Source organism: Haliotis asinina, chromosome 9 (genome assembly GCF_037392515.1).
Source record: "Haliotis asinina isolate JCU_RB_2024 chromosome 9, JCU_Hal_asi_v2, whole genome shotgun sequence".
Classification (NCBI taxonomy): domain Eukaryota; kingdom Metazoa; phylum Mollusca; class Gastropoda; order Lepetellida; family Haliotidae; genus Haliotis; species Haliotis asinina.
Genome location: NC_090288.1, coordinates 1,355,285 through 1,499,463, shown reverse-complemented (window position 1 = coordinate 1,499,463; position 144,179 = coordinate 1,355,285). Strand labels below are relative to the sequence as shown.

The following is a 144,179-nucleotide window of genomic DNA, read 5'->3' as shown; positions in this document are numbered from 1 at the left end:
TAAGTAAATTATATGTGTTGCTTAGGATAATTAATACTACAAACTAAAACAAAAATTACCATTTTATCTTGTTATAACGCATATCATTACAAAGACTGTGACAAATCACAAAGACTCGGTCAGAAATCATAACGTTTCTGTCACACAATTCACAAAGACTCCACCCTCATTGTAACCAAGTTCCCTACCAGTGAACATACACACTGGTACGGACTTTAGATGCAAATTTACTGTCTTTGCAATGATTCCCAATACATTTTGTGAGTATATATTCATATTAGAATACTGAATAGCATTTTCTTGGCGATGAGAAACACAGAATTAAATACGGACGCCCTCAGAGGAAGTCTGTGACTCACCTACGTATTCTGTTCAGTCATTCTCAGCGACCCAATCGTGCAGACATTGCATAACGACGAGACAGCTGGGCAGAAAAACATATTTACCAGTATACAACAAGAAGGAAGTAGATTACACTGATATACGTGCATGGGTCATATGTTTGAAAACGTTTCTCTGTGTGTGCGTTGAATTGGAATTACTTGCGCCCTGGTTGAGTGACTCTTTGTGATCCGGGAGCATGTGCATATATAAACCCTGTACTTCAGCCTAGCTACATTCGGTACCCAACTTGTACAGGTAAGTTATCTATCTTGCTCTTTTGCCAGGTAGGATTATCCAGGACGTGTCTGAAGCAGCATGTGTGTACAGGTGTATCTGAAACATCAGTTATTTAAGTCCATTATTTCAGTCAGGTAATACGAGGGGATGTCAATAAGTTTTGAGCCTTGCATAGAAAAACACAAAATATTGGTATGAACCACATTTATTTTTCAACATAGTCCCCTTGTGAGTCAAGACACTTGTTCCATCTTTTCTGCCAGGCGCTAATGCCATCTCTGTAGAGGGCGCCATTTTGGTCCTCAAACCAAGCCTCACTAGTAGCAATAAGCTCATTATCATCCTGAAATCTACGACCACGCAAGTGTTTCTTGTGATTTGGGAACAGATGGTAATCACTTGGTGTCAGGTCTGGAGAGTAGGGGGGATGCGGCAAGATTTCGTACCCGCATTCCTAGACAGCAGCGGCTGCAACGCGAGAGGTGTGTACTGGAGCACTGTCTTGATGTAGAAGAATACCACGTCTGATCTTGCCCCGGCGCTTCTCCTTGATTGACTGTCGCACTTGCCTCAACAAGTTAGCGTAATATTCCCCATTCATTGTTCTTCCTTTTGGTAAGTAATCTATGTGGACGACGCCTTTGCTATCCCAGAAGACTGTCGCCATTACCTTCTGCACTGATCTGGAGGCTTTGAACGTTTTGGTCCTGGGAGAAGTGACATGTTTCCATTCCATGGATTCTTGTTTGCTCTCAAGATCATAGTGGTGGATCCAGGTTTCATCACAGGTTACTAACCTAAAGTGAAAAGCATCTGGATTCTTGTTGTATCTGGTTAGCATGGACTTGCTTATGGTGATCCTTGTTTGCTTCATTTCATCTGTAAGCATTCTTGGCACAAATCTTGCGCACACCTTAGACATGACGAGATGTTCATGAAGAATTGTCTCGATGGATCCGTGTGAAAAGCCTGTTCTCTCCTCTAACTCGCGGAGTTTGATTCGACGATTTTCCAGCACAAGTCTATGCACTCTGCCAATGTTTTCCTGACTAGTGCTTGTTGTTGGGCGACCTGGACGGGAGTCATCTTCAAGACTCTCTCTACCATGCTTAAATTCATTGACCCATCGTTTGATGGTAGCAGATGAAGGGAAAGACTTCCCATAAACTGCTGAAAGCCTTTCTTTTATGTTCTTCGCCGGGTTTCCTTCAAGAGCTAAAAACTTAATTACTGCTTTATACTCAATTTTATTCATTTTCACTGCCGTGAGGAGGGTCTCTTTCTGTCAATGTGAGCAATGTGAGTAGGATACCAAAACTTATATATATGTATATCACATCAGCTCCACCCCAAGGTTCAATGTCGTACCATAGGCTGTGACACCTGGGTATGAAAAATGCTCAAGGCTCAAAACTTATTGACATCCCCTCGTAAATCAGATACAAACAATTACAGGGACATTTCACTGTGTGTAAAGTATTCACTTCAGTACTGAACACTAGACCGCAGACATGGTGTGATGAAAATCATGTACTAGGTGATTTTCATGCAGGTTTTAGAACTGGCTGTTCCAAAATAGACCACATATACTACTAAAAAAAGAAACGCACAGCTGAAAGTTGTTATCAATTTATACATTCAATGTTCAGTAATACAGGGCAGTCATGAAGAAAACCTGAATGAAAATTAACCGTCCAATGCTGCACGAAACTGTAAGTCACAAATGAAAAGTGTTCCAAGGTCGAGGTCAGCAGTCAGTATCTTGTGTGGCCACCATTAGCATCAATGGTTGCTAGGCATCGGTGTCCCATTGACTGAACCAGACTCTGGGTGAAGTGCCTGGGAATGAGTTGGTACTCTTCCCTCAAGGCCACAAACAGAGCAAGTAACGTCTGTGATTGAGGGTTACGCTGTCGCACACGACGATCCAGTTCGTCCCACAAATGTTCAATAGGGATAAGATCCAGTGATCATGAGGGCCAGTCAAGAACCTGAACATTGTTCTGGGTAAGGAAATCCCTGGTTATTCTTGCTGCATGCGTCCGAGCGCTATGATACTGAAAAATGACGTTCTGTCGATTCATGAAAGGAAGGGCATGAGGCCTGATGATTTCATCATGGTAACGTCAAGCTGTCTAATTGCCCTGGACCTGAATGAGATCTGGATCTGACCTGTCACTGTATGAGATGCCAGCCCAAACCATGACACTTTCATAAACAAATGCAGTAATGAACCTGTTCTGCAAGTGTCGCCCCTGACCTGGGGCGATCACGTGTTGACCCTTGCTGCTGGTACCGATGAAATGTCTTGCTATGGTGCTCTGTGACATATCCAGTTGCCTTGCAATCGCAGACTGAGACTCCCCAACCTACAAATGGCCAGTCGCATTGTTGTGCTGAGTCTCAGTAAGCCTAGGCGTTACTTTAAAACCAAATTTAAGGTTGTCAACTGTCGCACGAGCATTGAAACACCTGACTTTTATTGGAAATGATGCATGGAAAGTGCGTGTAAAAGGAAACGCATGAATTTCTTCCCGTTCACAATTTATTGCATTTATTGAGGAAAACAGATTTTGGTGCGTTTTTGCAAGTTGTCCTCAATGACAATGTTTGCAGACAGCGTTCACCATAGGTATACTGATTATATAGACACCAATCATTCAAATTCGAAAAGTTACATGTAAAAGTACTACCTATGAGTTTACGTTTTGCAGTATTTACTTACTCTTAATGCTAGCGCAACAAAATATTCATGTAAAAGAAATGGGAGATTTTACTGTTTATATGTTGGTTTTTCTAAAGCAATTGATACTTTGGAACACCATATTCTTTTAAATGCTTTGAAACATGTTGGCATGTCGGGTAAATATTTTATCCATGTTACAGCAGTCTGTCAGCTTGTGTGAGAACTAGTGGGGCTCTGTCTCAGCCCTTTGTGTGCAATATCGGTACCAGCCAGATTTGTATATTAAGTTCTCAAATGTTTATCACATTCATTAACCATATACATACTTTACTGGAGGATGTAGGTGGCATAGGGGTGTCTATTTCACGTAATGTAAACGACTTTTATCCCTTAATGTTTGCCGATGATGTTTCTGCTCAGGCAGATAACTGTAACCAGTTACAGTTGAAGATAAATGCTTTAGAACTATTTTGCAATAATGCTGGTTTATACTGTGTGTAAATTTGAAGAAAACCAAGGTTGTTGTATTTAGACAGGGGGAAAGGATGGGCGCAAGGTCTTATGAGAAATGGTACTACAAGGAAGTACTACTACTGAAGTAGTTTCATCTTATTGTTACTTAGGTTTAACATTTGTTCCTAAGCTTGTCTGGAGTAAGGCCGAAACTGTACTAACATCTCAGGCAAATCAAGCAATACTATCAATTAACGGTTTCCAGGGGAATGTTGGTAATATTTCCTGCTCAGATCTCTTTAAGATATTGATCAGTGGTTACACTTATCCTATGTTATGGTTCAGAAGCTTGTCTGTCTAAAACGTCTTGTCCTGAGCGAATGTTTGCAAAACAGCAGCAGTTGCTTCAAGTAATATTTAGCCACTCGTCACCATATGAGGCCAGGTCCCCTGAGGCCCTCTTAGCATTAAGATAGACGTAAGTGCCATATATTCACATAGACTTACGACTATCTTAGCGCTAAGAGAGATTCGAAAATCTAGGTTCAGTGGAAACCACATAATTTGTTCGTAACATCAACCTCTGGTTTGCCTTGACTTGATTACGTAATTGTAGTCCAGCCACGAAACCAATAATTATTATAATCCTCATAACTCGATGATAATGCATGGTTTGGTGGTGAATGTATACCTCCATATTTAATAGTGAGTCAGTGAGTCAGTGAGTGTGGTTTTACGCCGCTTCTAGCAATATTCCAGCAGTATCACGGCAAACTCATCCTTGTTAGGAATCGAACCCGGGTATTTGGCGTGGTGAGTGGACGCTTTAACCACTAGGCTACCCCATCGCGCCTTTCCGGGACGTCACCTGTATATTATCTACGGATTCAAGGCATAACAACGATTTAATCTACACAATATAATTCTGTCCATTTTTTTCTTCTGTCAGAAAAGATGGGATTGACAACCATTCTCTCGCTTTTGGCGGTTACCATAATGACAGGTAAATATTCATGATATATGTAACGTTTGTGTAAGGAAAACGTGTATTACCGTAGTTGACTGTCTAGCTGCTCTAACATTTGTGTAAGGAATACGTGTATTACCGTAGTTGACAATGTTGTCGTACTTTTCTATGGAATATTTCAGTTACAGTTGATGGCAAGGTCTACTCAAAGTGTGAACTAGCCAGGGAGTTGGTCAGTCAGCATGGAGTCGCCAGGAACGAAGCGCATGACTGTAAGTCACGTACATGAAGTCACTGGTTACATGATTTCGTGTACAACTGGTCAACCACAAATGCACATGAACTCGTCGTTAAGAAATATCCTCATCTACGGGCGTCCGTACTTAATTCTGTGTTTCTCCTCACTGTTTCAGGACTGGGGCGGTCGGTCGGGAGAAAATGAAAAAAGTGAAAAAGAAAAAAAAATGCTATTCAGTATTCTAATATCAATATATACTCACAAAATGTATTGGGAATCCTTGCAAAGACAATAAATTTGCATCTAAATTCCGTACCAGTGTGTATGTTCACTGGCAGGGAACTTGGTTACAATGAGGGTGGAGTCTTTGTGAATTGTGTGACAGAAACGTGATGATTTCTGACCGAGTCTTTGTGATTTGTCACAGTCTTTGTAATGATATGTGTCATAACAAGATAAACTGGTAATTATTACATTAGTTTGTAGTATTAATTGTCCTAATCAACGCATAATATAGTTTTGCAACTTTATAATTTACTTAAATAAATACATGTATAGCAATATCATTGATATCATTTTGATCACAATTTGCAATGAAAGTGTGACAAGGTCTCCCTTACTGCAATATTTATGCCTGGAGATTTTCAACGAAAGTGATCCGATTCTGAACAGTTCTATTGTAAGTATAATTCTTACGCTTCAAGGGGATTTAAAAGCACGTGACAGATAGCACCACATTATTTCCCCCCGGCATGCAATGCAAGGGGATATTGTAGACGCCTCGTCCGTCCGTCTGTCCCTCCCACCGTCCCTCCGTAATCATTTTGTTTCCGGAACATAACTCACAGACCGTTTAATATTCTTTGTCCAAAATTGGTAGGTATAATAAACTGAACCTATGGTTCTGTCTTTTGCTATTTACAGATTCTTGGCATTTTTTTTTAACTTTTATTTTCTTTTTGTTTTGGAACGTTTGGGTCTTAGTCTAATGGGAGCGGTGGGCTTCGTTTTCAGAGCATAGCTGAAAACGCGTGTAGTATTTATCTGTAAAACTTGGTAGATATATCAATCAGAACCTAAAGTGGTGCATTTCGCTTTTTAGAGGTTTTTGTGATTTATTTTTTTTGGCGGTTTCAGTGGAAACGTTTCGCGCTTAGGGATGAGGAATGGGTTTCCGGAGCACAACTCAAAAGACATTTGACATCTTTCAACAGAACTTGGCAAATATGTCAGGCAGTTCTTGAAGTGGTGCCTTTTGCTGTTAACTGATATTTGGCATTTTCTATTTTCCATGACTTCCATGGAAACGAACCTTAGTCTAAAAGTACATCAAGTAACTGTTAGATGATATGTTCTTTCAAACATGTGGGAGCCGGGGGATTTGTCATCTACTGACGACTCCTCTACTTGACCACTTATGATGTTCTAGTCAACATTGTCCTCACGTGGAGCAGCTGAGAGACGAAATATGAGAATTTTATATTCAGTTTATATCACCTCGAATTAAGGCTTCAAATATTCAGATGATCTGTAGTCCCTATAGACACATTAATAGAAACGTCCAAGTCCCATTCATGAACAATATCTCAGACATTGTGAATTTTTATGTGACCAAGAATTAATTTTCGGTTACTTCAATTTCATAATCGCAGATTTTCTGTCGCAATAAAGCTATTCAGTGTGTTTTAGAAAGGTGTCTTCTTTTGGCTGATTAACAGCATATGCCTCTATATAGTGGGCAATAAACCCAATCAACCCTGTGGCATGCTACAATAATTCATCCAATCATTCTTTTTTCAAGGAAGATGAGAAACAAGGAATAAAACACGGACGTCCTAAGGTTCATTGCGTCTTGTTATATGGTGCATTTTGTCATTTAGTCAGCCATTTCTCTGTAGGGTTGCCATCGAATGATCGAAACTATATAAGATTTCTTCCGACGGTGAGTCTATGAAGGTCTCCCATGGACACTGTGTAGGCCCTGATCGAGTCTATGTAGGACTCTCATCAACGCTGTGTAGGCCCTGATCAAGTCTATGTAGGACTCTCATCAACGCTGTGTAGGTCCTGATCGAGTCTATGTAGGACTCTCATCGACGCTGTGTAGGCCCTGATCAAGTCTATGTAGGTCTGCCATATACTCTGTGTAGGCCCTGATCAAATCTATGTAGGTCTGCAATATACTCTGTGTAAGCCCTCATCAAGACTATGTAGGTCTCTCTCTGTGTACGCCGTGATGGTGTCTGAGCAGGGCTGTCATCCACACTGTGTTGATCTTGGTGGACTCAGTCGATCTCATCGTCGATGATCACTATAAATTCAGAATAGAGTTTGGACACAACTGACCTCCGAATTCTCCTCAGGGGTGTGCATGGCAAACGCCGAGTCCAGCCTACGTACGACGGCAGTCAACACCAACAGGGGAGGCTCCAGCGACTACGGTCTCTTCCAGATCAACAGCAAATGGAACTGCGATCCCGAGGACGGTAGACAAACCTACAACAGCTGCAGACACCCTTGCTCCGGTAAAACATTGTATTGAAAGTACATGTAGTAGACTAATGCTTATAGTCTCTCAATATATATGTATATAACACTTTGATATTAATAAACTAACCCATAGAAATTGGAAAGGATCCCCAGGAAGAGCAGAGATTGATACCTGAACCTGAGGAAATCTAGACTTGCTTATTTAGGATTGCAGAGAGGGCTTGGCAGTAAGGGAAATAATGTGATTCAAGGCCTGAGACAGACTATGAAAGTATACGTGTGAGAGAGTTAAGTGTTGTATCTTTTTGAACTAATATTCCAACAATATCACGACAGGAGACACCAAAAATGGACTTCACGTATTGTATCCACGTGCAGAATCGACCTGGGACAAGCAAACGCTTTAACCACTAGGCTACTCACAGCAAGCATTATATTGACAACACCAGGAACGATCGGATAATGTTGTTGTGCTTTCAAAATAAAGGCATTTCAGGTCTACACAGTTCAGGGTTAAACTCATCCTTTCAAAACGTTTTATGCTATAACTGAAATCTTCATTGATCCCATCTGAACGAATCATATGTCTAAAGCAGGTGAACAGCTGACTCGCCTATGCAAGTACGCAAGATGGTGTCACCGATGGAGCAGGATACTTGGGTCTTATAACGAACACCTGGTGTCATATGTAGTTACGACAGATATTTGGGGCGGCGGGGTAGCCAAGTGGATAAAGCGTTCGCTCGTCACGCTGAAGACCCGGGTTCGAATCCCCACATGTGTACAATGTGTGAAACTCGTTTCTGATGTTCCTGCCGTGTTGCTGGAATATTGCTAAAAGCGGCGTAAAAGCAAACTCAGTTATTCAGTAATTCGGTATACTAGTGATTCATAATATACACATTATAATATACATGTGGCTTATACAACGGTATCGTCATGTAGGACAACCCTCTCTCAGTTCAGTAGTAATTACCCAGGACTGTGGGAATGTTCTTGTCTTCTTGTCGGTACTGTGATACTTGCAGAACACTCATGTTCTATGGTAATAAATACCATGCTATATCATCTCTTTATCTCAGACTATCTGAACAACGACATCAGTGATGACGTCAGTTGCATCAAACAGCTTCGACGGGAACATAGAGGATGGGGCTTCTCGTGAGTATGACTGACCAGCGGGTGTAGTAGTGACCCACTAAACCAATCACTAGAAATCCCTCGTTAGTTACCTGTTGTTGCTATAGTTATCATATGTGATATAGTTAACGTACCTGCCATATATAGTTGTGATAGTTACCAAACAGTTTCGTCCGTAACTTCTACCATTACAGGTACGGTTATGGTGCTCGGTGTAGCTCCGTGACCAGCAGCTACCTGGACGGATGCACCTACTGAGCTGTCAGTCTGCCACCTCACGACTCCGGACAGCGCCACACCGGTGTCATCAAACTTCACAAGTCCACATGGCTCATGCGTGTTTGGGGTGTCCTTTCTTGAATAAAAGCAGTGAAAATATTTCCTGTTTCTCTTATTTGAAAATGTAAATTGGCGGCCTTCTGTAAACGACAGTTTGTGCACATCGCGTGTGTAGTACATCACCGTATGGACATCACCAGTGAGTATATTATAGATATTTTATTGTAGCATTCCTCGTCGGGATATGAGGGCCAAGTGTGCAACCAATACACCTCATTATAATACCAGAATTGACAAAACAGATATACATTACATTACACGTAACAAAGTTATTGAGTGACAGCCTGTCTGGAGCGTAGCGCAGGAGCAACAGACCCAGGGAACAAGGGTGACTGAGAGAGTGCATGTTCAGTATAAAGCCTACTGGGGCAGCGTACAAGCTGTGCCATAGCAGGGACCATGCATGGTATCCGATCTTAGGCTACCGTTGGAGTCCTGAGAATTTGCGGATTCGGCATGTGGTTGCCCCTTTGGGACATTAAACTTTCATCAGTATATTATTAACACGGGAAATTGGACATATTTTACCAATATTATATAATGACTATTCTCTCCCCCAGAAAGTTACTTGTCATATCTTTCTACGGAACATATGACAAGTTACCTCTGTGGGAAGAGAATGTATAATGGTATGTGTATGTGTCGGACTTAATCCGTGACCAGTATCTCTAAAGCTTACAGAACCACGGTACAATGCATGTAGCTGTCTTTACGGCTGTTTGTAGTTCACGCTGGTCAAATCACGTGCGTGCCACGTGTACCTTCGAGGCATGCTCACGACTGGCCATCGATGCCTTGGTCCTTCTAAATGACATAATCTCAAGTTCACAATAACAACATTATCGTAAGTTTTATTTGTAAACACGATTATCTGCGATAGCTGGAATAGATATATAATACAGATGACAGACGCTGTTTAGTAAATTCACTCAAGCTCGTGTGTTGTGTGGTTTGGTTGTGCCACTGGTACCTCTGCCCAGCGAGTTGAAACTTCAGCTCATTCTTGGTGGGTGGCGGAGGACCAAAAGTGGCCATGACGGCTCACCAACCCACGCACATGGCAACATCGGAACCAGGAACCAGACGACCCATCGACAGACAATTAACCCTGGAATCCACCACAGAACCGGGTGGAACAGACGAGCAGCTGGAGGATCCCACAAACCAATGCCCCGGGTACCAACACTATAGGTACTCCTCCAGGCACTGTATGTGGGGTATTACTTCGTACACCGTCTGCTACGCAGTAAAGCACCGGTAGTTGACATGAGGGACGACAAAGACAGCGTCGGCGCGGCCGTCATCATAGATCACAAAAGCAGGAGACCAGAGGCAGAAGCGGTAACAACCCGAATATCATCAAGATGTCAGCTGTTCACCAACCATTAGAACCCAACAATCAAGTGAGTGAACCAACTTTCAAGATCAAGTGAACATCAGCGTACCTCAAGAATCATCTGCAAGTTTCTTCCGACGTTTGTGACAATATCGGTACTCGCGATTGGCCATCGATGCATTGGTCCATCTAAATGACATAATCTCAAGTTCACAATAGCAACGCTATCATAAGTTTAATCTGTAAACGCGATTGTCTGCGATAGCAGATATATAATACAGATGACAGTCACAAATCGGGGGTGGGATGCGGGATGAGGTGGCTGTCTAGTAAATTCTATCTATTGCATTACGTTGTGAATACATGCTGTTTTGTAACTGTGTGCAATGTAGTCTGTGTAAACGCCCTCTGGCTTGATGCGTAGTGAATTTACCAATTACATTGCACTGTATACTTTTGAATGTGTATCACGATTAATGTAATATGTGTAAACAAATCTACATGTAATGTTTATATACTTTAAGAGCTGATAGCAATGTCACCGTGTTCTAGTAATTAGTTGTATATCATTCCATTATTGACTGATCACGTAGCAAATGATCCTGTGACTGTTGTGTATTAAACTCCTTGTTTATTTTACGCAGATGTTGTGTTGTCTGTGGGTTGGTATAGGCATACCTCTGGCTAATTTCCCGAACTCACGATTTAACAATATGTTTCTGTTCACGCGGGATAAGTCACGTGTTATCACCTGGACGCGTCTAAAAGTATCATCATACTCATTAAATTATGCAAATGGTTTTCGGGTGATCCTGACTCCAGACTCGTCAGGGTCAGACTTGTCAGGCTTATTGTCACAGGGTCACAGCTCTAGCAGCACAGACAGCGACAGGGACTTCTCCCAGCAAGGCTTCCGTGTGCACCAGCGAGAACTGTATGGAGTGTGTGAAGACTGTATTACAGAGAGTGCGGGCAGCTGTGTTTCCGCCTAGAGGTATAGGTATTCACCTGGATGTCCAGGAAGATGATCCGTCGTCTTTCTTTAGCTAAAAAAAGCTAAAGGATTTAGGAAATGAGAAATGAAAGGGCTAAAAAATCGCCCTGAAATATTCCTCTTTCAGTGGGAGTGGGCTCCAGTACCTGTGCCTCCCACTCAGTTTGGGTTGACCTACAATAACTATTGAGTAAACTAATTGTAGCTGGAGGAAGTCAACCTTTTCCGGTAGCCGCAAGATCCTTTCGTGAGACATAGAATTATACAGCTTTCGACTGCATGTCCGGGGTAGACGTGCACGAGTTCCTACGGTAAAAATGAATACTTTGAATGATAATTTCTAAAATAATAGTGCACAACAGACCGGACCTTAGATTACTATTTTGACTTGTCTTTTAAAAGGACAGAATTACTATACATTCGGGTACTCAGCATTCAGTAGAGACACGGAGTAAAGCTAGTGACAATTTACCATTTAAAATACTCTCTTCAAATATGGTAACCCATGATTCATTCTTGCAACCATATCGAGCTCTCATCTGCTTTTTGAACATGATATCGCTGGATGTGTCATATAAAGACACAAGATCTGTCTGGACCAGACAATCCAGGGATCAATAGCATGGGCATCGATCTGCGTAATTGGGAACCAATGAAATGTGAAAGCCAAGTCAGCCCCCCCCCCACCCCCCCCCCCCCCCCCCCCCCCCCGCCACGCCGGGCACAACATGCATGTTTGTGCGTTTATTGTGGTTCACATATATTTCATTAATTTGAAGTATTTTTTTAAACTGTAAGACAATAAAACAGGTGTGGTAAAAAGCGCTTTGAAAATTGTGAATACTGGCTTAATTACCAGCATTTTTCCCCCGGAACGTCAGATGCGCAACATATTTTCCGCTAATTGAATAGAAAACCAGTTTCATTAGACAAGGTGGACAACGAAAGACCATAAATGTCAAGCGTTGTGTTCTGTGATCATGGCAAGTGTAGCTGTGGCTTAATGGCGTGATGCTGACATGGACAAATGGATGTGTCCTTAAGTAAGTATGTCTAATTCAAGTTTTTGAAGTCAGTCGCAAATTAGAATTCCCCCTTTCTACCGCTTGAACCGGCGCTTTGAGCTCAGGAACTTCCCGTCGCTGTACCGAAGAAGATAAACGTCATGACAGTTTTGTCTATCTGGGTGCTTGAACTTTGTTTGTTGGGTGACACACATGGTTTTGTACTTCAACAAAATCTTACGGGGAGAGAGGTTAAGGCTATGAGGGACTAGACGTGTCGGTTGATGAAATGACGTGTTAGGTGGGCTTGGATGATCACATGACAAGGGCAGAAGTCGCGGTTCAAACCAAGATTGTGGCATGCTTTTTCTACATTAGGAACAGATATTGTGAAGCTAACCAAGTTCTGAAAGCGTTTTTCTAACCCAGATGTCCGAGACATGCGAAGCGTCTGTAAAAGCTCGCCTGTTGCCACCCATGATTTCAACTTACAACCCCAACCAGTAATGGCAAGGCAGACTCTCTCCCAGTCTGATGCTTCATGAGGCCGGAATGAATTGATCCAGGTCAATGTCCACATATTATGAAATACTGTTTAGTCATAAAATGTTTTCAAGGAATCCCCTCCTCTGAATTGTACCAAAAGATGCTTCTTCTTGTTTGGCTGCATTGTGTCATAATTAAGTGGGGAAGAAAAGTAGGGTCTGTTGGGGCACAATATCATGTATCTGCCGGGTGTTAAACTGCAGCATGATGTCATATTCTACATGTACAAACCTGGCATTTGGTCCCAACTGGTATACTGTATAATACATACAGACATACATACAGACATGCAAACAACCTAAAGCCAATGTTATGTTCAGGCCAGTGTAGCAGACACATACAAGTGTATGAAAATCACAGTTCAGGTCCACTTGTATCCTAAACAAGACATCAACATCAGATGACATGCAATATATCAATCATCAATTCCTTTCAGTTGTGACATTTCCGAGACTCCGTGTCAGAGAGATTTTCTTCTCTAGTTTGTCATAAAGGTCAGCTAATATGAGGATCTGTCGTGAGGACAACTTTTTTCTGTGTTTCTCATGCCCAACAAATTGCACTTTGCTTGCTGACTTGATAAAGAAAAAAGAAGTTTTATACTTTCCGCCAGGTCGAACTCAATATCTACCTTCCTGCGACAGTGAATACCAGTGAAAAGACCCCCAAGAGTTGCGGGTAGTCCATACTGGTATTAAGAGGTAAGTAGCAGGATCAGGTGGTCATGCTTGCTGACTTTGTTGACACATGTCATCATATTCCAATGGTGTTGGTAGATGCACATGATTTTGATCACTGGATTGTCTTGTCCAGGCTTGAATATTTATAGACCACCTTTCAAATAGCCGAAGTGGAGTGTGATGTGAAACAACAAACCACCCAACCAAAGAAAAGAGTATAAATTATTTTGTTTTAGAGAAGTCTTTTTCTTCTTTGCCACATGCAGATTTCTCATAGCCATTCCTAAATAGGCAAAGTAAACCAGACTTTGAGTGTCACTGTATTGTCTTGTTTTGGCTAGATTATCTACAGACCACCTCCATATCGCTGGAATATTGCTGAGTAAGATGTTAAACAACAGAACAACCAACCAACCAACCATAGAAAGGAGTATAAATTATTGTTTTTCAGACTGGTCTTTTCTTCTTTGTCACTAGCAGAGTTTCCATAGCCACTCCTAAACAGGCAAAGTAACCTAGAATCAAAGTGTCCAATGTTTGCACTTTCTTTTCAGGAGTAGATATATATAAATCAAGATTGTACTCAGTTTTTATTTTTTTTATCTGTAACAGATTGTCTAAACCAACTTTAGATCATGATGGCTACATGAAACATAAAACTGGATCTTGCATCTAATATATGACTGTTTACTCGGGATTACATGGAATTGATCCGTCCTCTTAGTCTGCCATCTGTCCAGTCGCAGCAATAATTACAGTTAAAGGTGATATACTGGTGGAGTACATATCACACTGTGTGTCTGCCTATGACATATGGAGGTCACACTACCATCTGTTCTGTGCATGACAGCAGTCAGTGGACAGAAGCTCTGCAAATGTCCCTGCATCAATGATATGTTGTGTTTGTGCGCTTGTGCACAGGCACATGCATCTTTTGACCAACTTGTATTATGTTCATGTTCAAAGATGGGAAGTGTTAGTCGTGAAAAAAGTCTAAAGTTCCATTTCCAGCACTGTACATTCTCCAGTGTTAGGTGTGGTGGGGTAGCCTCGTTTTATGCATTTGCTTGTCATGCCAAAGAGCTGGGGTCGATTCCTCACATGGTTGCTATGTGTGAAGGTATTTCTGGTGTTTTCTGCTATACTCTCTTCAGTAACAACTGGTCCCATGACATATTAACAAAACTGACATGCCATTTAATGATGATGTTAAGCCGCAGTACACTGAAAGCTATCAAAACCAGCATCTGTCCAGTTTGGTAAAATGTCAACAGAGGCCTATAATCTCAGTCCCATCCATGGCTGGTACAAGTATCATCAGCTCCATAATCCGGCACATTCTCTGAACTGGATTATTTCTTCAAATGAGTGCTGGTTTAGACAGCTTCCACTGCATTTTGAAGAAATGTATTATGAAGACTCACCACAAAAAGTATGGATGCGGACAGTCTACTAAACATAAACAGATGGCCAGATGTTGTGCATTTCCATTGCAGCATTATGCTAATGGTCTTTCATATATTTTTTTTGTCTGCTGCTTGGATTGTCTTGTTTAGACCAGATTATTTTCATAGCGCCACACTGCTGCAATGTTGCTGAAAGCTGTGTTCAACAAAGAACAGCACCACAGAACCAGGACACCTGAGTTGACACACGTCAGATCCCAATTGATTGACATTTTGACACACTTGTAGAAGTATGTGCTCCAAGCCTGTAAAATGGACGTAAAACACATCTTTGTCAGGTGCTTCAGACAAGCTCCGATGATGAGCTGCATAATTGCATCCCTTGAAGCAGTATTGTGCACAGGAACCACCCCACACACTGACTGGATCCACAGTGCAAGCTGGCCACCCTCTGCATCTATCCCACACACTGACTGGATCCATCCCACAAGCCAGCCACTTTCTAGGTCCATACAACACACTGACTGGATACAACACAACCCTGCCACCCCTGGATCCATCTCATGCAATGTGTGGATCCACCCCACAAGCCAGCCGCCTTCTGGATCCATCTCATGCTCTGTGTGCATCCACCCCACAAGCCAGCCACCCTCTGGATCCATCTCATGCTCTGAGTGGATCACAGCCACATCTCTTGCACTGTGTGGATCCACCCAACATGCCAGCCACCACTGGATCCATCTCATGCACTGAGTGGATCACAGCCGCATCTCATGCACTGAGTGGATCACAGCCGCATCTCATGCACTGAGTGGATCACAGCCCACAAACTGACCACCATGTGGATCGACATGTTGGGTTCTTTTCAGTTACCATTGTGTTCACAGTCCCCCACTGGATCCATCCCACACACTGACTGGATCCACCCCATGAGCCAGCCACCCTTTGGATCCATCCCACACACTGAGTGGATCCACCCTAGAAGCCACTATATGGATCAACATGTTTGGGGTTCATATCACTTATGATTGTATTCACAGATGTAGATAGTGCTGACCAAGTATGGTATGCATACAGATATTGAGTGATGCCTATATACAGTTGGTACTGTTCCATTAGCTAATGTGTCTCATAAACACCGGGGAATAACTCAAGGAGATGGATGCCCATTGACTGGATCCTCACTTGTCCATCCAATGGGAGAACCTGTGAGGGATGATATGGTTGGTAGATGGATTAGATGGTGTGGAGTAGCCCAGCGGGGACGGAATATTGGCTCTGAAGTCAAACACCATGGTTTCTGACGGGTCACCCCTGTCTGAGGTATTGGATGTTGTTCCATCATGTACCCAGGTGCATGGTCCCTTGACATGTTCTTTCTCAGTCTCAGTTTTCCAATTGTCCATATGTTCCAGCAAGTATTGTGAGACAAGCCAAAAATCTTTTACTCTCACAGGATACAAAAAGAGCAAGAGTTAAAAGAGAACAGATGTAGCTGGAAAAGAATGATGACATTTAGAAGGAATGAGCTGACCATTTGACCATTTTTAGAGTGTTTCCAAGGTATTGATTTGAATCACTTAAACAGGATCCACAAGTAGGTGTTGTGTGGTGTGTCTGTGAAGCTACACCAGGTGTACAGGGTTTAAGTGACAGTCATATGTAGCCAATGGAAGCAGAGGAAAAAATAAACTGCATCCCAAGGGATGTAATGTAGCATCCCTTGTGCCTTAAGCACATCATGAGCATTTAGGAAGTGGGCAAAAGTAACTAGGTTCCTGCTTTCTATGTATATGACAGTGTCTAGTACTTTGAGGGGTTCGGTCCCCTCTGGGTTTTGATTGACACTCTTTAAGTGAGGCAGAGGTGGTGGGGTAGCAAGGTTAAAGCAACGTACTGCTTGTTATGCTGATCACCTGGGTTTGATTCCGAAGATGGATACAATGTGTGAAGCTCATTATACCCTGCTGCAATATGGAACAGGGCACTATGTATTCAGCAGCATCTGTGCATTTGTACGTATGTCCTGATTCTTGTTAATGTGATATCTCATGAACTGTTGTACCCATTGTCTTCAAATTTGGTGACAGCCTTCATAGGGGTATTACGCAGACACCAGTTGTTTTTGGTCACCTTGACCTCATTTACAAGGTCACCATGACTCTTTGAACACTCTTCAGACGTTTGTTAATGTGAGATCTCATGCACTGTTGTATCTAATGTCTTCAAATTTGGTGACGGCATTCAATCAGGGATTACACAGTTGACTTTGGTGACCTATATTTTATTTTCAATCTGACAACACTTTGTTCACTGTTCAAAATTATGTTTATGGGATGTCTCATTAAACATTGCAACCAATGTCTTCAGTTTTGTCAAAAGCCTACATTGGGTGATTGTGCATATACCAGTCATTTCATGCATCTTTTGTGTGACCAAAAAGTAAAAAGTAGTGAATATGTTATGAATATTACAGTCTTCTTTAGCGGCGAGGACATGGCCACAATAGGGGCAAACACTTGTTTCTGGTTTCCCAAGCCACATTTCTGAAATTTTGCTAAATGTGGCTTAATACTATACTGAATCACTTAAAGCCAAGCACCTAATTGACAACACAGAAAGTCCATGATCTAACCCACTGCAGTTTCTACTGCTGCTTAAATGGATGGGACTCAACTACAACATGATCAGTGTTTTAGTAAGAAGTGCAATCCCAAGTATAGCATTTACAAAATATATCCTGGATCTACCTGTCCCAGATAGAGCCTTCTTGTACCAGATAGAGCCTACCTGTCCCAGATAGAGCTGTAGTGACCTGTGCGAGATAGAGTCTACCTATCCCAAATAGAGCCTACCCGTGCGAGATAGAGCTAATCTGTGTCAGATAGAGTATACCTGTGTCAGATGGAGTATACCTGTGTCAGATGGAGTATACCTGTGTCAGATAGAGTATACCTGTGTCAGATGGAGTATACCTGTGTCAGATAGAGTATACCTGTGTCAGATGGAGTATACCTGTGTCAGATAGAGTATACCTGTGTCAGATGGAGTATACCTGTGTCAGATGGAGTATACCTGTGTCAGATGGAGTCATCCATGCCATAAGGATACTTCCTGGTGAGCATAAATGGTCGAGATTCATCAGGGCCCTTAAAAATCTCTTCCATTATAAGACAAATTCAAGTAATGTCTCAAATGACCTACTAAGATACATTTGAAACAGTTCAAATGAGATTTTTCCTTTGCTTTATTCATTCAGAGCACCCCAAGGTTATAGAATGAAGACTTCACTATTATAAACTGCCTCCATTTTAATCGTGTGCTAATGGATTTACCTTGATGTCGGTTTTCTCACAATGCATTTATGACAGAATTCACCCATAGTGTTTACTGTAAGAAGGCCTGCCCTGAGATCCAGCAGAGGTCAGCATATTTTATCAGGTGTTTCTACCACTGAGTGTTATTCTGACATCCAAACACTGATGTTATCATCAACACCCTGATCAAACACATTCCAGTTCCTGGTAACACACACTCTGGGTGTGGCTGTTAATATGACCCAAAGGTCAAAGATCAGCTGATAAGTGACCAGGTATGGCGTGAAGGATCTAATAGGGTTTCACCTGCGTCACTGATACCTGCCTGTTGATAGGTTTCCCCAATTGTCGGGGGAGAGGGATGGTGGCACACACTTGTAGACTAGGACCTACAGCTTGTGTTGTATGTGATTGGGTCATATCCATCTGGATGAAAGGTGGGAGCTAGGCTGTTTCATATACAGTAGAATGGGTGGTCTTGATTTGTTTAGTTTTATTTAATGTTTATACAAACTAATATTAAGGTACCAAATTATATTTTAGTGGAAATAGATCTCATGCTGAAAATGTAGAGTTCATTTGCGTTCCAAGATGGATAATCCTCCTTAGAATTAAATTTAGACGATATCACAGCGCTAGTTTCTCATAACCTCATAGAGCACCAGGGTAGCCTGGTGATTAAAGTGTTTGCTTGTCAAGCCAAAGACATGGGTTTGAATCCTCACATGGATACACTGTGAAGGCCATTTTTCTGGTGTTCCCTTCTTTGATATTGCTGGAATATTGCTAAAAGCAGTTTAAAACTGAAACTCACTCATTTACTCATGGCCTCACTTGAGTTTGTACTGAAATAACATGGAGGTAGAGAGCCTTACCAACCAAGTGATCCTTGCTCGTCATGGGTGAGTGAGGTAGTGAGTGAATGAGTGAGTGAGTTAAGTTTTACTCTGCGCTCAGCAATATTCCAGCTATGTGGTGGTGGTCTGTAAAAAATCATGTCTGGACCAGACAGTCCAGTGGTCAAAAGCATCGATCTGCGCAATTGGGAACCGATGACATGTGCCAACTAAGTCAGTGAGTCTGACCACCTGATCTCGTTAGACATCTCTTGCAGCAAGCATAGTCGTCTTTTATGGCAAGCATGGGTTGCTGAAGGCCTATTCTACCCCAGACCTTCAAGGGGCCTCGTGAAGGGACTGCAAGCTGAAACACTGTTTGTTGGAAATGACTGTGAAACAGCAGCCTAAGGGAGTGGTTGCTGCTGGCAGAGGCAGCCAAAGGGAGCGGTCTGTTGTCTTGTCTCTACATGCAGCTGGTAGAGGCAGCCAAAGGGCGCGGTCTGTTGTCTTGTCTCTACATGCAGCTGGTAGAGGCAGCCAAAGGGAGCAGTCTGTTGTCTTGTCTGTATGTGCTGCTGGCAGAGGCAGCCAAAGGGAGCGGTCTGTTGTCTTGTCTCTACATGCTGCTGGTAGAAGCAGCCAAAGGGAGCGGTCTGTTGTCTTGTCTCTACATGCTGCTGGCAGAGGCAGGAAGAAAGGGAGCGGACTGTTGTCTTGTCTCTACATGCTGCTGGCAGAGGCAGCCAAAGGGAGCGGTCTGTTGTCTTGTCTCTACGTGCTGCTGGCAGAGGCAGCCAAAGGGAGCGGTCTATTGTCTTGTCTCTACGTGCTGCTGGCAGAGGCAGCCAAAGGGAGCGGTCTGTTGTCTTGTCTCTACATGCTGCTGGCAGAGGCAGCCAAAGGGAGTGGTCTGTTGTCTTGTCTCTACGTGCTGCTGGCAGAAGCAGCCAAAGGGAGCGGTCTGTTGTCTTGTCTCTACATGCTGCTGGTAGAGTCAGCCAAAGGGAGTGGTCTGTTGTCTTGTCTCTACATGCTGCTGGCAGAGGCAGCCAAAGGGAGCACTCTGTTGTCTTGTCTGTATGTGCTGCTGGCAGAGGCAGCCAAAGGGCGCGGTCTGTTGTCTTGTCTCTACATGCTGCTGGCAGAGGCAGCCAAAGGGAGCGGTTGCTGCTGGCAGAGGCAGCCAAAGGGAGCGGTCTGTTGTCTTGTCTCTACATGCAGCTGGTAGAAGCAGCCAAAGGGCGCGGTCTGTTGTCTTGTCTCTACATGCAGCTGGCAGAGGCAGCCAAAGGGAGCAGTCTGTTGTCTTGTCTGTATGTGCTGCTGGCAGAGGCAGCCAAAGGGAGCGGTCTGTTGTCTTGTCTCTACGTGCTGCTGGTAGAGGCAGCCAAAGGGAGTGGTCTGTTGTCTTGTCTCTACATGCTGCTGGCAGAGGCAGCCAAAGGGAGTGGTCTGTTGTCTTGTCTCTACATGCAGCTGGTAGAGGCAGCCAAAGGGCGCGGTCTGTTGTCTTGTCTCTACATGCAGCTGGTAGAGGCAGCCAAAGGGAGCAGTCTGTTGTCTTGTCTGTATGTGCTGCTGGTAGAGGCAGCCAAAGGGAGAGTCTTGCCTCTACATGCTGCTGGTAGGAGCAGCCAAAGGGAGCGGTCTGTTGTCTTGTCTCTACATGCTGCTGGTAGAGGCAGCCAAAGGGAGCAGCCTGTTGTCTTGGTTTGTGGCCTGATAATGAAGAAGTCTTGCTTTGTTAGTCACTGGATTGTCTGGTCCAAAAGTTTTAGCAACAACTGCCAATAAAGGTGGACCACCTTTCAACAAAAGCTAATAAATGATTAACAGAACATCTGTCAACCAGGCTGGTCAGTTGAGCAGTGCTGGTAAAATTCTTTGGGAACCAGTAAATTGAAAACTAGCAAGATGCTTTGTCCAACCATGGATATAAAAAATGATGGGTAAGCGAAATGACAGTGTTGCTTTCATGATCGAAAAAATTGTTATGTTTCGGATTTAGCTATGCTAAGAATAACTTTAAAATGACATACGTCATATTACTTGACCTCTGGTTTGTCTAAACCAGTCCTTGAATGTGAGACAGTTACATCTTTGCCTTGGAATTCTTTGATATAAATAATTACTGAATACTGCTGAGCACTTTCTCATGAAATTCCCTGTAAAATCAGATATTTCTACCAGAACTACAAAGCATTTTTGCCAGATGCTGTTTTCACTAGTTGGTCTTTTCACTGATATATTTTTGTTTTCACTCAGGCATTCAAATTTTTTTTAAAGAGCTACTTGCCAGAGGGCAAGTGACTTTCCTGCCTTGTAACTTGTCTTGACTAATTTTCCACTTGCCTTGATTTTATGATATAATCCTGATGATTATGAAAGAATAAATCAACATGGTATTTGATGCTAATGTTTACAGGACTATTTATCGAAAAGTGATAAATACTAAAGAAAGATAACTCTACTTTGTTATCATTGTGAAATATACTGTCTACATTTTGAGCACCTACATTTTGAGAAATGAAATCAAAGTTAATTTGCAGTTTGACATCATAAGTGGAAATAGTCTAGTAGGCCACAGACAAGTAGGTTACCATTATTTGATTGTCCAAAATGAAAACTGACTTGTCTTGGGTGTCCTGCAATGGTATTTTTGAACCCCTGTCAGTGCTCATTTTCAGTGGCAGATAGAGTTTTTGCTGGTAAAAACAGTTTCATCATTCACATGGATTATTTGAAACGTTCAGGAAAGGTCAGGCAACAAACATTTAATGTTTGGACCTTGTTTTTTAATAATGATGAGTTCACACAATTACAGTAAGGTAATCGGTTAGGTAAGGTAATTTCCAAATTTGAATCCATTGTCATTGAGGACAACTTGCCAAAAAGCACCAAAATCTGTTTTCCTCAATAAATGCAATAAATTGTGAACGGGAAGAAATTCATGCGTTTCCTTTTGCTTGCACTTTCCATGCATCATTTCCAATAAAAGTCAGGTGTTTCAATGCTCGTGCGCCAGTTGACAACCTTAAATTTGGTGTAAAGGTAATGCCTAGACTTACTGAGGCTCAACGCAACAATGCGACTGGTCATTTGTAGGCTGGGGACTGTCAGTCTGCGATTGCAAGGCAACTGAATGTATCACAGAGTACCATAACAAGGGTCAACACGTGATCGCCTCAGGTCAGGTCGACCCTGTGTGACCATACTCGCTGAGGACAGGTTTATACGGCTTTGACATCTGTGGAATAGGTACACCAGCATCTTCCACTACATCGGTAGTGCCAGGATTCAGAACAATTTCTGATCAGACAGTGAGAAACCGCTTACGTGAGGCTGGTATAAGACCTTTGCAAGTACCTGTCCTTACACACAAACATTGGCAACAATGCAGAAAGTGTTGTCGCCAACATCTCCCATGGCCATTGCAAAGGTGCAAAGTGATATCTTCAGTGATGAGTTACGTTACGTGCTGCAATGTCCCGAATGAAGAGCATCTGTATATCGACGTCATAAGGAATGTTGGACAGATTAGGTGGTGGAGGTGTCATGGTTTGGGCTATCACCTCATATAGTGGCAGGAGAGATCTCATTCAGGTCCAGGGCAATTTGACAGCTCGACTTTACCGTGATGTCCTTCCTTTCATGAACCGCCAGAACATCATTTTTCAGCATGATAACGCTTGGACGCATACAGCAAGAATAACCAGGGATTTCCTTGCCTAAAACAATGTTCAGGTTCTTGATTGGCCCTCAGGATCACTGGATTTTGACCCTATCGAACATTTGTGGGACGAATTGGATCGTCGTGTGCGACAGCCTGACCCTCAGCCACAGACATTACTTGCTGTGTTCATGGAGTTGATGGACGAGTACCAACTCATTCTCAGGCACTTCATTCGGAATCTGGGACACCGATGCCAAGCAACCATTGATGCTAATGGTGGCCACACAAGATACTGACTGCTCTTCGATTATGACCTTGGAACACTTTTCATTTGTGATGTACAGTTTCTTGCCCTGTATTACTGAACATTAAGTGTATAAATTGATAACGATTTTTAGCTGTACATTTCTTTTTTGAGTAGTATATTACTGAGATCCTGAGATTGAGATGTGAGTCAATGTAGATGTGACCATGTGGGTAGTGAGTGTGACTGTTATGTGCAAACTGATATAGAGCTGTCAGCCATGAGTGCCTGCCTCTCCTTGACACAAGCATTATTTTAGCTTGCGTTCGTCAGGTGCTCCTGCTAGTGGAATTAGTTCTTGGGACCAGTGCATGCATTCAGCTGAACTGTCTAGACTCTGAACCTCTATATATTGATACAAAGATGTACTGTTCGGGAATATTGGCAGTCACCTTAATGGAGATAGAAGACTAAGTCCCTGCTTCCATTCTTGTTGGTATGTATCTCCTGACTGGAGACCTGCCTTGGAACATACACTGACATACACACAGACACACACAGATACATGCACATACATGCAGGTACACAGATACATACGCAGACATACATGCAGACACACACAGATACATGCACAGACATACATGCAGACACACACAGATACATGCACAGACATACATGCAGACACACACAGATACATGCACAGACATACATGCAGACACACATAGATACATGCACAGACATACATGCAGACACACACAGATACCTGCACAGACATACATGCAGACACACACAGATACATGCACAGACATATATGCAGACACACACAGATACATGCACAGACATACATGCAGACACACACAGATACATGCAGACATATATGCAGACACACACATATACATGCACAGACATACATGCAGACACACACAGATATATGCACAGACATACAGGCAGACACACAGATACATGCACAGACATACAGGCAGACACACACAGATACATGCACAGACATACATGCAGACACACACAGATACATGCACAGACATACAGGCAGACACACAGATACATGCACAGACATACATGCAGACACACAGATACATGCACAGACATACAGGCAGACACACACAGATACATGCACAGACATACATGCAGACACACACAGATACATGCACAGACATACAGGCAGACACACATAGATACATGCACAGACATACATGCAGACACACACAGATACCTGCACATACATGCAGACACACACACAGATACCTGCACAGACATATATGCAGACACACACAGATACATGCACAGACATACATGCAGACACACACAGATACATGCACAGACATATATGCAGACACACACATATACATGCACAGACATACATGCAGACACACACAGATACCTGCACATACATGCAGACACACACACAGATACCTGCACAGACATATATGCAGACACACACAGATACATGCACAGACATACAGGCAGACACACACAGATACATGCACAGACATACAGGCAGACACACATAGATACACACAGATACGTGCTGTGTGGTGAGACCAGATGCAGTTCCACTGTATGCTGTCTGTGGAGAGACTAGATGCAGTTCGACTGTATGCTGTCTGGTGAGACTAGATGCAGTTCCACTGTATGTTGTCTGTGGTGAGACTAGATGCAGTTCTACTGTGTGCTGTCTGTGCTGAGAGTATATGCAGTTCTACTGTATGTTCTCTGTGGCGAGGAGAAGGTCTTGTACAACTGGGGTATCAGTCTGTCTCATCTGTGTCTGCGTCAGAGGAATGGTGTTGGATGTGATCAGTTGGCGACGACGTGCTCCGCTGTCACTGTATCAGATAGCCAATATCAGCTGGCCTCCATGATGGAGTAGGTACAGCCATTCAGCAGGGGACACGATGTCACAAACATTGATTCTGTAAGTGTATTACGGGTGAGGTTTATTGACTGGAGTGATGACATGGGACCGATGACAAGATACTAGCATTGTTAAGGAGAGGGCTGGATTATACTACTATGACACCAACACTGTTACACCAGTTATTTCATAGATTGATTAGGTTCAGCATTCAGAGGTCGATAGTATGAGCATTCTCCTGTCACCATAGTAATACTTTATACAAATGCATGATCAGGTCTGTGTTTATCTTTCTGAATGTGTATTTATATGCCTCTTGTTCCTGCAGCAGTGTTTATGAAAATGAGTATCACTTCTTGGAAATTATACATTATGACACTTAAAGAGAGGCATTGATACTGAATTCGAAAAGTGGTGTGAAATGTGACTCTCCATTCCACATTGTGATGAATGTTACTTGGAAGCCCAGATATCACTGTTCTACACTAGGGCTGCACTGTATTACCGCAGTACAGGTGTATCACAATGTACTTTTTAAACACTATGTATTGCAATATTTATCTGAGAACTGGTACATTGGGGAAAAGCATATATGAAGTTTTTGTGATAATCATTATGGTTTCAATAAGAATCTACACATGTTTATTCACAACAGATGTTTTCATGGGTTATACAATGCCAAAACTGCATCTTGTAATTCTATAAATTGAATAAATAGGAAAATACTAAAAATTGATTACTATACAACCTAATTTTGAGATTACTATCATCAGACTCATAACATATTTGTTTCGTGACATAAATGTAGGAATTAGGATTGACATGCACAGTGGGTTCCACTCAGTGTCAAACACTTAAGGTCCCAATATATCGCAGTATGTTTTACAGTTCTGACACCTATATGGCAATATACTGCAGTACAAGTTTGTTACCAATACACAGCCCTATTCTACAGTTTGGATCTGTTTTCAATGTGTGAAATCCTTTATTTGTAAACTAGAACAGTTTTGAATGATCACCAAAATTTTGTCCCTTCCTCTCTTTGCTCTTTAACTCTCTGATACTTTGTCAGTATTCTTCCTAAGATGTGTATAAAATGCTTATTTGTAAATATCAGGGAGTGATTATTTTAAGTTATATGACTTTTCTCTAATCCCTTTTACATTTGTGAATAAGATATTTTTAAATAAAAGAAATATTGAATAATAACTTCATAAGGGGCAAAGTGACACAGAACAGATTAACATTCTGATATAATGTTATCTTACATTCAGCATAATGTTAGCTGAAATTCCAACAAACATCGGCCCTGCTCACCCAGCCAGCATGTAGACATATTGGAACTCTCATCTTCAGTCATGCTGTGATGTCACAGTGGAGAGATGTACATGATTTCCTTTTGTTTATAGTGTAATAATATACATAAAAATGAAATGATTTTCCATAACTATTGAATAATACAAGACGCACAAAAGATTTATTGTGTTGTGTGGGCTCAGCATGCCAGTTTTTACAGTGACTGTGTGACGGAGCAGCCTTGTTACACACGTGTGGTCATTGGAGCCCTGTAGCACAGATTATTGTATTCCTACTTAAAATACCTGTACTTACACAGTCAGTGGTCATGTATGTGTTCAAGTTAATACTTACCAACATGTGTGGAGTCTGAGTTCGGGTTTATGTCACATGGACATTGTTCCAGCCATATGGTGGTGAGGTAAGTCTGTATTCATTGACATGTAAGTGCAAAATAAAAATGTGTTTCATTTTAAAAAAATATATATATTCATTACATTATCATTTGAAAACAGAAAAGACCACCAGCATGTAAAATGAATGCTCGTTTATGAACACCCAGGACAATTAGTTGTGAACATTCAGAAACTCAAATGAACATGTATATGTTATTTAGTCTTAGGAATGATTTCTCAATAGCTGTCAGTGAAAATAATGTTTTGGCTCAGTCTTAGTATTTGGTGCTACATCCATCCTGATCAACCCTCCTTGCCAAACCAGTTCATGAAACCAGTAGTGAGGAACACATTCTTTGTGTACCCTTATTGCAAGTGTAAATTGACAGCTTTGACTTTGGGAGTTTGATCACTGATTTTTTATGCTGGCAATTAGGTGTCTGACTTTGAGGGTGTGCCAGATGGTACTTGACTCAATAAAGGTTCTAGAATCTCTACTTAACGGGGACAGTGTAATCCTAAATATAAACATATGTTACGTTCACTTATTCCTGATTAGAGTTTGGTTCCTTGTTTTAAACAAAATGTTTTGCCAGTGGTGCTTCCTCAACATCTTCAGGGTATACTGTCATTCCGATAAATCTCCACTTGCCCTGGATGTATACCTACTCTTCGGTCTGATAACTTAAATTACCTCCCTTTGCTGACTCTGCATTCTCACAGTATCCAATCAGCTAAGCCACCGTTACAACCGAGCTAGCCAGTGTCAACAAAGATAGCGGTTGCAGCTGCAAAGGTTTGTTTGTTTGTGACTCAGATTTTGGGAAAATCATGCAGACATATTGTCAGGTCTGAAACTCTTCCAGAGTTCCTCTGCATGATTTATGTTGCCAAGATTAAACGGTTAGATAATTTGAACAGCAAAAGTGAGTTGTGATTGGTACGCTCAAGTTCCCAGTGTAGACACCTGATTGGATAAAAAGCCAGCAAAAGAAGGCCATAGATGCATCCAGGGTATAGTGGAGATATTTCGGAACGTATGCCCTGGAGATATCAAGGATGTCCTTGGTGGTGGATGGGTAGTTTCTACTGGTTGTGGATTTCACAGGATGGGGCTGTAAAACCACCTCATTCCGGACTCTGGATTAAATAGTAGTATTAGCTGAACCAACCTTCACAACATAATACACTTGATTCAGAAAAAATATGTAGTTTTAACCCTATAATTGTTTTGGATACAGACAGCATAATGAACAGTATTGTGACAATTGTAATCTCCCTATTTCTGGTTCATTTTGCACAACAATAACTGCATCGTATATTTTGTATTCATACCATATTATTTTCCTTAATTTGTCAATGTTGACACCTCATTGACAGTGTTTCGTCACTGATATGGATATGGTCAGTGTGTAAGGTCACGGGATTAAAGTTTACCGCTTCCATTGTTGGCTTTGTCTGGTGATGTCATGGTGAATGCTTCTAATGCTCTGAACACAACACAAAAACAGTGTTCACATGAAAGTCAAATGTACCAATGATGTCATGTCTTGAGATGACACCTCATCAACTCCGTATAGTTTCCATGACATGAGTAGGGTGTTTAGATTGTTACTGTTATTGCCTTTAGGACGTTTTCTTGTAAGATGTTGGATTTATTTTGTTGTATGAAGTCCAAGTTTACTTTCACTGTATATTGCCTCTAAAGTGTCAGGTAATGGGCTGATGTATGGGACTGTGTATTAAAGTGGTTTAAAATGAACAGGTTGAATATATCTCTATGACTAATGTTTAAATACATTTGTTAGAAAGTTTACATGAATGTCATTTATTTTTGGATCCAAATGCTGGAATCATTGGTTTGAAAGAGCATTGAATGTAGTTTCTCAAGAGTTGAATCAGCTACAATTACTTCAGCTAAAGTAGAATACAGCTGCACAAAGGTAGGTCCTAAATGAGATCAAGGGAAAATGTGTCTTAACATCCCTCTTATGCATCAAAATCTGGAGGGTTCGCTCTGAGGGATTGAATTTCTGTTGAACACCAAGTTATGTATTTGGTTTAGACTGAAAAACTAGTGTTTTTAACAAGTCGGTCCATGAACTTGTATTTTAGAAACTGAGTGCAGTCTCAAAGTAGGTCCATAATTTTGTGTTAGTTTGTAAAACTGGTTCCACTCTTTGTCCCGTTCTTGAGACTTAGGCAATTTTTTCATCCAGTCTGTGAGACTGGGTCCAGCCTTCCTGATTATTACTTAGTGATGGCTGCTGTATTAGGCATTATGGCAACAGTATCACTACTCATCTCGTGCCATGATATTGCCGGAATATTTCTAAAAGCAGCATGAAACTAAACTCACTCACTCAAAACTCATTTCATATTTTGATTCACAAATTTTTGTTGATTTCATTTCATTTCTGAATTATTTTACTCTGTTTGCAGTTCATGTGTCAAAGTACTTTGTATGCAGAATCTCATGTGTCTACATGACTGGAGTTATGCTGATGTCCTGGGTTTGAATCCCCACATGGGTATATTGTGTGAGGCACATGTCTGGTGTCCCCTGATTTGATATTGCGGGAATATTTCTAAAAGTGGCATAAATCAATACTTACTCACTTACATGTCATGAATATTGGATAACAAATATGAGGATTGGATTATGAGTACAATAACAATACGTGGGTGGATGTGTTGAACAATGCAATAGAGTAAGCTATAGCATAACAAATGTTTGGTACCTGCTTAGACAGTCTTAAACTATCACAACAAAGGCCAGTGCCCACCATACTATCAAACTATGTACATAACAAGAGTGTTGACTATCATAAGACTTACTTTGCCTGACTTGTGAATATTCTGTTTTGCTTTTCTTGCTTTGATAAATAATACAAAATTCATGCAACTGTTTTTGTTTGACCGATCCATGTTGACCATGTCATACAGGTTGGCTTGTATCATCATTTACAGAGCCTTTTGTATCATACTTTCTGCATGTTTGTGGTGAACACTTACATCTTGTACTATATCTCACAATAAACAGTTCAGGATCTGTAGGCTGTTTTTTCCACTTTTCAGTTTAAGCATGTGTGGAATCTAAGCCAGTTACAAACTATTTTCCCTAAGAGTTACAGTTCATATGGGAGGAATGTTGCAAGCTGGTGTAAGCTGATACAGCTACCATTAGGATGTGTTTTGTAATAGTATTGGTTCAGGAATCCATCATCTTGTACTATGCTTTGATCCATTTGATAGGCATTGAACATAAGTAATCATTCTTGTCAAATATTGTTTCACAGTAGCTTGCCTCCATCACTATCTTCAACCAGATCTTGCTTTGAGACATGCGCAAATGTAATGGATTAGTTTTTCATCACAAATTTGGCAGCAATTGACATGTTGCAGTTGCAAGAAGAGGAAATGGCTGGCTACCGTATTTAACCCAAACAGGAATCAGGAAGCAGCTGAATCATGGGTGGATGTCACTGGGTATGTATTTTAATGTTTACAACCTTGGAGTTAGAGCAGAGGGCGAGAACCCATAGTTGTCATGACAACCAGGTGATGATGACGTGGGACCTGGCTGTGGATGCACATCATTTCGTAAATGCCTTTTGTTCATCACACTATTGACCACTGGTCAGCATGACCGTGAATGTTTTGATGATGTATCATTACAGAATGACATCGTAGCAACAAGTTGCTCACCAGCTCACTGACATTCTTTCTGAATTACTGCCTCATTCACTCAATCTCTCTGGCTGGTTGAATAGCCAGCTGATTCACGCTCACTCACTCACTCACTCCCTCACTCGCTCACTGATGATATACACCACGTATCAGCGCATTAAGCACATACAGTAAGACCAGCACAGGGCCACAAACAGCACAGTTTTAAGAATCCATCAATAACTGTGAAATACGGGGATATAAATTTTCCAAGCCTTTTCTTTAGAGAGCTGACTCAGCATGTTTTCTGCCATGTAGCAGCTGTATTGTGGAGTCTGAGCAATATGGAGGAAGGCTGTTGGCACCGGGATGCACCAACAGCCTTTGGGGACTCCTCAGCGGTTCTCTCACTGGGGATGTTTTCTGCATTCTTGGATCTCTTGGCACCAATATGTATGGACAGCTGGAAATTAGATTCAAATGTCAATGAAGAATTTTATTGATATCACTTGTATTTAAGACTTGGGCATGCCAGGAGATAGTGTTTTATCACATATGTCCTCTTAAATATGTTACACTTGGTATATAAACTTGTTGCCTCTTTTATCTCAGAAATATATAATCAATATTTTGATTGCATCATACTGTGTGTGTTATTCACAAAAATAGAGTAACACTTTAGGCACTTAGTATATTTTCAGCCTCTGTTACCTGATGGTTTTTGAGATCAGTAAGAAAGTTTAAAATCAATATGCAGTGTGTTTTCTTGTCAAGTGTGGCATCTTGTTTCAGTAACACTTGTGGTGGTTGTATCAATCTTGTCAGGATGCTTGATGTGAAACACATATAATTTGATGAGAAATAATATATATCCTAAATTGTTTTTACATCAGCGCTGTTGGTTCTGGATGTAAAACTGACATTCAGGGAAGTTTTTTTCTGGATCAAGTGCATGAGAGTGGGGCCCCCATGGACAAGAAATGTTTCCTGGAATTTAAAGTGTACATGTTTTCGCTGTTATATTCTCACTGTGTTGTTGTAAGCCATTCCTCTGCTGCTGACAACTATGGAAGCCAGTCTTGTTCATGCAGCTAAATCTAAGTATTACTTTCAATTTTCTGCTGAGAATGTTTAAAAAATAGTTTCAAATTCACAAAAAATGCAGTGGCCTGAATGTGGGAGGTCTATGACTGAGGAGCCGTAGGTCAGTGTCATGTCAACTCCTGACAATTGTATGCGCTAATTTCATCATGGTATTCCTATGTCATGACATGTCATGTTTGATTTGTGTTATGATGCAAGCAAGGTCACTGTGCCCTGGGCGTGTAAAGTGGGTTTGGATTGATTTTGTGAGCTGAGCTCCCTGTGAGAAATGTGCGGAGATTGGTTGCCATATCTGTAATATTAAAGGTCCATGGTTGGAGTTTCTACTACAAAATTTGTGTTTCAGGGTCTGTTTATATATTGATACTGATTGTTCAGGATAATGTAGGAGATGTGATGTTAGGAAACTCAGATCAGAATGTATATTTCTATGTACAATGATGATATTCGTTTTCTGCTGTCTCAATCGTAGCGTCTGCTGAAGGTGCTATACTCCAGACAAGGTTTTGTCCGTTACATGTATTTTAGGCAGGGGTCTTCAGGGTGTATTCACAACTTGCTCATCCCATAAAGTTTAAGTGCTGGAAAAAGTGTATGACTTAAGACTGAGCAGGTGCTTGTTTTGGAGCTCCAGTAGGTCGACCGACAGTGTTGCTGTTTTGGAGCAGGTATGTGTGTAAGTGTAGTCTTGGCAAGATGACTGGGAAGCTCCAGTAGGTTGACCGACAGTGTTGCTGTTTATCACCCTAATTATGACATTCCTGTGGAGAAGAGAGATTACAGTGAATGAGGAGAGAGATAACAATTCCTTGGTTAATTGATAGGAGTGTCTTTGTCTCTACACTTGGTGGAGGAATGTTCTCACTGTACTTGCTGTCTCCACAGCAGCCATCACCTCAGTGTACAAGCACTATAGCATCTTGCAGGTGAAAGGATGTTTTAGAAAAGTGCATGTTGTAGGTATAATGAGTTTTTAAGGAAAAGCATGTTGCTGTGTAAGGAGTTTTCATTGAAGAACATGTTGCAGGTGTAAGGTGTGAATCTAGACGTGTTGCAGGTGTATTTTTTAAAGGAGAGCATGTTGCAGGTATAAGCTGCAAACATAGAGAACATATTGCAGGTGTAAGGTGTGAATGTAGACAGCATGTTGCAAGTGTAAGGTGCGAATGTAGAGAACATATTGCAGGTGTAAGCTGCAAATGTAGAGAACATGTTGCAGGTGCTAGGTGTGAATGTAGAAAACATATTGCAGGTGTAATAAGGTAGTAAAGAGGTGTTGGTCACCATATCAGTCAGCATTTGTAACAAACTACATATTAAGCTTTTATCCCTTGAGATTGCTGTACCAAGGTAATGACAGGTAATAACATTTCATCTATTGCCAGAGTTAAGAAGACCATTGGATGTGTTGTCAGGTACATGCTGATGTAGGACAGGGAGAGGGGGGCGGTCAGCCCAGCTCTAATTCCCAGATTACACAAATCGATACTGTTGTCCTCCTGGGTGAGAAAGAGATCAGAGGCAGATTATACACTATGTGTTTTAGAAAATCAGCTTTAGATCCATTGTGGCCACAAATTAAAGGTAATCTCTGGATATTTCCGTTTCCATGGAAACTACATGGCGGGTAAACATGGAAAAGGGGCTTTTGAGGATGGTGGGTGGAGAGGTGGGGATCAGGGAGGATGATCTGGCTACAGTGTTGACAGAGAAATCAGATACCTATTTAGTACACTACTCCCAAGATTTTCCGGAGGGGATGTTGGTCCGAGAGGCCCTGAGAAGCTACAATACAATATATTACATCATATTGACCATGCCTTGTTTTATAGATTAAGTTAAACCGTGGTCTTGTGTTGTAACACTTGCCTAGAAGGAACACTGATGTCTGGCAGCAGTAGCAGGTAACATGACAGATACATCACTAATTCTTCATGGCAGTAGAACCTGTCTCCAGCAACTTTTGCTTGTGAAGATCTTGGCTAGACCTTTTCTTTAGCACCCTTTCTTGTAGTGCAGATTTGGGCCTCCTTTCAAGAAGCAAGCTTTACTAAGGTTATATTTGGCTCACTTTCTTTATCATTTTGCTAAGTGACTTTCCTTTGTGAAAGGAGACACTGTTCTCAAACTCGTCTTCAGCAACCCTTGCTAGTCATGACGATCTGGGTTAGAACCCTTGTTTGTTGGAAGAGGTACCTTTAAGATGGGCTTGTTGACTTGGTCAAAGCATGTTGTTGTATCCATATGTGTCGTATCGAGGCAAGTAGTGTCAGTCTGTGGTGTCAACCACTGTTTGTCGATTCTGATACATTGATTTGTTAATGTCCACTGATAACACTTCTGCCACAAACATTTCCCAAGTGAACTGGATGTATGAAATCCTGTTTGTCTGAAGGTTTTCGTTACTCATGGAAATCAGCCATCACCTTCTTCACCCACTTGGACCTGATAATGTTGCACCCTCAGAATACCTGTAGGTTCTCCATATGCATTGTATCAAATTTCACTCACTCACTCACCCACCCACCCACCCACTCACTCACTCACTCACTCACTCACTCACTCACTCACTCATTTAGGGATATGTCTGTTCATCCCTGTAGCAATGTTCTGTTGATGAGGTGTACCACATCTTCATGCCTGAACCATGGCAGATTTCCTGATCAATACAGTTCCATAACAGAGTAACTACTTGAGCCTCCTGACAACCTCTCAACAAACAGTGTGTGCCAGTAAACGACTTTATTCGCACGTTTGTATCAAGTTTTATTTGCCAAGTCATTTAAACAGAGCATGGGTAGATCGTCTTCAATGTCTTCCCTTGTGTGAGTGCATGTTTGAGATTTGTAAGCTGACTAAACCTTGGTAACTGTCGTAGGTTGACATTTCCACAACGCCTGTTGAACCCAGTGAGAGGATCACACGGATGGTGTAAGAAGGATATTGTGTAACAGGAACCTGTCTGTTAGCCAAATGTGAGGGGGTCAGGCTTGGGATCATGATAGGGTGGGGATGGGATCGTGACTGGCATTGTCCTTGGAGCAAGCCTGGTCTAGGGGGAAGGGGAGGGAGGAATTCCAGCTTGGCAGATGATGATTACACAATGCACACCGAGCTGTTCATGAACCAGGGTTAAATACAAGACAATGGAGGATACTTCCCTGTAATCCTCATTTGTATTTTGGTATACATGTAGCATGTTTCTGTATTTTGTCATTTGTCTCACTGCATGTAAGTACCTTATTCTCCACATTATACATCCTTCTAGAGTACTGTCGCATTTCACAAACAGTTTGACATTTAGTCCGTGCAGTCTGCTAGGGTGGGATAGTACTATGGCTCTGAGACTATCCTGAATTGGTATAATTTGTTCTCATGTTATTCTTCCCAAATAACTTGACATAACAGACGTTCTGAAAAATAGACCAAGATGAATTTATTAAGTTCCTTATTTCAGAGAAAACCAGCAGTGATACGTTGATGTATTATTCATGTTATTAGGAGAATGTGGATGGATATACAACAGAAATCGATTCTCTATTTCACTGGCGGTTTACTTATTCTAAATTATTCATTCAGATATTGAACATATATTCAGATATATTATTAACTGTTAATAGTACTACATACTATAGCTGTATGTATTATTGAGCATGTTTAACATGGAGACAGAACCCAGTCTTGGCCAGAGTGGAGAAGTTGGTGCACATGTATATTTGATGGTGTGGTGACAGAACCTGTCTAGATCGCAACACGTTTCTTATTCCTTTCGATTCACACCTGATTACCTCATGGCTCAAGTTCGCTCATGCCTTTAGCAACACTCTATGAGTTTTCTGAGGGTAATTTTCTGCCTGACGTGTTTGTTAGACAGTTGTTCTTCGGGTGTCATGTTTTGATGCTTCAGACAGTTGAGTATTGATCCAAGGGAATGGTGTTTAAGTGAATCAAGTCACTTGGGAGTGGACTTGGACAAGTTGTGTGCAAGGTTTCTGACCGCTTGTCAGCACCTTCTGTAGCTCGAGAACAACAGTCACAGCTCAGTGGAACGTAGAAACCAGTTTGGAACATGATTCTTGAAACAAGTCTTTAGCTCACCTGCGCTAGAGACCTGGTGATCTAGGCCTACATTTTCGAAACTCTCTTAGTGCTAAGAAAGGCTTAAGGCAATGTTAATGTATGGGACTTACGACTATCTTAGCGCTAAGACAGCTTTGAAAATCTATACCCTTGTCTGTAAACTGTCACCTGCCAACTTGTGGGTACATTGTGTAGGGTGTCCCTCATCCTGGAATATTGCTCAATATAATGGAAAACCTCACTCGCTCACTCACTCACTCATTCTCTCCTGCAGGTATCTCTCACTTATTTCCTCACCTTTTCTTTCTCTCAAGATGAAGCTGATTCTTTTCATGAAATTTTCTTTTCTTTTCATAAAATTGCACAAAGGCTTTCATATAGTTTAGTTCTTTAGTCTATTTTAGGATAGAGCTGTAGCTGCATTTTGAGAAGTGTCTCTGTAGTCTGAGAACCAGAAAACAGAATGTTGTTTGTGATTCTGACATTAACTTGATATAAATATATTACAGTGGCTATCTGAGATAATGTCGTTCTGTGAATGGAGTCTTCTGTCCTGTTTTGTTTCAGGAAAAGTAAGCTATGTACAAATTTAACATCATCACAGTCAGATGCCAGCCTGAGCATTCTTGCTTCTCTTTCAGTTTATTTTCCTGTGATTGATATGCAGCTTTGGAACAAATATTTCAACTTCACTAAATAAATATTTTGGGACTTAAATCAGTTATTGTATTAACAATGTAACAAGGGAGACAATCCTATGTGGTTGATGTGTTTGTTGTCTTGGGTCTGTGAAGACCACTAAGAAGGTGATGTATTATGTATGATGAATGGGCAAGAAATATCCATGAAATATTCTTGCAAACAATAAATACATGGTTATTTATAACTGTGTTCATGTTTCATACTTCTACTTCTAGATCCGGCATACTTCTAGATTGTTGAAACTGACAATGTTCCAACTTTTTCCATGTCTGTTTCAGTTGAGGTGAGCTGCAGTCTTGTTTTCTTCTGCACTTCAGTAGATTCCCTGTCGGAAGAAGAATTGCAGGTTAGAAAGTGTTTGATTATGTTAGGTAATGCATGCATTAGAACACTGTGAGGCAGTTCCAGGTGAATCCTGTGGAGTCACCACATTGATTTGTTGTAGATTCCACAGACCCAGCCAGACTATGATGGACACAGTTCAGTTGACACAGACGTTAACCTCCCCTTGATTGACGGAAATACAATTAGTTGCCCAACATGATGCATCTGTTGATTACTTATAGTTAGTTGTACAACAAGTAGTATCATATTGATTGAATGTGCTTTAGTACTGTAATGGAGTGTTTAGACATATAATTATGAGGTGTATGCACCACTTCTGGTTGTGGTAATAGGTGCAAAGGTGTAACGGAGGACATGTGATGGAGGAGTGACTGTTACAGCTCATCCTTGTAATGGAGTCTGTGGGCAGTGAGTGCAGTCTCTGTGGGGGGAATATCCTGCTCCTGATGTTCATGGTGTCACTGAAGCACCAGTTCTTCTTTTCAGTCATTAACAGTCAAGCATTTGCATACTTTGCACAACGTAAGTCATTGACTTTTAAGCATTTGGAATTGGCAGCTGCATTTTCAGTAGGTCAATTAATTAATGTTCATTTGCCTGCTACTACAGGAAATGTAAGGCTTAACAACAACCATTAAATTGTCCACTTAACAACTACACTTTGAGAAGGAGAAAGAGGTCAGGCTTTTGCAGTTGCATAGATTGATGTTCATGATATTGATCACTGTTATATCACCGTTTATGAAGTAACAGGGGTATAGCTTTCATTCTGTCGTTCAATCCTGAAACTTTGTGTGGAGCACATCTCCATAAGTGTACATGCTCCATAAGTGTACATGCTAGGTTCAGCAGACTCCACACACATGGTAATCATTACCCATAGATCTGCCTTTTGATAGTTTCAAGTTTATCACAATTTTATACTTTGCCGTTTCCATGGAGATATAACAGTGCAAAATGTGTTTGATGGTTATCTTGTCTGGAGCGTATCACTTATCATTGAAACTGTACATGCTAGGTTCACCTAACTTAATACACTCATTAATCATGAGTGTCAGTGACATGTGTAAATAGACTGCCAATATACAACTGGAGTATTGCTGGATGCAGTGTAAACAGACCGCTACCATATAGCTGGAGTATTGCTGGATGCAGTGTAAACAGACAGCCACCATATACCTGGAGTACTGCTGGATGCAGTGTAAACAGACCGCTACCATATAGCTGGAGTGTTGCTGGATGCAGTGTAAACAGACTGCTACCATATAGCTGGAATATTGCTGGATGCAGTGTAAACAGACCGCCACCATATACCTGGAGTACTGCTGGATGCAGTGTAAACAGACCGCTACCATATAGCTGGAGTATTGCTGGATGCAGTGTAAACAGACCGCCACCATATACCTGGAGTACTGCTGGATGCAGTGTAAACAGACCGCTACCATATAGCTGGAGTGTTGCTGGGTGCAGTGTAAACAGACCGCTACCATATAGCTGGAGTATTGCTGGATGCAGTGTAAACAGACCGCTACCATATAGCTGGAGTGTTGCTGGGTGGAGTGTAAACAGACCGCCACCATTTACCTGGAGTATTGCTGGATGCAGTGTAAACAGACCGCTACCATATAGCTGGAGTGTTGCTGGGTGCAGTGTAAACAGACCGCCACCATATACCTGGAGTACTGCTTGGTGCGGTGTAAGACAACAGACTGCCACCATATAGCTGGAGAATTGCTGGGTGCACTGTAAAACAACAGACCGCCACCATATAGCTGGAGAATTGCTGGGAGCACTGTTAAGACAACAGACCGCCACCACATAGCTGGAGTATTGCTGGGTGCAGTGTGAAACAACAGACTGCCACCATATAGCTGGAGAATTGCTGGGTGCACTGTAAGACAACAGACCGCCACCATATGGCTGGAGTATTGCTGGGTGCAGTGTAAAACAACAGACTGCCATCATATAGCTGGAGTTTTGCTGGGTTCGGTGTAAGACAACAGACTGCCACCATATAGCTGGAGTTTTGCTGGGTGCGGTGTAAGACAACAGACTGCCACCATATAGCTGGAGAATTGCTGGGTGCGGTGTAAGACAACAGACTGCCACCATATAGCTGGAGTTTTGCTGGGTGCGGTGTAAGACAACAGACTGCCACCATATACCTGGAGTATTGCTGGGTGCAGTGTAAAGAGAGTGCCACCATATAGCTGGAATATTGCTGGATGCAGTGTGAGACAACAGACCAAACCAAAACAAAAGCTTTGTTGGCTAGCAACTTGAGAGAACTTGCCTGCTGACCAGCTAAAGGGAACTTGAATGACTACAAGGCACCAAAGCCTCATCAGTTTAACTGTTCCACATTTTTATGAAGTTTTTAGGAGGTCATATTTTTCTTCATTATTTCAGTAACCACCCAGTATTTGATGAAAGATTTCACTGAAAGTTTTCCAATTAACTGCACAGAGGACTTTCCATTGTCTCTGTATTAGGGGTTTGTGACTTTTCCAGGTCTTGCAATTTAGACAGTTTTTAGACCAAAACTTGCACATGTGAGAGCATACTTCAAACTTTCCTGACTAACAGCAGTAATTATTTTAGTTATGTAGGCCAGCAGTGAGAGGATGTTTACCTGTAGTAATACGTTTTTGAGTTGGCCACTGCCTGTAGTGATATGTCTTTGAGTAGGGTTCTTTGAGGGCAGTGTAGAATAGTAGAAGTCTCTCTGATGACCACTGTTCCACATCTTGGTTTCATTACAGCACTGGGAACACTTCTTCATACATGTTAGACCTATACCAGCCAGTATCTCAGACAGTGTCGCTCAGTGCGTGTATTGTCAGTCGGAAGTAATGGTGTTATATGGCATGAGTTGTTGCTAGCTGGAAGTGTGCACTGTCATATTATGAATTTTTTAAACATAGATCCAGGTGGGGCATCGTTTGTGTATACAAGCTGTTCCTGTAGCATTTAATTAGATGTTCAGATGTGTTTTGTGCTTCTGGATCGTGGGTGTAAACACTGCCAGACAGATGCTGGCAGTTTCACTGATGCCATATCTTCATCTCTACAGAATTGTTGGTTGTATCATGTTATATTTAACACATCTCACCTTTGTTTTTAGCCTTGAAATCCCAACTCTGTAAGAATGTTTGTTTTTTGTTTTATATTTTATTATTTTTTTAAAACTATTTCTTCATTTGCCTTTTTATACATTTATTTTCTTATTGTTGTGTAAATGCAGGCCTTGATTTTGCAGTGCTCCTTACATACTCATGTAGGGTTGTTTGCTTTCTTACTCTCAAGGTTTACAGGAGAAAAATCACTTTCAGTTTACTTTGTGGTGTAAAGATCAGTAACTTTTTGTGTATTTCCACCTTGTCAGTTTTCATTTCATTTCATAATGTTTTTTTTCTCAAAATAACTTTTGCCTACTGCTTACACAGATAGCCTCACTTTCATGACATTGCCACATGAACGTCCTGTCTTATGATTAATGTAAACATGTCGGCTGGAGCATAAGAAACCAGTTTCCAATGACCCGGCATTTATCTCAGACTTTCATCTTATAGAGATGTTCCCATCCTTGATGGAATGTTCAGACAGGATGGTGATAAACAAAGAAACACATGACATCTTCATATTGATTTTGTTAAAAATATGATACAAACAGATGACCTTCCTTCAGTTGTTGTTCAACCTAACAATGATGATGTTATGGATGTTTTTGTGTTGATGAAGCTGGGGTAGGCACTATGACGTACGTGCGCAGATCATCTTCCAAGCAGGATGTTGAACCAGGACGTTGGACCAGGGTGTTGGACCAGGGTGTCGGACCAGGACGTTGGACCAGGACGTTAAACCAGGGTGTTGGACCAGGGTGTCGGACCAGGGTGTTGTGTCCAAGATATGCTGAAGTCTTTAAGGCATTAATTGTGTCATAATTTCTTAACTATATAAGCAGTGAGACCATGTTGCCTCAATAAAAAGGATGGCATCGAGTACTGTGCACCTAATGAGAATCATATAGGATAGAGTTACTACATGAAAATGGCTCAAGCATTCTGTACTGCCATGGAACTCGATGAATGTGAATCCAAGATTTACCTGATGCCCTTCGATCTGCCTGATTTCCAGGCACATGGATAGAATATGTATGAAGCCCATTTCTGGTGTCCCCTGCTATGGTATTGATAGAATATTGCTAAAAGTGGCATAAAACTAAACTCACTCACTTACTCACTCCAAGGTGAACCAGCACCATACCTGTTTTAATGGGTTTCTTCAATGTCAAACATCAACGGTAGATATCGTTTGTGTCAGATGCAAAGTTAGACCCAACTCAACCCTCCCCTAAAGAATTTGACGACGTCACTTTATTGTTTAACCAAACATGCAAATGTTTATGTGATTAGGTCATACAAGGACACCATTTGTTTTCAGAACCTTAGACTGTCTCCATTCTTCTGTCCACACTGACTCATCACAGGGATATACTTACTTATGCACAGTCAGGGCATATGAACAGCATAGATGTGCCCTGGTGGAGATTAAAGTTGTTCCACTTGCCTGGAACCCTCTGCCAGCTCCTCAGCCACCCTAGCAGGGGTTGTTTTCCCTCCTTTGTCTCCACAATAGGGGAAGTTGTGGCAAGTATCCATTTGCTGTTGACTGAGTGTTTTGCTGGGGGCTTCAAAACATAATTATAATGAGGAATGTTACTGTACTGTGGGAGGTCATGGAGAGGGTAATGCTTGGACATAAGCTTGTTCCAGAGACATCCCGACATCTTGCTGCAGGTGACATTGTTAAATACAGGACTCCATGCTTTATGCATAATTGTCATGGCGACACACAGTATCTACAAGGGTCTGTCAGTGGGCTGTGTAAGTCACCAGGGAACTGTCATCAGTGGACATGTTCAGAATATGCAATAATCCAAAACACATCACAATTCCATGGAGATTTCCCAGATTTATTTCAATTCATTGAATGCGATTAATTTGTCACAGAGAAGTGCTTGAGGCACAATGTTTAATGTGATTACTGTTTGCACATGGTCAATATGTTTAAATGTGAAGTCGTTAGTGTCAGTCATCGACCTCCTTATGCTGTTATATCCATGTAGTGGACATTGTGTCTCCAGCTATGTAAACACAGGCCTTCTTATGTCCATCTGGACATTATGTCGGGACGTAACCTCTTGACACAGTGCCATGGTGGGTAAGACAAAATGAGACATGTTTATTTGGTAATGAAGTATTGAATACAGGTATGATTAGACTTTGTTTTGCTCAGAAGTCCACTGTTTCTGGTTGGATCCCTCTATTGTGGTCGGTGTGGCTTGGGGATCCTTGTCAGTTGGATACTGCACATATCTACCCCGATTACTGTTTTGCTTCTTTCTATGAGTATATTGTCAACTGGTCTTCACAACATTATAATCCTGCAAAATTTGACTGAAGTAAGAAAATTAAAGACTTCCCTTGCAGACCTTGAATAAAGTACAGAAAACTTCGTATACTGCCAAAGGAGAAATTTTCTATTACCCATTTAACATCTAGTGGAGTATTGTGTGTGGGGCTTCTTTTTAATGAATATTGAGTTATTAGTTTGTATCAAAATTATATATATGCAGAGACAGTCATTGCTCTATCGGTGGAGCAGAGCAACATCTTCTCATGGATCCAAAAAAGAAAATCACTGCACCAGAAAATTAACATTTCACCTTTCTTTCCCTGATGAACCCTGCTGTCGGGAATGTTATCAATAATTTCACAAAGAATGTTATCTCCAGCAGATTCAGGGAAAAAAACGTTGACATTTTACATCAGCCTGAGTAGGAATAGCAACAGTGTGTAAACCTCATTTGAATGATTGTGTCTGACTGTCACGACTCTGTTGGTAAAACACTGCCGCTGTGATGGTGTTGATATTATTCCCAAGGATGCTTAATGTCATGATGACCAAATATGATTGTATTATGACCAGTTTGTGTCAGCAGCCGTCGACTCACTGTGTCTGGCAGGCTCGCCCAAGAGACCCTCTGTCCGGGATGAAACTAATGGTAATGACATTTGTCTAATGTCATCGCTACTGTCGCATCCATTGTCACTTTGAACTAATATATATCCTTAATATTATTATATGTATATTTTGAGATGTAACAAGCACATCAGCAAACTGACATCTTTGGCTCCAGAAGTGCTTCCATTGTTAATTAATGTGTTGACCTGGATTAGTCTGTGCAGAGAGTGCATTTGTCATCATAATACATGGTATAGGTTACAGGCCCTTACTGTGTATAAACATTCATTGCAAGTGACGATGTTACAGGAGTTGGAAAAGGATGAGGCAAGTTGGTAGAAATTGGAAACAAATTAGTTTTAGTTTGTTGGAAGTTTCTTAAAAGATTTAAGCATGTAACTCATTGTGGCTGAGTTGCTGTACAGAATATCCAAGCAGTGATTGTTGTTGCCCAAATGAGAAAGGTACTAAATGTATATAGTACAGTAATAAGACTGTAGTAATTCTGAGGCTACTTGCAGTGTATGTCTGTTTTTGACTTAGATTATCATGAAGATACTAATAAAAGATACTAATTTACCCAAGCTGCCACTGTTCCTGTAGGTTTCGACTGACACATCAACTGAAATATGTAATAAACTAATGCCTGTTCTCTGTTACAACTTATTCCAAGGGTGTAGAAACACTCTCACGTATTCTTGTGATATTTACAAACAGCGGACTTAAGCAACATGAGTTCATGTGCTGGTACAGAGACATACCATCTGAGATACAAAAGACTGCATATTCTGAATCACAGTACTTTCTGTATCAGCAACTGTAGCAGGGAATTTAGCACTGGGTGTAGCAGGGACTGTAGCATTGGCAGTAGTGGGGACTATAGTATTGGCAGTAGTGGGGACTGTAGCACTGGCAGTAGCGGGGACTGTAGCATTGGCAGTAGCGGGGACTATGGCATTGGCAGTAGTGGGGACTGTAGCATTGGCAGTAGTGGGGACTATAGCATTGGCAGTAGCGGGGACTGTAGCATTGGCAGTAGTGGGGACTGTAGCATTGGCAGTAGCGGGGACTATAGTATTGGCAGTAGTGGGGACTGTAGCACTGGCAGTAGTGGGGACTATAGTATTGGCAGTAGTGGGGACTATAGTATTGGCAGTAGTGGGGACTGTAGCATTGGCGGTAGCGGGGACTTTAGCATTTGCAGTAGTGGGGACTATAGCATTGGCAGTAGTGGGGACAGTAGCATTGGCAGTAGCGGGGACTGTAGTATTGGCAGTAGTGGGGACTGTAGTATTGGCAGTAGCGGGGACTACAGTATTGGCAGTAGTGGGGACTATAGTATTGGCAGTAGTGGGGACTATAGTATTGGCAGTAGTGGGGACTGTAGCATTGGCAGTAGCGGGGACTATAGTATTGGCAGTAGCGGGGACTATAGCATTGGCAGTAGCGGGGACTATAGCATTGGCAGTAGCGGGGACTATAGCATTGGCAGTAGCGGGGACTGTAGCATTGGCAGTAGTGGGGACTGTAGCATTGGCAGTAGTGGGGACTGTAGTATTGGCTGTAACAGGGACTGCAGCTTTGGCTGTAGTGGTTATTGTAGCAGTGGCTGTAGTGGGAACTGTAGCATTGGGTGTAGCATGGATTGTGGCAGTGACTGTTGCGGGGACTGTAGAATTGACTGCAGTAGTGGCTATTGCATTGACTGTTGCGGGGACTGTAGAATTGACTGCAGTAGTGGCTATTGCATTGACTGTTGCGGGGACTGTAGAATTGACTGCAGTAGTGGCTATTGCATTGACTGTTGCGGGGACTGTAGAATTGACTGCAGTAGTGGCTATTGCATTGACTGTTGCGGGGACTGTAGAATTGACTGCAGTAGTGGCTATTGCATTGACTGTTGCGGGGACTGTAGAATTGACTGCAGTAGTGGCTATTGCATTGACTGTAGGAGGAGCTCTAGCATGGGGTGTAGTAGTGGCTGTAGGTGAAACTAACAATACTGTAGCAGTGAGTAGTGGGGACTGTAGCATTGGATGTAGTGGGGACTGTAGCATTGGATGTAGTGGGGACTGTAGAAGTTGCTGTAGGTGAAACTAACAAGGACTGTAGCAGTGAGTAGTAGGGACTGTAGCATTGGATGTAGTGGGGACTGTAGCATTGGATGTAGTGGGGACTGTAGAAGTTGCTGTAGGAGAGACTAACAAGGACTGTAGCAGTGAGTAGTGGGGTCTGTAGTAGTGGCTGTAGCAGGGACTGTAGCAGAGGCTGGAACGACAGCTGTAGCATCAACTGTAGTGGGACAATGTACTGATGCAAATGTTTGTGTATAGGTCATATTTGTCAGGCTGATGTGACAAGACTAAATATGGTTGTAAATATCTGCTGTCAGCTGATAAAGATTTTGCTGTACTGGGCAGACTGAACAACAATAGTTTAGATCATCGAAAGAGTGTGTGGGGAATGTTTATTGTTGAAACACAAGTACAAAGTCAGGGGTTATGTGAAACAGTTGCCCATGTCTGTCTGTGTGTGGCAACATGCTGGAGTCAAACTACCTGTGAATCTCTGACACTAGGCCTCATGTGGACCTGATACTTGACCCCGCTACAAGGTCCAGAGAGTGCCTGACAGAATAGGTCCCCAACACTCAATGCTGTCTGTTGTATTTCACAGCTGTAATGTATTGAGGCACCACCAGGCTCCATGACTTAGTTGTAATCATGCTCACCATTTCAACCACCAGTTTAACTGATGAACTGATAACAGTAGGAGTTGAGAGCTGTCTGTACCTATTCTTTCCAAATTCCAAATTCCAGAGGGGATTTTTGAATTAAATTAGGAGTAAATGGAAATATTATTTTGAGGCACAAAAGGTGTTTTAAAATGAAGAAAGTCTCAGGGCTCCATTTCATTATATTATCTTTTTTTCACTATGAACATTTTTTCAGTAAAATATGTTCATTTCAGAGACTAGCTGTTAGTCTACTGATGTGAAGATCCAGGATGAAGGACCCATGCTTGTTGTAAGAGGCAACTAACAGGATTGGGTGATCATACTCGCTGACTTGGTTGACACTTGCCATGTCCCAATGTGTAGATTGATGCTCATGATGTTGATCACAGGATTGTCTGGTCCAGACTGTATTTTTTACAGAATTTGTTTGTACGGCTGTAATATTGCTGCGGGTTAAACAACAACCATGCGAAATATAATATATAGATCCCCCAACAACTTTTGCTAATGGTAAGAGGATGGTAATGAATCGGATGGTCAGGCCCAATGACTTTGTTCATGGTATGTCATTGTACCCAACAGCGTTGGCCCTACAACAGTCATCACTTGATAGGATTCAGGTTTTGAAGGTATGGTCAGAACTTGACAGGTGTTCAACAAGGAAAAAGAAAAGTTTAATATTTGTCTGTGTATTTGTGTATAGAGGTAGAGAAAAATATGGGCAATATTTGTGTATCATCTGTGCCACCATCAGACATTGTCTGTATTTGTCTTTGTCATCACACTGTCATTAATTAACTTGTTGATTGGTCAGCCCGTGAAGGGCACCAGATGGTGGGGATGAGTGGAGCTGATGAATCTTCACTGATTATATCTAAGAAAAGCCTTCATGTGGGACCTCCATTGTGCGACAGTATGGAACCAATCATAGAACAGAGACATGAATCAGACATTGGAACATTTGATGCTTTGTTTTCAGCAGATCATACAGAACATCTCTCTGTTGTTGGATGATCTGTAATCTGGCTGCATTGTTTTGCATTATCTGCAAGGAAAACATGATGTTTGATTATGTCCAGTGTTGGGGGGCTTTGAGATTTGTCCCCTGTAACCAGTGCCGGTCGTTAATGAAGTTTGGTTGGCATCAGTGTGTGATTGGACTGTTGGTTATCAGTGGTCACTTGATTGATTAATAACTGTCCATTATTATCAAAGTACAGAGATCCACTGATCAGATGTGGCTGTAAATTAGAGGGAAGGTAACTTGATACTTTCTGTCGTTGACTGGTTAACAAGAAAACAACATTGTACACGCCGATCTATTCAGTGAGCATTTGAGTGAAAGAAACACATGTGTAAACATTTTAATCTGGATAACAAAATTTCAATGCAAACAAAATTAGGTAATATCTGAATGATTGGTGATTGGTATCAAACTATTGGTGCTGAAATCCCAGCTGATCGGAACACTACTTGCGTAAATTGTGTTAATTTTTTGGAGTCAGTTCTTGTTAATAGCATCTGCTCCTTCACAATTCACAACTTCAACAAATACAGATTCCTTTCAACTTATAAGAAGGATGACATGTAGTGTTGTGTTTAGTGACTGACTCCCTGACTGGTGGGCTCGACGCATTAGAGGGAAGCGGTGGGTCAACAGTGGGATTATTTCATAAACATCCACACACAAAGGATGGGTATCCTCCTCACGCTGGGACACTGAGCGGACAAGGGGACAAGAATTTGGGTATTATCTTGCAATATTGTCGTTGTTGCTCTTTTCATTGCGTTGGACACAGAGGTCGTGCTTGACCAGGTCAGGTCTTGTGTGTCCAGGGTAAACCGTCTGCCATTGTAGCCAGATTTACACACATCTAAGAAAGAAATTTTTTGTTAATCTGGACGATGAAATTTGATCGCAGTTCTTCTTTCAAGCACCTTTGATGGAGATTTGTCGTGAGGCTGTGTTGTGCAGGTGTGATGTGGACGTGAGCTAGTATGAGCGGTTGTTACATGGTTCCTGTTGCATGTTGGGTAGCAAACGGGGAAATGTTTACCAGTGCTTTGCTAGAGGATGTGGTTTGGCAGGGCATGGCGCGGTGTATTTTGACTCGTGGAGTGGGATAATGATAGGTGTCAATACCTCTCTATTGTAGTCATCACAGGACTTAAGGTGGCAAATATTTCACATTTCTTAACATTTAGTAAATCTGGTTAAAGCTCCATACAGTGACAGAAGGTGGTCCGAGCCCCAGATATGGTCGGTAAATATCACTCCCAAGGCAATCTCAGAAAGTACATCCTCACAATAGGCCGACTGGTTCTGGCTCATAAATATTTGCTTTTAAGAATTGAGTATTCCTACATGTCTGATATATTCCTTGAAGACCCACGTTCTGTATTGCTTTATGTATTTTAGTACTGGTGTAAGACAGAAGTTCTGACACATTTCTTATAGTAGAAAGGAATTTTGGTATTGGCATTTTCAAATTTTCCTCCATTTTGTTTTTGTTAAACAAAAACTGTTGGTTTTGATAAATGACTACTTCATTTGTAATGGTATTTTGTAAGTTTGAAGAAGATGGGATAGACAGAGCCCAGTCCAGTCACAAAGATGATACATTACTAAGTTTGTGCAAAACATTTTGAGTAAAGAGGTACTGAGTTGTTTTCTTCCATTGAGGCTGTAAGATGATAATAGACAGAAACATGGAGGCACAGATGGCTTTTGATCCAAGTTATAATTACATTTATGTGTTAGGCAGTCTGGTGGCTTAGTGGGTATTGTGTTTGCTGGTCATGGTGAAAACAGTGTCAGATCTTGCTTGTGAGAATTAATAGATGTTCACTGCATGTGTTTCTCTGTGTTCATATATATGGGTAGTTACAAGATGTGATAATCCCTCCCCGCTCCCTCACTCACTCACTCACTCACTCAGTGGCTAAGGATGCCGGGGTGTCATCGTTGTCTGGATATTGGTGAGAGTCCATGTGGCTACACTCACATATTTCTGTCAGTCCTTGCCAGCTGCTACGATTTATGTTCCTCTGATATATTGGTGCTGTATTCCAGGTGAATGTTTTACAGGAGGCCCATGCAGAGGAAAAATACTAACTCCCACTTCTCCGGAATATGGCTCTCAAAGCATGTGTTCCAGACCGGCTGCAAAGGGTTCCTGGTTTTCATGGTCATCATTGGATTACCCTAATCTCATTCCCCTCGCTTAGTCACATTCGTGTCACCCAAACAGTAACCCTTTCCTATTTCCTGACCCCAATCCCTAGTCATGTCCCCCTCAATCAAAGTGAAACTTCCCTTCATCATTAGACACCACCCTCTCACCCCAATCCCCCTTCACTCATGGACCTGTGAAGATCCAGGTTAGACTTGATCTTCAGTAACCCATGTTTGTTGTAAGAGGCGAATAATAGGATGAGACACTTGCTGACTTGGTTAATGTCGTCATATCCCCATGGTGTAGTTCCGTGTTCATGCTTCCATATAGCAGGAATATTGCTGAGTGTAGCATAAAACTAAACTCACTCACTTGCTCACCCTTTTCCCTAGTCACCTCTCCTTATCCTCAATCAGCTTTCGTTCTTTCTACACTTTCCCTTCACCCTAAACAGCTTTCCTTTATCCCCAGCCACCTATCTTTTAAAACCACCCACCTTCCCTTCACCCTAAACAGCTTTCCTTTATCTCCAGTCACCTTTCTTTTAAAACCACCCACCTTCCCTTCACCCTAAACTGTTTACCTTAAACCCAGTCGCCTACCCCATAAACTGGGTTAAAATGTTGGTCTTCAGTAACCCATACTGGTCGTAAGAGGTGACGAACGGGACCAGGGGGTTGGGCTTGCTGTCTTGTTTGACACATCATTGATTCCCAATTGCACAGAGCATTGCTTATGCTGTTGATCACTGGATGGTCTGGTCCAGACTCTATTATTTAGAGACCGCCGCCATATAGCTGGAATATAGTTAGTTTAGTCCTAGTTTCCTCAGTCACTCAACTCCTGTTTATGTCTCCTACCACCTGCACATCACATGTATGGGCTATCCCCCTCCAGCCCACGTATCCTTAATAGTAGCCCTTCCCCGCCCCTGCAATATATCCCCACCTGCATGTCTACCTGGATCAAGCATTGTGTTCCCACCCACAGTGGGGATCAGGTGTCCACACAAGCATGTCTCATGTCCCTGGGTAAACACCAACTCATGGGAGCAAAACACAAACTTTTCACATGGGCATGAGTTGGGGAAAAAGATGTTCAGAAATATGATATTTGGGTTGATTTGGTGTGTGGATTTTGGCACCTGAAATATGATTTCTTCCAGGTTAAGCAGTTTGGATTGAATGCTGGCTTACATTTCTGGAGGTATTGTGTACCTAACAGATTAACTATCTTCATGAAGGCTTGTGCTACACAGGTGCTTTAAGCATGGGGCTATGAATGATCATAGTTCTCATGGATGTTTCTCAGTTCCCTTAAGTGCCATTGGCAGGAAAATTGGAAACAGCTTGTTTTTTCAATATTTGAATTTCTGTTAAAATTTCTATTTTTTCATAACAGGTATTTTACATTGCATTCAAAGTGACAGCAGTAAATAAAGTACAGGATTCTTTTTGTTCTGACTGTTAACTCTGAAATAAAGGTCTCCTCCTGTGCACGATAACATTGGTTATGATGCATTGTAACATGACTAACTGGCCACAGATTCGGGCCAGATATCAGCCTATGAGCAGATGTAGAAACGTCCTGGTATGTGCCATATTTCAGGTTCCTCTGTGAGATAATGGGATCTTTGTCTTTACATCATACAAGCTTCTATATCTCTCTTGGCTGTCTGTTGTGGGAAAGCCTTTTCAGGTCTACACATCTGCCAAATTACAAATCCTATTCTTTCTAACAGACACCTTTTTGACCGTTATTATATGTGAGACTGGTGGACATGCTCCATAATAATAAAATAAGTCATTTCTACTATCACCTGTGATTGCTGTTAAGATTTGATTTTAGTCACACATTAGTAACGATTGGCAAAAAAATCCCAAACCTTTAGTAGAATATTAATACACCCTGTTTATGAACTTCAAAAGGATATTCCAGAGGCGTGACTCAATATAAATCATCATGAGGACATCCAGGGTTCCAGATAATGTTGGGTTCCTCGGGAACAGATTCTCATCCAGGATGCTCAGCTCTGTAGCCGGGGGGTGACGCACTTCATGGAGCTGAACACAAAGAAGGGAATGTTTTTCTCTGTGTTTGTTATAAATGAAAAAAAAAAATTGCAGCAATTCCTGTTCTTTTTGATGACAGATAAATTACTAAATGCTGCTTTAATGAGTGGACAGGGACAGAAGGGGATCGTTACTTCTGGGACTTAATGAGTGTAATCAGCTGGGAACTAATTAGTGCAGCAGCAGTAGGACAGCGGATATTGACACCGGGTAGATCGTCCCACTCGTCTAGACATGCTTCCGGAGACGACACACTGAGTCAGCTCTGTCTCTAGTCCAGCCCAAACAATTGATCCAGACTTGAGTTTTTCCAGCATGTCAGACAATGGTTAAAAAGGGTCCATGTTGGAAAAAAAGATATCGTTTGTGATGACAACCATGAGAGGCCATTGTGCACTGGGAGAAGTGTGAAATTAGGCGTTGTGTTCACTGGGGATATGAAATTAGGCATTTGGCGTGGGGTTAGAGGAGATGTTTGTTTTGTATGAGGGAACTGAAGTGAGAAAATATCTTGTGATTGTCATCCAGGCATATAAACGATGCACACAGTCAATTTGACGTGTGTGTATTTAGAGACAGGCTATTGTAGGTTCATGGTTTAGAGGTCATAATGAGCCTGGATACTTCACTGGCTCCTTGCTCGGCTCCCTTCAGGCTCATGTACATGTGAAAGTTTAGGTCTGGAGCCGACTGAAAAGTTTTATGTCTGAAGGTACTGAGTGAATGGCATGGATGTCAGGGGGTTGGTCAATTATGACTCTGGTTTGTTAATCAGGACTTTCAAGTTTTCATAATTAGATTCTTTTCTTTACAGTCCTCTTTCTTTTTGTAACTGAAAAGTTCATAAAGTTCAAATAATCAATTATGTTAGGAAGGTTTCTTTTCCTGTGAAGGGTTAGGCCATGAGGCCTACAACAATAGGTCATAAAGCAGTGTAGAAAGTTTGGTTTGAAGTCTTTTTCATAGCTGACCTTTATCTGTTTGTGAACTCAAACTATCTCTTCATGACATATATAACTCTATACTAGTCACGACCTGTGAAGGTCCAGGGTAGAGTAGGCCTTCAACAACCCATGCTTGCTACAAAAATGTGACTATACTTGTCGTAAGAGGTGACTAACGGGATCGGGTTTACACGTCATCAGTTCCCAACTGCGCAGATCGATACTCATGCTGTTGATCACTGGATTGTCTGGTTCAGGTTTGATTACTTGCACTGTACTAAATATACTTTGAGCACAGAAATGACCCAGTTAATTAAATCAGTTATTCTCGATGCTGATTAGTACTGCATTTAAGGCTTTAGTACTGCAGAGAAGGCTTGGCAGTAGGCAAAATAATGTAGTTCAGGGACTGTGAGACAGACTAGGGTACAATGTGTGAAGCCCATTTCTTGTGTTCCCGGCAGCGATATTCCTGAAATATTGATAACGGTGGCATAAAATGCTCATTAAAGAATTGAGATCCTCAATCAATTTTTGTGATAGATATATGAATAACCTGGACTTGAATTATGGTTCAAGATTCTGCCAAACTGTCCACTTTCACCTCGCTCTCAGCTGCAGTGACTTGAGTGCTGATAAGTTTAAGAACCATCAATCAGAAATCCCGGACTGCATGTGAGTTGACAACCACAAGTACAACAGTATAAACATGGGTATGACCGGAGTTCAGTGCTTTGTGATGATAGTTCAATCAGCAGTTCCACAAACATGGACATCCTTCAATAGGTTCGTCACTTTGTGGTCAAAAGCAAAAGATTTGAACAATTTGTCTTCATGTAGAAAGCATAAGTGCACTGCTATTTTTCCACAAACAACACAGACTTCAAACTGCTGCAACTGTACGTATGTTCAGTACTGTTTTGTAGAAACGTATACTAATCAGACTTGTCAACTGCTCACCTGGAGAACTATTTACATAAACAGTATTTGCTTTTTCTGCCAATCCAGATTTCTTTGTAAACATAAATGTTTGAGCCAAAGCCTTATTCACTCTTTAGTAATGAACCCGTGAAGGTCCCGGGGTAGAATAGGCCTTCAGCAACCCATGCTTGCCATAAAAGGCGACTCAGCTTGTCGTAAGAGGCGACTAACGGGATCGGGTGGTCAGGCTCGCTGACTTGGTTGACGCATGTCATCGGTTCCCAATTGCGCAGATCGATGCTCATGTTGTTGATCACTGGATTGTCTGGTCCAGACTCGATTATTTACAGACCGCCGCCATATAGCTGTAATATTGCTGAGTGTGGCGTAAAACTCAACTCACTCACTCACTTTAGTAATGAACAACAATCATGAACCGTCCTTACTGCTCATCTTTTACCAGCTTTTATAACCACTCAAAGAAGGAGTACAACAGTTGTACCCCTCCCCTACATAAGGCTCTCTCTGCGTCATGCATACCATGACAAGTATTAGAGCTGAAACATTATACCAAGATATTTTGTTTTTGGTACACTAAAATTCAATTTGAAAATACTGTACAATTTCGGTTTTCATTCCGAAAATATCAGTTTACTGACCTTATGCACATGACTTTATGAATGTCATCACAGATATTCCATGTAATTTCATTCTAGATGACATATTGACGTAGCTACTATATCTGACCTTTCTTCAGGGCTAAAATGTCAATAACTCATGCTAATTCGATTGGATGATCAAGATAATGTAAAGGCACTTTCATCTGGGTCCAAATTCCAAGAAGATTTCTTGTCGGAACTTTATTCAGACCGAGAGTTCCTTCCACGGAAATACTTATCCTAGTGAATTTTATTGTTTATGAACCGAACTGAATTGTACCAATCCGAGAGCTGTGTACTGTGACGCGTATCAAACCATGGGGTGGGTGTATCATTGAAAGTTGAGATGTAAGAGTATTGATCTCATTATATATTACCGTGTTGCAGTAATACTGACTCCAGCTCTGTAATGTCAGTGTGATGGAATGTGTGCACTGTTTGGAATTCACAATGTCAACATGCAGCAGTCATCAGTTGTGTTTGAGAGACCTATGTGGTAATTGCTGCAGTCTATAACCCTCCACAATAGAGTGCAGGGTAGTCAAGCTGCTCTGTCCTCTGTCAACTGATACATGAGCTTATGGAAAGAAGTTTAACTATATGAAGGATTCTTCAAGTATGATATTTCCAAGCTTTAAGCTTTCAGACTGTGTCCATGCTTACAGGTTGTGTTTGAGTGTACAACCAGGCAGCAGAGTTCATCAAAGTGACTCGGTAACAGCAGATGTTGAAAATAGACAACACTGGTTACCATACTGACATCACCATGGTCTGAAGCTGTGAATACAAGATGTATTTAGAAAGAGGCCAGATGCGACTTGTGAGGCAGAGTGTGTTAGATCGCTGACTTTGTGTGCCCTGCTCTTAACCAGTGGGTTTGAGTCCCGGATGGGACTATCCCCCAAAGTACTAGAATCTGCACTTTCTTGAGAAAATAGAATCCCAAATGTAACATGTAGCAATTTCATTATCGCAGTCTATGAATTTTCTGCCATTTATATAATGCTGAAAATTTTATGGGTATACAACTTCTTATTCTGTTAAAGGTGTTGTTTCGACATAGATTCTAATGTCATTGTCAAGCAACATTTTTACATAGATTCTAATGTTGTCATCTAGCTTCATTTCGACATAGATTCTAATGTCATTGTCAAGCAACATTTAAATGTAGATTCTTATGTTGTTGTCAACGTCAGAATCTATGTCAAAATGGCATCATCCCGCTAGTCCGCACCCGCTAGACCGCGATTGATTATGTGTGCCGGTAGTCCGCGATGTGGCTGTTCCAGTCTCATTACTCCCTCCCTACTCTAATCTCATTACTCTGCAATGCTTTGATAGACGGTAAGTAGAGTGTGTGTTTCTTAGGTAAGATCAGTCTCAGCAATGTTATAATAGATACCCTATCATGGAATTTACGGCGGGTGGTATGTTATTTTTATGATTTCCGGTAAAGATGAGTATGTTTTGTTACGTACAGATCAGTCTCCCTCCCTACTCTAATCTCATTACTCTGCAATGCTTTGATAGACGGTAAGTAGAGTGTGTGTTTCTTAGGTAAGATCAGTCTCAGCAATGTTATAATAGATACCCTATCATGGAATTTACGGCGGGTGGTATGTTATTTTTATGATTTCCGGTAAAGATGAGTATGTTTTGTTACGTACAGATCAGTCTCCCTCCCTACTCTAATCTCATTACTCTGCAATGCTTTGATAGACGGTAAGTAGAGTGTGTGTTTCTTAGGTAAGATCAGTCTCAGCAATGTTATAATAGATACCCTATCATGGAATTTACGGCGGGTGGTATGTTATTTTTATGATTTCCGGTAAAGATGAGTATGTTTTGTTACGTACAGATCAGTCTCCCTCCCTACTCTAATCTCATTACTCTGCAATGCTTTGATAGACGGTAAGTAGAGTGTGTGTTTCTTAGGTAAGATCAGTCTCAGCAATGTTATAATAGATACCCTATCATGGAATTTACGGCGGGTGGTATGTTATTTTTATGATTTCCGGTAAAGATGAGTATGTTTTGTTACGTACAGATCAGTCTCAGCAATGTTATAATAGATACCCTATCATGGAATTTACGGCGGGTGGTATGTTATTTTTATGATTTCCGGTAAAGATGAGTATGTTTTGTTACGTACATTTCATTTTCATTACTCTGCAATGTTTTGTTAGAAATCATGGAGAGGGTTTAAAAAGCTGCAATGTTCGGATATTGTCAGAAATCCGAAATAATGGAACGACAGGTTTGAATTTGTGACGGGTGCTAGAGGAAACCAGGTTGCAGTTTTAGCGGTAACAGAGGGAGTAAATTATTAGAACAGCACAGCAGCTTAGCGGGCTAGCGGTACTGAATTACGTCATTTACCCGTCGCGGACTAGCGGGTAGCGGCCTAGCGGGGTGGAGTCGTCAAAATGGCCCCTTTCATAGAAGAAAGGAGTACATACCAAATGTTATCATAATTCTTCATCAGGTTGACTTTTAAAATGCCTATCAAGCAAGTCATTGACAGGTTGACAGTTGAACAGTATGAAGTTGCATGACTCCCAGCATGTTTCACCTTTCAGCAAATCGAATGTCCTTACATCGTCATCTTCCCTGAGCAAATGAACGTACCTGAAGAAAGGTTTGGTGTCAACCATCCTCACATGCCTATAATCAGAAGTGCTTCACACATGTGATCAGAAGCTTGAGATGAGTTACAGTGATGGAGAGAAATGGAGCCAATTATTTCTCATGTTCTGTTTGTGTCAGTCGGTACTCAGACCTGCTCATCATATATTTGGAGTAGTTCAGTGATGTTGGTGTTTCTGGGAAGATTTTCTGGGTAATGCTCACAATTAGGTCATGTGTAAACTGGTAGTGTCATAACTTTCTTCTTTTGACACCAGAGACGTTGGTGGCCTAGTTGGGTAAAGCATCACAATTTGCTGAACAGAGTTGTGTCCCTTGGTCTGCTGGTGTGTTTGAATCCTAGTTCACCTGGATTTCCAGGTTTGCACCTGCTTATGAGGTTCACCCAGATGTTGACTACTGTGACCAGCCTCGGTTTAGGCTTCCCTGCAGCATCACAGTGTCTCAGTGGTATTTCAAAGGGATGCAGTCAGTAATACCAGCTCATTCAGGATATCACAAGGATGCAGTCAGTAATACCAGCTCACTCGGGATATCACAGGGATGCAGTCAGTAATACCAGTTCACTAGACAAAGCTAACACTGCTGACGTTCTTTTGTCAAAGAAGTACATGTATACACATACATGAAACATGTTGAAGGGTTACCTGCCCTTGACCAAGACTGTTGCTTTTGAAATGCCTTTAAGAGTTGAAACGTAAATGGTAGAGATGTGTAGTTATTGAGGGTATGTAGGTACACATGTCACTGTGTGTTTAGCACCTGGATGTTGACTAATAAAACTAAATGTTTGTGACCACCCTCTGTTCATATATTCCTCCTACAACTGTCTCCTCAAGATATCACTGGAATACAGTCACTATTCACTAGGATAAAATCATTAACACCAACTCAGTCCCTCTCTTTAAACAGCAATTTCCAGTGAAGTTGATTGTCAAGGAAATGCATGTATACACATAGTGCTGAAATGTTTTGGACAGTGTGGTCCTGTGCATAGTGCTCACGTCACAAATGAGTTGAAGTTAAGTAACTTGGGTGTAAGGTGTCTGTTGATGGGTGACCATGTTTGGCAGCCTGACTCTGGGAGTTTCTAGGATTTCAGTCCTGCCTCACAGTAAATCACATGTGATACATGTGGCCTCACTGTAGGCAAGTGATATTGTTCCGAACTGCTACTGTTCCCCCAACTGAAAGTGGGTACCCAGCCGGATAAGACTCATTTGACTGTAACCTTCAAGCACCTCAAAGGCAGCCTGGGTTATGTGGGGTATAAATGAACTATCTACGCTATGAGCATGCTGTCGATGTGGGTTTAGTGCAATATAAGTGGACTAATTAAAGTGAGTTACAACTGTATTATATAAAAATCAGTGTGGTGAAGGGTTACCTACCCTTGACTGAGACTTTCTATAAAAATGCCTGTATTGGAGTTAAAACATTAATAGTAACGATGAAACGAAGATGTGTATTTGTTGTGGGGTATGCATTTGATAGTTAAAGTAGATACCTATGTGACTATGTGTTAAGTGGATTAGTCTTGCCTAAAACTATCCAGTTCCTGCCAGACATACAACAGTGTCACAGACACTAACTGCCGGTGGTAACAAGATCAAGCAAAGTAACTGCTTAGTAAGTATCAAGGAACAAGATATCAGTTCTAGTTGATTGTCTTCGTGGAAATGTCCCTAGGACAATCTGTGACAATTAGTTCTGAACTTTTACTTTCTGTAGCTAAGCAACCAGAATACACTTCAAAGGGATATGTTCTTAATTGGATAATGATTGATACGATGCTGAGGTTAACACAATAGATTCACATGAACATCAATGTACTTGACAGCCTCCCATAATGCTGTATAAACAATAGCTGGAAAATTACTGATAGTAATTGATAGCTTTCCAGATTGGTACCATACTGTTATCAGTTGATGACTTGATAAACACTCTGTGAAATCTGGTAAACAAATGTTTACTTCATGTACGCTTTGCTCATCTCACTATGATCAGCCAGCAAACTGATCTCAACTTGTGCCTTGTATAAAGAATCTGTTCCTGAAAGTAATTTAAAACAGTGATTGTATAAATATTTGAAGTATTTTAGATTGTTTCTTGTAGTGTTTACAGTCGAAGTATCAGACTCTGCGGCCACATGATGAGATGCTGAAATACAGTAAACCCTGCCGGCACTCGACTCATACCACCGATTTATGCTTCATAATGAAAAAATACCCATGTGAGTCCTATTTTCTTTGCTGATGTCTGCACAAGATACGCACAGTAAAGAATGTCTCCACTTTGACCAGCTCAGCATGCAGACAAGTCTCAGTCTCAGACGTGGCTAGATCAGCATTTCAAGTTTAAGTGGAGAAATAAAATTACTGAAATATGTTCGCCAAACTTTCATGGGAATTCCATTTTTTGTGTTTAATGTCCCTGGTTAATTAGCCTTTAAAATGCATGTGTGTCGTTATCAATCAATGTAAGTCATTTATGTTCGTAGGCTAACAATAAAAGTGTTAAATGAATTTGCCAGATTATGCTGAAATCTGATGTTGTTTTGTATGCTATTAAAGCTGTGCACGAGTAGATTTGTGTCATGACCTATTCAAGCAGTGCTCGGATCTTGGCATGTGTTATACTCTGTGATGAGTTTAAGAACTGTGGATATGAAGTCTGACTACTTGGTTTTCTAAAACAAGAGAGACTTCCTAACACATGAGTGGCTGTGTAAGTGCTGGCCAGTGTCCTCGCCCTTGCAGCGTGACGAAGCTATCAACTATGATAATGACACTGGATATATACTTTAAACCAAAAATAAAGGAAAGGTTAAGGAAAAGTACATGGTTGGCATGTTAAGCCTTATTTCTATTTTGTCACTAGTTTGAAAGAGTCTAAAAAAAATCTGCCACACCAACTGAACTTGGACTTGTACTTTCGGTCTGAGGAATGTTGGGGAATACCTTTACACAGTGTGGGAATTCCCTTGCACTTGGGTACCTTAATGAACTTTGGATAAACATTAAAGTGATATATTGTGGTTAACATAAACAAACAACTCAAAATTTTTCGTGAAGGTTAATAGCGTTGTAATACCTCGACAAGAGCATGCGCACGTTGTAACATCAGTTCATGGCATCGCAATCCCAGTCACATCACAACCTCTTTCCACTTGCGCAAATACTGCTGCCACTAACAATCTCAGTTCCACTAACTTCATGTCATCGGGGTTCATTTCCAATTCTCACTTTTCAAACTGTCTTTCAGTTCGCTGGTATTAATTCAAATGTTTGAACTTGAAACTTTGCCATTACTGGAACGCGTCACGTTGTGTTGTTCCGCTCTGTCATTTTATGTAAATGAGTCACCTGAGTCATGTCATGCCATTACACTGAAAATGTTAATCGGTGGTAACAAAGATATCTGTTTTGATGAATTTGATTATGTTTAAATAAAGTATTGCTGAAAGCCTATAGTATTTGTTGTTGAATTCAATTATAAGGATCAATGTGCAAACTTTGTAAGAATCTGCTATATGGATTCATACAGTTTGCACATTGGTTTTTAGTTCCATACCTCAGTGCAACAAAAAAAGTACACAGTCAATCCTTAAATAAATCTTCTTACTCATTTTGTATGAAATGTGAACAGTACAAAATGTTCTGGTTATATGTTCCATACAGAAATACTGATGACTATGCTCAGTCTCCTGAAACAAAGCATCAATATTGAAGCTTATTGGACATCATGTGTCCCCTAATTGAATGATCATTGTTGCTTACCTGCATGGTCAATGAACATTCCTGCCTTGTTCCTCATACAGACATGCCAATATTCATATTGTCTTTCAAGAAAAACTAGAATTGTACATATTCACAGCTTTATAAGTCTTAATCTGTTCCTCTTCTGACTGTGATCCAGTCACTTTGTTAACAAAATAAAAACCAGTGACAACTTTATCTCATTGCCATGTTCCTTTATTTCTTTTCATGAGTATAACTTGCTGTCCGGTACTCCATCATCTCGGGACATGGATCTGAGTGAGGCTGGGTGAACTAATCCAGCGATTGACAGCTGTGGTTCAACTGTAGTTCACCTGTGGTGCCGCTGTGGTTCAGCTGTATTTCACCTGTGGTGCCGCTGTGGTTCAGCTGTAGGTCAGCTGTAGTTCAGCCATGGTGGTGATGTTGGGCTTTGATGCCATGTATGGCTACTCTAGGGTTAATGGTTTTTCAGGAAGTATACAATGCTACTACACTAAGCTTGAAGACATGACATACTCGTGCAAGAAACAGATTCAGATGTATTTTTGTCTGTCATTTCTGAGAAGTAATGGAGCAGGTTATCACACTGATTTTGAATAATCATGACACTTATTTGTGGATATACCACGTGTTTATTGTGAAAGCTGATGGTTTGACATAGATTCTAAAGTTATTATCAAGCAAATAAATGTAATGATGCCACTGGAATGTATATGTTGAAGTGTCACCCACACAATAAAGACATTGTTATGATTATCCTGCAACACCTACTTCTAAACTGCAGGAGTCCACTGGTGTTCCACCCTCCATGCTTTCAAGTCATTATGTTTATGTGCAAAATGTGTACATGATACTTTTGAGAGTTAGAGTTGATGAAGGTGGAATCAACTCTTGTCTGCTTCAGTATTAATAGGGAGAACTGCTGTGACATTAATGAAGAGAAGTAGGCAGATGATCTCATTAATCTGAAACATTCATTTATTGCCCTGTGGGTTAATATGTTCACTTCGGTCACAAAAAATAAGTCAAGTTTTTAAAGTTTGTTATTTCTCTCATAATGATATCCATGCTTGTGTGTTAACTGAGAATTCATGGCAAACATTCGTCATATTCAGTGGCACACATTTCACTAATACAAAAAAGGAATGTCGTGAGTGTTTCTCCAGAGTCTCTTAACTGACTGGTTTTGTAGTGAAATGCAAGTAGCTGAGAAGGGTTATGGTCATATTAATGAATCTTTGAGTATGGCTTCCATATTGTCTTATTTAAACAAACATGAATGTAGTTATATATATATATAGGTACCATTAGGAACGTGATCACCATGGTAACGGTTTGAAATGTTGCAGTCTGTACACTGAACACAAGAACAGATTGCTAAACTGAAAGAAGAAAATGCTCTTTGTATAAAATTGATTATTTGACAGATACTGGATGCAAGAAAATGTAGATAATGACAAGAAAACATTCACCCCCTACCAGGAAAAGCAATGTGCATTGGTGAACAGCTTGATTGTCCACTTTTCACAAGTGTTCTGTTCTGTGAGATATCTTAGATAAAACATTAGGGCTGTTTTTAAAAAATTGTCAAAACATATTTGTAGAATGTCTGATTATTATTATTATTATGCTACCATTTGTGTAGCATTGATATCCAGCTCAGATGCTTAAAGGCGCTCAATGTTTTCCCTTGATCATTGAATTTCCATCTCAACTGCACATTGTTAATGTGGCTTTCCCATCCTTATGAGGCACCCATTCACAGCTGGGTGGACTGGAACACATACTCACAGAACTTTGTCCATGTTTACTGCATGTTGCTGCACTGGCAACTAGGTGTTTGCACGGTTTCATGTGGCCACCATGAAAATGTCATCAACCAACTGATTTGTGGGTTCTTTCAGTGCACAGTGTTGTGTACTGTACACTAGGGCTTGTGACATCACTGAAAGTGTCTGCTTGCAAAGGTTTTTATACCCGGTCACAGGCGTGCTCGATCTTGGCACCTCCAAGCTTGTTGGATTACTAGCTTGGCACCTTTAGACACCTGGCCGCCCACTGTGCCCTGTCTGACTGACTGAGTTCACGTCTGCTAGTTTCATTGTACCCCATTTGTAAGTAAGTTACATAGTCCAAGTCCCACAGTGGGAATGCCGAACGCAACGGGCACTTTGTGGTAATAATTCTTTTTCTCGAATAACATTGAGTCACGTACGATATATGGAAAGTACTGATGTTTCGCAAATGCAAATTGATTGAAGGGTGATAAGTCTAAATCTGTTTTTCTAATCGTCTGCAAAAAAAAGGTTTTGTACCCGTGCTTCAAACAGTTCAAAATTAATGTTAAGGTATTCAGGAAGATAAATACATTGTTCACTGGTACCTCAGTGTCCATTGGTCGATGTACCCACAATGGTTGTTTATGTTCCCTTCAGGCTCATTGTTGTAGGTGGTGAAGACTGTCTTCAGACTGTCCAGATACTGTTGCAATGGTGGTGTTATGATCAACTATATGTGACTGATGTTGGTAATTACTCCATGTGTTACTGATTGATTGTTCTCATCCAGTACTTGTCATAATTAATAACTGACCACATTCAGTCATCTCAGACAGTTTCTGAAATCAAGCAAGATTGACGACTAATCGACTAATTGTCCTGGCTGTGTTGACCCTTGGCTGTTTGGAGGGATGAGATACAGTTTACACAATGGGATTACATAATGGATGTTTCATGTCAGTTGGATGAGCTTGATGGTGGCACTGGAAATACACGATTTACTTATGGCACTGTTTCCATTGTTGGAATGAACAGGAAATGATTCTAGGGGAGATGAAATATTCCAGTCAGCTGGAGGGAGTGACTGTCATGGCTTGTTTGTTGGGGCTGGTAATGAGTTGGAGCCATATTTAACAAATTTCACACAGTCTTGTCTCGGCAGAGAGTAAGCGGTTGATGAAAGGTTTTTATATATAGTGCAGGTCATTTGAGGGTTTCCATCCAGTGTTTGTCTTATCAAATATTGTAGTCCTCCCAATGTTGTATTCTTTCTGGCAGCACTGTGTCTTCTCCATGAAACATTCTGTACTTGCAAGCAAACTTGCATTCTTCAACTTGTTATATATTCTTCCCTGTAATCTTTTCAGAATTTTTTCTTTTTTTCTGGAATTATATCTTTTGGTTTTACTAAATTTTATTTAGTTTATGATTCCCCATCTTTCCACCCAGCTCCCCATGAGATGCAGTTTGTTCTTCCTGTTCCATTGACCTCCATTCCAGGAGCAGCTAGTCCACCAATTGTGCTCCACGGCTGATGCCCGTAACTTCATCAACATTTAGAACTGATTGCATTATGTGGGTCAGAATTGAGATGATTAAATCTCAGCTACAATATTAACAAGATAATGCCATCATATAGATTGTCATTACATCAGACTGGTGTAAATCATGAGTTGTGTTGTGAGTGTGATGGTGGCTGAATCACATGACCACATACAGAAGGAGGTACTCTGGACTCCGATTAGATTGAATTATTCATAGCATATTCAATCATGTAAGATCACAATCAATTTGTGTGACACTAAATCTTCATTTCAAACAGTGAAGATGATTAAATTAAATATTCCTTAGCAGAGTTGTCAAATTTTCTGAAGATTTGGGTTTGTTATAACCAACTTTGTTGTCATCTGAGCTGAGTGGGTGTTGAAGTACTTGGGTAGAATCTTCAGCCTCTTGAAAGGAAATAGAAATATGAAGCCTTGATGAACACTCTCCAATAGTGTCGGTTGTCCGAGTTGTTTAGTGTGGATGAGTAGCCAGTATCTGAGTTGTGTAGTGTGTGGATGAGTGTGTATTGGATGGCTGTTCTTCAGTACAGTAGCCAGTATCTTAGCTGTGTAGTGTGTGTATGAGTGGGTATTGGATGGCTGTTCTTCAGTACAGTAGCCAGCATCAGAGTTGTGTAGTGTGTGGATGAGTGGGTATTCAATGAGTCTTGAGAAGGTTTGTGTTTCCCTGTGCGACTTATATGACAGGTACAGTTGAACGAGCGGGTGCAGTAATTCATAGTAGAGAGTTATGTTCCCTAGCCACACCAGGATCTGCTCACCAATGATCAGCCATGACCATTGAGCTTCTCTCCATTGTTCATTTCTACCTGTTCTTCCATATTTGACTCACTGTTATGGCATCATTTGCTAGACTAACGTGTGACAGAACTGAACTCGCTCATGTAAACGATTGAGGGAAAGAAAACTAGACATATCTAGAGCTGTAAATTGCCTCGAAAGTACATTTGACGGCCATACAGTTAGTATTTTCCATGTTAATTGCCTGTACTTATTTTTGTTTTTTCACTTTGGATTTCTATTTCTGTTGCAATGAAATCTTACCTTACAAAACATTAACGACAGCCATGTACATCAAAGCTCTGAGTGAGTGAGTATATCAATAATCTGGTAAAAAATATTTGACAAGCAGCACACAGATAGTACCATAGTGCCCTATTTATATTACCACTCCAACTGTTCTTTATCTAGCTATTTTCTGTACCACAAATAATATACAAAGATATAACAGTAGGAACAACATGGTGGCAGAATTGATAAGAAACTTGATTATTTTGTAATGTATTTTTCTTTCTCCTGCCTTCCCATTTTATATTAAGCTCCATGAATCAAAGTTACATTGGTGTGACTTTACATCAGCTAAGTACACAGCCAGAAATAAATAGTGTTGTACTGCTGTTGGGGGGTGTACAGATAAGCGTTGGTTGTGTAACTTTATTGCACTTGTTGAAGGAGGATCTTTACTCCCTGGTGTTCACCTCTGCTGTGTTGTCCTGAAGCCTCACAAACACTGGGGGCCAGTCATGGAATGACATTTCTGTAGGACATCTTCCTTTACTTGATGCATTGCTCCCTATGTATATGTACTACGATACTGATTATCACTGTTTACAAGCTGAAATATTTGTAAGAATGATCTTGATGAATCCACGATTGAGTCTTGCCCTTGTGTCTTGATCAACATGATAAGTAAAAGTTTCTAACTTTCAGCTAACCTCTAACAACTGGTGTTGATATATTGATATGAAAGAGACTGAGATGTGATGTGTGTATGTTTCTCCAGTCACAGTGCAGGACCGACCATGTGAGTGTCATGTGTGTCACGTGACAGTGTCGCTGATGTCATGCATACATAAACTAGAACAGGAAACAGTGTGCCATGAAACAGATGATGTGCGTTCTGCTGATGTCTTGTGCTAACTAGCACCCTATACACAAAAGCCTTCTCATTAAACATTCAGTATGAAAGCATTGAAAACAAATCTGAGTTGAACGCTTTTATGTTCTGCTGGATGTACACTGACAACTTGACCCCCTCAATAAGATATATTCCAAAAGGATATTATTACATGCGTAATAGCGTCGCTTTTAGCAATATTCCAGAAATATGGTGGGACACCAGAAATGGGCTTCACACACTGTGCCTATATGACTAGTGGAACCCAGCTCTTCCATGCTACCCTAGTCTGTCTCACACTTCCTGCACTATATTAGTTTCTCCACTGGCAAGCCTGCAGAGCTAAAGTAAGTCTCAATTACATCAAGTCCTGAATCTCTGGTCTCCCTCCTTTGGGCTCCTTATCAATTTATAAGGGCATGTTTGTTACTATCAAATTTATATATTCAGAGACAAAGCATTAGTCTAAGGCTACCCTCCCACCTTACAGGTCGTGGAGTAGTGTATTTTATAATCATCTCCTAGTGAAGATACACTGATTGACTCAAACATTTTCTAAGCCAGACTTGTATATCTGTTCAACTTTTCACAGACATATATGTTTTTACACAATACATGCTGGGATTAATGTTAATCTTAGGAAAAAACAAATATTTCATTGAATCAGTTGGTCAGCTTGTGTCAATAGGATTGGATGCAAAACAGAATGCTGTGAGAATAGTACTTTTTGTGTCTTCCAGTTTATCATAAATCGATGCCTGTGATGTTGATCACTGGTTTGTCTGATCCAGGCTCAGTCATTTATGACTGCTACCACAAAGCTGGAATATTTAGCAACAAACAGTAGCTCATTACTGATTACATTGTTGTCATACATTCACACATACTTGAAAATTCACAGAAATCAGAAAATGTTTATCTGATGTCCAAAGTGAGTACAATGTAGGAAGCACTCACTCATAGACCCATTCGCTCGCTCACTCACTCACTCACTCACTCACTCACTCACTCACTCATTCACAAACCCACTCACTCTTGCTTGCAAGTGGTTACTCTCACCAGAGACCATATAATCTATTATATGGTCTCTGCTCTCACACTGCTGACTCCTGTGCTGAGATATACAATATTTCATCTTGCCTCAAAATGTTGGTTGGAGCTACCTCCCAGCTGCTGTTTGTGCGCATGATGATGAGACAATGTATTGATGGATGACAGACGGGAGATGGGATTAAGTACTGAATTCAGTCATGCCTGACTGGCAGCTTCCCTACAATAGAGACCGATTGATTAGGGAGTTATTATGTAATATGTGTATAATCTTGCCCCATTAATTTTTTAATATTTAATTATCCCTTACTGAGTCATTCTTTGTATTGAGACCAGCCTTTGTTGGCATGCTACCTTGTATGGTAAGCTGGGGAGGAGAAAGGAACAGCCAGATGATTCAGAAGGGCCAGTTTAGTTTTTGTATTGTTGTTGTGTAGGTGTGCTTTGTCTTCTTCTGTTGGACTGTTTGTGTTGAGACATTTGCTTTTAAGGTAAGTTTCAAAAAGTTTCCTTTCAGCTATTTTTGTCCGTCTGTGTAAGTGATTGGAACTGCACCTTTTGATATGTAGTGGAAGATGGAATATTCTGTGTGGAATAAATGATCTCCTACCTTTTATGGAATAAATGATCTCCTACCTTTTATGGAATAAATGATCTCCTACCTTTTATGGAATAAATGATCAGTTTTGTGATGGTGATCTTTTTATGGGAGCCCTAATAGGGTTTGAGCCAGGGTTGCGTCATACCAAGGAAGTTAAAGTTTGGTACTTCTTGTTACCCTACCTTGGCATTAGAGGGATAAAATATGGACTGGTGGGCTTGGAGTCTTAATGCTGTTTGAGAGTATCCATGTAACACTGTGACTTGGTATCTGTAGGCTAGTGGTTAGAAATTCGCCTATCATACGGAAAATCTGGATTCAATTCCCCACATGGTGACAATGTGTGAAGCCCACTTCTGGTGTCCCTTGCCATGATGTTGCTGGAACATTGCTGAAAGTGGCGTAAAACTTGAGTGAGTGAGTGAGTGAGTGAGTGTAGCCACGTATGCATGGACATTAGCCTTCCACAACACCCCTACATATCCATACAAAATGTAAGAAACTTTACAGGGATAGCATTTGGAGGAGTGACAGTTTTTGATAAATACTCTCAAATGAGGATATCTGTCTGATGATGTCATCGAGTGACTGATACTTGATACTCCAGTGCAGCGATGAGCGATTGTAATTTTATACTAACTTGACCTTACAGCTGAGCCTTAAATTGATACACACAATGAAATATCTATAGTTTATCATCTGTAAATCTACAATACATATTAGAGGTAATGAACACAAAGTGTTTCGTCCATGCCAAGATGAGGCTGATGGCGACTGCTTCTTTCCCCAAGGCAGACTTGTGTGTCGTTGATGTGATAAGGTGAAGGTCAGCAATCTACTTGATAACTTCTTTTCAACAAACTTTTGTTCATGTTGGCCCAAATGCCCTGCTCAAAAGTTCAAGCAAATGTGTGATTATATTTTATAGATAAAAATTCTTGTTGCCATGGATACTAATTTTTTTACTAAGTTTGATGGATGACTATCTTATTTGTGTATGCACCTGTCATTTTCCAAGTGAAAATAAAAGGTGTATCCTCTCCTGCGTTGCTCATCACGACAACAAAGGACAGATCAATTTTCCTTGCCAGTCCCCATTACACAGTGTTAATGAACTCGGGTGTCAGTCAGTTAGCAAACCGATTGCTGGACAGTGATCTCCACTAACATGGGACAAATCGGAATGTGTCACATTAAGAACATTTGTGGTTTCCAACAAAGAGTAAGATTAAAGCAAACTGTCCCTTGAGTAAGGATTATGCGTGTGGTATGCATATTAAGTGCTGCAAATCATGAATTCATAATGACTCCCATGGAAAGGTGTATTGTGTGGCAGGCTGTAGTGATGTATGTTGTCACAATTAGCTAACCGACATGTTAGTGTTTCCACATCAGAGTGTCACATTGTCTTGTGATGGACCTGAGACATACAGACCTGAGACAGACAGACAGACAGACAGACAGACAGATCTGAGCATGTTACACTTTTTGATGATGAGTGAGTGAGTTTAGTTTGACACCACATTTGGCAATATTCCAGCTATTTGGCATCAGTCTGTAAATACTCGAGTCAGGATCAGACATTACAGTGATCAACAGCATGAGCATTGATCTACACAAATGGGATTTGATGACATGTTAAAAAAGTCAGCAAGGAGCACTACCTGATCTTATCAGTTGCCTCTTACGACAATCATGTGTTGCTGTAAACTTATTCTAACCTGGATCTTCATGGGTCTGATGATGATGATGATGATGATGATGATGATGATGATGATGATTGATGAATAACAAAGATAAATGACTATGATTGAAATTCACATGACATTATTATCAAAGTTACAAAGCGAGCACTTTCAGATTATGTAATATTACATGTACCACCTGCAGACAATTTGTCAGTGTACATCCAGATGTAATTTGAACTCCCTGGGGATCATAACTGCTGCAAAACTGCAGATACAGCACTTAGCAATATTCACTCACTTACAGTGTTACTATAAGTGAAGTGAAAAGCACAATTGGGCAGAATCACTCACTCACTCACCCACAGACCACTCTTATCTGACAGCACAGTACAGTGAAACCTCATACATTAGTGATAATGATTCATTTCAACATTCACATATGCCTCTGTGACAAAGACGTGCCACTTAGCAGCAGTAGGAGATTTGGTAACACTTTGTTTTCTGGCACACAGTTACTTATGCTCATGCTACCTGACTACCAACAGCGGCGGTTGGTTAGCCTAGTGGTTAAAGCGTTCACTCTTGGTTCAGTTCCCTGGTGTGCCCTGCTGTGATATTGCTGGAATATTGCGGCCTAAAACTAATCTCAATAACTTGGCTCCAACAACGTCAGAACTACAGCCTACACTACAGTATGTGTTAATCCCCCTGTCAGTGCATGTCCACAGCTTCTCTACACAGACATGCATGTATGTTGACACAGTTGCTACCTTGTATCAGACAGGGTTTTATTGGTTTCCATGTATTGTGTGGAACAAGCCTATGATGAGTCAGACCACCAGGAAGGAGACTATATGTGACGGGTGGGACAATGGAGAGGGTAATTTGTGTGTGGAGTGGAAAACGGGTGGGGGTCATTTCAGTGGGGGTTACTTTAAAGGCCTGCCCTGTGTTTAAGGAAGAAGACAAGCATGACCATTGTGTTCCCTCCCCCAATGTAAACAGACAATAATAGGGACCTTTCTTTGACAATTACCAGTTTTATTCTGGGAAAAAAATGTTTGCCTGCTGAGGAGAAATTTACAATTTAAAACATAAATCCTGGAAACTGGATCCACCAATCTTTGTCAATTAGGAACATGGTTTCAAAACGTTGAATGTTTGTCTTTGTGAGAAACATGGACCATTTAAATTCTCCAAATTTACCTTCTTCAAATTATAACTTGTATATGCTGGAAGTATTGTAATGTGTCATAATTTATGTGAATATCTTTTCTGATTGTAACTTACTCACTAATATACTCACCCACTCCGAACATACTTGCCTAGAGTCCACTCACTCACTCACTCACTCACTGTCTCACTCACTGTCTCACTCACTCACTGTCTCACTCACTCACTCACTCACTCACTCACTCACTCACTGTCTCACTCACTCACTCACTCACTCACTCACTCACTGATTTTCCAGCTGTAGCCATGGCCAGTGTATGTCCCTATTGTATATAGTGTAGGTCTCCACTGTCTGTTGGTGTGTGATGGAGTGACACAGTGGCGACGTGTAACCGTGCTCATCTTCTATAAACCTGTCTTGTATGTTCCAGCTGCAGCTACACTGCCATCCTTGGGTCAAAATTTATGAGAAATATTCCACATTCAAGCCATGTTTTCATATACTGAATTAAATTGTGTAAATTACGGCAAAAAATGGGATTGATTTACTGCAAAGAGTGCATGCGTGTAGCTGGGAGAAGTGTTGTGAATCAATAAGTCCCACTAATCCCACTTACTTCTCAAAAACTGCCAGTATATTTAGAATTTATCTCAACAGACACAGCATGGTTTCAGATCGGTTTAGATTCCAGAATGGATTGGTATCCACAGCGTCCAAAAGATTCTTGTTCAGTTTTGGTAATATAGCTGAATGTCCCATCTGACAAACAAGGTGTTTTCTGTATTTCGTAGCCCATGCTTTGTTATGGCTGTAGAGTTTGTTGGATGCAGGAAGGTGTCTGTACATGAATGTAAGTATCACTACTAGGTACGATGGTTTGGGTTGCATTGTGGCTCACATGTGACCTGTATCATCACTGTTAACGGCGTCATCGTACAATGGCGAGATATTTAGGGCTACATGTTTATGATGGTTTTGGAGTGTATTGTGGCAATATCTGAGGAGTCACTGTAAGTGTCTGTTTCCAGTAAAACCTGATCCCTCATGCTGTATATGCAAGGTATTTGTATGCAGTGTTGGCAGAAAGGGAAGCTCTGTATGCTTTATGTGGATGAAATATGAGAAAGTGTATGTTGTGTGTTGACGCAAGGTGATTTGAATCTTGATGCAGTGTACATGCAAAGTGAGAATCCCTTAGGAGGACACTGCTTGCGTAAACTACGACACTATATGACCAGACAAGTAATATCTATCTGTCTCAAACTATATGGCTGTCAATTCAATAGGGTCATGGCTTTGACGGTGTTGAATGTATTAATTGATTTATAAATGCATAAAATGTGTCTTGTGACATTTCTGTAAACTGTGCAACATCTTGTGACACAATGACTAATTATTTCCACCAAGCTGCATTCCTCACTCGTCTCCTGACATTGACTCACCATCATAGATATCTTGTTTGTCAATGTATTTACCATGTGGTGGTTCTCACTGGCCAATTAGACAGTCTTGTGGAAAATTTTTAGACTTACAAACCTTTAATCACTCAATGATATTTTAACTGAAAACCTGTGGTGTATGCAGGTCATTAAGCTAAGCAATTGATCAGATCTATTATGTCATAGGGGCGGTGGTGGGGTGGCCTAGTGGTTAAAGCATTTGCTCATCATGTCAAAGACCTGGGTTCGATTTCCCACATGGGTGGGTACAAGTGAAGCTCGTTTCTGGTGTCCTCACACATGAATTTGTTGGAATATTGTGAAAAGGAGAGTTAGACCTGCCTACCTCACTGACTGACTGACTGATTGACAGTTGTTTCAAAAGGGCCAGAGTATATTTGGCCCTGGATGGCTAGGTGGTTTAAGCATTTGCCCATCATGCTATGAAATCTGGGTTTGATTCCCAATGCAAGTACAACCTGTGAAGCCTTTGTTGGTACTCTGCTGATGGCCAGTACATCTTGAACGTTTGATATATTGTTTGACTAGGTGCAGTACCTCTTGTTGGCCAGCGCAGTACCTCATGTAAACCCATAACTTTGTGTAGTTGAATTAAATTCTGAAGAACAGTTTTTATGACCCCCCAACTACTGCCAAGGTGCTGCAACTCTTTTTTTTTTAATCAATCAGAGCAAAACAACAGCAGCGGCTCTCATTCAACTTCCCTGCTTGTACTGTGTGTCGCACAGTGGTTTTCACTCTACCTTTGTTTTATTTAAATGCCCACAAATTCTACCTAAAAAGATATGTCTGCAGATTTCATTTCATTTTACTTCCAGTTCTGTTTTTTTCTGTATTTTTAATCTAAGTACTAACAAAGTTGGTGTCTAGCTGTGAATGATGTGATGATGTGGACAATGGCTGGAACTGATAGGAAGGTACCCTGGAGATCTAACAGGCTCCACATGGAGCCAGCCTCCCCTCTATATCAGGATCCATTCAGACAATACCTGACAACAACAACTGGGAAACACAGAAAAACTCACAAGACATGATGGGAATTCTCTAACTGGAAGATAAAACAGTTCTCTGGGAATATCAAATAAGCTCTTGGAGTAAAGAAGGTATCCCAGCCGTCAAACACAGCGAGTGCTGTCTGATTCTGGGGATAAGCGGGGATTTTCATGATGACAGTCTAAAACTGAGTGTGAATGCATCCTGTGTTATCACATGCCGTGCAGGAAGCTGGGAGTTTGTCAGTATTGTCATGTAGATGTTCCTCATCTCCCTAATTCCTCACCAATCTGCTGTTCAGCATGCAGTTGTTCAGCATGATTGTCAAGCCTGCTTTACAGAGGATTCTTGTGATTCAGTTTTTTCCAAACAGACAAGTTTATCAGCTGGGGATGCAGATTAAGATGGTTGGTGTCAAGGTGTCACTTTCTGAACATGCTGGTTGCAGCTACTTGGAGATCAAGTCTTAACTGTGTGTCGAAACTCAATTTTCATGCGTCCCCTCTTAAATAGTTCTTTGAATCGTAACCTTTTGTGGAGCTGTTTGGACATATGTTGTTGTTGCAGTCCAAACCACATTCATCCTAAAAAGTGCTCCTTGCAAGGATACTGAGATTCTGGGGCCTGAAGGAAATTTTCTTTTACTGCAAATATGCTGGCAGGTTGTTAAAAAAAAGAAAGTATTATTTGGAGTCCAATCTAGTTCCTAAGCTTCCAAATGTCTGAGATATTTTGGATGTTGCTTTCAGAGCAGTAGTGATGTATTCTGCAGTCCAGCATTATTACCTTTGAGCCTAGGACTAACCTGCCCCATGTCTGTTGTCACTGAGGATCCGATGCTAACTTGAAGATGAGGGCACCCATTCTGACCAGGTTGTGAATTGTTTGGTATTGTATTCTCTTGGTTGGGCTGTCAGTGGAGACCCCCTTGGTAGCCTAGTGGATGGTGTTTATGAGAAGAAGCTGGTGATTTTTTAAATCTGCCTGTTTCATATCAAATGACATTAAAAGTTGGTATCAGTTGTTTCCATGCCATGCACTTGGGCCATGCCAGTACACTGTGTCTAATGTTAAAACTGTTACTGGTACATGCCATCTCACTGACCAGCAGTTTGATGCAAAGTTACTTTACACAAGCACATGTCCACACACACTTGTGCATAAGCATTGCTACAAGTTTCTTTCATTGCTTCACCATCATGTCCCTACCAATGTGCCTTATGGTGAGTCAGCAGCTATGGTATCTGGCAACTGCAGTGTACTTTGTGATGCTCTATGATGCCTAAAATAGAGATCTCAAGGAATGTTTTAGACAAGTTTGCCATGAAAACATCCAGATGATTTTCACTTTAAACAGAAAAGTAAGCCAAATAAAGTGAAATTAAAATTGCGAATCCTCATTATTCTACCTTGCTAAACTGAACATTTAAATCTCAGAATTGTATTCAACTTAGATTCAAATTGCTGTTATTAGTTTTCATTGCAAGGGGGTGAGCCCAGTAGTTGGAACAGTGAAACAAATGCATATCACGCACATGATGAGCACTAACTTAGACCAACCCTAGCTGTTCTCGGTATTTCATTTAGTGTGAATACCCCCTTGTAATACACATAAATAGAGTGGTTTGAAACTATGATCATTTAATAACTTATCATAAGTTGAAAAAAATTCTGAGATTCAAATGTTCACTTGGCAAGGTAAAATTATGAGGAATTGCAGTCTTCGTTTCACTTTATTCGATTTACATTTTTGTTTAAAGTGAAATTCATCAGTACATTTTTACTGCAGACAGACTATAATAGAAGAGCAGTAAATTGGTTCCATTTACAATTTATGAACACATTATACATTTGAGTTCCATTCAGGCATTTTTACCAAGATTCATGTGGTTCATTTTGAAATGACACTATGCTCAGTCAAATGAGTCTTGGCATAATAGAACATTTTGTAGCAAGTGAGGTAGTCAGTGTCTCACAGTCCCTGAAGTCCATCGTTTTCCCTAATGAAAAACCCTCTCTGCAGTGCAGTTCTGAATCTCTGGTCTCCCTTGGGCTCATTTCTTAATTTGTGTGGTTTGGGTTTGTTACTGTCAAAACTGTATATATTCTGAGATTATACCTTAGTCTACAAGTCATGGAACACTATCTTGTGTAGGCTGCATTTTTTTTATACAGTAATGATTTGGTAGTCTCTATGGAGAGAGTGGATTATTTTGTGAGAAAATGCATCATTTTATATGTTCTCTTGATGTCTAGATGAAATTTTATCAACTTTGAGGAAAAAACCCTTCACTGGACATGCTCCACACTGTTTCAGAGGTGAGTATGTGAGCTGGAGTGCCCAGTATAAGACAGGTGGTGCTATGATGATTATGCTGTTGGGGATTAGGAACTTACCTGAATCACCTGTGACTGGAAATCTGCCCTGTTTCATGTCGGAAAGACGACCTCGGGAAGACGGGGCTCCAGTGCTGGTTCTCCAGGCATTCTCTGTGGACATCATTGCAACAGCATATATATATTGCCATCAATACAATGTACTTGATTGTAGGGAGAGTTATATAGAGATGTTCAGTAATATAGAGAGAAATGTTTTCCTATTGTCAAACGGTGATGCTATCCAGTTATCCAGACACTGATGTCATCAAATAAACAAGACAGTGATGTCATTCATTTGTCGAAAGTGATGTCATTTAATTGTCCAGACACTGTGATGTCATCCAGTTTTCCAGACAGTTATGCTAGTCAGTTGTCAAGACAATGATATCATCTAATTATCAAAACAGTGATGTCATTCACTTATCCAGACAGTTATGCTGGTCAGTTGTCAAGACAGATTTCATCCAATCATTAAAACCGTGATGTCGTTCAGTTGTAAAGGTGATGCAGTTCACTTGTCACGACAGTGATGTTTTTCAATTGTCAAAAATGATGTCATCTAACTGTTCCGACAGCGTTGTCATCCACTTATCACGACAGCACTATTATCCAGTTGTCCAACCTGTATGATTCTATTGCTAAGACAGTGATTTAATTCATTTGTCAAGGTTTGCCATTGATGTCACTAGTCCCCACACGGAGGCTGCGTACCACTGATGTAACTTACAGCAGATGAAAGCACGACTGGCAACCAGGAAACATTATTTGCTGTATAAATAGTAGCCAATCAAAGATTACCTTGATCTCAGGGAGAAACTGACTCTAAACCCCAGGGTATACTGAAGTTGGCTGTAACCCTGACAATGGAGATTGATGACTAGCCCATCAACAGACATTCCACCAACATTACAGAATCCCATTGCAATCCTCTAAACTGTTAGAAAAGAGGTTATTGCCAGTTAGTATTAGTGGAAAGAATTACTTTGTGTAGTTTCTAAACAAATTTCTGGTTGTAGAGTTTATTTTAGGAAGAATTGTGGGCCGCTACCTAGGGTCAACATCTGAAGGAATTGCTGATAAGTTGTGTAGAAAGCCGTACTTCGCTGATCACGGAAGCTTATTGAAGAAACTGATGGAATTAGTCCTCAGTTTGTGATTTTCCTCGTGTACATAAACATGATATTGATAATACTAAACACGAAGAAAATGCTTGGCGCTGGCTTCACTCATTTAATGGTAAATGTCGTTACAAATGTCATTACTGAAATAATGAATTTTCCATCAAATTGCAGGTCTGTAAATTTCATCATTCATTTCCCCTAGTAATAAAGTAAAGTGTATCATCGCCATGACAACACATTTCACCTCACCATCTGGAGTCCTCTGGCAAGTGGATGGTTCCAGCATTTTGCTAATTCCCCATCCCTTCCACAAACAAAGTCATGATGAGAGTTTTTATCAAGCTACTCTTGGACTGATGGTTTGTGAAGGTCAGAGAAGAAGTGATGTTTAAACGTAACAAATTCATCTTGAAGCATCTGACATACAGTGCAGGTATTCCAGAGTTTGAGGTCCTACTGTGCCTCCACTGAAGTTATCAGACAGTTCTGTGATGTATGAAGACATAAACTTGTGTGGTGATGTCTGTTTCCACCAACAGCTGCTCACTGAACCTGCACAAACTTCTTAAATGTCTGAAAAAAAGTAGATGCATTTCGCAGAGATCGTGTTTTGTTATTGATAGGTCTCTTGAAAGTCTGAGACCCAGAGAACCTTTAATAGATGTCTTTAACCTTGTCAGAAAATGAAAATAACAAAAGGATGTGTTTTTAATAGAAGGTGATGGGATCAGAATTGTAGTGGTGAACAATTTCAGTGACATGTCCTTTCACTAGTATCTGCAGGGGCCGTGTGGTAGCCACTGCTTGTCATTTCAAAGCCCCGGGTTTGATTGTTCACACTGGCACAATGTGTGACGCCCATTTCTGGTGTCCTCTTCCGTGATATTGCAGGATAATATGGCTGAAAACACCCTAAAAACCATACTCACTCACTGGTGTAACAATGAGTCACAGATTGTGTCAGTCAGTCACTCACTCACTCACTCACTCACTCACTCACTCACTCACTCACTCACTCACTCAGCTCAGTATGCCAAGACTCATGGGCCCACTTGCACAGAGCAATCTTAGTTACGATGTATCTTAGGTCCCTACAATCAACTTTACAATCACCATACAATTGCCCCAATCCACTTGCACAAAGATGATCTTAAGACAGCATGGATTTAAGATCGCGATCTTAACTAAGATCGAACTCTTCAACATTGGACGTAGAAATTTCTTAAACTCGAGTCCTGTCTACAGTTGTCTTCAAGTGCGCATAGCATGCAAATACAACGTGGAACTGGTAACTGCACACAAATGACATTCCTTCTTTAATCTCACCTTGCAGATATTTCATGACAACAAACAAACAAACAAAAAAAACCCCCAAACAACCCCAACCCACAAATCTTTGAAGGAAATAATAACGTTGAAGAAGGAAGCGATAACGTAGAAGCTAACATGTATAATCACTCGTACGTCAGGGGTTATTCTCTAATTTTTCTACATTCTATTTTTTTTTATGAACTAAACATGTGATACTGCAACCACAGTAATATCATGTTTTATGCAAATATTGAAATACAAACAAATACATTAATGGATTGGGTCTTAAGTTATTGACCTAATAATCATGAAATTAAAAGATAACACATAAAAAACATTTCCTTATGATATAACACATAAATGTACCATGATTTGTCAGTGGCTGTCAGTTGAACATAGTTTGGCATCGGTGTTATTTGGAGTAAAATCCCATATATATCCCACAAGCATTAGATTAGATATGAATGTGTGACATGACTGTGGGAGTGTTTCTTGATCATTATTTATTCGCTTTGTTAAAACAAAACACGTTTTATGCAAATTTCACACACCCCAGCTAGTGTATTTTTCACGTTTGAAAAACGCTTGTATTATATCTAAAATGCATAGATTAAAACTCTTGTCTCTCGTCAGATTAAATTTTTACAAGTAGAAAAAAAAATTTGTACGTTATCCAACTGTAGATTATTTCAATGATAAACTAAGACAAAATCATTAACCGAAAAGAAATATGTGGATATCTATATGGGTCACAACAGAACATGCATTGTATTTGGGCATGACAGATTTTACGGCAACGGCATAATCTGCAAAGGGAAACCACTCCCATCTGTGTAAAAACTAAAATTAGCTGCCCTTGAGTTATTGAAAAGGTCATGGCCACTGCTAATCGCATGCAGACACCTTTCGTTACCATCCTTTCCTTGTTTATCAAAAAGGTATGGTGTTCATACTTTTTCCAACACTGAATTGGATGAGAATTGTACTCTATGATATCGACTCGATAATGATGTTGTTCACTACCGCAAATAAGTATATTTCTGACGTTAAATCGATGTTGCATTCTCCGTGTCGCTGAAGTGTCGAGGCGAATCATACAGTTTTATGCAATATAAAAGCAATCCCCAAACGTAAAGCTAATTATTTGCGTGAAATTGACACCAACATGGACGCCATTTTGCTACTGACTACAATGATCTTAGCTCCTTACAATTGGTTCCGACCAATTGTAAGTTTTGATTGTAACTTACAATGATCTTAGCCTACAATCGCTTTGTGCAGGTGGATGGCGATTGTAGCCGAAGTCTAAGATCGCGATCTTAAGGATTTACAATAATTGTAGCTCTAAGATCGTTTTGTGCAAGTGGGCCATGATGACCAAGAAACTTTCATTACATACAGATACTGGTTCTGGTTAGAAACATAGGTCTCTGTGACAGGTGGTCACAGATGGATGAGATGCTCAGGTGACTCAGTTGATACGGTGTTATTGTACCCTGACAGTGTAGATTGTAGCTCACACTATCACTCACTGGATTATCTGGCCCACACTGGAAGTGTTACAGGCTGTCATATAGTTGGAGTATTGCTGAGTGTGTCATTATACATTAAGGCCATCAAAACCAGCTATTGGATCCACATCATGAACATCCAAACCCAGGGACAAAGCATGTTTCACTTGTTTTCCTAGGTGTGTATGTACCATACTTGAGCTTGTTGGTTTCTGAAGGGGTAAATGTCTCACACCTGCAGCAGGTTCAGGATTTTCTACCACACGAAGGCGACACTTCCGTATAACTGGAATATCTTACATGCAGCATTAATGAATATGCAATGGCATGAAGATAATAGTCGTCAGCTTAACATTTAATGTTAAATTTGGGATTACACTTTCTCAGTAAGTTACAGATTCTTGTACTTTTGTAATGGGTTGAGTCCCATTGTGGATTCAAACCCACACCTGACAATCAGGCATCTAATTTCCATCACACAGACCCTTCTGAGAAAGTGTAACTGTAAATATAACACTTACTACAAGTCCTAACTAACACTCAAAATCTGGTGTTCTTTGATTGGTATATATTTTGTTAGTAATCACCATGTCCATGTGAGGTATCTTGACATTAGTATTTAGTATATGCCAAACTGAATAGTGAATTCATGCATTCTGAATCAGGGGATCAGTGCTCTCATACACAATCTCTCCTCAAACTAATTCCCAAAGTCATCTGTGAAGAGCAGACATATCCACATTGAAATATTTGAAAGTCAAAGGTAAGTAGGTCAAGACTTAATGACATACTCTTCCCATAGTCTGACTGATAATTTCTGGTAGAAAACATTCACAGTGTTGTGTCTCGAAACACACAGCAAGTTGGTCAGATGCTAGTCTGTCTCACAATCCCAAAACATATTGTTTTTGCCTCTGGTTAGCCCTCGCTGCAGTGCTAAATCTACCTGAAGCAAGTCTAGATTCCCCCAGGCTCTGAATCTCCTTCTCAGCAGGGCTCCTGTTCAAATTAAAGGTAGTTGTTTGTTTCTATCAGAGTTATATATATCCAGACACAAAGTGTTAGTGTTGGTCCATGCCTGGATGTGGAGTGGTCCGAGTACCAGCAGATCGACACTGCAGATGGTTGAGGAGGACTACCTGCCATCCCTCACCTGGACAGTGAGGATTATGAGGATTAAGAGGATTAAAGCTGGGGCTGTATTGGGTTAATCAGATTGTAGTGAATAGGGACAGAATAGACCATTGGTGCTGGTGACATGTCAAGGTTAATTGTGATGCAAGGACTCAGGAGATCTTTTCTTTTTCAGACTTAGGGGAAATAATATCTTTAAAGATCGGGTATACTCAAGGTGGGGTACAGATGCATAAATCGCTTATTGACATTGTCATAAATGAAACCCCTTCATTACAACTTCTCATTTTGACATTTAATTACCTTAAATCGACCCTTTTGACAACAGTGCACAATTCTCCCCTCGCGAACGAAATTTCAACCAATAAGAGGAGCGTGCCTCTGCAATATGATATGAGATATACCTATGTGGATTGCTGTAGTTAGTATTCATCTACATTTCCGGGGATAGATTATCTTGTTCATAGGTTTGTCTAAACCTGCGAGTGCGACAATTGTTTTGAAACATGAAAGCTCTATGTTTTCACAATCTACAGGCATATATTCATGTCACCTGCTTTGCATATTTTCCTGAGATACAACTTGTGTTCATAGATGATTCTGTCAAATTGCTTGTTGTCATAATGCTTATAAATCGTTCTTGTAGTTCTGTACAAATGGTGCCATGCAAAATCATTTTGGTTATGATTCAAAAACATATTTAACTACTAGTAGGAAGTATGTAGTTTTGATCTTTAAACTTGCTGAAAACAAACCATAATCTAATTGATTCTCAAACTGACTTTAGACCATGATGCCACGATTTTAAGAAATGGTGGTACCCTCTCGTGAACATCTGCCATTCCGAGCATAAATGCTGGTTAGGATTGTTTTCACTGAGTAACAAAATCTAAACTACTTTGTACTGGTAGTGAAATATGTATTTGATTGTTGGACAAAAGGATTTTGCATGACATTGCTTATTACATAACAATTTCACTCTTGGAAGCAAGATGGGTGTCCGTATTATTGCCACTTTGATGACAACTTCTGAGGATGGAATCGTTATCTTATAAGTTGTGTCGTCTAAAATCGTTTTGGTCATCAGTTACTTACTACAACCAATAAGTAGTTTTCAATGAAAATAAACCTAAATAGCATATCTTCTATCTTGAAAGCGAGGTAGAACCACTCGATTTAATATGTACAACCTTCCACAATGCTTGACAAACAACATATTTAGCACAAACTGCGGGGTCTGTGGAAATTCTGTGCATGATGACCAACACGTAACAGCATTTCACAGCAACTCAACGATTCGGCGTGTCTCTGTTGTTGACATTGGGAAATCACCAAATTTATGAGCTTCTTACACATTTATATACAACTAACTGCAAATCCTTTCTCACATGTCATCACTGCGGTTTGCTGCAGGGCTCTGTCGACAGTTACATAACTTGTCTGTGGTTTTCGTTGGCGGGCAAGAATGAAGCAGATGACTTGTTAGCAACTTTTAATCGCTTGGTATTGATTAACCATGCATTTTTTAAGGTTGAATTTGGTGTTCCGCTTATGACTAACCACAAATCTTTTATATGCAATGGTTTAAAAAGTAAAAAAAAATGTGAGTTTAATGTGAGCTAAAATTGAGCCACTCCAGAAGCAATGGTGGTAGGTAAGTTATACCTTGGTAACCATACACATGTTGGGCACCCAATTCTAGATGAATGCGACAAAATGTTATGGTGTTGTTACAGCATATCTGCGTTTGTATATTTCATTCTCTTTCTTCTTACAATCTGCTGCTGTCATTGTATACACATGCTTAAATCATCACTCTGGCTTCATGTACATTACTTGTGTATATGTCCTGTATAGCTGTCAGTTAGCATCTTCTTGATGAAGGGGCAAGGAATAGCCCAGAAATGTTCTGTAAACAAACAAAAAAGACTATAGCCTGCTTTTATACTGTATCGTCCTCTACGGTGGAAGTATTTTAGATTTCATTACTAGTTTTAAATGTTTGTCTGTGATAACCTAGTTAGTTTTTCGGTCCTTTGTCAGCAGCTATTTTAAATCAATTACCTTGTTTTCATCACTATATGGCTGTGATATTGCCAGTGCCGTGTAAAATTTTAACACACTCACTCACTCTGAAAATGGCTAACAATATGACACTGTGCCTGGATGACTGTAACAGTGAGAATGTGTCTGTTGTGAATTGGAGTTTGTTGTTATTAAATGCCATGCCATTTTTTCTTCTTAGTCTCCAACTTGCCTCTCTCAATTACATTCCAATTATTATTCAATTACACATAGTTGTAATGTTAATCTGCTGATAGTCATAACCTACCATGTTAACTGCAAAACGTACCATGTATAGTGGAAGCTGTCAAAACGTACCATTACAGTGGAAGCTGTCAAAACATATGATGTACAGTGGAAGCTCTCATCCATACCATGTACAGTGGAAGCTGTCAAAACGTACCATGTATAGTGGAAGCTGTCAAAACGTACCATGTACAGTGGAAGCTGTCAAAACATACGATGTACAGTGAAAGTTGTCAAAACATACGATGTACAGTGGAAGCTGTCATCCATACCATGTACAGTGGAAGCTGTCAAGATATACCATGTACAGTGGAAGCTGTCAAAACATACGATGTACAGTGGAAGGTGTCATTCATACCATGTACAGTGGAAGCTGTCATTCATACCATGTACAGTGGAAGCTGTCAAAACATACCATGTACAGTGGAAGCTGTCATCCATACCATGTACAGTGGAAGCTGTCATCCATACCATGTACAGTGGAAGCTCTCAAGATATACCATGTACAGTGGAAGCTGTCAAGATATACCATGTACAGTGGAAGCTGTCAAGATATACCATGTACAGTGGAAGCTGTCAAAACATACCATGTACAGTGGAAGCTGTCATCCATACCATGTACAGTGGAAGTTGTCAAAACGTACCATGTACAGTGGAAGCCGTCAAAACATACCATGTACAGTGGAAGCCATCAAAACACCATGTACAGTGGAAGCTGTCAAAACATATGATGTACAGTGGAAGCTGTCAAAACGTACCATGTACAGTGGAAGCTGTCAAAACATATGATTTACATTGGAAGCTGTCAAAACATACCATGACAGTGGAAGCTGTCAGAACATACCATGTACAGAGGAACCAGCACCTGTCCAATGCGGCAAGTTGTCAAAACTGGCATAAAATTTCAGTCCCATTCGTGGCTTGTACATTTATAAGCAGCATAATCCAGCACATTGTCTTAATCAGATTATTTCTTCAGTTCCAGTGATTGCTGGTTTAGACAGCTTCCACTGTATATGTATTTGTCATCATTTGGTTTAAATGACTTTTAGCGGATAGCTAGGTAGCAGTGTGCAAATGTACATCAGAATGCTGCTTTACGCAACAAACATGAAGTTGTCATCCATAAAGTTGTATGTTTCATTTTCGAATTACCAACTTCTAGAATGCCGATCAAGCAATTAGTTCCGGACTGATATTTCACACTGTATTGGACTGATATTCCCAATTATCACCAGTTTTGAACTGACATTCTCCACAGTTTTGGTCTGATATTGCAAACTATCTTCAAACTACATGTGCACCCAACCCTCTGTTCCATACCAACATAGCAAGTCAGGTTGTACAGCAATTACCGAGGACCTGCCACCACATAGTACAACCTCAGTATAACACGACACAGTGTTATGAGTGTGTATATCATCCTTAGTCACATTCTGTGTCAACAGAAGACATCAGGTTGATGGAGGTTGGGGGGTAGGTATTTAATCCTCGTTGACACAAGGCACGGATGATATAACCTTGATCCAGTGGAATGACCTTCCCTTGTCGCCACTACCCCTCACAACCATCAAGTAGCTATGTGGGATTGATGACATTCTTCTGACAATTGTCAGATCTATACAATGCGTCGTCTTCTCCTTAGTCATCAGTGTGTAACATTCATGTAGATTAATGGTTCCTGGAACAACTTGGCAGCAGTTTAGGTACTTAATGACGACTTCCATGAGTTATTGGTACAATCTTTAAGTCACTTTGAGAGTGTTGCACAGTGGGGATGTCATCAGGATGAAGTGCTGTAGGTTCGTTTACTTCAGAGACACATGAGGTACATGGATACAATGTACACCCATTCTGTTGTGACTTGACTACAGGTGACGGGCGTACCCCAACTCATTGTGACTTGACTACATGTGAAGGGTGTAGCCCAACTCATTGTGACTTGACTACATGTGAAGGGTGTAGCCCAACTCATTGTGACTTGACTACAGGTGAAGGGTGTAGCCCAACTCATTGTGACTTGACTACATGTGAAGGGTGAAGCCCAACTCATTGTGACTTGACTACAGGTGAAGGGTGTAGCCCAACTCATTGTGACTTGACTACAGGTGACGGGCGTAGCCCAACTCATTGTGACTGGACAACATGTGAAGGGTGTAGCCCAACTCATTGTGACTTGACTACAGGTGAAGGGTGTAGCCCAACTCATTGTGACTTGACTACAGGTGAAAGGTGTAACCCAACTCATTGTGACTTGACTACAGGTGAAAGGTGTAGCCCAACTCATTGTGACTTGACTACAGGTGAAAGGTGTAACCTAACTCATTGTGACTTGACTACAGGTGAAAGGTGTAGCCCAACTCATTGTGACTTGACTACAGGTGAAGGGTGTAGCCCAACTCATTGTGACTTGACTACAGGTGAAAGGTGTAACCCAACTCATTGTGACTTGACTACAGGTGAAAGGTGTAACCTAACTCATTGTGACTTGACTACAGAAGAAAGGTGTAACCCAACTCATTGTGACTTGACTACAGGTGAAGGGTGTAGCCCAACTCATTGTGACTTGACTACAGGTGAAGGGTGTAGCCCAACTCATTGTGACTTGATTACAGGTAAAAGGTGTAACCCAACTCATTGTGACTTGACTACAGGTGAAGGGTGTTGGCCAACTCATTGTGACTTGACTACAGGTGAAGGGTGTAGCCCAACTCATTGTGACTTGATTACAGGTGAAGGGTGTAGCCCAACTCAATGTGACTGGACAACATGTGAAGGGTGTAGCCCAACTCATTGTGACTTGACAACAGGTGAAGGGTGTAACCCAACTCATTGTGACTTGACTACAGGTGAAAGGTGTAACCTAACTCATTGTGACTTGACTACAGAAGAAAGGTGTAACCCAACTCATTGTGACTTGACTACAGGTGAAGGGTGTAGCCCAACTCATTGTGACTTGACTACAGGTGAAAGGTGTAGCCCAACTCATTGTGACTTGACTACAGGTGAAAGGTGTAACCTAAGTCATTGTGACTTGACTACAGGTGAAGGGTGTAGCCCAACTCATTGTGACTTGACTACAGGTGAAAGGTGTAACCCAACTCATTGTGACTTGACTACAGGTGAAAGGTGTAACCTAACTCATTGTGACTTGACTACAGAAGAAAGGTGTAACCCAACTCATTGTGACTTGACTACAGGTGAAGGGTGTAGCCCAACTCATTGTGACTTGATTACAGGTAAAAGGTGTAACCCAACTCATTGTGACTTGACTACAGGTGAAGGGTGTAACCCAACTCATTGTGACTTGACTACAGGTGAAGGGTGTAGCCCAACTCATTGTGACTTGATTACAGGTGAAGGGTGTAGCCCAACTCATTGTGACTTGACTACAGGTGAAAGGTGTAACCCAACTCATTGTGACTTAACTACAGGTGAAGGGTGTAACCCAACTCATTGTGACTTGACTACAGGTGAAAGGTGTAACCCAACTCAATGTGACAGACATTACAGGAACCAATCAGGAACCCGCTGCAGTACCATGAACAACAGTTCTCCCTGGCAGAGTCCAGCTGCTGGGACAGTCACACACAGACACGTCAGTATTTACTCCACCCTCCAAATGTATGTATAGCTAAGCATGACTGCTGCAATTACAGCTGTATGTTTTCTTATTAACTTCCAACTCCTAGGAAGCCAGTCAAACAGATAACTCAGTATACCTTCATTCCATAATGCTCCAAAAGAAGTCTGAATATGCAGTACAGTATCTATGGACAGCAGTGAAAGGTACTTGATTACTTTGCCTAAAATTTAAGTGCACCCATTATTTGTTTATAGGGATACAAAGGGCCCAACTACTACCAGAGGTTTTGCTGTAATGCATACATCTTCTATCTTAATTAGAATAAGTGAATTATATGATTTTTGTGGTCCAAATGCACAAGGTCTTCCCCTTAATGCCCAGGAAGTTAAAATCTTACACTTACCTACTTTAAAAGAAAACTCTCAAAATCTTGTCAAGGGTTAAAAAGGCATACATGTTCAAATCTGGGTGCTAGTATCATTCTGATTACAAAGTGCCCTGTTTTGGATCACGATGACCAATGCCCTCTTTATGTATTGGTGACACTGACTGGTACACCTGGCTGACCTGTACCCTTTGCAACCAATCTCTGGAAGCCTCTTAATACTGACACAGACATGGATCTTCATTTACAATTTCTCACTTACTGTAGAATCTGACAAACTCTCAACTTCTATGTATGTGATCTGATTGTAGTATTAATACACTTTTACTTGTCCATGCCATATTCATGTATCCTATAGTCTAATTTTGGCTAAGCCTGGAATTGTATTTCTGCATTGGTGTGTACTCACATATCGGACAGCCCTCTGTCAATCTCTGCTGTATAGCTGAAATATTGCTGAGGACTGCATTCATCTCTTGATGCACAAGGACCTCTGTACACACAATCTGACAAGGATCTCTCTCTCTACACACATTGTGACAAGGATATCTCTGTACACACATTCTGAAACAATCCCTAGACACACTCTGACAATGATCTCTCTGTACACACATTCTGACAAGGGTCTGTCTGTGCACACTTTCCGACAACATCTGTATATGCATATCCTGACAAGGATCTGACAGCACCACTCTATACACACATTTTGACAAGGATCACTCTGTAGACATACTGACAAGCGTCTCTAAACTCATTCTGACAAGGATCTCTGTACACACATTCGGACAATAGAACATCTCTCTATTCACACTTTTTGACAACAATCTCTCTGTGCATACATTCTGAGAATGATCTCCCTGTATTCACTCTGAGTAGGATCTCACTGTACACATATTCTGGCAAAGATCTCTCTGTACACACATTCTAACAATGATCTCTATTTGCACACATTCTGACAATGATCTTTCTGTACACATATTCTGACAATGATCCCCCTGTACACATATTCTGACCAGAATCTGTTTACGTACATTCTGAGAAACAACACAGGAGTTTGCAATATAAAAGAAGGGAAGTCATATATTATCATATCTGTTATCTCAACTCAGTCCCAATTTCCAGTTTTGAGGGCTCAGCCATAAAGGAAACACATCTAGATGTACAGAGTTGTAGATCTTAGATGTCAGTGAATACGATGATTGTATTTTCAAATCCTTGCAGCTTGTCAACACGTCACCATATTTGTAGGTGTCACATGCCCCCCCATGCACACACATTCATATTTATTCCAATTTTTTAAACTACAGTGCAAACTGAAACGTAATACTGAGGCAAGTACTTATCAAATACTAGGTCTTGCCATCAATAGCTATTTTATATCACCTCAGCTGAATGATACGAAACATGGCCATTGAAAATGAGACATTTTAGATGACACATGGCTGTAAATGGTAATTTACCTTTCTTGTTGTATTTCCTGTTGTGGACAAGAGTTTGGTTTCACCAGTCTTGAATATCATGGCATCTTGAACATTTCTATATTGATGTACAGTGTACACAACTAGTGTGTTATTTATGACCAGGAATTGAGACTTGTATTAAATGGTTTGTGACACATGTGTATAGAGAAACTGATCATGGACAGGAAAGTCAATGTTATCGTGGATTTATGTATTTTATATTACTGCTTAAGAGGATGAGACAGCAGATATTCACAATGTATATTTCCGGATCTGAAGGCTTGGTGTTTGAAGTATGTCACCCCATCAAGTGCTGGTGTAGGTTGTGTTGTGGGCTGGTGTTGACTGGAGTGTCGTAGACATAATGCTCAGGTCAGGGATGGAATCTGAAAATTGTCTGCAGCGTATGTAAAAGGGATAGGTGGTAGGAGCGAACCTTGCCCTGGTCTACTTAGTTATCAGAGCAAGTCTGGGTATGACATGGGACATACCTGCACGTATGTTGCCTCCACATACTCTAGGGGGCTGCAATCAGAAGAATCTGTGTCACAGGATTAAATGGGTGTAACTGTTCACCTGTTGTCATCTATTGTCCTTTCATGTTTTATTCTTTTTAACATTTGTTCACGTACTGTCAGAGCATTGTTGGTTGGTAAAAATGAATCTGCTTTTAATGATTTTTACTTCCTACAATTCATGTAAAATGAGTGTCATTCACTCATTCATTCATTGATATGGCCGAAAAGAATGACAGAGATTGATGGCATCACAATCTGTTTATTGCTGAAGTTTAGTTAGATGTGAACATCTGTAATGTCAGTGCCACTCACTCACTCACATATTTGTTATTGTCTTGTATTAGATGTATGTTTGAGTTACCGGTACAGTCCGTTATTGACTATCAAATGTCTCATGTTCTTGTGTCTCTGACTAATATGTTCTGATCCAGGATATCTGTAGGACAGAGACTTAACTAATCCACTCTTTTCTAAACAAGATTTTCACTTTTGTCTGAAACAGAGTAATACAAACATCTGTATTTAACAAGACTATTACCAATGCACACCTCTGTCTGAACCTTGACTAAAGTCCCAGTGACAGAAATCTTGTTTTGACAGATTAATGTGTAGGAAGGTCTCATACTGTTGAGTGATGCCCTAGAGGTGACTGGATCTGCTGCTCCCAGGTGTTGGGTACTGTCTGGAGAACTCACCTGAATGCTTTTTGATGTCATAGTGATAAATATTGATTTATATATCCTTGATACCTTACAGATAAGTTTGATATCAAACAACACCAGAGTGAGTCATTATCATTTAGCCATTCTTCCAAGTTTTTCAGTTTACAAGCACCAGTAATGACTGTCTTGAGTGTAAAAGATATGACACAGATATGAATGGGATCTGATTTAGGGAATCATTTCAATCCTTGATAAATGTCTGTTCAAATTAAATACTATTCATCAGTAAGTAAAAAGAAAACTAATTCTCTTTACATTGCCTGCTAGCTCCCGTTTGTGAAAAAGACTTTCCACTTGAATTGTGTTTGTTTTTATTTGTCAGCTTTTTTATGTCATTAATCTTCTGAGTATTTGATGGTGATGCTTCGAACATGCATATGAGTAATATGTATTCTCCAGATGTTAGAATATTGTGTGTCACTTTATGGCTCATCAGCCAGATCACCCTGGAAGTATGTAGGAGGTAACTGGTATTTGTGTCCTGTTCTTGTGTTGAAGGTCAGTCAAGTAAGACAGATAGGATCGGCACCATACAATTAAGCATGGTTGTGTAATATGAACAGACGTATCTATGACTGGTGGATATATAGGACAGGGACAAGACAGATAGCTGAGACAGTTTGAATCGACATATTGGTGTTCAGTGATCTTTGGGTTAACATCACCATTTACTTGGCTGACACCACCGGTACAGATGCTGCTAACATGAGGTGAAGGTCAACCCTGTATCAACTGACTTTATGCGTGTCTCTATACCTGGCTGATCTCGTTAGACAGGATTGGTTCTTTCGTTTAACACTACAGTCCCATTGATGCACCTGTGATGACCACGGCTGCACCTAATCGTTTGACAATCCCCCTCCCTTGATGAAACTCACGTAACCTTGACGTGCTTCACTGACCCAGATCAACAGAAGCTGGAAGAAGTAAAAAGCTTACAAAAACTCAAAAGATAGGATTTTCAAAAGCCAAGGCTCGGTTTTTAATTATTTATATGATTAATGTGCTTTTCTGAAGGGCAAGGTGTAGACTTGATGATTCAATAGGTTATGTACAATGTGTATAGTTAGAATTTGAGATAGTACAAGTCTAAGGGGTTAAAGGCTAGAATTTCAAGTATTTTAAAGGCATTTAGGAAGCAAATGTGAGAACACTTAGAACAGGTGTATTTAGGTGAAGAATCTGGATGAATGCAGGATATTGTGTCTCACCTGTACAGGTGCACAACTTGAAATACTTCATCTACAGGGACAAGTCAATATTGTGATTTGATGCGGAGACTCATCATCATCATTGATTGCAGAGGATGAAGCATAGGGCTGTTGTGAGTCTTTCATGTATGCAGTGAATCAGATTGTGTATTACCTTGTGAATTCAATTCATTATTCATCATTACTTTAATCAGATATTCATAATTTTATCAGAAAGAGTATTTTCCACTAGAATTGTTTTGTTGGTTATCAAAGCAAGATGAATGTGAAATATGTTGTGGCCAGCAGTAATAATTGTTAACACTGTCATGTATAAATTTTGACAGTAATTTGGTTTGCTGGTCATTTTTATGTTATATTAACAGTGTCGACATTGTCCAAACATGTCAAATAACCCTATATGATTCACAGGTCATGCTAAGGCGTGTGCATGAAAAATAGTTTGATTTGTTCATCAAAGGAATTACACACATGACTGCAACACAAGACCGTGACATCACACATCAGTATTTAGGTAGATATGTCCTTGTGAAACAACCACTGCATGTCAGTGTAAAGGTGACACGGGGCCATGGCAAAGATGGCATTATGGCTGCATGTGCCTGTATGTAGCAGGGTGAGGACCGGAGCAGCACACACAATACCCGCACACTTACACAGTCTGTTACCCAGATGTGATAATCACAGGTCACATACAGATTACACTGGCTGTTCAGTAGCCTGGAACTGATGCTCACATTAAGTTTTGTGGGGCTCCACCTTGCATTTATTGGCATATTTTGAATTACAAATATTTACTGGGTGGATCATAAATGTCAGTGAAATGGCTAGCCGAGATGGCTAGCCATATGTTTTCTATTTGTTGTTTTCCTTGACTGTGGTACTATTGTTTTATCTCAGATTCCACGCCAAGTGTCAGTAGAATTAAAAGATTTGAGCTAAAACATTTCAGTCTGTTGTTTATATGTCAACATGATGGCTGTGTGGGTAATGTTGCCAGCTGTGAACCCAAGTAGCCTTGAACTAGTACCTTAACTTTGGTTAAGAATCTTACTCTCTTATAGTGTACAAAGGCTCAGGGTAGGGCTACTGGGTAGGTCCTTTGGTACAAGGGTAGGCCTACTGGGTAGATATAATGATACATTGTTAGATGCTAGGTAGATCAACCTGTACAAGGGTAGATCTATGGAGTAAGTCTACAGATGATAAAGGAGGTCTGATCTCTAAAGTGTAGTCTTGCAAGTCCCAGATGCAGACTGATTCAGTGAACTGTCATGTTGCCCTGATGAGCTGACGGTGAAATGTCATTTCTGCACAGAATAACTTAAATATTCTATGCTTCACAGAGAGATATGAATTCTACCCAAGCCCACTTGGTATCAGTATTTTTTGTGGGGTATGTATAGGAGAAAGTTTCTGTATTTAATAATTTGCAGGATTAGGTAGTTTGTCAGTTGACAAGGTTGCTTACGTTTGGTGCGTCTTGTGTAACAACTGATGTAGAGGTTTATACCGCCATTGGCAACAACTTCATCTACATCACACCAACATTATCCAGCAATATAACAGTTATACATTGCACTCAGCATTAAAACAGTTATACATCACACCCAGCATTATAACAGTTATACATCACACCCAGCGTTATAACAGTTATACATCACATCCACCAATATAACAGTTATACGTCACACCCAGCAATATAACAGTTATACATTACATCCAGCAATATAACAGTTGTCCATCACACCCAGCATTATAACAATTATACATCACATCCAGCAATATAACAGTTGTCCATCACATCCTGCATTATAACAGTTGTCCATCACACCCAGCATTATAACAATTATACATCACATCCAGCAATATAACAGTTGTACATCACATCCAGCAATATAACAGTTATACATCACACCAATATTATAACAGTTATACATCACACCAATATTATAACAGTTATACATCACACCAACATTATAACAGTTATGCATCACATCCAGCATTGTAACAGTTATACATCACATCCAGCAATATAACAGTTATACATCACATCCTGCATTATAACAGTTATACATCACATCCAGCAATATAACAGTTATGCATCACATCCAGCATTGTAACAGTTATACATCACATCCTGCATTATAACAGTTGTACATCACATCCAGTAATGTAACAGTTGTACATCACACCCAGCAATATAACAGTTATACATCACACCCAGCATTACAACAGTTGTACATCACACCCAGCAATATAAAAGTTATATATCACATCCAGCAATATAAAAGTTATACATCACATCCAGCATTATAACAGTTATACATCACATCCAGCAATATAACAGTTGTACATCACATCCAGCAATATAACAGTTATACATCACATCCTGCATTATAACAGTTATACATCACATCCAGCATTATAACAGTTATGCATCACATCCTGCATTATAACAATTATACATCACATCCTGCATTATAACAGTTGTACATCACATCCAGCAATATAACAGTTATACATCACATCCAGCAATATAACAGTTATACATCACGCCCAGCATTATAACTGTTATACATCACATCCAGCAATATAAGAGTTGTCCATCACACCCAGCATTAAAACAATTATACATCACATCCAGCGATATAAGAGTTGTCCATCACACCCAGCATTAAAACAGTTGTCCATCACACCCAGCATTATAACAGTTGTCCATCACACCCAGCATTATAACAATCATACATCACATCCAGCATTATAACAGTTGTCCATCACACCCAGCATTATAACAATTATACATCACATCCAGCATTATAACAATTATACATCACATCCAGCAATATAACAATTATACATCACGCCCAGCATTATAACTGTTGTCCATCACACCCAGCATTATAACAGTTGTCCATCACACCCAGCATTATAACAATTATACATCACATCCAGCAATATAACAGTTATACATCACATCCAGCAATATAACAATTATACATCACGCCCAGCATTATAACTGTTGTACATCACATCCTGCAATATAACAGTTATACATCACATCCAGCAATATAAGAGTTGTCCATCACACCCAGCATTAAAACAATTATACATCACATCCAGCAATATAACAGTTGTACATCACACCCAGCATTATAACAGTTGTCCATCACACCCAGCATTATAACAATTATACATCATATCCAGCAACATAACAGTTGTACATCACACCCAGCAATATAACAGTTATAAATCACATCCTGCATTATAACAGTTGTCCATCACATCCAGCATTATAACAGTTGTCCATCACACCCAGCATTATAACAGTTATACATCACATCCAGCATTATAACAGTTGTCCATCACACCCAGCATTATAAAAGTTATACATCACATCCAGCAATATAACAGTTGTCCATCACACCCAGCATTATAACAATTATACATCACATCCAGCAATATAACAGTTGTACATCACATCCAGCAATATAACAGTTGTCCATCACATCCAGCATTATAACAGTTGTCCATCACACCCAGCATTATAACAGTTATACATCACATCCAGCATTATAACAGTTGTCCATCACACCCAGCATTATAACAATTATACATCACATCCAGCATTATAACAATTATACATCACATCCAGCAATATAACAGTTGTCCATCACATCCAGCATTATAACAGTTGTCCATCACACCCAGCATTATAACAGTTATACATCACATCCAGCATTATAACAGTTGTCCATCACACCCAGCATTATAACAATTATACATCACATCCAGCAATATAACAGTTGTACATCACATCCAGCATTATAACAGTTGTCCATCACACCCAGCATTATAACAATTATACATCACATCCAGCAATATAACAGTTGTCCATCACATCCAGCATTATAACAGTTGTCCATCACACCCAGCATTATAACAATTATACATCACATCCAGCAATATAACAGTTGTACATCACACCCAGCAATATAACAGTTATACATCACATCCTGCATGATAACAGTTATGCATCACATCCAGCATTATAAAAGTTATACATCACATCCAGCAATATAAAAGTTATACATCACATCCAGCATTGTAACAGTTATACATCACATCCTGCATTATAACAGTTGTACATCACATCCAGCATTATAACAGTTATACATCACATCCTGCATTATAACAGTTATACATCACATCCAGCAATATAACAGTTATACATCACATCCTGCATTATAACAGTTATACATCACATCCTGCAATATAACAGTTATACATCACATCCAGCAATATAACAGTTATACATCACATCCAGCAATATAACAGTTATACATCACATCCTGCATTATAACAGTTATACATCACATCCAGCAATATAACAGTTATACATCACATCCAGGAATATAACAGTTATACATCACATCCAGCATTATAACAATTATACATCACATCCTGCATTATAACAGTTATACATCACATCCTGCATTATAACAGTTATACATCACATCCAGCAATATAACAGTTATACATCACATCCAGCATTATAACAGTTATACATCACATCCAGCATTATAACAGTTATACATCACATCCTGCATTATAACAGTTGTACATCACATCCTGCATTATAGCAGTTATACATCACATCCAGCAATATAACAGTTATACATCACATCCTGCATTATAACAGTTATACATCACATCCAGCAATATAACAGTTATACATCACATCCAGCAATATAACAGTTATACATCACATCCTGCATTATAACAGTTATACATCACATCCAGCATTATAACAGTTATACATCACATCCAGCAATATAACAGTTATACATCACATCCTGCATTATAACAGTTATACATCACATCCTGCATTATAACAGTTATACATCACATCCAGCAATATAACAGTTATACATCACATCCAGCAATATAACAGTTATACATCACATCCTGCATTATAACAGTTATACATCACATCCAGCAATATAACAGTTATACATCACATCCAGGAATATAACAGTTATACATCACATCCAGCATTATAACAATTATACATCACATCCTGCATTATAACAGTTATACATCACATCCTGCATTATAACAGTTATACATCACATCCAGCAATATAACAGTTATACATCACATCCAGCATTATAACAGTTATACATCACATCCAGCATTATAACAGTTGTACATCACATCCTGCATTATAACAGTTGTACATCACATCCTGCATTATAGCAGTTATACATCACATCCAGCAATATAACAGTTATACATCACATCCTGCATTATAACAGTTATACATCACATCCAGCATTATAACAGTTATACATCACATCCTGCATTATAAAAGTTATACATCACATCCTGCAATATAACAGTTGTACATCACATCCTGCATTATAACAGTTGTCCATCACACCCAGCATTATAACAATTATACATCACATCCAGCATTATAACAATTATACATCACATCCAGCAATATAACAGTTGTCCATCACATCCAGCATTATAACAGTTGTCCATCACACCCAGCATTATAACAGTTATACATCACATCCAGCATTATAACAGTTGTCCATCCCACCCAGCATTATAACAATTATACATCACATCCAGCAATATAACAGTTGTACATCACATCCAGCATTATAACAGTTGTCCATCACACCCAGCATTATAACAATTATACATCACATCCAGCAATATAACAGTTGTCCATCACATCCAGCATTATAACAGTTGTCCATCACACCCAGCATTATAACAATTATACATCACATCCAGCAATATAACAGTTGTACATCACACCCAGCAATATAACAGTTATACATCACATCCTGCATGATAACAGTTATGCATCACATCCAGCATTATAACAGTTATGCATCACATCCTGCATTATAACAGTTATACATCACATCCTGCATTATAACAGTTATACATCACATCCAGCATTATAACAGTTATACATCACACCCATCATTATAACAGTTATGCATCACATCCAGCATTATAACAGTTATGCATCACATCCAGCAATATAACAGTTGTACATCACATCCAGCAATATAACAGTTGTACATCACATCCAGCAATATAACAGTTGTACATCACATCCAGCAATATAACAGTTGTACATCACATCCAGCAATATAACAGTTATACATCACATCCAGCAATATAACAGTTATACATCACATCCAGCAATATAACAGTTATACATCACATCCAGCAATATAACAGTTGTACATCACATCCAGCAATATAACAGTTGTACATCACATCCAGCAATATAACAGTTATACATCACATCCAGCAATATAACAGTTATACATCACATCCAGCAATATAACAGTTATACATCACATCCAGCAATATAACAGTTATACATCACATCCAGCAATATAACAGTTATACATCACATCCAGCATTATAACAGTTATACATCACATCCTGCATTATAACAGTTATACATCACATCCAACAATATAACAGTTATACATCACATCCAGCATTATAACAGTTATACATCACATCCAGCATTATAACAGTTATACATCACATCCAGCAATATAAAAGTTATACATCACATCCAGCAATATAAAAGTTATACATCACATCCAGCAATATAAAAGTTATACATCACATCCAGCATTATAACAGTTATACATCACATCTAGCATTATAACAGTTATACATCACATCCTGCATTATAACAGTTATACATCACATCCAGCATTATAACAGTTATACATCACATCCTGCATTATAACAGTTATACATCACACCCAGCATTATAACAGTTATACATCACATCCAGCATTATAACAGTTATACATCACATCCAGCATTATAACAGTTATGCATCACATCCTGCATTATAACAGTTATACATCACATCCAGCATTATAACAGTTATACATCACATCCTACAATATAACAGTTATACATCACATCCAGCATTATAACAGTTGTACATCACACCCAGCAGTATTCCAGGTATATCATGACAGTGTGTCACAATGGGTTGTGTCATAGTTAATGTGACTAGTGACTACCAAGGCAAGAGCAACAATGGCTACTGGGAAACCCACCGTCATCCTGAATCCTAAGATGGAGGCAGGATTGAGGCAGATGGTAGACACATGGCAGTATAATCAGAAAATGGAATGGATTTATAAAAGTTTCAAATCATGAAGCCTACTGTGGCAGACTGTGTGGTACAGAAACCCCAAGATATTATTTCCTGTCCCGAGTCGTCAAAGAAGCCCACTTGCACCAGCAGGCTAGGACTTTGTACATGCCACAACTACATTGCCACATGCAATAATATCATTTAGCTGTTGTATCCTCAGTTTCCATTTCATATTTTTTATGCACCCTAAACTGACCTTTATGGAGGGAAATGTTTTAAAAATGAGTAAACACATTGAAAACAGTCGTTGAAGCAAAATTGAAATAGATAAATATGAAGTGAAGGTTCAAGGCTTGCTTTGAAATATCATATAATTGATCACAGAAGGAGAAATGCATACTGTATGCAGTATGTGTCGTGGAGGGTGTAACTTGTGAATTCGTGGCAGTGACAGGTCTGCCGAAGTCATTCAGGGAGCTGCTTTATTGCCGTCAAATGAAGTTGGTTTTATGCAAGATGGCTGCTGGAACATTCCTACTGTATAAGAAGAACTCACTGGAGAAGGAAATTATATGCAGAGTCAGGGAAGATCAGTTCCACAGGAAACAGGTCAGCAACAGTTGTGTTGAGAATAGTACACAGGTCAGCATCAGTTCTGAGGGGAATAGTACATCAGACACTTGAATGTGCTGCCATTTGATTATAGACAACATTAAGATCAGATAATTGGCTACATTAACCTACATCTCTGGAGTTAAACCTTCTGTGCATGATATTTCCAACAAAGAGAAAGAAAATATGTATTTAAAAGACAAACAGGTAATCGTTGATCTTAACTTCTGCTGACTGGTTGGAATTCTGTGATATCGAGCGGATATCGATATCTAGATATCGATACAGATATCGAGCGTGAAGTTTCAAGTGATTGTGGAACTGTGTAAACAAATGAAACTTGTTGATAATGTATGCATTAGACCACTCTTTACTCTTAGAATTAAAATATTAGACTGTATAGTAAGTAGATTATTCATCTGCTGTCAGAGTAGAAATTGAATATTTTGCTGCAGTGGTTCAAAGGTGCTACTACCCGTGAATGTCACAGAGTAGAATAGGCCGTCAGCAACCCATGCTTGTCATGAAGGTGACTATGCTTGTCGTAACAGGCGACTAACAGGATTGGATGGTCAGGCTTGCTGACTTGGTTGACACATGTCATCCGTTCCCAGTTGTGCAGATCGATGCTCTTGCTAATGATCACTGGATTGTCTGTTCCAGACTCGATTATTTACAGACCGCTGCCATATATCTGGAATATTGCCGAGTGCATCGTGAAACTGAACAAACAAACAAATCAAAGGTGATACAGTGTCTGTGTCAAAAATCCAGGGTTCCACCTCTGAGAATATTTAGCTGTCTGCCCCAAACCAATCATGGAGAAATTTACATGTCTCACTCTTTGAGTTAGGTCAATTTGGAGTGAATCATTTTCACTTACTAATTTTCCAAGCGTGTAACTGTCGAACAATATAGGTTAAATTGTTTTTGTGTCATGTGGTTGAATATGTGTTGGAATATGAAAAACACAGTACTGTTTATTTAGGCTGAGTAGATTGAAAAATGGTGCAATAACATTTAAGTTAGCAGGAAATGAGCTGCAGTGTTGATTACAAATTAATTTCTTGTGGAAGTGTTTCCCCATGGTTCATTTGGGAATGAGGAAACTCAGACTTTGCAATAGATAAACAAACAGTGTGAGGTGGGACACGTGTGAGTTTCAGTGTAGAAATAGCACAGCAACACTACTAGTTTCATGTGTCGCTTTGGAGGGAGCAGGTTCTACCTTTATGCTGCTTTGGGCAGTATTCCACAAACACAGCGAAACTCCAGTAAGGGGGTCTGTGGGGTAGCCTAGTGGTTAAAGCATTCGCTAGTCACACCAATGGCCTTGATTTGATTCCCCACACAGGTACAGTATGTGAAGCCTATTTCTGGTGTCACTATCTCCCTTCTCCCCACCCCCCACCCCCAAACACACACACACACACACACAGCCGATATATTGCTGGAATATTGCTTAAAGCATCATAATCCAAGCAATCAAACATCCAGCCCAGCCCAGCATTCATGAGAGGTGTAAGAGTATTGTGGTTTGATGCACAGTTTAACTTGGTCAGTCCACTGGACGTTGCGCAAGCTCACAGACATCTGTTGTGAATTCTTGAGCTAAGCATTCTTCCATATTGTATGATCTGAGGCTTGGACTGACGCAGGGATTGTGTGAGTCAGTGACAACAGTCTGAAGGTAGAAGAATCATTACTGCACAGTTTGACAACAAAAATACAATTTTAACTTTGAAAATAAGCTAAGCAAACAGTTCTGTCAATCTGACCGCTTCAGTTCCACATACATAGATCATGTGTATAGATTCTTATAACGTGATACGCAACTTGTGATCACTGGTATGTCTACAGTATGATGCCGTGCATATTGTGGTGTTTCTCGGTCAGAGGCTGTTATTTACCAGTGTTTTTCACATGAACCTCATGAATCTCGTAGACATTTTGTTGGGTTCACTTCAGGTATATTACCACAATCAGTAATATTGACATCAGTTCAAATTTAGCTCAAACAAGAAATCAAGAACTTGTTTACATATCTTAATAAACAAGTATGTGTATTGAATACTGACTTATTATACTGGAATATCTTGTTGTGATACAGTTGTGTCCTTCATAGATACAGAACCTTGAAGGTTTGGGTTAGAAGTCATCTTCAGTAACCAATTCAGTTGTCATAAGACATGTCCTTCATAGATACAGAACCTTGAAGGTTTGGGTTAGAAGTCATCTTCGGTAACCAATTCAGTTGTCATAAGACATGTCCTTCATAGATACAGAACCTTGAAGGTTTGGGTTAGAAGTCATCTTCAGTAACCAATTCAGTTGTCATAAGACATGTCCTTCATAGATACAGAACCTTGAAGGTTTGGGTTAGAAGTCATCTTCAGTAACCAATTCAGTTGTCATAAGACATGTCCTTCATAGATACAGAACCTTGAAGGTTTGGGTTAGAAGTCATCTTCGGTAACCAATTCAGTTGTCATAAGACATGTCCTTCATAGATACAGAACCTTGAAGGTTTGGGTTAGAAGTCATCTTCGGTAACCAATTCAGTTGTCATAAGACATGTCCTTCATAGATACAGAACCTTGAAGGTTTGGGTTAGAAGTCATCTTCAGTAACCAATTCAGTTGTCATAAGACATGTCCTTCATAGATACAGAACCTTGAAGGTTTGGGTTAGAAGTCATCTTCAGTAACCAATTCAGTTGTCATAAGACATGTCCTTCATAGATACAGAACCTTGAAGGTTTGGGTTAGAAGTCATCTTCGGTAACCAATTCAGTTGTCATAAGACATGTCCTTCATAGATACAGAACCTTGAAGGTTTGGGTTAGAAGTCATCTTCGGTAACCAATTCAGTTGTCATAAGACATGTCCTTCATAGATACAGAACCTTGAAGGTTTGGGTTAGAAGTCATCTTCGGTAACCAATTCAGTTGTCATAAGACATGTCCTTCATAGATACAGAACCTTGAAGGTTTGGGTTAGAAGTCATCTTCAGTAACCAATTCAGTTGTCATAATACATGTCCTTCATAGATACAGAACCTTGAAGGTTTGGGTGAGAAGTCATGTTCAGTAACCAGTTCAGTTGTCATAAGACATGTGTCCTTTATAGATATAGAACCTTGAAGGTTTGGGTTAGAATTCATCTTCAGCAACCAATTCAGTTGTCATAAGAGGCAACTAACTTGATTGGATGGTCATGTTCACTGACCTTGTTGACATATGTCAGTGTATCCCAATTGCATAGACCGTTGTTCATGCTGTTGATCACTGGGTTGTCTGGCCCAGACTCGATTATTTACGTACTGCCTCCATATAGCTGGAATATTGCTGAGAGTGATGTAAAACTAAACTCACTCATTCATTCACTCACTCAGATGCTAAGATGTATCATAAACTGGAAGATTACATATGAATGAGAGCACATATGCATCTCATTGCTTGTTTTTTGTGCAGTTAAATTTTGTAAAATACCTTTCTGGATGGATAAAAACTGTTAGTATACTGTCCTTTTTCATTAAATTTCTATAGATGAATAAGCATATCTAAGCATATTGCATGTATACAGATTTCTGACAGTTTTGATATTGTATGTTCAGAAAATGATCACGTGATACAAGCTGCGTCACCTGTCTGAGTCAAGTCTCTTCTCATGTTTCACTTCTTCTAGTTGTATAGGTCTCTCAGGGTTAAGACAAGGTGTGATACTTAACAAAGGTTCTTCCATGATTGTATAACTGAAGACAGACAAAACTAGCATCTACCGTGACATCGATGTATAAAAACTACATAGCATCTACATCCTCAGCTACTGGGACATCCACATCTACCAGTACATCAACATCACCAGTCCAGGAAATCTTTGACATACCACAGCAGTAAGTTGACTAATGGAGCGATGGAATAGGGCAATAATGGTGTTCATATTAACATAGTCTGTCTGAGATTATTTCCGGTACAGTTTGGCACACGCTCACCCACAATGGGCAATTTCCGCCGTTAAGCAGCCTATTGATGCAGCAGACCAGCCAACTCAAGCCAGCAATTGTCATCCACTTGATGTTGAAGAAAACCACTGTTTCGCTTCGTTAGCAGACATCGTTAACCTTCATTCAATCTCAGTATTGACCATGGCGCTAATCTTTTACATAATAAAACAGTTCCTATATCTTTTATATCCTCTTCTCCAGGTAATATAGTTCTCCCTCTCAGAGAGATCAGGCTTTTCTAGAATAATCTGTAATGTATTTTTCTGTTAAAATGAATCCTGGAACTGGTCCTTGCTGTGAAATCAATTTGAGTTTATGTGGTCTTGATTCTTGGTGAATTGACTGTTTGCATGTCATCATTTCCTGCATGGCTTTGGTTGGTACCCATATTATCAACCACTAGTTTGATCATGTTGTTTATGTGGAATTAGTGGACCTTTACATATAACAATGCTTTTTCACATATTACATGATAAAAAGACTGCAATTTCTCAAAAATAAGTCAGATCTCACTATAAAGAGTTGACAGAAAAATTTACACAAGTAGATTATAACATTAAGATTCACAGTGGCCAGACAAATGATAACTGTTTCAGCTAATAATTTCTCAGTGGCAGCTCCTTAAAGAACTAAGACCACCAGAACATAAGAAACAGTAAGAACTGTGTTCATTGGGCCATGTGGACCATCATTATCTCACACACATGCAGTTATGTTGAGACACCAGCCTTTTGTCAGTTGCTCCATGCTATAACCACTGTATTATCACATCACTTTCCCACCAATCACAATAGCTGCTGGTAGTGCTTGCTGTGTATTATCCATATCTCCCTAAGGAGGGAATCTGCACACGCCCAGGGGACAGGCTGCAGGGTCAGTCATACTGCAGTGTGATTGGCCGAGGGCTGGCCTAATACTTCCAGCTGATTGCCGGTATTGATGGTAAAGTTAGATGAGCAGGGTATTGATCGTTGGGCTGGTTCCTGCAACTGCCAACACTGGTCTTGTTGCCACTTGGGCAGATGGCCTCGTATTCTATGGATGCTGGACTGCACAAAGGGTTTTTAAAACGGCTCATGATTTTGTTGCACAAGTCGTGAGAGTTACAGGGTAATTGTCAGGCACAGCTAATGTGAGCACCCACTTTTGTGTGAGGCGATCACCCGTGAAACACAAGCATCTGTTGTTACACGTGAATATTCCTGGTTGTAAAGAGCACAGTGTCAAGGTCAGTGAGCTGACAGAGGTTTATATATTTGAGATAAATTGCAAATGAAACGTATATATGTGTGTTCTTATGTGAGAGAGAGTGTGCGTGTGCGTGTGCGTGCGTGCGTGCGTGCGTGCGTGCGTGCGTGCGTGCGTGCGTGCGTGTGCATGTGAGGACTGTCATGTGTCATATTTATGAGAGAGAGCATGTGAAGCGTGCATGTGTGCGTGTGCATGTGTGTGTGTGTGTGAGTATTATAACATCTGATGTTCACACATGTGAGAGCACATTTATAGCATGATCAGTGTGCAGATATAACATTTTATATTTGGACCAAATGTCCAGCATACTCACTAAGTGAGACAACTAACCTGCTCCTCCACTGTTGATTCCATCAAGGTTTTAAATAGCATGTGATGTGTGGGGCCAGAGGGAAGGCACATTCTGTCAGTGTCTTCCATGTGAAAGGCCATATCAACTGCCTTAAACTTTTGTTCAAGTACTGCTGTTCATGCATAGATTAGATAGGTTTCTGTGTGTAAAAAAAAGCCTTTTTTCTTTTTATTATTTCTGTAATCATTAAATTTGATGGTTTTGTGTTTTGATAGGTTGTCTTTTTTAAGAAGAACATTTCTTGAATACCAATTAAAGAGGGTAGAGCATGAAAGATTAATCTGTTCTTCAGCTCAGATCGTAAAGTAGCACTGTATGTCAAACACATCTGGCAGGCCATTATGGGTTTGAGCGGGCCAATACAGGTTTGAACAGGCCATTATGGGTTTGAGCGGGCCAATACAGGTTTGAACAGGCCATTATGGGTTTGAGCGGGCCAATACAGGTTTGAACAGGCCATTATGGGTTTGAGTGAGCCAATACGGGTTTGTGCAGGCTGTTTCATGTTTCAGTGAAGCAATACAGGTGTGAGCAGGCCATCATAGTTGTGAGCAAACCAATGCAGGTTTGAGTGGACCAGTACAGGCTCTCTGACTACAGTTAATATTTTAGCTGTTTCTGGATCTTCTTGACTGATACTACATGGAGACAAATACTTCATGTATTCATTAAATGAGCGTATTTGTATTAGTTGTTGAGGCTTGAGGCAGGCTGTGTTGCACATATAATAGTGTAATGATATAAGACTTGATTCTTTACCCATGGACATTTCCCAGGCTTGTGTGGGCAGTGACTGGGAATGGGAGTTGAAGGAGGGACTTGTTTGTGTTGTATGAGGACAGCTGGTTTTATTATCCTCTTCTTGTAGGGGGCTATGAACAGAAGAAGTGACTCCGAAATCTCCCAGGATTAATTGGTAAAACTCTGTTGTGTGTCAGATACAAGTAAATAACTTCCTGAAGTGAGTGTCTGAATTTGTGCTTGACATGTTTTACACATGGAGATCTGACCACCAGTCTGTGCTGTGATAAATGTCAGATTTAGCCTTCACTGAGAGAATCTCCCACTTAGTTTCAACTCCAACCAGTAAATGGCAAACTACTATTTTGCATTTCCAAACCTGATCTTGTCCGAGGGTACTGAGGACGAGCTGGGAAAGGGCAGCTATATTGGAGGGAGGGTGTGTCTTGGAGCTGCACGGGACGCCAGCTGCTTGCCTCCTGATGTAGGCGGAGGAAGTGTTTCATCTGTGGTTTGCACATGTTCATTCAGCGAAGTTATTACTTTATGGACAAACAAACATTTTAACATCATTTGTCAGCCTTTCTCTCATGCAGTTGCTGGACTTGTCAGTTTTTGTAAGCACTACACTGTGATAGTGTCCACATATGACTGACTGCAGATCTATAAACTGCAATGCCAAACATCAAGGGTGCTTCAAATCATGGTGTTGTGTCCCTTACATGTCCCGGAAACTTGTCATCATGAATTTCAATCCCACTTAGCCAAGATAACTCACTGACTGACTCACTCACTCAGTCACAAAGTTATTCATAGCTTGGAATGTTTTCTGGTGTCAGATTGGGGTGTTTATCTGATCAGAGGCAAACTGTAGCGCAAATGGGATTGCGCAGCATAGAGAATCTGACAAGTCTTCTTGCAAGCAAAGCGAGTAAAGGTTGGCAACATACTTTCGTCGCTTCGGATGGAAAAAGATATTTTTTTTGTCAAAATAAAATATCGTTACCATCAAAGGTACACTTCATTTCCTCACTTGGCTGTGCTCTCACATTTCTTACCCCATGTTTAGTAATTACTCACGTGAAATATGTTTTATTCAAAATTTTAAGCGCCACTCGTGGTATTCAGATCGTTCTTCACCTCCATTATCCCTGCCAGCTTCCGGTTGAAGGGATTGATGAAACAAGGATAAACAGAAATTAAAAAGAAATACCATATTGCCTAATTTTATCATGAACCTGTTCAAGTTTATTTGTCTTATCTGTCATCACTATTGTTAGAATTTGCGTAACATTTATTCTACATAAAAACACTTCTGGCATAATGGGCGAATGAAGCAGGGGAGGTAACTGTAAGTATTCCATATGAAATAATACCCTCCTGTTCCTTCACTCCGTTGAACCGGAAGCTGGAAAGGGGAATGGAGGCAAAGAATGGTCTGATACACTACGAGTTGAATAACAAATATTTCATGTGAGTAATTGTTCAACATGGGGTTGGAAATATGAGAGCACAACCCATTGAAGAAATGGATGTATACTTTTGATGGTGGCGATGTGTCATTTTGACATGAAAAATATTTTTCGAACAGAGGCGAGGAATGTACGTTGCCAGCCTTTGCTTGTTTCACTCGCATGTAAGAAGGCTGACCATTTTCTCTATGCTGCGCAACCCATCTGCGCTACAGTTTGCCGGTGATCGAACTACCTACCATCTATTTCTATCTTTCAACATGAGGATAATGTCCATTGCCCCAGGACTTTCACTTCATTTCTGACTGGATAGTAAATGTTGGGCAGGCTTTTCCTTCCTGCATTCTTGAATGGTACTTTCAAAAGAATTCAAACTTTATATAACATTTTCCATGAATTGTGTTTTCATCGTATTATTGAATGTAGGTAAATGTGTACAATAAGGTCCTAGTGGGTTTGCCTCACCAGTTGTATTATTCATATGTCTGGACATCAAACGGGTTTAGGAAACTCCATCAATTTTGAGCTACTATTATGCAAGACATGTGAATGTCAAGTAGCTGTGAGCCTCTCAGCCCTTAAAGACGACCACTTGAAGGCAAGCTAGTGACTTCATCATTTGTGGAAGTACTCATGTCCTAGCATCACAAGTATTTTATCTCAGTAGTTTATTGTCTCTGTTCAACAAAAGGAGAAACTATGTGGAAAGCGTATCACATATCTACATTCATTATTTCAAGTCTGGATAAAGTATGAATATATTGTTTTCAATACATGTGCTTCTATAAAACTTCTGTAAACGAGGGCCTTCTGTGATTTGCAAGTCTGATCTAGATTTGCCTTGTGAATATTATTGGAATAGCTCTGCTGAGCTTTACATACTGCAAATCATAATTCACGTAAATCGTAGTTCTGAATATTCTTTATGAAATAAGGATGTTTGGTGTATATTGACTCCCAGGATGTAAGCCAGTTCTGTCTTTAAAAGGGGTCATGTCTACATTGTTTGGATAAAGCCTGATGGACGTTAGCAAGAATTATTGCAACTCTTAACGTCTTACTGGATTATTCAGTGTAGGACCTGAAAGTCACTTTGTTAAAAGCACATGAATATATCCATTTAATGTTAAATCTGATCATCCACAGTGAAGTAAGAATGCTTTGTTGTGAGCATCCCCGTCCCCAGTCTATCTGATGTGTGGAGCCATAGAGCCTCTGGGGGAGCCCCGTGCTCTCAGTGAATCATAGGTCAGGCGCTAACAGCCATCCCCCTCCTCCCTCCTTCAGTCCCGCCAGTCAAGTGTGTTCATTCCAGTGCGCTCTCATTCTACGCTAGCTAGCCTATAGTATTCCCGCTAGCTAGCCTATAGTATTCCCGGCTTCCCATTCGTGGGGGTGAAACATATGTGAGAGCTGCCAGCGGACCTTAAAGTTTCTCCCTTCGGAAATTATCGGAAATAGCAGGTGCTGAAGTTTACAGAGGGAAAAAACTTCTGTTGGAGTTACTGAAATTCAGGTAAGGTATTGTGTGCTGTAGGTTGATCAAACTGCCCAGCTGGTGAACTATCAAGCCATCGGTCACTCTGCTCGGTCAAGGATTTGCATTACAGCTTCGCAGGTATTTCATCTCATGCATGGCCGAGCATGTCTCGCCAGTCCATGACACTGCATGTGTGTTGAGACATACTGCCTGGACATTCGGGAATGTGTTCTGGGGCTTTGTGTGGGACGCCTGCTCTTCCCAGTTTTGGAGGGAAATAGCTGTGGCTGTGGAAATAGCTTCAAGCCTTCCCTTGGATCCAGGTAGATATTTGGGACAGTTCGTTGCCTTTTGTATTTGACCCCATATTTCATGGACTTGGTGATTACAGTCACGTACAGTTTCCAATCTTGGTCAGGGTTGACATAGTCACAAACATTATGAATGAATGACATTGTGGGACGTTGACAGTTGCTCACTGATAACAACTTACAATCTTAGCCCCTTTAACCTTTGCATAGTGTTACGGAACATTATCTCTGCTGACATGTAGCACGCTAGTCAGCACAAACCCGACCGGAGCCTCTCTGCTTCATTACCCCTGGACATGATACTGGACTCAGGTAGATGACATGCTATTTACTTTACAACATGCCATATTTACACTCTATTGGCAGCTATAACAAATTGGGACTTGCTGACTGTTTCCTCCCGACTGTGTGGTGTTGTGGACACTCAGGTGAGATTCTTCACCTGTTCCACCACTGGGCAGGATTAGACTCAGAGGTTAAGTTCGTTATCTACACAGGTATTCACAAGTGCTGATGCCTATGTCTAAGCCCAGCCACTTCAGTTCATGTGAAGTAGTTTAATGTCCAGTGAGAAGTACCGTACTTCCTCAAGTTACTGTTCTTGAGATACAGCTCATATCTACCTGTTAGGAATGAAACATGCAGTACTTCCTTGAGTTTAGCTGTGTTGGGTGAGAGGAACCACACCTGCTCAAATTACTGTTCATGATGATATATCATATATATGTGTGTAGAATGAGGGGTACCATACTTCATCAAATTACTGCTCTTGTCTATACGTCATGTATATGTTTGTAGGATGACTGTTACAGTACTTCCTCCATACTGTTCTCCTGGGTTGAGGTAATGGTGCAACACTTATCTGGGTTAGAGGGTAGCTGAGTGGCTTTAGTGTGAACTTGGATTGGATTTGATTTCTCGAATGTTTCTTTCTTGAGACATATGGTTTCCCCCAGCCAGTATCTCCAGAGATGAACATCTTGATTCAGAGATAATGTTTCAACTTGACTCTGGAAGAATCATTAGTGTACATAGCTGATATATATCTGCCATGTGGACCATACATGTCTCTCAGGTGGACGCTACATATCTCCTAAGTGGACGATACATATCTCCCAGGTGGACCATACATATCTCCCAGGTGGACTTGGGCAGGGGACAGGTGACCACCGTCTGGCATGGCTTTCTCTTCGTGGGAGTAATAAATTTAGGTAGGCTGGAGCACAGACATGATTTATGGGTGGACTTTTGTCCCAGGTGAGGATGGTGGCGGGGCAGAATGGGTCAGTTGAAGTGGGTGGACAGGCATGGAGGGGACAACAGCAAGGTCAGTGTGGGTTAGAGGAATACCTTTATCACTAGGCTTGTATTGTTGCTAGCTATAGTGTGAAACTTGAAATGAGGAGAAATAATGAATTAGTGGACATTGTTTCAGTGCCTGTAACATATGAAAAAGGAAATGTAAGGGAACACTCAGTATAATCTTGTTACTTGTGCTGTTTTGGGAGGAGAATTTGATTGCTTGAATTATTTTGGGATGATTACATGTATCCCATTGGCAGGAGAATAGTTGGACTAACAGCTGCACTCAGTTTCATGAAACTAACATGACATGACTTTGATAGTTAATTTTAGCATCAGTGTTACTTACATTAGAACCAGACTCTGCTGCTTCCATATGTCATTTAGAATAATGATCTGATACATGTTTTATGTCACCTCAGACAATGTTATTTTGTTGAAAAGAAAAATGAGAAGCATAGATGTATTTTGCTTTTGTAGTTGATGTAAATAAACTCCCTACAGTCATTTGATACTAAGAAGAACAAAGGTCATCAAGTTCATTTGATAAGAAAGTTACATCTGGTTGATACGGGGGTATATAGTAGGGCGATATGGGGGTGTATAGCAGGTTGAAACGGAGTGTATAACAGTGAGATACAGAGGTGTAGAGCAGGATGGCAGTGTCACACAGGGGTGAATCTCAAAACCTGAGGAATCTAACTGTATATATTCCCCAAATATGTATTGTTAGATCAACTTGAAGCATTTTCTTTAGGTATTTGTCAAAGTCTTGAGCAACTAAGATGTCAGTACAGTTGTTTTACTGCACTGACATAAAACTACATCTGGGAATAGAGTAATGTTCCTTTATCGCCACTATCTGATACAACTGAGCTGCTTCAATGCCATGTCAGCTCACCTGGAACACTGCTGGGTATTGTGGCCTCCCTGCACTGACCCGTGTAGGGGGATGAGGTCAAGTCCCTTCACAGGGAAGGTTGTTCTTATACCAAGTCGGAACATGTGCATGCATATCACTGTCTTGTGAAGGTTGTGATGTAAATGTGACTTGGAAAGATGAGTGGTGGGAAAGTTTGGTCAGAAAGTTAATGGTTGACAAGTTTTAGTGGGAAAGAGTAAGGTTGGTAGGTTGGTGAGTTGGTGGAAAGGTTAAGGTCTGTGTGTTGGCTGTGAAAGTGAAGGGTTGCTGAGTTGGGAGAAAGTAAAGGCTGGTATGCATGGTATGAAAGTTCCACATTTCATTAGATGTAAAATTTTACATCTTAGGGCTACATGTGGTTTAGTTGGTTGTGTATGTAAATACTAGTGTATTTGCAGTAATGATGGTTGTTCCTTCTCTGACCAGATTTCTCTCACTCACTCACTCACTGATGTAACAGTGAATCACAGATTGTGACAGGGCCTGAACATCACAGTTATGAACTTTTTGTGGAGAGCAGATGGAAATATATATTTTATGCCCTGTAGGGTTTAACAGTGATGGTAGGAAAAGTGTCTGGGCTATTTCAGATGGTGATGGTTGAGATAGCATCACAATCTGGCCATTGTTGTAGGTTAATCAGTTGTGAACACTTGCATTGTTAGTGATAATTGTATAGCATTTTATCTTTGTGATCTTCTTTATGGAGAACTGTTTGGCTGATATAGTCTTAAGGATAAACTGGATGTGAAAAAGACATTGTTGAGCTAGGAAGTGTATATATTGGGAAGGGCAGGAACAGTGGACTTGTATGTTTACAGCAGACAGTCTAGTAGTCTATCACAGTGTGTGTTAGGTTTCATGTATCCCGCCTGGGTTTGATTCCGATTATTACGAGGGACTTGGGGACTTGTGGAACACCACGATGTGTACCAACTTGAAAATATTTTTGTAGATGTTTTTGTCTTTCATCTTTCAAAAGACTGAAAGCTCTTTGTTTGCTTTAACCAAGGTGTTTCTCTTCTTTTTTTTAAAAAAAAAAAGAAAAAAAAAGCTCTCAAGTACGAGATTATAGTAGCCTTGCATAAAAGTGTGAATTTTGTTGTGTAAGTGTAAATCTAACACGGCACCCATGAGGGTTTATAGGAATGTCCCTTGTGTGTCGGCAGTTTCAGCATGGTTCACAGACATGGAAATTACTGAGTATTTAAGTCCTCCAACATTTTTTGTGGTTTCACTGAGGTGTTTGTCCGTGATCAAGGAAAAGTATACACTGCATTTATTTGGGTGGTAGGTTCCCTCCTGGGATTGCCCCAGATTTCCGTCCCCGCCAGGTGTAGTTGTGATTGGGTTCCGATATACACTGTGTCTCCACCAGTCTGGATCCTCATGTCTATCTATGTCGGGGAATTTTCACCTGGGTGTCACGCTAAATACCAACTGGATCATACGGTCATGACCCAGATCTCACAGGTGAGAGGAAATGCCACTCAATAGGTCTGCTGCTTATAGACGGGTTGTGTAGTCAGTTGCCATGGATACATAACAGCCCCACCTGGTGATGTTTGTACTCCTCTTTACTACCACTTAGTGTGTTCTTACGGCAAGGTAATGCATGAGGTTCCATGGCAAACTACAGATTAGGCTGACTCCAGATTCAGTGACTTTATAAGGAATGGGCACAATAACTGATCTATGTCGATAGGCACAACTTGTGTGTCAGGTTGGACCACACCTATTCTGCTCATCCCCAAGGCATACTTGTGGCAGCTCTGGAGGTTAACATCGTAGCACTTCAGATGGTTTATGGATCAATCCCAGGTTTGTTTAGTACGTCAGCATATCCTGCAGGCAGGTGCTCATACCATCAATCACTGCTGTGAAATCTTCATGCCAGTAACACTTAATGTGTATCTTCAAACATTGAGAGATATTCTTGACTATGACACCAAGTAAAATGAGTTTAAGAAATTCTGTTCCAGCTAGCATCTCCAGAAACTCTATCAGTATCAGCTCAACTGAGATTAACCTGCATATTTAGTTTGCATCATAAGATTGGCAAAACACATTCCCCACTCCCGCCAACCATGATATGTCCCCAGCACCTATTGGTTAGAGTAGGCCTTCAGCAACCATGCTACCATAAAAGTTGACTATGCTTGTTGTAAGAGGTGATTAAAGGGATCGGATGGTCAGACTTGCTGACTTTGTTGACATGTCATCTGTTCCCAGATGCACAGATCGATGCTCATGCTGTTGATCACTGGATCGTCTGATCCAGACTCAATTATTTATAGACTACTGCAATATAGCTGGAATACTTGCTGAGTGCAGCATAAAACTAAACTCTCTCACTCACTCACCTACTGTGTTCCACACACAGGCTATAACAGTATGTGTGACCAGTAGCCATGTACGATGTAGTGGTACACTGTATCATTCAGCCAATTACAGGCAAGGGAGATTGTAGTAATGGCTGGACTAGGGCTGTACTGTTACATGTGTTCAACAATTCATTATCATATAGATGACTATAACAACTGGAATACCATGTGTTCATATTCCTGCATTTCTGACACATGATACAACAAACAGTCCAGACCAGGGTGTGTCTGTGTAATACTTGCGTTATACTGGCATTTGTGTGGGCAGTATTCCTGACTCCACATATTATCACATGTCAATATTATTAATGCAATAAGTACTGTTATTCCATTACGTTTATTTTCATCATACTCATCCATTTGGAAATATTCTCATTATCAGAAGGATTTATTTGACAATAAAATCAATTGTTATGATTAATTGTCAGGAAGATAGTTTGGTTATTGTTCAATGGCTGTAAGAGTGCTGTGAGACTGCATCATCCTGGAGGGTGGTTGTACAAGTCTGATGTGAATGTGGATTATAACAGCTCATTCTTCCTGACATCCACATGACACATCATGACGTGACATCACCTGTTATATGAGAATGACTTTCAAAATTTCTATTGCTAAATTAGAAATTTAAATATACTGGGACGACTGGTTGTGATGAATCAGTATGAGTGTACAACAAGGAAGTATTGTCTCTGACATGTCACAAGGGAAGACTGGGAATATTAAACCACAAAGGTGGGGTCCCATGCTTTGTTTGAGCCCTGTCCCAGTATTAACCCTACCGCAGGTGGAAACGGAGATCAAATATCCATTGATGAAAATGCTCACAAATAACTGTAGATATGATGTAACATGGCTGTGGAGAGTAAATCCATAAAAACATTTCACCCTCTGGGCGAGTTATGGCTATCCATAACCCTCAGTTGAGTGTGTTTTTTTAGGGATGAATGTCAGATTCTAATAAATGCAAAATGATATCAAATCTTGGAAGCTTATGAAGCGCAATATCAATATTCTTGCAGACTTGACTGCAGAAGAAAGTTGCAACTAGGAGCTGAGTGGTTTATGGTACTCTAACCCAGATACATATACATACTCAGAATGCCTCTTGATGTTAGACAGTTTGACATTGACTACACAGACTGCGATGTCCACATGAATATTCCATTTTATTTTCCAGTCAGTGTTTTACTGCTCATCTACTGCCTGAGCGGGGGTAACTCTACACTAACATACATATGTGTCTATTCAGCAATTAACGGAACTACTTTGTCTATTTACCAAGTGTGACCTTCCATCAATGGCGAGTCTGGCTGGAGATTAGACGCTGAACACCAACCTTTGTTCCACACATTTATGAATATAAGCAGGGCTAGTGGTAATGAATAATTTATATTAAAAACTGTTGAGGTATATCTAATTTAATGTGTTATAAACAAGGGGCTATTGTGCGAGTCAGTATGTGGTACAGGGTGGGGCAGGATGCTGGAGGCTGGCTGTGCTGGGGAAAGGAGGGTAATACATTTATATATGATATGGCTGGAGGGATAGGTATTAATTGAGGCAAGGAAATGAACAGGGGGTCTTTATTTGCTGTAGATGTTATCACATGGCTTTCAGGGTTGTGAGGGTTTACAGAAACTAATGCAGAGCAAGAGACGTAGATACAGTTCTCATTTTTTTCAATAGTTAGTTGTTTCAAGTCATTTGTATCTGTGAGATGTCAGTTTTTAAGATCTGACAGACATCCTGTGATGGGAGAGACTCATGGAATATTCCTGACAGATGGCAGCACTGTCCTCCATTGTGAGGAGCAGCGTCAGACAGTTGTAGACCCAGCTCCACACAGAAACCAGAACTGCCATGTGACGGGCTCATTCTCCTTGCTTGGATAACTCTAGACTTGGACAAGCCTCTGAAGCAGTGACTATAACTGTATATATGATGAGTTCAAGATTATGTAGATGAAAAGACCATTAAAGACTGGCATCCTTGGTGTGTCCACGTATCTCGACATGTCTGTTGAGAAGAGAATGATTCTCTCTACAACTTAGTTTAGCTGTGGAGCAAGGCTAGATAATCCAGTTTCAGGGGGCATTATTGGAGCACTGGCTTAGCAACTGTTTTCTGGAATAAATATTTTATTGATAAGCCAGTAAATTTATTATTGATGAGGTAGAGCATTGATATGAAGGGATTATTCCATACAGAGATGATAGCACTACCACATCTCTATCTATTGGGGCTGTAGTTTGAGTACTGAGATCAAGAGTGTGTGAGGGACTCACGTTGTGACTGGGGCTTCCTGGACAGTGATCTTTCCAGGAAACTTGCAATGAGGGAAGAGCATCAGGGTGTATATGTCTCAATAACACATAGTATCTACTGGAGCATATGATTGTCAGCCATGTAAGTGTACCAGCATATTCCAGTTTTGTCTCAACCCTATATTGTTTCAGTCAGTTCTGTCTGTTGTATCCTTTTTAAAAAGCTTCTGAAAATTATTCTGAAAATTATTCTGAAAATTATTCTAGTACCATCTTGATGTTTAGGATATTGATCTGGGTTATATGTCTCGTCGCCATGGACTCTACGGTTTGTACCCCAGGTATGTTTCTGTGTACTGCATATAGAAATGTTCCCCAGCTAAAATCCAAATGCAAAACTTACCCTAGAATGAGACCATTCCTTTTTGTGCTGTTTTCTTAATCAAGACTATCTTGCTGTTGTATTAGATGCATTTTATTGTGTTACAAAGAATCGAGCATACACAATAATGAATGTTGCTCGATGTGCAATACCAGTCAGATCAGTTAAACCAGAACAACTACATATGATGTTGGTTGTGTGTTGCAGAGTATGGACTTGCCCACAGTTTAGGGGACTGCATAGGTTTCTGTATTTTGACTTTATGTAGGGTGCCTTTCTGTATACAGAAATATATTTGTAACTTCTTTGTTCTGTATAGGTAACATTTCGACAGAGATTCTAATGTTGTTGTCAAGCTAGTGGTCTAGAATGCCAGTCAAACAAAATACATATCTGGGATACATATCTGCAGTACCAGAGCTGACAATGACCTTTCAAAGAACCACTGAAGCACAGAATCAGTATCGATACTGCTGTTCATGTATGTTGTTACAATATGGTATATTACAATATACAGGTCAGTGTCAATACTGTGGTATTCATCAGAGTGTCGTCTTACAATATGCACACACTGAATGAGGGCTGGCCAGGCCATAATGGCTCTGCTGACCTGCATTCTGTTCTAGTGTTGACGGACTAATTACGTTTGTAATGTAAGTAAAGGGGCTGACCACTCCAGCTTTGTGAACAGAGACACACAAGAACCACGAGAACCATGAAGATCAATATTTGCTTTGTGAGAGTGTCATTACAAACACTGCTTATCAAGCATCTTCTGATGTTACTGCAGCTTGTAATATATAGGAACATGGTGGCCAGCCTCTGAACTGCACCACAACATGGGAGACTATATGTCTTGGGCCTTGCCGGCATTATTGGTTTGGTATGTACCATGCTGGGCTGTAAACATCATATATACTATACTGGAGGATATACATGATATATACTGTACCAGAATGATGATATCCATTATGTATGGTTGATATGCACCCTACCTGAGGTTCTTCAGCGAGATGGTTATACTCCTCTTTTAGCAATATTCCAGCATTATCAGAGCAGGGGACACCAGAAATGGGCTTCACATGTTGTACCCATGTGGGGAATCGAAGCCAGGTCTTTGACATGATGAGCCAAGCATTAAGCTACCTCACTACCCTTGAGGTTTTTGACAGCCACATAGAAGCTGGTATTCAAGTATAAGACACAATATCATGGTTGTCAACTTCTTTATTGCCAAGGCAGGGTTTCAAATATTTTGCCCCTTCGTCGGGTACATCATACCCAGCTACACGTGGAGATGGGACTAAGGATGCGGGAAAGGGATCCACCCACATAGCTGGGATATGTTTAAGTGACACAACTCACAAACCACTTTTTCCTGTTTCTTTTTCCTGCCAAACCCTCCACCCACTCCAGCTCTTACACATCCAAGTGACTAACACTATCATATGAGTAGAGTTAAATGTTAAATGGGAAACGTTTCTGTGAATTTCATCATGGACCTGATGTCATCTGCAGAGAGAACTGTCTACTGTCATGGCAGCAGAGTGGATTGTGACCACCCCCACTCCTCCCACACAACCACACCCACACAACCACTCCCACACAACCACTCCCACACAACCACACCCACAGTTCAGTTTGGAACTTACTGTACTTTAGAACTGCAAAAGCAGTACAGAATTTGAATTTGACAGCAAAAATGTGATCAGCAGGTCCTCACAAACGTATGTTTGAAAAATGTAAATATGAATAAAGTGCCTTGTACAGTGCCTTTTGTTTTTGTATTTCAATCTGTCATGGTGAAATTTGGTTCTTTGTATATGCTACAAGTGTAAAAATCGGACCACCACATTCTGTTAATATTTACATTCTCAAAGCAAATGTTTAGCATTTTATTCTGAGTGAATTTTAGGTTTCATCTACATTATTTTTAGCATATAGCAATAATTCATCCACATTAAACTTTTTTGTTGATAAAAAAATTCCAATATGAAAAAATATATAATTCTCTCTGAGGAATTGTTAGAAAAATCATTTGGATGAACTGAGATGTAGAGCTCAAAACTGCACATTTATATAGTTGAAATAATATGTTTGCCACAGGAATATGGAGAGGATAACATAAGACAGGTGATATTTACTTGAGGGATCTGAATGTATTTATTACTGATACTGTAGAGGTGTGTGGCACTCTCAAGTCATGTTTAATTTGTGTCAACATCATTTGGCTGTACTTTGATACATAAACTTGAGCCCAGGTGAATGTTAAATAGAGGTGTCAGGCAGGGATGGTATTGGAGGCCCTTCTTATTGGTTTTTATTGATTGCATTCAATTGATAGCAAATGAATTGTGTCTTTTACAGTGTAATATTTGCTGAAGGTTTTGAAAATATATTTGCCAACAGAAATGTGAAATAATGAAGACAGACAGAAAAGCTGATGCTTCTGAAATTGTCAGGTTTCTGGTCAACATGGACAGTTAATAGTGTTGATATTTTGTGTCTCTAATGCCAGGAGTTTCACACTGTAGACGAGTTTATATTTAGGTGTGTTAGAAAGACATGATTTATGAAGGTAATTTACTTCCACATGCAAGTCACAAGGGTAACATTGTTTCTGAAGTTTGACAGCAAAACATGAAATACAGAATATAAAATTTGCATATTGTCATAGCAACACATCTGATACAAGTACATGTATCCACTTTATTGGTGGACTAACAAAGACAGAGGGTAGAGAGTATGCGGCAGAAGCTCGAGAAACACAGGCATAATGCAACATTAAAGACAAGATTGATTTTGTCACAGCTGTAGATTGCAGACAATTTTTAGACAAGAGATATTGCAATGAAAACTATACTTGGATACAAACGTTGAAGAAAGTCAAGACCATGGACAACAGCAGCTGGTGTGAGTCAGGACACAATCACAGTCTGTGATGTCCTGCATCTGTCACACTGGGATCAATCCCGTTCTCTCAAGACATTGTGCCAGCTTACTAAAGTGAATATAAGACAGTACCAGTTGGAGTGGAATGAAGGTGCTGCTACTCAATTGTCAGGATAGCTGTAGCCTGGACACAAGGTAGAAGCAATAAGGTCAGTTTGCTGGCTTTGTTAAGGTGCCACACTATTATGTGGACACAGGGTAGATGCTATAAGATTAGTGGGTTGGCTTTAATGGCATTCCTCAAAGAGGATCTGCAATATGCCTTGCTTCTTTTATTATTTTATTTCTGTAACAAAGGAATGGCTTCTGCAGAAAGATCATGTCAGTGAGTTTCTCAGTTCCAATGTCATGTTGCCAATCCCACATGTCATCTTTATGCTGCAAACCCTCAATGAACGGGTGTTTGTGTCTGTCATGCATCAGTGGCGAGGGTGTATGACACTCTATTATCACCTATATCTCTTCAAACACATCATCTAATCCCTTCCTTGAAATTCACAATTAGTCCAGCTGCCAGACAGAAGCACCATCTGCTAATTGGGTGTTTCATCTAACAACCTATTAATGAGCTGACTCCTCATTATGTCTCAGGCATTGTGTAGTGCATACACCCCACCCAGGGATTAGAACAATCCCTGTCATTACCTCTTCAGACACCCTGGGTTGTTGGTCAAGGGGATTACCCCGGGGAAGGGGATAATTACCTCACAGCTATAACAATACATATATCACATGGTGTAAACAATTAAACATTATTATTTCAAGAGATTATCTCTGATTGTTTTAGATGCTGTTTATCCGGATGGGTATGTCATTATGCTTTAGCAAATATGTCAAGTTTAAGTATTGAAAATTATTGCTTTTGTTTCTAGGCTTTTATTCATTTGTGCATTTATAAAAACACATCCATTTATCAGCTGGCTATGATAGTTCTATTACACCCCATTATGTTCCTGTTTGCCAAATACCAAAGGTGAAAATTGATTTAAAAAGAGATTTACCACTGAGAGTGGTATAAAAAATATGCGTTATTTGACAAGAAACTAAATACTTTGCCATTTACATTATTTCCTTATTCTGTAGTTTTTTGTTTTTTCTTTTCTTCACTGTTACCATATGCCAGTGTATGTTTGTAAACGATTAAATCCTCGATTAGTGATATTTGTTGTGATACTGTCTGACCCCACTGTCAGCTTGGGTACTTAACACTGTGATAGGGCTGCTTGTAAGTCCAGCTCACTGATTGGCTGACCAGGCTGTCACTCAATCTAGAGTGGTCAGCTTGACCAATCATCCTGGTGTGTTTGTACAGGGTTGAAATTAGTAGCATGTCAAGAGCCAGTGTGCCAGTTGGCTGCAGTGTCTCTGATATTGGAGCTGAGCTTGTTACACCACATTTATCTACTAATGCTGTTGGGATAAAGAGGTGTTGTAGTGGGATACACTGGTCTGCTGCGCTGTTTGGATATTATACCCAGGAATATTACCACTGACCCATGAACATTGTAAGTAACAACACTTGTATCTTTAGAAGACTTGTAGTGGTACATATGACTTCAATGTGTCCTTACGAAGTAAAAAAATGGGACAATAATTGGAAAATAAATGTTCATTTTGCGGATTTATTGTTTATCACTACCAGGTATATGTGTTAATTAAGGCTGCTGCACAATGGGATGAACTGGGCTGAATATTGCCACATGGAAGCTCTTTATCGGGGTGTCAGGAACGGAAATTGTGTAAAGATGGTTGGAAGAACGTTGTATCCTGTGCTGTGATTCACAGCTCTCACAAATGTTTCTCATGTTTCATGGAATGTACATCAAATGGGGACAGTCAGATGAATCCCCTCCACTTCCTTCACAAGCCCTAGTTTGTCCACCCCTATTGCTTCACATGGACTCATCTTTGACTGTAGTGAGACTAGTCCACTTCTTGTCTAGGGGTGGAAACTTGAGCTCTTGGTGAGCACATGGGTGTCTCCTTGATGCGGTACATTACAGAATGCAGGATACTCATCACAGACAGCTGTCTGACTGTGGTATGTTTTTGTCATGCTCCTGATGGCCTAAACAGTCAGTTTGTGTAGAGAGTGGAATGTCCGCCCGATACTGTGTGTAGCTTCTGTGGAGCCTACTTCATGAGTGAGTTGTGTGACACTGGTAGACTGCAGATCAGTTGACACCAACTAGCTGTTATTACATTTCATGCAGACACACACACACATACACACACATACCATTTATCCTACATACATTCCTCACCAACAGTCAAGTCATACACCATGTACAACAGGATAATTAAGACATGTGTTACCATTTAATATATTGTGTTTAGATATTTTTCTACATAACCAAACTTTGCAGTTAATGATTTGTGGTAGTCTGTCACACGGACCCTGAAGCATACATTGATTTCCAAGAAAGCCCTTACAAGTCCAGAAAATATGGCAAGTCTAGGGGAACAAAGTCTAAGGGTCTTTTTTCATGATATTTTATTTTCTTACTATGATCTGTTTTTAGTAAAATATGTTGATGTCAGAAACTAGTCATTGGCCTAGAGTTGTAGTAACTTTCACTAAATCTGTGGTTCCTTGAGGTGCATCTATGTTCTGATACACGTTTGGCAACAGTTGTGTCTTTGGGCAAAGACAGTCCTGGTGTGGGATGTTCATATAATGATATTGTTGCATACCCCAGTTTGATAACCTGGATATCTCCACACTGGAAGTTATGGGTGTATTCGCCAGTCAGTGAGTTTCAACAGAGCAGAGTGGTGTTAAGATTATGTCTGTTTCCTCAGTTACAGTTCATGCTCAGTGTGTCAAGGTTGATGAGATTTGCTACAAGGCCATCAGGTCTCATGCTTGTATTGGCATATTACAATATACTGTGTGACAGAGGTTGACCAAGTACAGATACCCTGCTGTGACAAACATGGGAACTCGGTGACAACCATGGAACTATTGACCCAATTCAGCAGCAGTCTCATGCATACTTTGTACGTTTCTTGTAACATGTTACTGTTATCAGCAGCTTGCAGTGGAATGAAAAATGTCGGCTGTAATTGTTTCTCTGCATTAGTAATTTCTGAGTGAGATAAAGTAGAGTATCACTTCCAGATGATTGTACTTCACTTTTTCTTATTTCATATTTTGTTGTCATAGAAATAAGTAGCTTAGTTTCACATATGGAGTTGTTACATCAGATAATGCTGGTTTGTGAGCAGCTGGACGCTGAATTGATATTAGCATTCAGATATTCAGGGTTAAACAAGCCAGTAGAAGTTGTCTCCCTTTGTTCATCTCCAGTTTGAGAGGAAAGAAAGAAGGGTCATTGTTGCTCTGACTGGCCCAATATGACACACATCTAAGGGAGTCTGTAGCAAGCTACCTGCACGTAAGTGACTCTTATTATGGCAACAACCAGCTATTTATTGCTTAAGCCAGTTACAGCTTATTTAGTTAAGAAGATTTGAATGGAGGAGGTCAAGTCAACATCCATGTTACAATACTGTGTTCATATCTGTGTCTCGGTGTAGTAAACTGGTTGAGTTGCCAGATCCCTTGTTCATGCCTTGCATAGTGATTTACAAAAAGGTGTTTGATGTTGAAATGCTATTATTTCCACTTGCATGTGTGAATTCGAGTCGGTTGTGGAATGTTGAGGTGAGGGGCTCTCATGTTGTGTTGGGTGGACTTTACCTTTGTGTGAGCTGAAAAGACGAGGGAAATTGCTTTTGTTAGGAGTCTCGGGGGAGTTGTAACCCCGGCCTGATAATGATGGATCATTAGATCCAGACAGTGGAAAGTATTTAGCAAGGGGGCATGACAGCACACCCTTCTGTGTGAATAACTATATGCTGAACAAACCGTTTGCTGATCTCAGAACTAGTTGCTTTGTCTCCAGGGTTTAATTATGTACATTTGGGTTATCCAAATAAAACAGTGCTTTAAAAGAGATTCATAATGTCATAATTAAGTTGAGGAAATCTATGCAGTACGTACGCCATTTGATTCATAAGACGTGCTGAGTATTGTCAGTGGGTCTCTGATTTAAGCATATTTTTCTTATGGTTATGAAAAGGTTTATCATGATTATTTTGGCCATATTTTATTGAGTTGTTGATCACCATGATGGGACCAAGTGCTCACAACTCAAGAGGAATTATCTGTATTCATGAAAAACAAGAAATGTTCATGTTAAATTTGTCCCCTGTTTGAGCACTGCTTGAAATGTGGAATTACTGTGGTGTATGAATATTGATTTCATCTCCCACTGGAGGAGGTTCATTCCGAATTCTCAATTCTGAGTGTGGTTCAACAATGTACATCCCCTCTGAAGCCTCAATCAGGGTCCTCAATCATTTCAATGCGATGACCAGATTGGGTCCTTACAGCCTCTCCACATGGGGGAATAACAACGTGCATAATCAGTTTTTGAATTTGGGTTCATACCCTTTTAACCCTTTATCTGATTTGTGACTCATGCTGGACCATGTGGGCCATTTTGTTTAATTCAATCAGCATCACAGTGTCTAATTGGATAATCGCATTCACAGCCACACTTACAGATTCCATTGACTTAAATGTGTAGAATTTCAGGCCCACAGTGAAACTGGGACTGATTGAAGTGATTGATCTATTTTTATGTCCCCAATGATCTGACCTGCAACAAAAGGCCTGCCATGGTGTTCAGTTTTTCCTTCATACACACAAAAGCTTTTCCCTGAGATCTATTTTGGTTCTCCCCGCTCTGGCCATTCCATAGCTACAATGGTTTTCCCAGAACAAATACCTTCCCTTCCAGACGCAGGATCATATGGAGACTAGGATGGCAGTGTGGTAGATGGAAACATTTGGTCAACTTATTAACCCTACACCAGGTTCTCTGGCCACTAGCTGACCAGCTGATGTCCTGATTGGTGCCCACAGCTGGTCACTTTATCAGGGTATACACAGCTATATCATCGGACTCTACATGCAGCAATTTCTACATTTACACAAACACCCACCAGGGGGCACTTAGAACACCAGCATTTTGTAGAAACTTGTTTGTATTTCATTGATATTAATTGTGTAGGAGCCTGATTATTTCATGGGTCATGCTAGACCTATATTGAAGTCTATCGGCTGTTGTACCTCTGTAGGCCAAGGATAGGGTCAGGTACAATAGTTCCAGATGTACCAAATGACAGCTTGGAGGTCAGTTTGTTTATCATCCTATAAAAAGTGTCTTACATGTATTCATTTAAAAATAATTGTGAAATAAAATCAACAGTTAATTTTTTTCCAGTACTTATTACCGTAAAGTTTAATCAACTATGAAACCATTTTAGGAGTTTTTAATGTGTTTCTTACAGCATATCTTTAGATAAGATGATTCATCAAGAACTGGCTGGATTCCATAGAGTTTCAAGTGTCTTCATTCATCTTCCATTATTTCCTCACAGTTAATTGCAGGGCACATATCACAGTGATTGCCCAGTTCTGTTGACATGGCCCAAGGCCACGCCCTCTGTCTCACATGTAAATCTCAATAACTGAGGTATTTAGTTTCCAATATTGATAAGACTTGACATGTGGTTTCATCCATTTCATTAGCCTGGCATGAGGCATTCTCAAGTGGGCAGAGAGCCCTCTGTCTTCCGACAGTTGTAATCCTTCTTGGGAGGGGGTCAAACAGAAGAGCGAAGGGGCCACCTGTCCATCCAAGGGGTCAGTGGGAAGAGAATGGAATGTCCAGTGGTGTTATGTGTGAAAGGGAATGAGATCCAGCTGAGAATATATTGTAGTTGGACAGTCACAAAGGTTAGGGGCATTCAGTCAGGACAGGAGGGATTTTGATAGTCCGTCCTACTTACAGCTTGAACAGGAGAAAAGGTGAGACTGATTAAGTCATTCCTTGTTCCACACATTCTAAAATGAATATTTCTTCAAAAGTAAGGAGATTGTGAAAGGTGAATACCTTGTGGACAAATGAATAGTTCCTCCTGACATTTTGTATCCAAGCATTTCATTCATTCATGCAGAATATGTTGGTTAGATTCTATACATGGTACAGTGTATGAAGTACTTCTCTCAGTCCCAACCCTTGAAACTGCAGCAGAACAGATAAAACTGTCATAAAGCCCTTGACTATAACTGATAGCCCTGGATCCCGTTAATTCATTAATATGTTGCCTCAGGGTATGGGGTTGTATTGTCTGTGTACTAACAGTTACATCTAGGGATGTAATCAGTGACAAGATGGATTAAGGCTGGGTTGAGAAGCCAGTCCCTGTAGTGTTATCACTGAGAGATGGATGTAAGACTTCCACTCTGTCCAAGGGATGGTTATGCAACCCTGTGGGTCAGGTATGTGTACAGGACCAAGTTATTGCCCTTGACATAACGGCTAGGTTTGTTTGTTGTGGACATTGGGTTTAGTTGCAAGGAAGTCACTTGCAGATCAAGTTGGGGATCAAATGGTCCAACACAATGTTTGGGTATTCTGGTTGTTGTTTATAATGTCCCGGTATGTAACTGTCATGTTCTTGTGTAGTGCCAAATATTGTGTACTCGGTGGAATTAGGAACTAATTTGAGTAATATACATTGAGTAGTATTTTGAGTAATGTTTTGATAGGTAGTTATTATTTTATAGTTTTGACAGTGTCTGTGGTGTTATTTATGTTCCTTGCAGTGAGTAGAGCAGCTGCAGATGCAGCATTAAGCAGTCTACCCTGGATATGTCTCTCACTGCTTTCTGTCAGCCGTGACTGCTGAGACTGCAATAGTGACTTGGGACACTCATGGTGTCGCTGTATCAAATAACAGCAGGATTTATCTAAAGACCAACATTCTTTTTCCTTAATGTATGGCAAATATCATGTGCAGTAGTGGGGTAGAGAAGTTTCATTCCTCAGCCTTTTTATGAAAGCTTGTGAAATAGAAAACGTTTTGCGATAAGTTTTGTGGCTATATGAGAATAGTGTGTCAGTCTGATGTCCTGGTGTATGATGTGAACAGACAGGGCACACAGTAATATAGGACTGAACCCAAAAGGCTGAGATTACGATGGGTGTTAACCCTTGATCTCCCATTACCTGCCCTGCCATCCGGCTTCAGTGTAGGGGAAGAGACAAGGCACAAAGTGATGGAGGGTTGAACCCACAGGCTGAGACTACTATGGGTATTAATCCTTGATATGCCTTTACCCATTCTACCATCCACTTCCAGATTGGGGTAAGTGTTATTTCTCAGAAATGGTAGTGACAACAGTGTAAGATAAACATTTCATCAACAGTGCTCATATTCTGCTGATTTTTCGTGAGGAATTGAGTAGGATTTAAAGTTGTACTGTGTTATGACATGGTTTGATATGATAGGAGAAAGGTGGTTTAATTAGATGTAGAAGTTATTAAGTGGAATAAACCTGTCCACAACAATCCTTCCCTGAAAGCACAGCTCTTTATTGCATGGCCAGTCCAGTCCAGTCGGTCTTGGATCCTCGAATGCAGATATTACAGGCATGGATGAGCTAATGTAGACTAAGATATTAAGGGCAGACCAGGTTGGTTAGCAGTTAAATGTCAGAAGCATTAGCCAGAGTACCATCTAGACCAGTATGGCCATGTCGGGATACCTCCTGTGTGTGTTGACCTTTCAGTGCTTGTGATGCTGGGCAGTTGTCTACCTGTGCTTGTCCATGTGAAGATGTTTCATGTCTGTTAGTTGTAGTTTTTAGGGAAGAAACATGATGATGATGATGATGATGATGATGATGATGATGATGATGATGATGACAATGAATTAAGACATTGTGCATTATAGTACTGTGGAGTTTATCTTGGATTCCAGAGCAAGTGTCTTTGACAGGCTAATAGGAAACAAATGTTGCATTATTGTAATACTAATTTTGTAAATTCTTAGGAATTTGGAACATTTTAATTCAAAATATGAATTGTTACAATCATTTGCTATGGAGTTCAGTGTGAATATCAGCCTCAGATCAGGTCTTGATAAATCCCTGTACCACCCCATCGAAGGTAAGGATGATACCACACTGTCTGTCCTAACCACTTGGGCCGACCTGACTGGCCAGTGTTTATTTGTAAAGAATCTCATTCTCTCATACAAGTGACTATGTCTGTCATATCTGGGAGATCATTTAACTGATTCAGTTTCTGTCCCGCCTGGCCTGTTTATTTAGCCTGATCTCTCACCCAATCTTCCAGCATGGAGTTAGGCAGCAGCTATTGTGGAGAAAAGCATCACAGTGTGCAGTAGTCCCAATACAATGCCAATATATTTGTACACCCAGTTCATCTCACGAAGGTCTAACACAAGAAACATGGTCAAGGGAAGACACAGCATTATAAATATTAGATCATATGACCTCATCTGAAAATCAAAAGCTATTGTAGAAAGCCTCCTAACCTGTCAGTTTGTCAAGCGACACAGGCTATAAAATGAGAAATGATTGGGATCGAGTTGTTGAACCTGACGAGCAGCATATCTTGTCATGTAGCCAGACACACAGCCATGAGTGAGCGGCATGTGGTTATATGTTTGCCTGAGCTTCCCCTTGGTGCGTAACCATGACAAACATTTCCTTTTTTGACTGCACGATGCCTGCACTCTCAGTAAGTAGGGTTTGGTCTGCCTCCTGCGGCAGCTACTGGTAACATTGAATGTCGACATCTGGCCAGATGTGCGTCTGCCGCATCTGTTCTTTTGACGTCTGCTCTTTCCCGCTCTTTTTCTGATTGACTTCTTGGATCCCATGGTGAGGGAAGAGTCTGAGAGTGGGTGCCTTTTAGGTTGCAACGCAATGTCATTAAAATACAGAGGAAGTTGATGCCGATGAAACGTGATACGATAGTGTCAGCTTCACTTTAAAAATATTAGTGTGTATCCTGCTGGCTTTTAATCGGGATGGGACAGAGTGCTGTTATTTAGATTAACTTTCTTTTTCATTGCATGAGGTGAAAGAAGCTGAATTTGTTTGTACAGTCAGGAGTGTTAATGTTTTGACTGGAATGCTTCACCCTAAGATTCCTGATCAATGTAGTTGACTTTCATGCATAATTCAACTCTTTCCAATTTGCCATGTGGCAGCCTTCTGTCTGTATTAATGTGAGATTTTGTGTTACAGGTGATCTTGTGATGTGCTGAACAGGACTCTGAGAAGGATACAAACGATTCTGCACCCAGGATATGCTGTAACAGCTGACACAATTTGTGGATTACTACTATGACAGAACGTCGCTGTGAGTGTCGGAGTATCATCATCAAGTACACGTGTGGTAGTGCGGCAGTAAGCAAGATGGCCGTGGTGTTTGTGTTGGTTAGCCTCATGCTGGCCAGTGTTGGACATTGTAGTATAAGTGTGGTTGATTCTGATGATATCTGGGGAATAAGTAGTCGTGGATCTAGAACTGGTGACGACTCATCAGTGTCTCTGATGTGGGGTATTGCTGATACAACAGCCTCAGTTGGACACTTCTTCAACTACACCATTCCACAAGATGCTTTCAAAGGAGACGGCCTCCAACATAAAGTAAGTCTTTTTCTTTAGAATGTTTAATTTCTGTTGTAAAACTGTTTATGATATTGATTATAATGACAGATATTAAGTGCTGCAGACATCTTCAGTTGCATGAACTATTTTGGCAAGAAGATATCTGACTTATTGCTACCAAGTCTTTCATAAAATGTATCTTATGATAGTTTGGGCTGCTGTGGACCATGCTCCTAATTTGTTCCCTGAACTAAAGAACCTAGATATAATTTCGGCAGGCTGGGTATAAATTGTTTGACCTTCCTGACCTGGTTTTGATAAACCAGGGAGAGATACCTCTGTTCCTGGAGTTGGTTAACTGGGACCAAGTGTACTGAGCTCTCTGCCAGGCATGTCATCCTGCCCCAAACATGTCACCCCTCCCCTGATACAACAGGAGCCTTCGTTATCCACTTCTCTCTCAAAATAACTGTAACAGGAAGAGTGGCCACCTGAAAAGAAACATATCTTATTTGTGATTGATCTAGTGCTTAATCCTTATTGAATTCATCCATGTCCAGCTGGAGTTGGTGTGTGTAATGGAAGGTTAAATATATGTGACTTAAGGGGTGTTAAAAACAGCCAGTCTTTTTGTGTTTATGACTAAATCTTATCTGTCTTGTTATGGCAGACCAGCTTATAGACATTTGGAAATATTGGGTTTTCTGAACCTTTTTTTGTTTACTAATCAATGAATATGATTTATCCTGTTAGTTGAGATACATTTATATGTCATGTTGGTTGTACTCTAGTCATACTGTGACTTGTATATATCACAGTTTGTGGTGCTGAGTCAGGCCCTCACTGGCTGTGTACAAAAATGCTTATTTTGAAAACCAGCTGTAAGAATATTCATGATATAGTAGAGTATTCAACCAAAGTGATGCTGCTATGTTGGGAACTGGGTGCACAACAGCAAAATTCTGAAATGTCACTATGGAAACTGTAGTCATACTTACAAATAGTTCATATATTTAGTAAATATTTTGTCACTTATAACAGTTAACTCCATATTGATTTATGCCCTATGTAATCAGATATGTTGGATTGTGACTGAGACATTTATAGGCTGACAGAAAGATATATGTTTGGCTCTGAGACTACATGAGATGCCGGCCAGAATTTGTAAGCTTCAGTTAGTACACTGACTGAGGACTTATTGCAGTAAAAATAACAGAAACATGTCTGGCTATGTAAAGTCAACTTGATAAGACTGACAAAGAGAATGCTGTAAATAGCACAGATTCTTGTCTTGACTCTGGATTCAAATACTGTAGAAGACCTTGAGTGCTCCATGTTTTGAAGCTCTGAATCATATAGGAAAGATGGTGGTACTATGAGTGTGTAAAGATCCACCTGAAATATTCATGAAAATATTGGCATCTCCCTGTCATTGCTGGCTATATTCACATTTCCGTCTTATGTTCTGTGAGATTTCTGAACTTCTTATTCTACAAGACCTTCTTGCAGATGAAAAACTACAGTGTGTAACTGCACCCTGTGCCACGATATTTTTTTATTCAGATCCATATTTGGTCATCACTTTTGACTTCCTGATTGGTGTAAGTCTAGTTCCATGAGATATTGACCGTGTGAAGATCGATAAGTCACGTCTTTATCCACTCTGTTCCCACAGCACTGTAGGTGCCAGATATAGACTTGGCTGTCAAGGAGAGAGGCGCTGTGGTTCCAGGTGTCACAGATTAACTTAGATTATAATATGACAGAACAGTAGCACAGTTTAGGTTTACCAACTTGTATTACATGGTGCTAGTTGTAAGAATACATCTACAGTTGTGTAACATGTCTACTTTGTACTCTATCAGCTATACAACACTTTTGTACCTGTTTATGTTCATTGTTGAGCATTTGGTCTGAAATACCATCAGCACCGTAGTCCCAGAACAACGAGCTCTTATTTTAGTAGATGAACCATTATTTAATAATCTCAGGCTGAACATATAATAAGTTCCAGAGAATTAATAACCACAATATTTGACCATCAGTTTGTAGCTAGTGAGAACAATACATGTTATTGAAAAGTTTTGATAAACAAAAGTGAATGCCATTTTTTATATTTGGAACGTGGGCACATTAAGATTCCACAGACTGGTAGTGTTAATAGAACATGCAATATTTCTTGGCCTTTTTCTTCACCCTATTGCGTATTCTGGTGCATGTGTTAATGATTGTGAAACATGATACAATGCTGTATTTCAGCTTTAACAAATATCAGGAAAAATTGATGACATAGCTCCACTATCATGTTTTATTGAACAAAGAGTTCTGTATACATTTTTTCGCTAGGGTAATGTTGGATAAGCTTGGTTTGATCATGAATACATTCATCAGTCTTCATCACAAAGGCATTTTGTTCATTTCGTGTGAATTGTCTCAAGTTTATTCATAACTGAACACAACAGCTGGTCAGTGTACGCAGCACAGGCGACTGATCTGTCACAAAAAAAACATGCCATATGTTTGGTGGGCGTAATATAACAAACATATATTATAGGTATGTGAAAGTTATTTTTTCATTTTTGGTACTTACGAAAAAATCCAATAAGGATCTTTCATTTATTTGTGGCTATGCTTGGTATTGTAGACTGATATTTTTCTTAGATCTGTATATGTAAAATATTTCTTGATTTAGCTATTTTTTTCAGCATATCATATGATGTGCTGAAATATGGCTGACAAACATACCTATTCTGCACAGGTGTGCTGTACAGGAAATGTATTATCCCATTATCGCTGGTTCCAGGGTGTTAGCCAGTTAGTTTCGGTAGATTTGTTTTGGCTAAATGATCAGTTGAGCCTGAAATTGGTGTAAGAGTTGGATGGCTTTTCTGTTGGTCTACACCTACCTGCATGCAATCGCCAACCACTATATAATGTAGGTTCCCCAGTTTTATGAGCAACTTGCCTTTATGTGAGATTTGAAAGTCTTGTTTGTAACTACAGTCAGTATATTCCTGTGTAGGGGTCAGGAGGGACACATCTGTATGTGGGTAGTTAAACCCTATGACTACCTACTAGTTGTTCAGGCTCACTCTTGTAGGACACTGTATTCCTGAGAGTCCTACATTCAATAAGGTCAAGGTTTGTTGTATTGGCAGGGTGTTGTGTATGGGAGATGCTTTGTCATATCTGTATGTTTGTGTACAATCTTAGTTTACAGTCATCTTTATGTATGGATTGACAAGGGATTGGTATTCATTTATGTCAGTGACTTCATGGTGTAGATCTAGTTTGGCCAGCAGACAGTGTGTGGAGGGGTTTGCATGTTCTGAGATGTGGACACTGCGGATCCTGAAACGTCAGCAGCCAGTTTACTTATTCACTCAGTCCCAGTCACTAAATCACTTTTTGAAAACAGATTAAACACTAGTCCACTGTTATGGGTGTCATATGTAGACTTACACATGATGTTTCCAGTGCAGAGATGACACCCCTGTTGCTGGTCAGAGGTCCAGTTCATGGTTTAGTGTTGCATGTTGTACATGATGAGATCTACAGAAGACATGAAGTGGTAGAGAGAGTGCCCCCCAGAGAGTGATTTAATGGCACTGTCCATGACACACCGACTGACTGTACCATCTGAGAAAACCACCTTGTGTTTGAAGAACTGACTGTACCATCTGAGAAAACCACCTTGTGTTTGAAGGACTGACTGTACCATCTGAGAAAACCACCTTGTGTTTGAAGGACTGACTGTACCATCTGAGAAAACCACCTTGTGTTTGAAGGACTGACTGTACCATCTGAGAAAACCACCTTGTGTTTGAAGCTTCAAGGGCAGCAGCTAACTTTTGAAGCCATCAGCTGGTACTTGAAACAGTCCTCTTACAACCGAGATTTAATCTGAATAAAGGAATGTGGCATGGTGTATTTTGCTAGGTCTGGAAGAGTTCTAGTTCCGATCATACCAGTCAAAGTTATGTTGTGAGGTCATTGACAAGGCAAGGACACTTAGACCCAGTATCCCTGTAGGGAGATAACTATAGGTTATAACTTTGAAATTGTATGAGTGTAGGAAGATTTCAATGGCTTACAGATTCAGATTCATTCTGGTCATTGTGCTGGGTACCATGCTGTCAGTCTTCTTGAACGTTGGAGTTGCCTCCTCCCCCTGGGGCTGACATGCGAACATTTCAATAGTTTTCAGTCACACCTAACAGCCCAATTCTGGGGTCCTCAGGGCAGAAAATAACACAGAGTGTTTATCCTTTAGCACTGGTACTTCTCTTACCATTTGCCTTATAAATCAGATCCTCAAACACCTTATCTGACATTTCTGAGAGCATAGAGTGCTGGCTATTTGTAGCAGTAAGTGTATCAGCATTCTCCATCTCACTCCTGTCTAGGAGAATAGTCTACCGTCACTGACACACCCTGATGACCACCCACAGGGAGATGTAGCCCCCTGCCATTCGCACCCCCTAGCAGTCATGAGGTCCCTAGAGGGACCATAACACCCCCAGTTATGAGGTGGTCAAGTGGTGTGTACACATACCCACCCATCCTAAAGATCTGACCATGTCGACCCCACCCTAGTTACTGACACCCCCACGGTCTACCTGTATCAATGGAGGGTGGGGCTACAGTCCTGACATCCCTGGTACGGTTCTATCATTGTTATTATTTCTATCATTTGTAGCTTGATATATGGTGTTGATCTCCCTAGCATCCACGGACTCAGCCAAGATGGTCTCAGTCAGTGGCCAGCAACAGTAATGTCCTCATCATCAGGTGATTAAATACTGATAAATAATCACTCTACCAGCATCCAGGAACATAATCCCCTGTAAAACAGGTTCAGTAGGTTGCTAAAGACACTCACTATGTCCTTGGGGATAAATTGTCATTTTATGTTTCATGTTTCGTTATCCAAAATTGTAATTATTTTTTAAATCGTTTTTCATCAAACAGGAAATATTTCTTGTCTGATATTTTAGTAAATTGTATAACCTGGAACTAAACCTGAAGTGCTAGACAGCCTACGAGTGTGAATATCACTCTTTCTTATCGCTGGAGTCTGGATAAGTTAATTGGTTAATTAACCCCATGTTTGCACTTGATAATGACATGCAAATAGCCTCCCTTGTCTGGGGCAGATAAACCCGGCAGTCAGGGGATGAAGGGCCTGGTATTCCAGTGGACAGTGTTCATACACCATGAAGCAGGTCTTGGTTTGATTCTCATCAGAACTTTTTCAGAAATAACTGCTGGAAATTGACAGTTTCTACAAACCCAGGGGTTCGAAAATATGTTGAAAAGCTACTTGCCACAGGGCAAGTGACTGCAAGAAAGTAACTGGTAGTCCTGGCTAATTTTCCACTGATTTTATGAAACAATGTTTGATGTTAATGTTTACTGGACTATTTATCAAAGAGTGATAATTTTACTCTGTGCTAACTCTATTAATGCAAACGTTAATAGCTTCATTGTGAGCAGATATGGAATTAAGTCTAAGAATATTTGCAGTTTGAAACCATAAGTGGAAGTAATATAGTAGTAAGATACCTTTATTTGATTGCCCGAAATGAAAACTGACTTGTCCCGGGTGTCAGGCAATGGGATTTTTGAACCCCAGAAACCTGACATGTTTTGGCATAAGTGAGAGAAGCTGTGAGATGATACAATGCCGAACATGTTTGTAAGGTGTTTTACTCCCGAACTGATGAATAATGCCCCTGTTATGTTGGCCGTTCTGGCAGGTTGTGTTTTGGGTAGCTCCATGGAGGAGTGGACTGAGTCCAGTTGTTGGCACAGATATGCTGCTGTAGTTTGTGAAGGAAGCTGTTTGTTGGGAAAATAGGTTGTCCATAAACTGAGGAGGCACGTTTGGCAGCTAAGTGTTCTGAGTCAAGGGTCAAGATAAAGCTGTTATAGCTCTGACTTTGGTTGTGTTGAAAAAGACAAAGAGAACATTTCCTTACTTAACAAAATCCCTTAAGACCCATTACAAAATGCCATTTCATGCATCCCTATGCACATAGTGAGAGGTCCCAATCCAGCCTGCTTCAAACCACCAGGGGTTAACTTCTGGACCTGTCACCTGTGTAAAACAGTTTGTCATTTTATCATGGGAACGGTGTCCTCTGCTCTGCTCTGCATCTCTCTCATATGTAGCGTTCATGTCCATAACAGTTTAAATTCAAGGTGTTTCAGTGAGGTGTTCATGTGGTTGTTATTGTCCTCGTTGTTATAGTTGTTGGAGGAGGATTGCAGGGACTGCCAGGATGCGGCAACTCGGTGAGTTATGTCACAACCTCCATGGGGAGTTGACCAACATGGCCGACACCCACGTTGAACAACAAGTTGTGTTGTTGGAAGGGGCAACAAAAATAATTACTGGACAACTGGGGTGGAAAAAGCTGCTGAGGTGTCAGACTTTAGGGTCTTCAGACATTTCCTAGATTCTATAACATTTTGTAGTTTTGTAAGGTTTCGTCCTTATTACTTTGGTTGATTTTTGTCAGCCTCGTTGACCTCTGGCTACAAACAAGAGCTGAGTGAAGGAATATGCCTAGCAAAGTAAATGGTTCCAAGTGATTGTTGCCTAAAACTTTTAACATTTATATTTCCTTTCCTAAGATAGTCCCTTTCGTTTGACTGGGTGTATTAATCAATTGAGATGCTCTGTTTCTGTTTGCAATGGATTTTATGGAATTAAAGTAACCAAATAGTGAAGCAGTGATGTGCAGCAAATTCATACAAAATAATCAGCAAATTGGATCTAAAATGTTTTTGCTGGACTGCTCACAAGGGTTTAAGTAATTTCCACTGGCCAGATGTGGTCAGTCGGTTGCCACTCTCCCATCTTCAATCAATACGTGACTCAAATGCAACAAAAGAACACACCAGGACAAGAAAAACACTCTATAATTGGCAATATGTAGGTCAGCAGCTATAAGAATAGTACCAAAGACTGAAAAAAGAACTAGGTGGCACCAGGAAATGCATGGCAGCTTGGAGACAGACATTAATCCAAAGATACACTGTTTGCTCTTGGCTTCATGTAGACCATATGTAGACATGTATCTACTGGAAATGTGAATTGGTAGTGCCTACCTTCAGCAATACTCCCACTGCATTACCAGGGACTTAAAGTGGACATTGTGAGGCACTAGTGTCAGTCAGTTATGTGGGGGCTGGTTAATTTGGTACTGGTCGTTCACAATGGTCTAGTGGTCTGTGAATTACACAGACAAATATGTTTGTGTTAACTGGGAGTAGTTAACATGAAGCAAGTGAAACAAGTCAAAATTGTATCCCGAGTGTGTAAACTTTCAGTTGATTTAATCATGTCTCATGTCACTGGCATGAAGAGAGGAGTTCACATGTAGAGAATCAGACCTGGATGTTTGGGGTGAGAGGGAAAACGCATGTACCTGCTGTCCTTCATCTTCCCGTTGTTAGTCATATGATCCCAACACATGCTCTATCAGGGCCTCTGAGTAATTAATGGAGAATTAGACTTGTTTGTATGGCTCTCTCCTTGCACAGACTTGCATAGTTTTTTATACATCCTAATTACCTAAAAATGTAGAGCTAATAAACAACCTGTTTTTCTATGTTTGATAATTATAGTGTACACTCAGTAGTAGGGAGGAGCAATAATTGGAGACAGTTTTGTCTCAATGGCAACATCTCGTAAACAGCTTGTGCATGTGTTGGAATGCTGTCTTGGCACACGTGGAGGGATGATAGGGCTTGCAGACTGACTCACCGCAGATAAGCGCTGCTCCGTAGCACACCTTCAAGTGATACGAGGGGTGTATCCAGCAACATACCTACTGCCGTTGGTACAGTTTGGACTGAGTGGATACAGATACTGTTGGCAGTCTCATCAATTTAACAAATGACATGAGGCTGTCACAAACAGATGTTTAGGGGGAAGATAGGGAATGGATGAATCAAATATTGTTTTCTCTTCTGCAACATAAATCACTTGGTTGATGATGTTTACTCAAACATCTTGACATGCCCAATAAATTCCAAAGTAAAGTGAAAAATAATCCTATATCCTATGAATATGATGATCACATTTAGGGGTATATGATCATCAGATGTGATGCATTATCATTAGATGGGTTGTATGATCACCAGTTGGAGTATATGATCATCAGAAGTAATTTTTGACCATCAGATAGGTGTATGAAAGGCTTAGAGGAAGTTTATATTCAATTTCAAAATACCTTTGAATTATTTACAATTTTTTTATTTTGTTCCTTTATGTACAAAGAGCACTTAGTCTAGAGTCCTTGATAAATCCAGCATGCTTGTCATAGCCAGCTGAATGGCCATTTAGCTTGTGGTCCATAATTGTCAATTACACACAGGGATTGTTGATATTCTATACGTTTGTCATGGCCCAGTTAATAGCACTGTGATTCAGTCGAATATTGCCAACTTCCACAAAGAAGCTGCTCTGTTTGCCATGTAAAGGTCACCTGCCTACAACACACACATGCAGCCCTGTGCAGTGTAACCAGCTGGTTTGACATTTCAACATCCATGCTGCTTTCATCAGTCATTGTCATGAAATTGACAATTTAGTTACCTTCCCCTTCCCCATCAAGCTGTGCTTCAAGTTACGCAATCTGCCAGTGGACTGGGTTTTGCAATGTGAGCATCTACGCTGATCAGTTTCCACTCAGACATTCAAAGTTGACCATGTCCGACCCACTGTGACAATTCTGTCAAGTCTTGTTCTTGTGACTCCTGGCATTTTGTTTGCATGTCTGCTGTAATTAGATTATCTTCGCATGGCTCGTGTTAGCGAACATGTCATGCAGTGCCATGGGACATGGGTGGTGGCCATGTTGGGAGGACTGAAAATAAAAATATTACCACTTTTGTCGACATTTCATTGTGTGTTTCAAAGGATTATTCTGAAAAGATCATTTCCTATTTTGGCATGTGTTTTTGTAGGCACACTCAGAAAACCAACATGAAAGACTTCATGATATTTTGGCATGACTTTGAAATGAGTCTCCTGCCACATATGGTTTGAACGTGTGGTTTAACATGGACTGAAGCCGGAGCTGGGAGGTGACATGGAAATAAACTGAAGTCTGAGATTTGTAATGACTTCAGGCCTATGTCATCAAGGAGTAGAGTTGTAGGTGGTGTCTGGATTTGACAAAATCTCCTTTGTTCGGGCTCTGATAATATGATATGTACAATACATGATGGAGATGTGAGACGAGGTGACAGAAAAGCACACTTTTAGGTGTTACCACGTCATCCATGTCACCCCTGCTGGAACACATGCACATGAAGGTTAACATCGCAACACCATCATTGATGATAAGATGTCAGTAGTTATTGCTCAGTCAGTATTAAATGTAATCTGCTCATATTCATCGGTTTCACATTAATTTTTAAATTGCTGTGCATATGCACAGGGCATGTAAAAATATTGCCAGTTTGTAGAGTAAGCACACTCTAATGAAGACAAAAATGAAAACAAATACATTGTTTGATAATGAGTGCAAGTGATCTCAATTCATTTATGCAACAAAGACAGGGATTAGCTAAATACATGTACATAGCTAACTTTATGTGAACAAACTTTGTATAAACCCTTCTCACAACTAACAAAACACAACATTTTGTATGCAGTTGCAGGGCAAATTGGACATCAATTATTGAAAATCATGGGCAAATGGATATTTGTACTCTGGTATCAATAGATTTCACACATTAATAATCTCCATACAAACTTTTATTTGGAATGTATTGACAGCGTCGATACACACATGACCAAACAGGAACTGGCCAGTATCTATTTTTACATGCTTTGATCATGTGCACAGCGAGCTAAAAAGTAATATGAAAGGATCAAATGAGTACACAAGGTTGTCATTTTCCACATAGGGTAGTATGTCATATTTGCCCAGAGATTGATCATACACTTGAGATCCTGGAATTCCCTGATTAATTTCAAAATTAATTTAATTAATTTATCAGCTCCCTATCCCTGCATCACCCAGTGCTTGCCTCTCACATCCCACACTCCAGGATGTGACTGAAATACGGTTCAAAACACATTTGGTTAATATTCATTTCAAGTTTGAGGAGTAATTGTATGTCATGTGATTCAAAGGCACCAGTGTTCTCTATTTTCTGTATTATACAGGCACCAGTGTTCTCTATTTGCTGTATTATACAGGCACCAGTGTTAACTATTTTCTGTTTAATACAGGCACCAGTGTTCTCTATTTGCTATATAATACAGGCACCAGTGTTCTTTATTTGCTATATAATACAGGCACCAGTGTTCTCTATTTGCTATATAATACAGGCACCTATGTGAATTATTTGCTGTATTATAGAGGCACCAGTGTTCTTTATTTGCTGTATTATAGAGGCACCAGTGTTCTCTATTTGCTGTATTATAGAGAGGCACCAGTGTTCTTTATTTGCTATATTATAGAGGCACCAGTGTTCTCTATTTGCTGTATTATAGAGGCGCACCAGTGTTCTCTATTTGCTGTATTATAGAGAGGCACCAGTGTTCTCTATTTGCTGTATTATACAGGCACCAGTGGTCTTTATTTGCTGTATAGTACAGGCACCAGTGTTCACTATTTGCTGAGCATTGATATGTTCAGTGAGTTCTAGGGGCAGCCTCTTAAAGTGGCACTCTTGTTGGAGGTAGTTGTCAGGCAATCAGGGTAAGAAGCAGCTTCCTGACCACTTGACAAGTGGAAACTACTTATGTGTAAGTGCTGATTGTGTGACATCTATTGCTGCCAGTATCCAGGAATGAGATGAAGGGAGAAATACTCCTGGTGTATTTGATATCAGATTTACAAAGTCAAGGAATTCTGATGTTTAAGTGCAGTTGATGCTCTTGATTTAAGTTTTTGTATACTTTTTTATGGAGGAGTGAGTGAATGAGTGTGGTTTACGCCACTTTAACAATATTCCTGCAATAACACGATGGGGGACACCAGAAATGGGCCTTAATATATTGTACTCCCAGTCTTTCAAATTTTCATATTACTAAACTTATCAGTCAGATTTACTGTAGTGATGTGATTCTCTAATGTAGTTTGAGTAGCATATGTAGTTTATATGTAAAAGGTGATATCTGTGACATTCAACCACAAAGTTCTGCTTGAATCATTGCATGGAGGGATGTACCTGAAAATTCCTGTTCAGAAATATAGGTTGAGCTAGCATATTGCTGACTAATACATTAAGTAAGGAGTTACTACAGGGTTGTGTTGCTTTCATCCTGTCAATAACCATGGCAAAGGTATGCAACTCTGAAAAGCAAATGTTTCTGGTACAACTGTGCTATCATAGCTCTCTATTAGATACCTTTTTAACTGAAGAACTATGACATTTTATGCCTTGCAAACCATATCTATAGGTGTCCTGTTGTGTTTCAGGTGACGGAAGCTGGCAAGGACTCGCTACCACGTTGGCTGGTCTTCTCTCCTAGGAAGCAGCTACTCCAGGGACTGCCTACATCCAGTGACCTGGGGCAGTACAACATCGAGGTTGTTGCCATCGGACTCAACGGAGAACAGGCCAAGGACATATTCTCCATCTTTGTGAATGAGGACACTGGTCCAGCTGCAGGTTCAACTCTCCGATTCAAAGAAGGCGGTCCCCAAACTGTTCGTTGTAAGAGATCTGAGCCAGAGACTGCTGTCAGCATTGTGGTTGATGTTGATGTTGATAATCTGGCTGCTCAGGAAAGGCTTGACATCCTCACAAAACTTGTATCTCATCTGAACCTTGCTGAAGATATGGTGAAGCTCAGTCAGGTCGGACAGAAGCCTTTGACAGATGCTTCAGCTCTGGTGTCAGGTACTGGTGATGCTAAGACTCTACAGACTCCGGGATCATTTGTGTCATGGCTGGTAGGATGTGGCAGGGTACATCAGGACCACATGCAAGCCCTCCAGCAGGTAGAGACAGACTCAAGTAATGGTGTCATGGCCGATGCTATTGGCTACCCAATCCATGTCTGGCATGTAACAAACAGCAGGTTCCAGGAACACAAGAGGCGGAAGAGACAGGCCATAAGAGCAACTGCTACCCCAGCTGTCACACCCACCCTGCCAATTAGAGGTCCCACTGACACCATCCGAGCTACAGGCACCGAACAGGATGCCATGACACGACCTGTGCCCACACTTGACTCACCATCATTTGGCATCCAGCCAACAAAGACCATGGCACCAATGGAGAAGACTGTCAGTCCTGTGATGTCCACAAAGGTTCCTGGTGGCATGAAACCGTCTGTTGTTATGCCAGAAGAGAGGCCTATGACAAAGACACAAGTTTTGCCAACCAAGACGTATGTGATGACTGATGTCATGCCTTCGAAGTCAGTGCCAATGCCTACTGATGCTCCAACTAGAAAACCAGAGTCTGGAGCCTGCAAGGACCTAGTACCTGTTGTCAAGGAACCAATCAAGAGCATGATGTACTCTGTAGGTGAAGTCATCAGGTACAAGATTCCTGAGGATACATTCTTTGACTGCAGAGTTGGAAATACTCGAAAGCTGAGACTTATTCTGATGGCCAACAGCACAGACGTTCTTCCATCTGATTACTGGATCAAGTTTGACATGAAGAAGCAGCTGATCCAAGGACTGCCTTTGGAGGGGAAAATCGGCAAACACATGTTCAGCCTCATCGGTTTAAATGCTGACCATGCAGACACAGTCGCCAGGAATGCCTTCAACATCACAATTATCCCAGACCCTAGGTCTGCATCAGGTCAACTCAACCATGAAGTCTCTATGACTCTTGACTATGATTTCGAGAAGTTTTCCAGCAGTACTGAAAACAAGATCAGTTTTCTTAATAAAGTAGCCAAGATTAATGGTGAGCGAAATGCTAAGAATTTTAAGATGAACAGTATCACTAAAGGTTCAACTGTTGTGTCATGGACCAACACTGATCTTGCCTCCCCAGATTGTCCTGTTGATCAAATAAAGGCTATGATGTCCAAGTTTGTCCAGGAGGATGGGTCACCAAACAAAGAAGCAATAAGAGGCATGAAACCTTTTAACCTGAAAGGCGTTGGAGTGGTTCCACTTGGAGCTTGTGAAAATGATCCTAACTTCCCCGTTCTACCGGAAACCAAAGACGACACTGATGACCCCTCATCACCAGATAGGAAGGACACAACTGATGACACATCAGTAGATGAGAACCCAGCAGTCACACCGGAACCTGATCCAACCACAACAGAGGGTGTGAGGGCAGGATCAGCAGGCGGTGGTCCGTCAGATGATATCTGGATTACCACAGTGGTGCCAGCTGTAGTGATAGTAGCCATCTTGCTACTGGCTCTCCTCATCGCTTGCATCCTTTACAGGAAAAAGAGGAAGGGAAAGATGAACCTTGAGGACCAAAACACATTCGTAAACAAGGGAGTACCTGTAATATTCCAAGATGAACTGGATGAAAAACCTACAGATAGTAGCAAGCCTTTGTTAATGGAAGGACAGCCCCCCTGTCCTCCTCCAGAGTATCAGAGAGGTGATAGTCAAGGCTCCACTCCCCCAGTGAATCATAAACAACCTCAGTTTGACCATGATGACCATATAGAGGACACGAATGTCACTTCGACGCTATACCAGCCGCCACCACCCGTTACTGCATCCAGTGGCAACAAGCAGCCACGCCCACATGTACCCCAACCAGCATACCGAAGCCAACCTCCCTCCATCCCACCATAAACTCTCCATCATCTCCGAGAGGTGTTGTCAGAAGATTAAGAAACAACAAAGGAGGGATGGATTTGTTGAGGATTGTTATTGTTTAAGAACTATGCATTGCCTTGAACAGATTTTGGGGTCATGGAGCAGTTTCTTCTTCTTGTCAGGATACTGATTCTGACAAATTTCAATTGTACAGCATTGTTTGAAATATTGCACATACCAGTGTAATAGCTGAAAGAGAAATCTTGGAGATGAAATTTGTACCCTAGCAACTTGAAATATCAGTGCTTTACTTGTGGTGGGACACTAAATCTGCATGCATTATTGATCATGCCATTTATGCCTTATGAGGAGACAGTGACTTCATGGTTCTTATATGTTAAAGCTGGGTGTTGCTGAATTGAGGAGAAACTGTGGCTTCCAAGTTGTTGCATATGTGCATGAAGGAAGCCTTGTGGATACAGGCAAGGACTGAGGACGGTAGACTAGTACCTGACTCAGGTCAGCCATGTGTAACGTCAGTGTTGTCTTAGTCAACTCAGGAGATTGTTATAATACTCAACCTGTAGCGGGGGGATTAACTACTTGGATGGCAGAACTGGACTTTGGAGTCACCCAATGGAGTATTCTTATTGTAGGTTTTAGCTTCAAAAAAGGATTTTAACATTGTTTTTTTTTAAGAATGTTTTCTAATCATATTTGTTGTTATGACATCAGATTATTTTGATAAATTTGATGTTTGATACTGCTGAAATTGAATTGGAAAAAGCTCATTGTCATGATCACTGGTGTTCTGCCAGCAAGTCTAATAGCATGAGGTACAAATCTAAATCATGGTTCAATTGAAGCTTTTGAGCTCAGTCACATTGTATCCAACAATCAGATGGGGTGTGAAATCCAGGTAGGTTGAGTTATGTTTACCAATGCAAGCATTTAGTCTGCAGTTGTAGGTATTATCTGCTCTGTCGGTATAGAAAGCTAGCAACACTGTAGAATGTGTTCTGTTGTAGTAGAAGCCTTGACCTTTATGGGCAATAGAACATGACCTTTGACCTTATCTTGTGATCATTTGTTTGAAAGAGCTGAAAATATTATTTCATGTGTAATATGAGACTGTTTTAATTTTTTTTGAAGGGGGGATTTATGCTATTTTACTGTAATGGTCAAGGTTTGCCTGCATAATAAGATGACATATTATGTCAGGTACAGAATAATAACATGTCACCAGCCGCTGAGGCTGTCATTGATTTCAGTTGGTGCAGGTCTATGTACATAGAATCATTAATCATTGTGAGTGTACCTTGTTTACGCTTATATAGTACACAGATTGTATAGATCCTACTTGTTGCATCGCCTGTCTGTAGGCTAGACTGATCATTTACTTCAGTCCAGCCTGACTGATAGGCTCCCTTCACTCTTTATTATCAGACAAGGCACAGTGTTGAGTGTACGTTTCGAAATCATGCCTAGTTTATTAATCAATGTCATCAGTGTTTGTATGTTCCTGTATTTATTTCATAACTGATGATGTTGCAATATTGTGCCAATATATCGACTGACTTCATTATCTGCTTGTCATAGTGTCACTTAGCTGTCTTTAGCTTAGCTTCTTCTCACACACGTCTTGATTCTCAGATCTTTCCTGCTTCACTGTACATGGTGGAAGGTCAGAGGTGAGAATCAGTTTTGAGATTTTGTTCACTCAGGTATGCTAACATGCCCAAGTAATACAAGCATAATGTGCTTATGTGGTGGTACCCATAGTAATGCAGATATTAGCGCAAAATGACAGGTACGATTTTTTTCCCAAAATATTTTATCAAACTTGGGACATGTATTCTAATTTATTTCATGTGTTGAATGCAAGGTGGTTCCAGCATTTGCTTCTTTTGAACTAATAAACCCAGCATTTACGAGTTGGTGGAGTTATGTTATTTTGCTATGGCCAGTTCCGGGTGTGTATAGACAGGTGTCAGCCCTGAAACTGTGTGTGGCCCTGCCACAGTGACCAGACAGTGGACCTCTAGTCCTAAACTTGAGCAAATACAGGTGTGTGATCTGATCAGTCATTTAATTGCACTTTGGTACATTTGACCAGGAAACATCTCCCCAGACCTGCTGCCTATAGTGTGTAAACCTCCCATTCGATGGCAATGGTGTTGATGTTGTACATTTAAGTAAAACCTGTTGATATGTGTGAGGAATGTGTGAGCTGTTATTGCAAGTTGACCTGTTACTCACTTTTACCATGTTACTAGCCACACAGACCTTAACAACTGACAACTAGTACTGCAGTACTCGGTAGTTTCAGCTGTGCGGCTCTGCATGGCTAGTACCATGGTCCTCTATAGTTGCAGCTATGGATGTCTGTGTGGCTAGCATGAGGGTTGTCCATAGTTTCAGCTTTGAAGGTCTGTGTGGAGAGTATCATGTTCCTCCGTAGTTTGAGCTATGGAGCTCTGATGGCTAGTACAGTAGTCCTCCATAATGACTGCTGTGCAGGTCTCTTCCACATACTCATATCTTTCTCAAATGATTTAAAAAGTCTTTTCTACTTGACTTCAAAAGTCCTTTACCTCCAGCCTCATGTTGGTTGTATATATCTGTGTGCTTCTGGTTCTCAACAGATTCAGTGACTGCCAAAGGAAAAGAACACCTTGTCACCTCGAACTCTAAGGGTGTATGAAACACTGCTGTAGGTTTCTGTTTCTGGATTGATTTCAGGATGCAGGAATTTCCAACCATGAAATATTAAATAAAGAGAAACTAGCTATTGTAGTTTGTTTTAATTATATTTAGATTGATTAGAAAGATAATTTGAGACAAAACATTCTTTCATGGGTCAACAGTAAGGGTATATTTGGTTCCCTCTGAGACAATCCTCCCAAATGTTCTGTGAAATTTAAAAAATCACTCTCTGAAGATGGATGCTATATTCCGAAGGAACGAGTAATTGTCTGAATAACATTATTTTACCAGCACCCAGGAGACCAGATGATATGAACCTGGTCGATAGTTTAAGAATTCTCCATCAATTATTGAAGGATTAGAATGTGTGATGTATATCTCCTCGGAGTTCAGTGGTGGTGAGGAAGGTGTTACATGTAGCTAGCTTCAAGAGATGTAGTACATTGTTAGCTGCTGCTGCTGCAGTGTGGATGCGGTTACCATGTTGTACAAAGCGTGTGCTCGAAGTGAATGACTGAGGGAACTGATCCCTTAAGTGAAGATTTGTCATTACTGTACCGATACGTAAATATAAACCTGTCTTGTCAGTGTACCATCTAGCCCGATTCAATAAACACAATATGTAAAACATGATCACATGTTTGTGTTTTCTTTTGTTACCTGAAGTGGCTGCGATGGCAACATGGCCACAGCCTGGTACTTCCATATTGCTGACTGACTGACTGACTGTCCATCTGGGTGTTCTGATCACTGTGACTGACTGGTGTTGGTGCTTGGGTAGACAAGTGGTTGTCACAGCCTCTCAGTGCTGGGTTCATCTTCCCCACCTGGGTAGAAAGTGGGAAGGTCATTGGTAAGAGGTCTGTCCCTAATCCCCACTTGAAATATGGAAAGATTTCCATCCTTGCTCCGTTTTTTTTTTGTCATTCTGTGCCTAAGAAAAGATGGTTTGGTTTTTGTTGTTTGGTTTTATAGAAAGTCTACTGTAACCGTAAATCTTAACCCCTCGACATAAGCATAATGAGTAGAGTACATATCAAGCTAGGGTTATGGGTGAAACTCCTACCCCCTGGTGGTGATGATGTTCCTGAGATTAAGAACAGAAAAGGGTGAGCATGTATGCATGCCCAAGTGCTCCATGTCGTCAGAGGAAAACAACAAAATACAAACATGTTCCTTTACATATAGAAAAAACAATAGAAACGGACCTATCCAGTAGAGTTTAGCTGGCGCCTATATCTTGGTAATCCCGATACAGACTAGCATTATATGCAATGCTGATAGAAACAAATTTAAAATGAATTGCCAGCTAACTCGGAAAACCCGAGGACATTTAGACTTGCGTCCTTCACGGCGTTTTCGTCACATAAAGAAGTAGGTGACCGAGAAATACTGTGCTTCAGGAACTGAGACCGACT

The 144,179-nt window shown here is 40.4% G+C and overlaps 3 protein-coding genes across 12 annotated transcripts; 2 read left to right on the top strand and 1 right to left on the bottom strand.

The window, feature by feature from the left end:
- Positions 1 to 364: 364 nt before the first annotated feature.
- LOC137295698 (lysozyme c-1-like) lies at positions 365 to 8,973 on the top strand. The gene is made up of 6 exons (XM_067827192.1): positions 365 to 639; positions 4,710 to 4,763; positions 4,910 to 4,999; positions 7,329 to 7,490; positions 8,538 to 8,616; positions 8,790 to 8,973. The coding sequence occupies exons 2-6, from the start codon at positions 4,715 to 4,717 to the stop codon at positions 8,851 to 8,853; spliced, it is 444 nt and encodes a 147-aa protein (XP_067683293.1). The 5' UTR covers positions 365 to 639; positions 4,710 to 4,714; the 3' UTR covers positions 8,854 to 8,973.
- An 18,990-nt stretch (positions 8,974 to 27,963) lies between these two features.
- On the bottom strand, positions 27,964 to 74,089 carry LOC137296488 (proteoglycan 4-like). Its single transcript, XM_067828277.1, has 4 exons — positions 73,987 to 74,089; positions 43,226 to 44,445; positions 30,572 to 30,669; positions 27,964 to 28,027 (listed from the first exon to the last, which is right to left on the bottom strand). The coding sequence occupies exons 1-4, from the start codon at positions 74,087 to 74,089 to the stop codon at positions 27,964 to 27,966; spliced, it is 1,485 nt and encodes a 494-aa protein (XP_067684378.1).
- On the top strand, positions 66,082 to 143,394 carry LOC137295696 (dystroglycan 1-like). 10 transcript variants are annotated; one of them, XM_067827188.1, is made up of 3 exons: positions 66,082 to 66,164; positions 125,966 to 126,370; positions 137,782 to 143,394. In XM_067827188.1, the coding sequence occupies exons 2-3, from the start codon at positions 126,065 to 126,067 to the stop codon at positions 140,089 to 140,091; spliced, it is 2,616 nt and encodes an 871-aa protein (XP_067683289.1). In that variant the 5' UTR covers positions 66,082 to 66,164; positions 125,966 to 126,064; the 3' UTR covers positions 140,092 to 143,394. The 10 variants fall into 10 exon arrangements, with proteins under 10 accessions (XP_067683289.1, XP_067683283.1, XP_067683282.1 ...); XM_067827182.1 differs by lacking the exon at positions 66,082 to 66,164 and adding an exon at positions 102,000 to 102,244; XM_067827181.1 differs by lacking the exon at positions 66,082 to 66,164 and adding an exon at positions 106,189 to 106,348.
- The last annotated feature ends 785 nt before the right edge of the window (positions 143,395 to 144,179 follow it).

Bases quoted from the DNA above. Each gene is read 5' to 3' on its own strand.
- LOC137295696 (XM_067827188.1), top strand. From the start codon at position 126,065: ATGACAGAACGTCGCTGTGAGTGTCGGAGTATCATCATCAAGTACACG. The intron at 126,371-137,781 runs GTAAGTCTTTTT...GTTGTGTTTCAG, and splicing joins GAGACGGCCTCCAACATAAA to GTGACGGAAGCTGGCAAGGA.
- LOC137295698 (XM_067827192.1), top strand. From the start codon at position 4,715: ATGGGATTGACAACCATTCTCTCGCTTTTGGCGGTTACCATAATGACA. The intron at 4,764-4,909 runs GTAAATATTCAT...GGAATATTTCAG, and splicing joins GGCGGTTACCATAATGACAG to TTACAGTTGATGGCAAGGTC. The intron at 5,000-7,328 runs GTAAGTCACGTA...AATTCTCCTCAG, and splicing joins CAGGAACGAAGCGCATGACT to GGGTGTGCATGGCAAACGCC.
- LOC137296488 (XM_067828277.1), bottom strand. From the start codon at position 74,089: ATGTCCACAGAGAATGCCTGGAGAACCAGCACTGGAGCCCCGTCTTCC. The intron at 30,670-43,225 runs GTATGTCTCTGT...TCTAATTTCCAG, and splicing joins AGTCTTTTGTATCTCAGATG to CTGTCCATACATATTGGTGC. The intron at 28,028-30,571 runs GTGCCAACAGCC...TGTTGTGTTCAG, and splicing joins AAGGCTGTTGGTGCATCCCG to AGCATTAGAAGCATTCACCA.